This window comes from Aulonocara sp. 'chitande type north' Nkhata Bay, linkage group LG14, assembly GCF_057382095.1.
Source record: "Aulonocara sp. 'chitande type north' Nkhata Bay isolate Kocher_YH1m ecotype deep benthic linkage group LG14, A_spYH_male_GT1.1, whole genome shotgun sequence".
In the NCBI taxonomy this organism is placed as follows: Eukaryota; Metazoa; Chordata; class Actinopteri; order Cichliformes; family Cichlidae; genus Aulonocara; species Aulonocara sp. 'chitande type north' Nkhata Bay.
In genome coordinates this window covers 7,626,439-7,770,617 of record NC_141357.1, presented here as the reverse complement: position 1 = coordinate 7,770,617, position 144,179 = coordinate 7,626,439, and the positions used below count along the sequence as shown (strand labels likewise).

The following is a 144,179-nucleotide window of genomic DNA, read 5'->3' as shown; positions in this document are numbered from 1 at the left end:
GATCAGGTACCCTGCTGGGGTAATAGGCTGGCCAAAGGAGGAGATAGAAGCCACTGACATCAAGACAAGAAAGCTCCTTACCATGCATGGAGGATTTCACCCCAAGTCCAGCACCCTGAGGCTGTACGCTAAGCGGAAGGAAGGGGGCCGGGGACTGGTGAGTGTCAGCACCACAGTCCAGGATGAGACAAGGAACATCCACTAATACATCACGAAGATGTCCCCAACTGACAGCGTGCTCAGTGATTACCTCAGGCAGCAGAAACCCAAGAAAGTGGAGGAAGGCGAGGAACCATCATGGAAGGACAGGCCACTGCACGGTATGTACCACCGGCAGATAGAGAAGGTGGCTGATATCCAGAAATCCTACCAGTGGCTGGACAAAGCTGGACTGAAAGACAGCACAGAGGCACTAATCATGGCAGCACAAGAACAAGCTCTGAGCACAAGATCCATTGAGGCTGGGGTCTATCACACCAGGTAAGACCCCAGGTGCAGGCTGTGTAAAGATGCCCCAGAGACAATCCAGCACATAACAGCAGGGTGCAAGATGCTAGCAGGCAAGGCATACATGGAACGCCATAACCAAGTGGCCGGCATAGTGTACAGGAACATCTGTGCCGAGTATAACCTGGAAGTCCCGGGGTCAAAATGGGAGATGCCCCCAAGGGTGGTGGAGAATGACCGAGCTAAGATCCTGTGGGACTTCCAGATACATACGGACAAAATGGTGGTGGCTAACCAACCGGACATAGTGGTGGTAGACAAACATGAGAAGACGGCTGTAGTGATCGATGTAGCGGTTCCGAATGACAGCAACATCAGGAAGAAGGATGTTAAGAAGCTCGAGAAATACCAAGGGCTCAGAGAAGAGCTCGAGAAGATGTGGATGGTGACGGTGATGGTGGTCCCAGTGGTAATCAGAGCATTAGTGACTCCCAAGCTAGGCGAGTGGCTCCAGCAGATCCTGGGAACAACAGCGGAGATCTCTGTCCAGAAGAGCGCAGGCCCAGGAACAGCTAAGATACTGCGCAGGACCCTCAAGCTCCCAGGCCTCTGGTAGAGGACCCGAGCTTGAAGGATTGACTGCCCACAGGGGCGTGTGGGGAAATTTTTTTATATGTATATGTATATGTATAAAACAACAAATAAATATAGATAGCATAATTTCATAGCTAAGAAAATGAGTGATCTATGTTCATGATAATAAAGACTTGAGAGGTCCAAAATCAAATCATAACCTTACAACTCAAAATACAACAATAAATGTGGTAATGTGAAGGGAATTTTATAAGAACATTAAATGGCCTGTGTTTGTATAGCGCTTTTCTAGTCCCTGAGGACCCAAAGCGCTTTACACAACCTGTCATCCACCCATTCACACACTGGTGATGGCAAGCTACATTGTAGCCACAGCCACCCTGGGGCGCACTGACAGAGGCGAGGCTGCCGGACACTGGCGCTACCGGGCCCTCTGACCACCACCAGTAGGCAACGGGTGAAGTGTCTTGCCCAAGGACACAACGACAGAGACTGTCCAAGCCGGGGCTCGAACCGGCAACCTTCCGATTACAAGGCGAACTACCAACTCTTGAGCCACGATCGCCCCATTAAAGACCTGCTTTTATGGCATAGCCAAGAACACCAATGCATACACTTTGTTTACACTCCAAAAAGGTACGCCAGTGATTTGACATGGTGGAAGACAAAAGCATTTTTGTCTCACTGTCTATGATTGCAATAGGTTATTTATGCCTAATTATATTGTAATAAATGCTCAAACTGAAAACAGAAGTAAGAGAAATTATTACATTAGTGAAGGAAGCATTTAGCTTGACTCTAATCCTGTAGTGCTGCAGTGGACCCCTTAACAAAGCTCACAGTACAATTCAATCCAAGTAGGCAGAGTTACTAAAAGTTCTCTTCTTCTTTAACAAAACAGCTTTATTAAAAAAAAAAAAAAAAAGTAGAAGTGCAGTCTGAATATAAGATAGCAAGAAAGGTTCATGGTTTGAGAGGAAAAGTTAAGTTTAAATTGGCTGGTGGTTTTGAGAGGTAACAGGATGATTTGATGGTTTGTTATTTCTTTATATATATATATATATTCATATTATTTTTTATTCATATTTTTATTCATTCTTTTTTTGTGTAAAATGCTGCGAACTGTATGGATTGTTTGAAGGCGGTTTACTATTTAAAGACCAGAATCCTTCACCTCTTCTCCCTGAAACAAAGACAAATCCTCATTCAGGGGGATGGTGATCTTTCACGTACACCCACGTGTGGCTTAAGGACACCCTGCCACTCAGTCATTAAACACCCCCTACATGCTCTTTTCTCCCCAATAAAATAGGTTCCAGGCAGTTGGGCAGGCAGACCTGCTGAGGTGGGGTGTTCTAGTGGTTGAAGGATGGGGGATGATGATTGAGCATGTGTGTGGGTGTATGTTCACACCTAATTTCCCCCCTGCAGCTAGAGTACATAGTGCATACCCCCACATGCACATGTACAAAAAGTGACACTTGAAAACAGTCGAGAGCCGGTGTCTTACCCCAAAAGTATCCTGCACCCCTTTGACCAGTGGTGCTAAACTGCTCATTGATTTGTTCGTGCTTCTCCTTAAAGGCACACCTTAATTTTCTCTCTGTGAGTGTACACATTCCTCTCACTGAAAGAGATAAGTGTGGCCTCCAGACACTCTTAATGCCCCCATGCCTTGCTCTTCTTTGACTCAAGCTAAAACCCATCCATCCCTTTGTTTCTGCTTCACATTCAGCTTCTTTGTCCTTTCTCTGTAGCAGCCAAAATACAATGTTGACTTCATTGGGATTTTTTTCCACTCTCATTTGTTGTGCCTCTCTTTGTTTCTTCATCAATTTACACTATATTACAGTCGCCTTGATCCTTTGGCCCTGGATAAACACAATTTATCACAGTAGACTGATGTTTGCACCTCTAATTCAAACAGGAAAGTCAGCATCAGACTGAAAAATGGCATTCCTTATGGGAGAGAGGAGTGTGTGTGTGTACGCATGTGTGTGTTGGGAGACGGTTGTGGTGGTTATGTCACGATCCCATCGACCTTCTAGTGTCTCCCAGTTCTGACCTGTGACATAAAAACAATCACAAAGGAAGTCACACTTGGATATACACCCATAATTCTGTAAAACAAATCAAAGTTTTCACTGTGTAATAGAGAAAATGCACAATTTTCCCCTCACTTGTGAACTGATCCATACTCATCACACCTACACACACAAACATGTGAGTCCAGGTGCAGAGTCTCCCACTGATAAAAGCCCAACAGGTCAGAGGGAGTCTATAGACCTGCTGGCTCCTTCTAATGGATGTGCAAGTTAACATGGGAAGTAACATGGCTATACATCTAAACATTTACACTTGTGACCACAGAGGAGAGATCGATTGCTCCTCCTCTGTCTGCACTCTGCGCTTCTTATCACAGAGACTCAATTAGAGGCTGACAAGCTGAATGTGAGATGTGACATCTCATTGGAATGGCATGGAAATGTTTCTCATAGAATAGATGAATGCCATTGCAGTCAATCCATCAAATGATGCCCTCATGGATACAAAACAGGAAACATTATATTAAAATATATTCTGACACCTTTTCATTAGATTGGAATTACAAAAATATGTTCCATGTTTGATCAATTTATTTGGTTTTCATGATCTGTGAAATTAAAATATTATATATAGATTTATAAATTCCAGTCACATTCCAATCACATTTTCATGACCATTAAATCACTATGATTTTTAATTTCCACAATAATTCTTAATGAGCAGGCCAACAGCTAGTCTTCTCCAGCATCATTGCTCTAGTTCAAGACCCAAATCTGCATGAGATTAATGTCTTTTTTTATCCATGTTTAAACTGAAATATCATCATGCAGTGTTATGCCTTTGGACCATTTTTCTAAGAGTAATCGTCATACTACAAGGATTTTATGTATGTGTGTTCCTTATTTAATCCTAGATGAGAAGACTGATCTTGATGAAACTTTGAATACAGAAAGTTAAATATCTCACTCACATATCAAAATATTTTATTCAAATTCCACAATCATATGTGTACTTTTCACAGGTCTGCTGATTATAGAATGGAATAGAACTGGAGATTTTCATCCTGGAGCAGGTGCGAAGGTTGGATCCAGATGCCCCCAACATTGTTAAATGGAACGGCTTTTTCCAAGACGGAGAGCGGGTTTGCTTAAATTTTGGACTCCTTGATCAATGCCCGTGGGACTACATACATGGCCAGAATAACCAGGGTCTCCCCAAAAGAGAATTCAGGCCAATATTACGTAAACTCACAAATGCTCTGTCCCACCTGGGTTCTCTGGGAATAGTGCACGCTGACTCAAACCTGGAAAAATCATGGTTGTGAACCGCTATGAGTGAAAGTTAAACTTATTGACTTTGGCCTCGCATGTCCTGCGTCTGAGGTGAATCCTAATGATTGTGTGGGTACTGCTGGTTGTAATGCACCTGAGGTTGTGCTTGGCCTTCCATATAATGAAGCAATTGATATGTGGTCTCTGGGGCTGGTAGCTGTGGAGCTTGCTACAGGGGTCCCACTTTACCCTGGAAATAGTGATTATGATTTATTGAAATTCATCATGCAAACTCAGGTTCAGCTCCCAGATTCTGTTCTTGACTTTAGTATCTACACTGATGACTATTTCATTAAAGACAGCTACAACCAACAGCGCTGGACATTTAACACCGAAAGACAATTTAAATACGAGACAGAATATCAATCCCCGGAGACTTGATGTATTAAACTCAAGCGTCTTGATGACCTCGAACAGATAATGAAGGTTGGAAGAGGACCTGAAAATGGCCAACATTTATTTGTCACCCTTATTAAACAGATGTTGGCCTTGGATGCAAACCAGCGGATAACACCCTCGGAGCTTCTCCGGCATCCCTTTTTTAACCCTGGCCTCTCTAAGAGGCTCCCGTGTATTGACACTAAAAGAGAACACAGAAGCAATCTCCAGCATTGCTTCTTTGACCCCGGGCAAAAGTGACAAAAACACAAACTGAGGTTGGAAAACGATATTAACAGCAAATTACACTGCAAAAACTAATTAAGCTGCTCCAATAATGATCACTTTGGCTTTTGTTTTTATTTTCACTCCCCCCACCCCAACCAGTCGCGGCAGATGGCTTCCCCTCCTGAGCCTGGTTCTGTTGAAGGTTCTTTCCTTTTAAAAGGGAGTTTTTCCTTCCCACTGTCGCTAAATGCTTGCTTGTCTGATTGATGGGATGGCCAAAACTCTAGCGGAACTAGCAATTCTTGTGAAAAAATTTTTTAAAAAGCCTTAAAAACCACAATAACCAAAACAACAAAAGAATATGATCTTGAACTTTGGCACATTTTGCTTAAAACCTGTGTCAAGTTCTTACCAATATTCAAATCGGAGCAGCGGACACCTTACCATCACATTAGTCCTTCAATCACACCTAAAACACCATGTTAACGTAGATAAATTTGAAATTGGAAACCAATCAATAAATAAATTGAATAATAATTGTTGTTTGTTATTCTTTACAAATACAGTGCTACCCTTCAGCCTCCTAGTAGACATACCTATGTTATAAATGTGGAACTCCTCTGATTTTCAGAAAAGTTGACCTCTGACTTTATAGTCAAGGTCACTGATATTTAAACCTAACAGAGAATTTCAGTAGATGCAACCATGATATTGATTTGAAAATTCTACGCAATCACAAACTGGAAAGATTAAAATGTGTTTTTATAGTTTTTTCATAAAGATTACAACACGCAAATAACAAAAATGGCAACATTGTTATTTTTCACAATGCTATTTTGATGTTATCTAATGTAGGGAAAAAAACAAAATCGAACAAACCCAGAAATTAATAAATAAAAAATAAGGTATATACTACATACTATATAAAAGCTGGTCCACTATGGCGTCAATGAACAGAATGAAGGATGTAAGTCATTTTTATATAACCAGCTACATAGCCATAGTGTGACAACATGCTTTTATGACAGCTGTGAGTCAAATGAATTTTAATAACCAGGAGAGCAGAGGGAATAGGTATGGTAGTAGCAGTGCATGTGTTTGTGTGCACAGAGGGGAAAAAAAGATTCAAACAAATCATTCAAACAAATTGTGGGAAAACAGATTATTTTGTACTGTTCAATAGTTTGGAACATTCCTGCAAAGAAATCTGCTCTACTAAAAAGAAGCTTTTACTGACCATCAGTCATAACATTGGTTCAGGCAGGCTCAGCCACAATCATTGACAGTGAGCTAACCTCATTGCCTGTGCAAGCTGATACTCATCCAAATGGCAACTATTACATTGGGAAAGGCATTAATGCCGGTTTAGTCAGTCCACAGGTGCAGCAACCTGCAAGCCACTTTGTAACCCACCTCCAGGAACTTAAGCATAATTTTCTGGTCATATGTTCTGTGCTGTGGTTTATATGCTGCTCCTGCCACCTTAGTCTCTCCATGCATGCATGACTGGAGAGCTCCCAGAATAGAACCATGTCACTAAAAATATATTTTACTGCACATATATCACAAACTCAGTCCTTCTGCTTTCATTGATAATCAACAGTTCAGTCAACAGTAAAGACTTAATTGAGATTAACTTCTCAAAAGAGCAGATCCTTCAGGCTGCCCCATGCCACTACAGTCCCAAACTTTTAATTTAATGTTGGAAAGGCAAAAAACAAACAAAAAAAACCAACCCAAAAACTGCCAAATGACAAACTCTTTTTTGATGAAGAATGGCTCACAAAATTTAGGTGACTGAGATAATGTTTTCAAAAGACATCATCATCATGAACCATAAACTATGCAGGGATAGAGGGAGTTCTGGAACCGCAGTGCCTCTGAAGTATTTCAAGGGCAGGAATCTAGTAATAGTCTGCAAAAGAGGTAGAAATTACATTATAAATCAACCAGAGGTCATCACATCAAGAACAAACTCCCTAGATGGGGGGTTGCTAAATGCTTGTTCATAGGGAATTGTCTAATTGTGGCCAAAATTCTCGTGGAAGTAGCAATTCTTGTGAACCCCCCCCCCCCCCCCCCCCAAAAAAAAGTAACAACAACAAAAACAACCAATGAATATGGTCTTGAACTTGGGCACAATTTTGCTTAAAATCCATCAAGTAATCTGCGTCAAGTTATTACTATTTTTCAAAATGGAGCCGCGGACACCTTACCATCACATTAGCCCTTCAATCAGACCTAAAACAACATGTTAACACAGATAAATTCGACACAAATTGGAAATAAATTGGATATTAATTAAATAAACCAGCTTTAAGCATCAACTAATTGTTGTTTGTAATTCTTCATAAATACAGTGCTACCCTTCAGCCTCCTAATGTCAAAAAGCATTTGCCCCCTTTTTGATTTCCATTTTTTGTATGTTTGTCACACTTAAATGTTTCAGATCATCAAACAATTATTGTTTTTAATGTTATAAAGAAAAAATGTTTAACTGTCCAGTTTTCTCGATGTTATGATGCTTCTACTGCTGGTTTGTCATTATTAAATCAGACTTTGGTTGTCATGTTTTGCCATCGCAAACTCAAATGCTGGACTTTCACGATGAAAGCAGTGCGTTTATTTACAGAGTAATCCACAACAATAAATCCCCCTGACTCCCGTGCCGTGTCTTCTTCCCAGTGTCCGTGCTCCGTAACTCCACTTCCAAGTGTCCGTGTACCCATGCTCGCTGCCCTCTCGTCTCCACACTCCTGCAGGGAAAACACAGAGGCAGCTGTTAGTACCTCACACTACAAACTCACGCTCACTGACTTCTAGTTGGGAAACTGACTGGAAGTCTCACGCAACGATCCAGCATCGAGGAGAGCTCAGCCACACTGCTAAGTAGCTCCCCCGACGAGGCTGATCAGCTGCAGGTGTGTATCATTGTCCTTGGGTGTGGTCAGCCACCTGGCAGGGTACACTCACCAGGCCTGATGGTGCCTGTAAACCGGCCTACCAGATACACCAGCACACATGCACACACACAAACCTACACACAGTCAAAGGAGCTTGCAAAGAAAAGCGTCTGGACTTCTTTAAGTTACTTGAAGACGTTTCACCTCTCATCCGAGAAGCTTCTTCAGTTCTAAGGTCAAATGGTGGAGAGTCCCAGATATAAACCTAGTGGGAGTGATCCCCCACAGAGGGACAAAGGACCCCCTGATGATCCTCTAATCGCCTGAGCCAAGGTGTGAAACTGGGTGTGGGTCCCAATCAGCAAGAGTTTCGGGTGTGTTCATTGTGAAACCTGGCCCCACCTTATCATGCGAATTCCTGAGATCAGATGGCCCAGGATGTGAGTGGGCGCTAAGGCGTCTGGGAAGGGATCTCAAAACTGGATTATAGATGGCAGAGAGTTGGTGTCGTAAACCACCGCCTCTGTTCAAAGATGGTCGCTCACAGTGGACATAGATGGCTTCTTTCACTCCTCTTTCAAACCATCTGTCCTCTCTGTCCAAAATGTGAACATTCGCATCCTCGAAAGAGTGTCCTTTATCCTTAAGATGCAGATGGACTGCTGAGTCTTGTCCTGTGGAGGTGGCTCTTCTGTGTTGTGCCATGCGCTTGTGAAGTGGCTGTTTGGTCTCTCCAATGTAGAGGTCTGGGCATACCTCGCTGCACTGTACAGCATACACCACATTGTTAAGTCTGTGTTTTGGAGTTTTGTCTTTCGGGTGAACCAGTTTTTGTCTGAGCGTGTTGCTGGGTCTGAAATACACTGGGATGTCGTGCTTGGAGAAAACTCTCCTGAGTTTTTCTGATACACCGGCTACATAGGGGATGACAATGTTGTTGCATCTGTCTTTCTTATCCTCCCTCGCTGGTGTCTGATCTTCTTTTCTGTGCCTCTTTGCTGACTTTAAGAATGCCCATTTAGGATAGCCGCACGTTTTGAGTGCTTCCTTTACATGTGTGTGTTCCTTCTTTTTTCCTTCAGGCTTAGAGGGAACATGTTCTGCCCGGTGGTGTAGGGTCCTAATTACTCCAAGTTTGTGTTCCAGAGGGTGATGGGAGTCGAACAGGAGGTACTGGTCCGTGTGTGTGGGCTTCCGGTAAACTTCGACGTTGAGGTTGCCGTTCTTTTCAATGTGCACAGCGCAGTCCAGGAAAGGCAAACAGTTGTCCTTTGTGTCTTCCCTGGTGAAGTTGATGTTTTTATCCACAGCGTTAATGTGCGCAGTGAAGGATTCCACTTCTTGTGTCTTGATTTTGACCCAGGTGTCATCTACATATCTGTACCAGTGGCTGGGTACTCTTCCTTTGAAAGAGCCAAGAGCCTTCCTTTCCACTTCCTCCATGTAAAGGTCGGCTACAATAGGTGACACAGGGGAGCCCATGGCACAGCCATGTTTTTGCCTGTAAAAGCCTTCGTTGTACTTGAAATATGTAGTGGTGAGGCAGAGGTCTAACAGTGTGCAAATCTGATCGGGTGTGAAGTTGGTCCTGTCCTCCAAGGAGCTGTCTTCTTGTAGTCGTTTTCTGACCGTCTCCACGGCCTCCGTGGTGGGTATGCAAGTGAAGAGAGAGACTACATCAAAGGACACCATGGTTTCATCTGGATCCAGGGTAAGTTTCTGGACCTAGTCGGTGAAGTCGGTGGAGTTCTTGATGTGGTGTGGGGTGTTCCCCACGAGAGGAGCAAGGATGGTAGCAAGGTGTTTAGCAATGTTATAAGTGGCTGAGTTTATGCTACTGACTATGGGTCTGAGTGGGACAGCTTCCTTGTGGATTTTAGGAAGTCCGTAAATGCAGGGTATGGCATCCCCTGGGTAAAGGCGGTGATATGTAAGGCGGTCAATAATTTTGTCCTTTTCAAAGTCTTGAAGGCAAGCTATAACTTTCTTTTTGTAGCTGCTTGTGGGGTCTCGCTTTAAGGCTTCGTAGGTATTGTTGTCACTGAGGAGAGTGGTGATCTTAGGATGGTAATCTGTAGTGTTTAGGACCACGGTGCATCTCCCCTTATCAGCTGGTAAAACAGTGATGTTGTGGTCTTTGCTCAGGGAAGCGACGGCCTTCTTTTCCTGTATTGTGAGGTTGGATGGAGGGACTTTGGCACTGGAGAGCGTGGCTGAGACTTTCATCCTGATTTGCTCTGCTTCTGTCTGTGATAATTTATTAATCCGCATGGCAGATTCTGTGGCTGTGATGAGGTCCACCATGGGCAACTGTTGTGGAGAAATGGCAAAATTGAGGGACCCACACCCAGTTTCACACCTTGGCTCAGGCGATTAGAGGATCATCAGGGGGTCCTTTGTCCCTCTGTGGGGGGATACTCCCACTAGGTTTATATCTGGGACTCTCCACCATTTGACCTTAGAACTGAAGAAGCTTCTCGGATGAGAGGTGAAACGTCTTCAAGTAACTTAAAGAAGTCCAGACGCTTTTCTTTGCAAGCTCCTTTGACTACGATGACCTGGATGACTGAGAACCTTCACAGACATATTGCCGTACATTTTGGGAGGAACACCCTTCAACTGGTGCGGGAGTATGAAAGGGAATCAAGGAAACTAGCGGATTATAGGAATCATCTCCGTTTCAACCTAAGATGTAGACAAAGCACAGTTGTTCCTAAGAGCCTGTGCCTTGGATCCACTGTCAGGGGATACAGAGCAGACTTGATTCTACAGAGAGCACAAAATCACCTTTTAAGTGAAAGGATAAGACAGGTCCATTTCACTATAGATGCCCTCCAGATCAAGATCAGCCAGACCCTGCAGGAACTGGAAACCCTTCTACCCTCTCCAATCTTAGAAGAGGTTTACAAGTTTGTAGACAAGGCTCAGCGGGCCCAACACTCTAAAGGAAAAGAAAGACAACGCAGGAAATTTCACACCTTGCTTTCAAAAACACACACTCCTCATCCCGAACCTACACAACCCAGAGAAGAAAACACACCTGAAGTCAGTCAGGAGAAATGGGTTAAGAACTTTTCAGACAGGATTCTCACTGAACCTGAAAAGAGAGTATTAGCCAAAGGAGGCAAGCAGGAAAACCAGGGACAGCAGCACAATACACACTCATGCCATCACAAATAAACAAGTCCATAGACTGCTTATGAACCCTGGGTCCCTCAGGCCCTAGCTTCAACAGAGTTTGTGTACATTATTATTTTAGTGTGTTAAAGATTTTTGTTGTGTTTCTGGTCACACTTGGCTTCATTATTTGTTTACAGCACAGCTACAGTTCCATATGACTTCAAGTCAAAATGATGTTACGTGTCATGGGCCAGCAGCAGCTTTTATTATGTTTGAATATTGCTGTAATATGTGTGTTACGTCTCACTGTTACGTCCACAACTTTTAGAGCAGAATAACGACAAAAAGAAACAAGGGAGAGTGGATATGTAGTTATAAATCCAAAGTAGCTTCTGTTTTGCCCACACACGTTGATGATGATTTCACATCACTAAGCAGGGTTATCAAATGTGGACAGAATATTAGCAGAATCTTATCATTCTCATAAGATTCTGTTTTTGTGTCATTGAATACATGTTTGTGTGTGACTGTCAGAGCAAAGAAGTAGTGAGGAGGATGTGGAAAGTAAGAGGACAGTAGATTGTAGAAAAGCAGAAAGAACCAGGTGATCGAATGTTGGCAGATAGTTAAGCTCAGTGGAAAAACATGAATTATTTTTCACAAAATAAATAACATACTGATATGAATCGTAGTATTTTATGGGATTCTAAAAATGGCTGCCATGATGGCTGCCACTACACTGATGTGACACACTACAAACTCTTTGAATTAGGGTACACAATGCTCTGTGCTGAGTCCACACAATAAAAGATTGTTTGTCCGAATTCAAAAACTTTAATAACAAAGCTGCTCTTTTAGCAGTTTGCTTCTTGTCCACATGTATAGAGGGGCAGTATGATGGCCCTCCATACACCTGTATGTATGGAGTAATGCTGCTTTAAGTACTAGATGATTTGGTCGACTGCCTCTACTGCATGTGGTTCAGGGACTGAAAAAGTGTCTGATCAGCATAGCTGCATAAATCTAAAGGTTTTGATTTAACTCCCTGTTTTAACTGAAGATGGTTTTCTTTATTGTATTACTGATGATAAAGACACTTTGGTTTGGTTTCAGTCAATGCTAATGCAGAAAAGCATAATTTGCATTTCATACCATATTATGTGATATGAAACAACTAACACTGTTTGAAAGAACCAAGACAGAAGACAGTTTGGCTGCTGAATCCACACTGGAAGCAAGATTACAAGATTATCTGTTCTGCAAGAAATCTTTTAGTGTTTGCTAGGCTGCTGCAAGGGCATTTGAAGTTAAAGGCACTATAACTTGTTTACTCATACAAGAGCTGATTTCTCATTTCTCATTGGAATTAATTCTGAGAAAGGAACAAAGAACACTTCCATAGCAAATCCTCACTTTGCCATTGGTTTTGCCAGTTTTTTATCTTACACTACTTGATAACAGCTCTTTTCTAATAACATTAAAGATGCCCTTTAACTGCTTTTCAGCAGTAGTGCCCTACTAATTTAAGACATGTTACATATAGAGGAACTTTATTAATAATAATTTTAAAAAAGATACATTTAAAAAATACAACTTAATTCTCTTTTAAGACATGAGCAACCTGTCAGTGATGACCATTCATGCATCGCAACAATGATTGCACTGTGATAAGAATAGATGGTTATGGGGTCAACTTAACCGTGTGTCACAAATGAACAACACAGTTGCTCTAATGACAGTAAGCTTTTCCGAAATGCCTGGCAGATCTTTATTGTAAGAAATGGGATACATGAAGGACTGCGTAAAGAAGTAAGCTGTGGCTAAGAGGAGAGGGCAGCTGTCGCTAGCTAAATCCATTTTCCCACAGCTTTATCAGTGTCAGTGTTGTGATGTGGAAGGAGAAATATCAAACCACACTCTCACCGCACCTAATATCCTGAATTACCAGCAAGCATCACCTACCGGCCCAGTTGGTGTGTTTCATGGGAAAAAACAAGATAATGTGTGTTGTTTTGTTTCCAGCCTGTGCTAGAATTGTTTTTCAAGGTTGGGACAGAGAAATATGTGAAATTCTTGCAATGACAGGCCCGTTTTTCATGGGTGGTCTCGTAGGGTGTCTTGCATTGAAATCTGCTGCAATGACCCGGTTACTGCGTTCACCAGATATCAACACAATTTCGATCCGCTCCTCACGTGTTAACCTCTTCAACATGTCAATGGCTGTGGACAAAGAGAAACTTGTAAATAACTCATGAAAGAATAAAGTTACGTTGAAACCAAGCACACCATTGTTTTTCTTGTGACATTACCAATAAGTTTGATGTGTCACATGGCCCTCTTCCTATTGAAAAAAGAAAAGTTGTATCCAAGATGGCCGACTTCTAAATGGCCACCATGGTCACCACCCATCTTGAGGAGTTTGCCCCCTCACATATACTAATGTGCCACAAACAGGACTTTAATATCACCAACCATCCCATTTTATTACGGTGTATCCATATAAATGGCCCACCCTGTAGATTTTGTGTCTTCACCCTGAGTCCATCCTCTGTCAAGCAGCACCTGTGATTCTGCGGCTGCTTGCTGATGAGGTGACAGATAAGTAAATCTTTTCTTGGATCTTATCCCCTTCATCCTTACCCTATCACCTCTGCCTCCCACAGGATGCCAGCCTGCACTGACCAACTGGACAGCCCGGATTTGAGGCCAAAACTGCAATTTAATGGACCCCTGTGTGAATAAAGAGTGAAACAGAAGGAAGCATTGCTTTGGTTGTCAATAACAAAGGAGGCCTCTTTATTATCAGCCATTGATTATATGCGAGCCATCATCTGAGACCTGAGCCAATGCTTGTTCCACTTGCGTTAGCCCATTGCCCTGGATTGAATGATGAATTACAGATCAATACGAGCGGTTTGAAGAATATCCAATCAGAATGGCACAGAATGCAGATCCCCCCCTTAATTATTCTAATGTCATGGTAAGTATGGCTCTTTGCCCCCCTTTCCGTCTTAGCGAAGCCAGGTATGAACCGTTAGAAAGCTAAAAACTGTAAAGCACTGCTGCTGATAAATAAATAATTACCAAAGCCCAGTAAGGCGGAAATGGTTGTAATATTTATGATGCTGGTAAAAACATGTGAAATATCACCATTTCACTATGTGCAGCAGTCAGTTCATTTGGTTAAGTGATCAGTTTGAGATGAAATATCATGGCATGGGCGTGGGAGTCAGAGCTCACCAGGCTTACCTACCGTTGCATTTAAAATGCCCTGTCCTTCTTTATGCTATAAACTCATGAACTAAAGGGCCAATTACAAAGATTAAAAGTCGTAAAAGCACCCGGAACTGTCCTACCTCTCAAGGTTTAAGCAAAATTATGTTGACGGCGGTTGCAAAGGCCCTCATTAAAGCATGATAACATTAAGCTCCTGGATCCTTTCAAAACAGTTCAGGTGGCACTGCTCGTTTCCCTCCGTGCCCTCTCCTCCTCAAGGAGAGCCTCGGCCCCAAGCGTGTAAATGCAATTATCCAAATGACTGAGGTAACCTTTAACTCTTGCATAATCACGTTGTCGGTGTCCCATTTGTACAATTTGTCGCTGTTAATTACATATTTAAATTCTGCGCGCCCTTTGGATGCATGAAGCGACAGATACGGCCCTGATATCCACGTCTTTGTGTTTCGGAAGCAAACAAAAAATGGTTAAAGAGCTTCATCCAAAGCTTCCGTCCCTGCAGGCACGGTTTGAAACTGGTTCTTTCTCCTGCGGGTACACTCCAAAGAGAATAATTTCAATCTTTTATTCATGCTGTTTAATGTAACCCTTTAATCTGGGTGGAAGCCCAGGGGGCCTCTAATCCAGGAGTGCCAGCCTGTGTGAGTGTGTGTGCTGTATACCACTCTGAGTACATGAGCCCCTATTGTGGTGCCAATCAATCACACACTCATTACACCGGCGCTATAAATGCCAAGGCGTGCCAACAGTTATGCCCGAGGCCCCAGACAGCAGCTTTTCTTCTTCATGTTCCTGCCAGGCGTACCAGTGTGTGGGCATGATTGTCACCTTGCCAACTTGGCGATATGCTGTGTCTATATATGTCCTGAATGTGCCAATGCTGCATCATTTTGACGCATGGGTGCTGTCTGATGCTGTCATACAGCAGCGCTTTTAGGCTCTAAAAGCCTGCTGGGAATCCCAGTCGATGTTCCAACCACTTGCAATTATCCTCTCTCATTCTGGTGCCAGTAAATTCCTTGCACGAAAGAAGAAATGCATAATGTCCATAATGTGCATGATTGATGTTTTTATTGACAAAGGTTTGTTTCTGTAATTCAAAGGTAAAGGAAGGCCTCCAACATCAGAGGTGCCAGCACTTTTGTCTTAGCTGCACAGTTTTCACAGCTGGGATTTTCAAAGGGACATTTGCTTCATGGGCAAATTCAAAACCACTAAAACATCCTTTGCTTTTTGCTGTTTCTTCTTTATTGCAGTTGTTTTCAGATCCTCAGCAAAGTGCTAGGCACACATCACTGCAATTAACCTCCTCTGTCCTCGGTAGTACCAAGCTGCAAGCTGACCAGAGGCTGTTAGACAACAGGGTAGTGCAGGGAAGAGAGGAACAAAAGGCCAAATCACAGTAGAATTGTCTCTGTCAATGCAAAACACTCTGTTTAGTGATGATCTTTAACCTCTCCTCCCACTGTAAATCAATCAGTGTACTGTACACAGATGATGTTAAGAAATAAGATGGAGGGCTTTCAGGTAAAAACACATTTTTACTACCTTCCATAGGTAATTTTAAAGGGTCATTCTATGAAGTAATTTGCATTTTAGGGAGAAACAAAGAGGTTTTTTTGTTTTTTCAAAATATTCACTAATAGATAATTGTCCTCCTCACGTGATGGTACATGTGCTTTTATTATCGGCCTGGTTAGCCTTGTATTAATGAGGTTAACCAGACCATGAGTAAAAAAGCAAGATCAGACTGTTTAAAAATTCACTGAAAGCTGGACAAGAAACAGAGATATTTACTTTATTTGAATTTAATTTCACTGTTTAAAGAGGAAAAAAGGTTCAAAAATGAAAAGTGACATGTGATTTGGAGTATTATATTATTGGGTAATGTTAATGGGTCATTTTCTAATACTGATGGGAATTCTGGCTCTTTTTAGAGAACCGGCTCTTTCGGCTCGGCTAACTAAAAAGAGCTGGCTCTTTCGGCTCCCAACCGGCTCTTCAGGTTGTTTTGTTGCTTTAATTAATTTAATATCAACAAACATATAAAATTATGCACAAAAGGAATTACTAATGTAAAAAAAAAAAAAAACCTGTGGTTTTATTTATATATGTTTATACATAAATATATACGGTGGCCATTAGAAACAAAGCACCTACAAACTCCAAAGCACGTACAGAGCTACCTAGATCACTTAAATTACACAATTGAAAGCATATGTGTATTGTTTGTGTATTTATACACAAACACTCAAATATATTCAAATAATAAAAAAAAAAAGTTAATTCACCTGTTACTACCGCACACCAAATCAGGTCGTTGGTACTTCCTGGCTTGTGTAGCCACTAAGTAACAAGAGCTTAACACTAACCCTAGCATCCTGGAGCACTTCTGTTGTGTTTTGGTAGTTTATACGTGCTTTGTCTCTAGGGGCCACCGTAAATATACTTTGATTTTTTAACGCCACATAAAATGTAATAAATTAATTATAAGATACAAAAACCAACTCGCATCGTTCACTTCAAAGAGTCGGCTCTAAGAGCCATTTCGTTCGCAACTGACACATCACTATTTTCTAATAATATATGCAATAAATGTGAAAACATGGCACTTCTAGTAATTTATACAGAGTGTAAACTTAATGGGCAGCTGCTGTCATGCTACTGCAATAGTAAAACTGTGCCTAAAAGATTCATATATGTTAATCAGGGGTCCATCTACAGTTACAATAATCACTACTTACTGAATTCATTACCTTAATTTTTTTCAAGTTTTTGTGTAAAGCAATGTAGCGGTCACGAAGGATAGTAAAAGTTCTTTAATATGTAGGAGTTACATCAGTTTAAGTGAACTGTAAAATGAATTCAGATATTTTAATTTACAGTTTACACACAGACATCCACAGATTTTGACGTCTTTTTTCATTTTTTAATTTATATTTTTACTCTCACATAATTTCCACCATCTTACTCAGTACGTCAACTGGTATCATTAACATGTAGCCTTTCAAAGACAGTATCAGTAGTGTACCTTCAGAAAAGTAGATTAAATTAGTTTAATATAATTTTGCTGCTTGGCTTTGTCATTTTATAATGCTTGACCAAGCTCACTTGAACTGTTCTGTAATAAAGCAACAGCAGAGACGTTTTTCATAAGCTGCTATGCATGTAGGCTATATTGTGGCATGTTTTAAGCTAGGTGAGCTAAAAATTTAAAGCTAACATTGAAGTGGATAAATGCACTAATTAACCCATTTCTTGCTGTTTTTGACCTGTTTTATTAGCAGAGGTGGAAAGTAACAAAGTACAAACATTTCAAGACAAAATAGTGTGAGATAACTTCATTCAGAGATGAAGGGAGGTGTAGGAAGACAGAGAGGACAGGAGAGAAAGAAGAGAGGTTAGATTCAAAGGTAAGGACTGCTCATCAACGCTTGATAAACTGCAAATTTATTTAAAGATTACATTCAATGTCATCATTTTATTCACATATTGCAGTACTGTGGTGAATTTACAGTAAAGCGCTGTGTTGGACTGGTGCACAGTGGTTGTGATGGTCAGTGTAGCAGAGAATTTGATTTTAAGCTGATGATGCTTAGATTCATTCACTGGATGCCAACTTTATACCAAGTTTATACAGCGTAGTATAAAGATAGTACATGCTATATTGTGCCAGTGCAGGCGATGGAAATTAGTCAGGAAAGCTCGAGTAAACTACGTACATATGGTTGAATTCAGTGTGTAAATCGGCAAAGAGCAGGACAGCTGATTACAGTCTGTACTCAAATAAAACTGAAGCTCAGATACTGAATCCCACTGCAACCCTTGACTGTACTCATTTTACTGTTCAGGTGTGAATGTGTGCATGTGTCCTAGATAACAGATTCAAGCTGAGTACATTCATTAGAGCTAAAATATAGATTTGAATCATATTTGCATTCTTATGTACTAATATTGTTGTTATATTAATATAGCTCAAGATTCAGTCGCCTTTGCACAAAAATTCTTGGTAGAATTGTCCCATAAATAGATACAGTTAAGGAAAGATTTGTGTTTTTGTCCCCTAATGTTCATAAAAAATGATCAGTTGTATGGTTTGTGATATATGAAAATGGAATCAGATTGAATTTCCTTTTAAATTTAAGTAAAAACAAAAACAGCAGCAGGTTTAACCATAAAAATTTCACTATATATATTGTTAAACAATTTTATCTGCTGAGGCATGAAATTGTATCACTGAACCACCGATCTTTGTTCAATTTATCTGCCTGAACAATGTATTTCACAAAAGGCTGCCTCAGTTTCTTTGCTGTTAATTGGACTGACAAAGTAGAAAGTGGAAAGTCAGAGAATGTGCAGGTTTGTAATACATAAAGGCTTAATAGCTTTTACCTTGAATGTTCAGCTATGGCAGAGTAAATGGTGTACCTTGATGGCAGCGATTTAAATGAAATAGGAAGGAGTCCAACTGTGCATTTGGGAGATAAGATCAATGCTGGAAAAAGAAAAAGACTGACAAAAACTCCCTTTAAAGCTACAATCAATACATACATTCCCATTAACACAATTTCCCTTTTTCCCCATTACAAGGTTGTGCTTCTTTCCTTTTTAGCCCCCAACCATGGAAAACGAGGTCAAGTCTGACTCATAATCTGCTATTTATTTTTTTATTTTTCTCCAAAGTTTATCCTCTTCCAGCTCTCCAAACCCAGCGGGAGCTGTTCAGTTCTTTTTTTATTTCCTTCCCTCTTCTTGTGACCTGTAGCTTGTCACCCCCTGGAGGCGACTTTGGTCACCTCACGCACTCAGTGGTCAACTGTAAATCCCCCCCTTAGGAGTAGAAACACAGTAAGCTTAAGAGGATTATTCAAACACTTTTGTCTAAAACTGTTAGTCCTTACAGCTGCTAATAGAGGCTTGATTAAAAAGTCATCTTTTTTATGTACTGGTGAGAACAATACTCAGGCCTCAATTTCAGTGCTCTTCTTGAAGACTCAAAATAGAGACTATTTTGATTGAGGAACAGAATAAGACCAAATAATGATTATGCATTTAGCTTATTTATGATGTCTGTGTAGAGTGCTGTCTGAGCATGTCAGTCCAAGGCTCTGGTAACTGGGATCTGGTAACTGTTAAGGACATTTATTGTTTTAATCGTTTCAAAACACATCGTTTTAAAGGGAGCTGTTCTGATTTTAGACATAAAAATGTCTTTAGAGTGGTTGTGAAGTACTAGTCGACTACATATAAGCTTATTTGAGTAAGCTTTGATAGAGAGTGAGTAAGTAAAAAAAAAAAAAAAAAAAAGTTCAAGGCAACATTGGCCTCTTCTAATGTGACTGCACTGTAGTCAAGCGGCAATATATTTTGTAAAGAAAAAAAACTGTTTGTGGAATGAAAGATATTTTTGTAATGAAATATTTATTCAACGTAATCTTTGCAAACATATGTGGTAAAGCGCGATAAAAACAAACTACACAAAAATTTCTGTTATTCAATTCCGGTTTTGAAAAATTGGGATGCAGTGTTAAACACATTTAACTTAAAGCTAAATGATTATTGCAGTATTTGCAATATGCTGCCTTTCAAAATAAGAGTTTGTAAAGAAAATACCTGCTTATTACAGCAAGACTATGTCAAACCACATGCAATCATTCCATAGCACAAACGGAGGCACCGAAGTACTAAGCAGCTTAAATCACATATCAAGCAATGATTTTTTTGAAAAAAATCTTGTCACATTCAGGGGAGGGACTCAAGCGCAGAGCAGAGTTCAATACAAGGAATGACGTTAGTTTACACAATCACCAAGTGCAAATATATACAGTGGGGGAATTGTGGGGTTCCAAGGAAGGGAATCTCATTCACACTCGCTCTCCTCTTCACTCACGTTCACACGGTGGCAGTTCACAAAGCTAGAGATTCACTAATGTGTCTCACACAGTCATCCAGCAATGAGACTGTCTGTGTCCCGGCCTTAAATATCCAACACATAATTGCAGGCTGATGAGGAGCAGGTGTGTGAGCCAAGGGCGGGAGCCTGCAATGAGCTCCGCCCCGGCGGAGAGGTGAGAGGAGAGAGTAAACAGAAACACATGTGGCCTTGTGGAGCCGGACGGGCAGACATGGGAACCATGACAAATCTTTTAAACCAGCAGTTCCCAACTTTTTCCATGGACCGGTTTGATGTCAGACAGTATAAGATGTCGCAAATAAATACAACAAAATAAAATGATACGAGCAAGACAAAAACTGCGGTATTTTGTAAATATTATAATACATGCGAATTCACTGTGTAATTGTGTAACTTTATTTGCAGCGTGCTCCTGAAATGCCCCAACAACATTGAGCATAACATCCTCCTCTCTGCCCCTTAATGCTCTCTGATTGCTATGGTAATGCTTAAATATTTCTTTCAAAATAAGACACACAACTACAACACAGGAAAAGACCCAGGGAAACCAAGTTAACAATAAAACCCCTGAAAACCATAAATTTCACACCCGAGCCTCAAATCTCGCAGCCCAGTACCAAACGACCGGTACCGGCTCCTCAGGCCTGGTGATGAACTAATCATTTGATTCAGGTGTCCTGCAGGTGATATCTAAAACCTGCAGGACACTGGCCCTTGAGGCCTGGAGCTGGACACAACTGGTGTTAGAGTGTTGCAAAACTAGCAAGTGCTGCAACACCTAAACAAGCCCATTCCCAACTATTGCGTTTTAACAGTTCAACGATATAAATAGTCTACATCTTGCAAAATGTTCATACATTTACATGCATGTTTATTTGTAAATTAACCTCTATAGAAACTAAAAGAACAAATGTCTTAGCATGATCAGACTTATGCACATGATCATGCCTAAAACCTTCTGACCCATAAACATTTAAAATTATTAACTGTAGAGGATTTTTCGGCATCTTTTATTGACACCTCTTTTATTATTGTACATGGACAAACCCGGGGAGTATAAAGAAGACCATTTCCCTGCCTAACAATGGCCCACTGACACCAGTGATTAGTGTATTTGTGTTGGTGACCAGCCCAGCACGGGCCTGAATGAACTACGGTGATCAGCAGAGATCAGCCAAAGAGCATGTGACTTAGCTAGCTATTAAAGCGAAGCAGCTGTTGATGAATAAAGTACTAACTAACCACAGCACAGACAGTTTAGCCTCAAAAACTCAAGGACCAGGTGATCTTCCCTGGAGTGCTTGTCATTTTGACCTTCCAACAGTCACAGAGATTGTTAGGATAAGCATGACTGCAGTGCTAAAAGGGATTCTGTAAGGCCATTTTGCTGTTGTGTTCCCCCCAGCACCCTGACACACAGGGACATTGTACAAGAATTCAATGACATGACTCTTTCCCCATTCAAGCCTTTAGGATCCTTCCTGATTGATATTATTGTCTCTAAGAACACCAGCTGTAAGTGTTTTATCATTTCAATTTTAGCGGTTTCACCTCTCGTATTGTGTTTAACTGCAGCTGGGAAAGTGTCTCAGCTTTGCCAATGGAAAATTAGTTGAATTCCAATATTTCTATCATTCAGCACAAGACCGGCAAAACGGCTGATGTATCAAGGGTACAGACAATGTCAGCGAAGTTGTATTGGCGGCATCCCGCACGCTTGCCAAGTCTTAGCCCAGCTTTAATGGCTTTTCGCTCAATAACAATGAAGCGACAGAGAGTACCATAAAGACAGAATCAGACAATCCTTTCTGAATCTTAATAAGGATGGGCGCATTTTAATACAACCACGGGCCTGCTTTCCATGACGAGCTCTCACGCGCTGCCAATCAAACAAGTTGCAAGTCATTTACAGCCTGGAAAGAGTTTGGGGAAAATAGCCCAGAGGAGTTCCAGTTACAGTACGCTTTGCTGAATGAGCGAGGGAGCAGAAAGGCTTTTCTAATTACAGACGCTGAGCAGCAAAATGTAGCCCAAACAAGTCTCTGCTGTAATCAAACCCAGAGCAGCCACGCCCAGCCACACCATGCAAGAACAATCAAAACATTCATGCGATTTTTCATGCTTTAGATGACATATCAGGCCGTGGACAATCACTCACTCACTGTATATCAGTGGAAGCCGGTGTTCACAGAGGGGAGGGTGCGTGTGGCCCTTGTTACTCAAGTTAAACTGTTCATACATTATTAGAGCAGTTGAACATTAGAAACAGCTTGCGTGCAAACTTCAGCCAAAGCGTTTGCACTTTAGCGGACATGTGGCATGCGAGATACATGCGCACGTATATACATACATATATATATATATATAAATAGGATATGAAGAGAGTGCAGATATAGGCAAGCAGGTGCTGTGAGCAGAACAGCAGATGCCGCATTGCATGGCTCAGCCATGGGCCATTGGTATGGTATAAAATGGGTCAGTGGGTTGGAGGTTCACCCTGAAAGGAACCATATACTTTTTACACAGGCTAGCTGTCTGTATATATTTATTTATTATCTTCAGACTCTAGAGGTTGAGTTAGCTTCAACATCTAAGGGGTATTAAACATTCCCATGCAATGATGGGAGGGCATTCAAGTCACAGAGCTTGAATTCAACTCTAGTTTCTGTGCTTTCCTTGGGGTAATATATAATGCTGTGGCAAAGCAACTCTTAAGAGAGGAATCAATTATCAGACACATACTGTATCCTTTTGGGAAAAGACTCATTTGTCTGGGGGTTTGAATCTTCATTGAAGGTTTGCTTTGCCTGACGCATTTGTCATTTCCAAGAGATGAAATCACTCCTGACTCACTCTCAAATGATGCGACACTGTTTGGAAGCATCATTACAAAGAAATTATAAGCTGCAGCTTCCTATGCGTGCTTTTAAGTTGACACAATATAAGCAGTAGGCAAAAGTTTGATTGAAAGTTTTCATGCCTTCCAACATGATCAGGTTTCTGCTAAAAATGGTGCGGTGCATTGTATAGTAAACAGATAGAGTTTACCTCTGAGGATGGCTTTTCAATACGCTCCAACTCCGGCAGTTAAGTTCCTAGTTCTCAGAAGCAGCCACACCTCCCATTCATAGCTCTGCACATCTTTGACTGCCCTGCAATCTCGTCTATAAAGGTTCTGCTGTTGTGTTGATACCGCTTATTCCTTTACAGTGTATGTTGTGTAACAGTTGTCCTTTTTAAGAGGGGGGAAAATGCCCGGGATTTTAAGCATTAGATTTTAATATTTAGCTGTGATTTCTGAACCAGATTAAATGTCTGTTGCCTCCAACAACAGCAGTTTTGTATTTAAATTAATCTCGTCTACATGGACATCTTTGTGTCTTCCTGAACAACCTCTGTAGGATGGATGGTAGTAAATAATCTTAAAAAGACTATTAAATTAGACTAATTGGGGTGAGAATTTGATTTAAAGCACTGCTCCTGTACTCTCTTTGGTTTTAAAGCCAGCCCCCCAGCTTGTCCCTCTCAGCTGAATGCAGAGGGCAACAAATTGCGACCCATTTCCCCAGTGTTTGTGTTTCTGCAGCGAATTGCCTCATCTGTTAAAAATGGGTAGGTGATGCATCAAGAGGGATGAAACATTTATCGGAGGATGATTTTTCATTACGGCAAGGGGAATGCTTCCATCAATATTTCAATGGGCCTGCCCACAAGTGTGTGCAAGTGCTACCATGTGTGTTCCTGCACATTCTGTAGGCACAAACATCTTCACAAAGATAGGCAAAATTCTTATTTTCCTAAGAAAACCACCGCCAATAAACAAAAGCATGTGATTTTCAGAAACACACTGATATTTCCCTTTTATTTCTTCTGGGGTTGCTGATAATAGAGATGTCAGTGTCTCAGAGTACCCTTTGCGGTGACTCAGCCTGTGCCATGCTACTACACACTCACGTGCTCTCTTCTTCCTTATTCCTCCCTCTCTAAGATGTCTTTCAGAGTAGCAGCCCTCCCTTCATTTTGCTTCTAGATGGCTGTTGTAAGCTGTTCTCCTCCGAGCATTTTCCGCTGTCACACTTTTTCAGAGTTCGCGACGCTGGTTTTAGTCCTTTGTATGAAATATTCATAGAGGAAGAGAGGCAGCTTTGCCACGTGCTTTTCTGCCCACCACCCATATGAATTACATCCCTCTCTTCAGATGCACCTTAAATCCTCTTGACTCATTTTTTTCTCTCCCTGTCCTGCTTGCCCTCTCCTGTTGTTGTCCCTGTTGATTTGATCTGTGGGGACTCCTGAAAGCACAGACGTGGAAAAGAACAAAGACAAATTGCTAAATTACCCGTATGTTCTACTGTAAAGTACATAAAGTAATGCAAATACTAACTGTATGATTTTTTTTATCCTTGTTTGCATTGTGCATTTGCTATGTTTTCCTTATAGTAAAGCTTTATTAAATATTTTAAGGCACATGCTGCTTCAGCACAAGCTCGAACCTATGTCATTGCATTATGTTGGTATTGCAAATGTTGCAAACACCCAGCAACTACAACCCCAATTCCTTAAAAGTTGTAAAACTGTTAAATTAAAAAATATATAAATTAAAAAAAAAGATTTACAAATCTCATACAGCCATATATTGTTCATGACAGAACATAGCAAACATATGCAGGGCATCCATATTTACAGCACTTCACTTGTTCCACAGTTTTTATGCATTTTTCCAAAATGAATTAAATTCATTTTTCATCTTAAATTTCGACACACAATACTCCAAAATGACAACGTGAACAAAGTTTGCCTGAAATTCTTGCTAATTTATTGAAAATTGTACAAAAGTGTTCACCACCTTTTGCGACGACACTCACAACTGAGCTCAGCTGCTTCCTCTTTCCACTGATCATCTGTCAGATGTTTCTAAGACCTGATTCAGTTGGACATGATTTGGAAAGGCACATACCTGCCTGTATAAGGTGCCATAGTTTACAGAGTATGTCAGAGCACAGACAAACCCGTAAAGTCCAAGAACTTGTCTGTAGACCTCTGAAACAAGATTTCATTGAGGGACAGAAACATTTCTGCAACATTGACGGTCCCAATGAGCACAGTTGCCTCCATTATTCATATAATAATACAAGTTTGCAACCACCAGTACTCTTCCTAGAGCGGCCCAGCTAATCTGAGCGAGTTTGTCATTATGGGGTGTTGTAGTTTTGAAACAAAAATTAACTTTTAATTTCCATTTTGGAATAAAGCCTGTAAAATCAGTAAAATGTGAGACAAGTGAAGCGCCGCGACTCCTTTCAAGAAGCAATGTACATATCTTACTACTAGGTTATTTAACATATTCTCTGATTGCTTTTTGGTATTTAGATAAACTGAGAAAGTGCATGTTTCGCTACGGGTTAAACTGTATTGTTAAAAGTAAGGAAGGAGAAAAGACATGGAGAAGATGTGTTTTAACTTAGCATGCTTCACTCCTACACTGCTGTTCTCAGATTTCAGCCTCCAGTATGATCCAGCAGTGCTGTTTTGTCCTCGCATGCATATCATGTGGCAGAGTGAGCATTTGTGCTGAACTGCTACTGTACCATAACCTACATCAGTCAAAAAAAATGAAACCAGGAACCACAAATTGCTTCTACCTAATGTGTTAAATACATGCGAAGTTCCACCTATACTCTATACGTCTATCCTAACATACACTATGCCGCTTTCTAGAAGGATATGTAACATTGCTCATATTGTCAGTCTGTTAAAGTGATGGTATTCTGTTGCTCAGAATGTTCACTTTTATGTGAATATTTTTCACGGCTTCATTTGAACGTACCCATGACAGTGACAAGGAGAGCCACACCATATGTGCCATATTTGCCATATGCACAAGATTGGACAGTACATCGTTAAGGTTTGCCAAGTCTCTCAGTCTCATGCTCTCATGCTGCCCAAACAAATCTCATGCCAAATAAGAGGAGGCCTCAAAGGCTCTTTATTAAAGAAAAATGTTTTATACAAGTGCAGACAGACAGAATCAAATCTGAACATTTTTTAGCATTTCACCACATCGGTTCATTAACACTGACGCAGACTATGACTTCAACATTTGACATGGTAGAAGTGTTCCCTCTGACTATGTCAAATACCTACAAAATGAGACACATTTGGTACAGCAGCAGCATAAGCTCATTATAAATCAGGCAGAATGACATTCGCTGTTCACTCCTTTCTTACAAAGTGAGTCTTCTTAATAGAGTGAAGCTAGTGAGTTAGGTCATGCAAGTGACTCAAGCTGAACTGCACTCCATACACCCATAACATGCCCCACACTTCTCACATACCATATGCCATATATCATACACCGAAGTCATTAAAGTTTTTTTGTTTTCATTAAGTTTTGACTGCAGATCAGATTCACTTATGCTTTCCAGACTGAGTTTGTTCTCTTATTACTTTTAGAGTCATGTTTAATTGTTATTATAATGTGGTTGGTACAGTACACAGTACTGATATCTTAGTCACAGCGATGTAGACATCCCTGGTTCAGGAAGCATATGTGCCAAAGCATTCTGATGCTGACTGTGATGACAAATTTGACCAAATCATAAAAAACTATAACTAGGATGACTGATGTATATGTTTAGTCTGTTTCATTATTTTTGTAAGTATCAAATAGTTCATTTTTCTCTAAAGCCTGCTTAATACAAAAAATACACTTAGTTTAGTTTTTATTATAGTTTAAGTATCTCCCAGTCTACTTAATTAACATTGCTGCCAGGTTTCTCAACCCCTCCGCCACCCAACATCCACCTGTAGACTCTTACCATCATAAGTACATACTTATGTGGTGTTAGTCCAGTGTATCATATTTGCAGGGGAGTATCAAATGTCCTTTGAGCCTAGATGCCAAACTTGTAAGTGTATTCTGCTGCTGTGATAAATCAGTCATTTCAAGTGCAAGTTGTCTCGGTGTACTCGGGCCATTTTTGCTGTTTCTGCTGTTCTCAAAAATACTACCCAGGCACATGAGTGACATGCACATTCGTAGCTGAGCATGTCGATCTGATCATGTGACTACGTGCATTTCAGGCTCGTGTCATGCTGAAAGCGATACCTTACGTAGGCTGCGAGTGATGTTGCTCATGAGCGTGTGAGCAGACTGAGGGATGTGAGAGTTCAAGTATGGAGATGGTGGAACATATTTAGGGTGAACGTTGGAAAAAAAATAAGGGTGACGATGAAAAAGCTTGTGGGGGAGTTATGGAGCCCGAAGTGGCACGATGTGGGGGTTAAGCATACTGAGTACCAGAAAGATGAGGAGGGTGCATGAGGGTGCATGAGAGATATGTTTATAGAGAAATATTTTAATTTATGGTGAGAGAGGTTTTGATGGGGATGGTAGGTGAAAGTCAGGGGCGGCTGGGCTGGAAGTTCTTCCTATGAGCATTGCTGCAATAATATTTACCTTAAACAAAGCACAGTGGGACAGCAGTGGCAGTGGGGAGCAGAGGAGAGACGTAAAGTCCTTCCATCTTCCTTCTCCCTTAGCCATTTTTTCCTTATTCGCTGCTTGTCAGATAAAGTGGGTCAGCATTACACATCAGCACAACCCGCTGGAGTGGAGGAAGGGTAGGATTTAAGAGACAGATGGGGGCGATGGGAACGAGGTAAGAGAGAGTGCAGAAAGGAAGACAGAGATGCTGCAAGCAGACAACGTTGACAAAGAGAGTAGCTGTAGGAAAGTGAGAGAGAGCAGGCATGGAGGAGGGGAGGAATGAAGAGATAAGCCAACAATTCATTTATCTTTATGTTTCAGTGGACCACTTGAAGCCCGGGTATGGTAGCTGCCAGCTTTAAGAAGCCCTTCACGATGGTGAAGGGCTTCATCATCGTGTTTAAAGCACTGTTCTCATCCTCCTCCCCTCTTCTCACTCTGGCTCCTGATTTAGATCCTCAGGTTTATGTAGTTTTGTTTTTCAGTGTGGGAAATGATGCTAGAGAAGAGGAAGAGGAGGTGAGCCAGGGGAGGGAGAGAGAGAGGGTGAGAGGGGCAGATGAAGAGACTGAGAGCAGGATTAGCTCAGCCATGTGTCAGCCTGTGCCTGTGAATGTATTTGCCCGTATCCAGTATCTCCAAACACATGTTTACCCACCTCGCAGGCATCCGAAAGCAACGACAGTAGACGTCTCTGCCTGCCTCACAGGCCAGCCTGACATCAGAGCAGGCCCGAATAGCCACTCACTGTTTGTTATTCTGGGCAGAGGAATCGCTGATCCAGATACGGGAGGGTGAAAACCCACCAGGGAATGCTTTGTACTGAAGCTAAATCCATATAACTCATCTTTTTATTAGAGGGGAAGAGAACAGGTACGGAGCTGGTTATATTAGTTTTAAACTGCCGCTTGACTTCAGAAAGAAATAGTTCTTTCGCATAATCCTCACAATTAAAACTGAGCACGTTTCACAGGAACTACTTTCTAGGAAATTGTGGACTTGAAGTATCAAGAGTAACAAGGACAGTGTTTATGAAAGAAGCAATTTACAGTCCTTAATTACAAAAATGTTAGCATATCCGGCACGCCGTGGAGTCGAGTTCTTGTAGGACCCACTATTTCAGATGCTTCAGCCTGCACACATTTGCTGCACATCTGCAAGCCACTTTGCAAATTTACGTCCAATTCACACTGCATCTGACTTAACCAATGCCTCATCTGTTGTCATCCATGCCTTTACTCTGGGTATCCATGTGGAAGAGCAGAGAGTTTGGAGAACACAGTCTTCCCACAAAATATGGTGGATGTGGATGAAAATAAAACGTCTTCTTTATGTTTAGTGGTACTGACTGAAACAAGGTTGCCATTAGCTTAATTTCATTGATCTAAAGGTGTTTCAAGACATTCTGAGCTAGTAAATCTTGAAGAAATTACAGATAGCAAATAGACTATCCAATGTGAGTGCTGAATTTATAGTCATGTCAGGACGGCATGGTGGAATGGGGGTCAGCAGTGTACAAATCTACCATCAGGCTAGAGCCTTTCTGTGTGGAGTTTGTATGTTTTCCCTGTGTCTGTAGGTTCTCTCGAGGTATTTCAGCACCCTAACAAAGCTCAAAGACATCCTGTTAGTTGGGTTAATTCGTTTTTCTAATTGTTAGGTGTGATTGGATGTCTGTCTCTCTGTGTTAGCCCTGTGACAGACTGGCAACCAGTTTGATACGCCTTTGATAAACATGCTTCAAACAAGTTCACCACTATAATAAGAGTTTCAGACAGAGAATGAATTGAGAAGCTGCATAGATTAAAGAGGCATTAATTTAAACTAGTGAAACATGCAAAGTACCCCAAGTATAAAAACATGGAGTTTGAAAAACATTTAATAATTTTTGTGGTGTTGATTTTGTAAAATCCACTGAAACCCACCGAGAGGGACACATTTTGTACATTCTGTCTAGTTTCCCCTCCTCTCTGTTTTACGCCGCCTCACCTCTCCCACCCTCTGTTAAAGCATCTGCCAAGACAAGTGCGTCTCAGGCTGTCCAATCTGTGCAAACCTCAGTGAAGTACCTGTGACTCATGCCATCCAAACCCACCTTGGCCCCCTGTGAGCCTGCCAGATGAAAACATTGAGAATTTTCTCAGGTTTTTCAAAAAATGGGAAAAAAAACAACAACTACAAAGCAAAAAGGTCTTTTTGCTTTGTAGTTTGGCGGCAGTACACCTCGTCAAGATCCTCAATGACATCAAACGCTTGGCAGAGGGTTATCCAACCAGCTGGTGCAGATGGCTAGACTCAAGCGGGACATTCTAATGAGGAGCAGGTAGAGCATTAGTAGTCTGGGCAGAGTGGCAGCGCCCAGGAGACAGCAGAAACACACATATACATGCAGCTCTAACCAGCAATATGCAGAGAGGAGGTGTGGAGGTTTTGCATGCTTTAAGCAGCTAGGAAGGGAAACTGTGGTGGACTCTTGACAACTTACTTCATCCCTCAGACATACTCACATATTTACAGACGTGCACATCCATACATAACTATCTCATAGTCTAGTCTGGCAGCACAGCATGTCAGAGTTGAAACAGCATGAGACAGGCTCATATCTCTGTTACAGTGCTGGGAGCTTGAGGATTCTCTTGCTCTGGGGTGGAAAGTGGGGGTTAATGGGTTCATCAACTGAAGTCAACAGCAGGCTACTACTGCCACCTAGTGGGATTATTGGATGACAATCTACCCTGCTTTGAGATAATGGGGGTATGTAAACAGAGGGGGTGCATTATCTGGTGGATACTGCGAGGTGCAGTAGTGAGAAAAATGGTTTTTTTCTCATTTGGAGAATCAGTTCTGTTCATAACTCTTGCGGTGTTTGTAAGGCTTCATGTTGGATGAGATTCTTAAGGCTGGTATTCTATACAGTCTCACAGGTTAAATTTTCCTTTATAAGATGCAGAGGCATTTTTAATATATACATTTTAAATAATAAAAGGCAAATCAGAAGAAAATGTATTACTATTTAAATGTTAATACTAATGCAAATTCTGTTAAGAGGTCAAAAATAGTATACCCTATTTGGTGTTTTCAAAAAATCTTTTTACTAGGGTTAGGGTTTTTCATTAGGTGGTATTACCTGGCACCAGGTACTGTTTTAGTACCTACACGGCCAGAATGCCAAGCAATCTGAGGCGCTTCTAAAATGAGATGTCAACAGACTGCATGGCACTTATTGGTTAGTCAGTGGCATGTTTTTAAATCTGATATTGGGTCTGTACATGTGACACTATGCTTTTTCATATTGTGAAACCTGCTGCAAAACAAACTGAGGTAGGCTAACTGTTTTTTAAAGGCTGCAAACTCCTCTGCAGGTTAGTGCAGGACAAACAGGTTTTCTGCAGGGGTGGGTTTAAAATAAAGAACATTGTGTGACTGGTGCACAGCGGCTGTGGTTTCATGGTCAGAGGTAGGTTACATCAAGTGTAGCAGAGACTCATACAAATTTTAGCTGATGATGCTTAGATCCATTCATCGAATTCCACCTTCATACCAACTGTATAGGGTACACTATAAAGACAGCATAAACAAGTACTGCCAGTGTTGGATGGAAATCACCCATGACAACCCGTGAAGCATCTGGTCACATCTGGTTGAATTCAGGTGTGTACATCCACAAAGAGCAGCAGGTCAGCTGATCACAGCCTGTACACTAAGAAACATACTGGAGCTCTCAATAGAAATTATTGTGAGTTATGATTCTTTTTCCCCACACTGAGCCATCACAACCAATTTTAGGGTTCCCCCACCTGCTGAATCCACTTTAACCCCTGACTGTTAAACCCCTCTACAGTGTAGGCAACAAAAACAGATATATTTTTTATTTCCCTTCTTTTTTTTTCAGATTCAAGCTGAATATAATTAGAATTTTAAAAAGTTAGACTAAAGCTTGTATTCCCACTCTTCTCTACTGATATTACTTTATCATTATGTTAATATAGCACAAGGCTTAGTTAGCTTTGCACAAAAATAGAAATGTCCTCCAAAGAGCTACTTTTTACTTCCCTACTTTCAGGAGATTTCAGAGTTTGTACTTTTTTTCTTTATCTTGAGTAAAGAAGTTGAATCAGTAATTCAGCTTTATTTTTTAGCAGTAGTATTTGTACTTCTACTTAAGTACAGATTGTCTGTACTTTTGCCAACTCTGGTAGCCAATCCCAGGTCTCCTCGACATCTGTCTGTAATGTCCATTTCGTTCCTTCCGCTTGCTGTGCTGTGTATCTGCCCCCTTGATTGTGACTTCCCTCTTTTATACAGTGACTGAGCACTTGTTGATAATTTCCTTGATTAGGGAAATGTGAGTTTGAAGTGGTAACTTTTCAAAATAAAAGCATGCAACATTATATAAAAACATTCAACTATAAATGCAAACTAATAAAACAAACAGAATAAAACATTAAAACTGCTTCCACAACATGACAAAAAAAAAGAGAAAAACTCCAACAGAGCTGTATTTTAAAGTATCTGTTCCTGTCAGAACCCCTTAGAATATATCTGTGAACGTATCCATCGATCCATGTATTTTCCAAAATGCCCCTAGGGCCTGGAGCCTATCCCAGCTATCCAAGACAGCATGCAATGTATAGATACGTTCACCAGGGTGGATCTACTGTGGTGCCATGTGCCACCCTAAAATAATCTGTTGCCAACCTGAGCACTACCCTAGTTTTGCAGTTTTGTTTATTAAAATAAGCTAGGATTGATGCTTTGAATTTTAAAACTGAATATGTTACATTATCTCACCTGGCTTTGATTTTGTCAGCCCATCTGATTTCCATGCCACCCTAAAAAAAAGAATCTAGATCCATCCCCTGATTGTGTGATGCTGCTGTGAATTCAAGTTGTTTTACATCAAGTGGCCAGCAGAGGTCAGCGTTGAGTAGTAAATGTAGTTTAGGAAGCCGGCAGCAGCAGGCTTTGGATAATGCTGATATCAAGTAAGTTTTAAGGAGGTTACAACTCAGTGGATGTGCTGCACAATCGCGTGTCTTCAGTTGTTTTGATTACAGATGGATTTCGTATTGCTGTCATTATAAGGCTGCCTCCTTACTTTAGACTTGAGTTAAAAGACCGGCCAAAAGAACAATTATGAACAAATGTTAATCTGTTTTCCATTTGCATTTGTAAAATGAAACAGGGTGACTATTCATTCTTAACAACTTATTTATCAAAAACAAAATTTAAACTGCTTTCAATCATAATTTTTCTTTTCACAATTTTAACTGAAATCTAGGACACTGTTTTTGTTTGTTTGTTTTTTAATCAACCTAACTGAATTTTTCTTGTTTGACTTATTATATTTTTATTGCATTTATAGATAAATCACCAAACACTCCAATTCTGTCTGTGTTGTTGCATCTGAAGGTGTTGCATGATTTCAGTTTTAGTCTTTGACACACTTTCTGTAGTTTTCTGTCTTGTAGGCTGAGCATGTGCTCAGCATGGCTCACAGGTTGAGTTTTCTATCTGTTAATAATTACAGCCTTGTGTTCTGCCTTCACCAGGACTGGATTTATTGGCTAGCCAATACCACAAAAACCAAATCCTGCCACAGTAATCTGATCGATGTCGGGGCGGCCATATGTCAAAGCAGCTTATGATTAGCTGTCACTGTATGAAACCGTTGGCACAAGCCTGTGGATTTTTGTGAGGTCAGTGGATAAAATTATGGAAATGTTTATGAACATGATCACAAGTGGCCTCAGATGTTTATGGAGCGATTATTTTTCTTCATGTACAAACAGTGGTCAGTTTGGTTTGTGTGTTTTGTTTTGATATGTTGAATCTGAAGACCTCCCAGGGAAAATATTCTATTCAAGCACTCTCCAAATTAATGCAGTGTATAAAGATTTAAAATATATTCTGTGTACTTTACTGTTGTTTCCTTCTTTTTTATAAAAGAAGATTTCATTAAGATAGACTTAGAAAATAATTTTTTTCTTACTTGTGTTTAAACTATGGAAGGTTTCACTCTTAACCCATTTTTTGGTACAGAATAAAAATCAATGCAAATTATTTAATGAACATTTAAATTGTGGCCTTTTTTTATGTTAAGAAAAAGACTTAAGGGAAATCCATCACATAAAACTGAATAATGATCTTAGTCGCTAAACTGTGGCTTTTTATCCTCGACCCATCTCTTCTGTGGCCCATAAATTGGGTTGAGCTCAGTTACTGTCTGTCTAAGTTAAGTCAGCCAGAGAGAGCTGATGGGCTTTAGGAAACCATTCATTGTAGCAAAAGTACACTTTTCAGGCCTCATTGAAAGAGTGACCTGCTGAAATGATCTGAGGGCAGAGGATCTCTACTTACAGCTCTCTGCTCCCTCACTTGTCTTTGTTATGCTTACCCCACCTTTTAAATTTAATTGAATGTGGATTTTTTTTTTAAAACTCCACTTGAAGTTTGTTTCTTTTAAGTAATTGTGTGTCTGGTTGAGTAAAATCTCTGCTTAAAAAATGAGCACATGTTAGCTATAACTTTATGGCTCTCTGCTAGCAGCGTTTAGCAGGAACAGCATATAGTGCACATAGAAATACATACTTTATCAATTTGATAAGTGAGAATATAGCAACTGTTTCTGGGTCCAAGCCTCCACAGCACTGGATGAGACTCTTACCTACATGGTGTAATGCTTTGTCCCTTGTTTTTTGAATAGCTATCAAAAACTATTCAGTTGCCATTTGAGGACTCTACAGCCTTTATAAGCACTTTAATGTGTAGCAAGCCTTTAAGGTACATTTTTAAAAGGCCATTCTAGACAGTGTTTCTGTTCTGATAGTGTAAAAACCACTGTCCATTAGGATTTCAGTGTGGACTGCAACCATCCATCTATTTTCTTTCAATCAGTTTTTTTTTCACCTTATCCAAATTATACAATAATAACTTCATATTATGGATACGATCAGAACTTTCCGTAACTTTAAAAAAATATCTGTCATTTGTAATTTAACCCTACATCTTCTCTATGCAACTGTTTATAATAGGCTAACCATAGTTTTGTAGCTAGCCACGACACAGCATGTCATTTAATGTTAACTAGCACAGTTTCGCTAACCTTACAAACTTCAGTGTTCATGAAAACACTTCACATACGTTTGCCTTTCTATCAATATCTTCAAATTCAAAGATGGAATGGAAATAACAAAAGAAGTTATCTTTTACTTGAAATTGTGTGTGTGATCTAAATCTTTGTTTCTAATAAAATTACACAAGTTAGTTAACTGATGCTATTTGCATTAGCTGGCTAAAAAAATAAAAGCGCTGTTATCTGAATGCATTTTTATCAGAAAACTAGTATTGATATGTGTAGCTAATGTTTTTATGTATTTTCGGACAAACTGTTTATTTCTGCTTTTTAGCAGTTTTGTGGCAGTTCCATACAATTTAGTAATTACTTGCATATATATGCATATATGGTTATGAATCGATTATATAAAACCCTGTATACGTGGGCACTTTAGCCTGCTTTTCTGCATCAGTATCTGCAGCGAGCACAAGGGGCCGTTTGTTCCTATCCTGCTCGGTGTGTGTGTTTGTGTGTTCCTTCATCCTGTCCAGCGTCGAGCCAAGGGCCCATCTGGCTCCAGTGAGGGCCACTTCTTCACGGTGCCTCAGCCTGATTCATGGGCAATGGACAGCTTCAGCTGCTATCCCACTTCCACCGTTTTGCAAAAAAAAAAAAAAATAGTCTGCATACCTCCCAGTTCCCACTGCTCTCCCACTGACAGACAAACTCTGCAGAGATCCAATATTTCTTTGAGTAAGTAGAATCCTTCAAAAAAAAGTGTTGGCCAACATTTACATCTGCTTCTGTCCATCTGCTTTGCGAAATCCCCGCTTGTTCTTGACCTGGGAGTTCCAACGCACGGCCACCTTTGCCTTTTCCTCTCCTTTGCTTGCCCTCAAGGATTTCCAGTTTTACCTCAGTTGTCATAAAACCATTGTACAATGCCCTTATGGAAGAAAGAGTGTGCAAATTACAGCCAACTTTCCTCTCTGTGTTGTTTTTTCTTTCTCCCTTTCTTAATTTACCCTGCATCTTAATCGCTCGCTCTCTTTCTCTTGTCTTTTCAGCTTTCACACTCGTCACCATGACGTAACCACAAATGCAAGACTGCTAGTTTGTCCTCAGACTGCTGGCCAAACCTCATGGTATGGACTGTGTAGTTCGCGGGCGATTCTGTTGCACAATCCAGAGCCATGAGGCACTCGTAGTCTCAGATATGCACTCATAGGAACTCTCCCTGTCAATCACATCACAAGACCACAGAGTCCATGAAAAGACAAAAGGCAAAGAAATTGCATGAATTATGAATGGATATTGACGGCTGGATTGGATTCATATCCTCTGCTGATGTGGCAGTATGGTAACATATGACCTCTAACATGCTGCACAGGGAGATGCATTACCTCTGCATATAGCTTTACTACATACAGTCTGCTGTTCACCAAACACCCCAGGACAGATTTTTGCATTATTTTGACTGCAGTTTAGCATAATAATTTCCTGGTTACTTGCCTGGTAGCGTTCTTATGAATTTGAGGTTGAGGTATAAAACATATACAGTACTTTATCAGGGTTAATAATTGCTGACATTCTATGAACAAGTCAAGTTACTGATTTACTTTAAAGTGAATTTAATATTAAACTGAAAATAATCAACTCTTTTCAAAAAGCTCTTTTTTAAATTCAACATGTTACAATGTTATATTAAATAAACTGTTCTATTTTCTTACGAGCTCGGTGTAATTAGATCAATTGTCATGTTATTCCAGGTCAACTAATGGCTGAAGTCATGAGTTGAGTATTAAGGTGGGTAAACACCCTACAAATTTTTCTCATGTTCCTAATATTTTCTATTAATACCCATAATGCACTGCATTAGCATTTCAACGTATCCAGAAAACCTGATTTCAGCTTCACATAAGAGCTTTGTTGTATGTCTCAGATGAGTCACATGGACTTGTCTCATAACATTACAATGATGCAAGTGTAGTGGTATCAACTTCAAATGCTCCACATACTCTACGGGTTTGCCAGTGGCTGCAGGCAATCTAGAACTTATTAAGAAGATCAAATGCACATTTTAAGTGCTTAAATGGTGCATATTTACCACCCCACTTCTGAAAAAAGGTAGCATATTGTGTGAAATGTCATTAAAAACAGAATGCGCTTTTTTTAGTTTGCCCACTTGAATGTTTTTAACTATGATAATCTTAGTTGTGATATTTAAAAAGTAAAATAGTTATATTAAGTGAATATTAGAAATCCACAAGCAAACATTTGGTAGAATTAAAAACATACAAGGACATGTTCAGTGGACAACACAGTTCTCTGAGGTGTAATTCATCATAGGTGATGTTATATGTTGGAGAAAGGCTAAAGAGGATTATGATTTCCCACCCTCCCAACTCTGGATTTCTTCCTGTTAAAAGGGATTTTTTTCCTTACCACTCTTGCCAAAGCGCTTGCTCACAGGGTGACATATGATTGTTCGGGTTTTCTCTGATTTCTTTGTAGGGTCTCTGAGGGTTAAATCACAGTAGATATGAATTCTCTCATACAGTACACATTAGCTCTCCTTCACCTGCTTCCACTAGTTTTTCTTCAGCTGACCCTGTATGGATAGCAGATGTTAGGCCTTGTATCTTCTTTATCAGTACATCTGGTTACCCTTTCAGTATTAGTTAACCCTCTGAGGTCTAAGCCATCGTAATTGTTAACTTTACCCTAATCTTATATTTTAGAGAAGGGCAAAATTGAATTTTCTTTGGAGAAAAACATGCCAAAAGTTTTTGATGTGTGTTGGAGTGTTGTTTTTCTTTTTTTTACTGATTCGGGACTTGGAAGAAGAATCAGAATTTAGAGTTGGATAAGGGAAAATAGGCATCCTGTTGCCACGATGCTGGCTCCAGTAATTTGGCAATGGGGGTTTGGTTGCTGTCGCCATATCCGACACTCCACCTGGGCAGGGAGGTTTAGCTGAGGCTCACCCCCTCCTCTACAGAAAGGATGCAAGTTAAAAGGGCAAAAGGTGAATATATAAATACTTAAATAATTGAAATAATAAATAATACATTTAAATATATATATATATATATATATATATATATATATATATATATATATATATATATATATATATATATATATATATGTTAAAAAATCAAAAATAATCAAAAAGACATACATAGAGAGAATATATCAATCAACCTATGAAAAAGAAAAACTGGGGGAAGGGAAGAATTTATTTTTTTTATCATGCATTATAAAATAATTATGCATTATTTTACCCCACAAAGAAAAGAAAATAATCTTTTTAAAACTTTAGAGCTGAATAACTTCCTCTTTCTTGTTTTCACAGGTTTGACTCTGCGGAGATTTCCCTTATATACTCGGGCAAGAGACAAATTCAGCTCATTCTATTAATTTCCTAATTCAAATGCATATCACAAAACTGCTGCTACTATGAAGGATTTTCACCATGGTAAGGATGTTGTGAAAACCTGCTGTTGTGACAGGCCTAATGTCCATCACACATCTTCAAGAGAAAATTGAAACCACCCTTTGCTTGCCTCTGTAACCGGACAGAATTCCCTTGTTGGCTTATGATGTGACTGTTAAAGGTTTATAGTTTGCTCTTCGGATTGAGCGGGTCATGGCTGTTAGTTTTACAAAGGGAAAATGTCCTTAGAAAATGTGTGCAGTAGCCACGGGTTTTTCTCTTGAGAAGCCTGCATACTTAATTTAGTTTTTCTACAGGTATCCTAAGGCAATACTCAGTAGTAAGTAACAAGACAATAGGTGCAGTTTACTGGATTATGGCTGACAGGAAGACTGTTGAATTTTCTGTGTTTCTGTCATCTTTATTGCAGTCGGTGTGGAGAATGTTAGCTGGCAGAGCTCGTTGCTGTGTGCAGATTCTTGCCCTGCATTCGCCAAGCCACTAAATAAGAGTCCCTCTGTGCTTTTAAAATTTTCTACTTTTTCCTCACCTGCTGTGAGCATCGTGTTGTCAGACAGCACTTCAGTCTGGCTTTGTTTGCTATAGCAACCAGATTACTACACGTTTTAGCACAAGCGATGTTTACAAGTGTAGTTGGGATTTTTATGAGCCAGGACATCATTCAGACTCCTTGGCAAGGTGGAGCCCAGCAAGAGAACTACAGCAATGTATGAGGGTGTGGGGAGCAGACAAGTGAACAGAGGAAGCCTCTCCCTCTCAAGGTGGGGCCTCTTGTATGATTTTAATACACCTTTTTCATGCCAGGACACATAACAAGACAAAGGACATCGGCAACTGATGACTACAATTCAATATTGACGCCTTGTTGGGACAATCAGGCTTTAATTTTATAAAACTATATTCTATAAATGTGTAAGTAGTAATATAACATACAAAGTACACTTATTTATATAATTTGGTAATGAAAAATCTTCATTAGCTTATTGCTTAGTCCCAGCTCGATTTAATTATTTGGTTCACAGTAGTTTAGTGCTTCTGCAGCAGTCGTGGTAACTATAATGACTGAGGAAGACACTGAGCAGACGGGGCTGTGCAGGTCACACTTTGGGCAGTACTGCTTGTGTCTCTTTGAAACAAACACATGGTCAAGTTCCCAAAACAAATCCAAAACTGTTGAGAATATAAGTTAACACAACTGAATTAAACAAGATGTGAGCAGATGTTTTGTGAGTTGTCATGGGTGATTTCCTTCTTCTACAGTGGCAGTACCTGTTTATGTCTTTTTTCTAGATAGTATGAAGTTGGTATGAATGTGGAATTCGGTCAGTGGATCTAAGCGTCATCACCAGCTGGCGGCCATGCAGCTGGAGCATGCCTCACTCCTGGTGGGAAGAACTGTAGGACCGATCCGAGCATCAGGTGCAGCTGATCGTGAGTCTGGCAGCTCGGGTCAGTTCCTGGCCTACACTGCCGCCACTCCCACCCGCGACCCTCGACTGCACAGCAACTGCGGTCCATACTGGTCCGGCGCCCATGCCGGCCCCCAGGTTGAGGCCAGCCAGGACGCAGCCTGCCTCCGCAACCATCTCCACTCCTCAGGTGGACTGGCTGGTGCCCAGCAGGGGCCTTCACCCATTCCTGCTCCCCGGAGGAGGGCCGTTGAGCAACTGCCGGGCCCACCACCTGCTCACTCACCTCACCAGCCGTAGGTGGAGGACGAGGCACGCGAGGGACCTCATAAGCCGGAGACAGAGCTCGAGGGGCGCGAGGGTCCTGCCAAGCCTAAGTCGGCATGCTGGCCAGACCAGCCTCACCTCCACTGCCAAGCCACCTGGGAGTCACTGCCACGACTGCTGCACCACCGCCGGTTGACACACGGGTGGCCCCCAGACACACCTCATCACCACCACCGGTGGATCTGCGGGCGGCCCTCTGAACCAACACGCCCCTGCCGCTAGGCCATGGGCTGGGGATGCCAACGGTCGGGGCTGATTCCCTCTCCTGCTCAAGGGATCTGCAATTGTGCCTCGCCGGCTTTAAAATCTGTATTAGGTCCTGAGATTGTGTTGTTGTTGGCGTGTATGTTTGGCTGGTGACTGGAAAGCCTCAGGTGCGTGTGAAGAGCACCCAGTGAATAAAAGCAAGATGCTGAAAAGCATGAATGTGTGGAAGGGTCTGCCGTGTGTTCATTACATTATGTCACACAGTTTTTGCTCTTTCATCTCTTTTTGTGCCACATATCCTGGTTATTAATAATTGAATAGGACTGCCTTCCATGTGCTAATTTTCAGGCTCAAATTGGTTTGATATTTGAAGGTCTGCAGTGATGAAATAATAATTCCATTCAAATCAGCTAAACCAAAATTAACTAGCCTTTTTTGAAAATGTAAGGAGTACAAAGTAGAGATATTAGTTTAAACATGTAGGGAGTAAAAGTAAAAAGTTGTGAGAAAAAAATACTTAATTAAAGTACAGATACATGAAAGTATCAGTATTTGTACTTCAGTACTTCCCACCTCTGGTTCACTGACCTACCTCTGCACCTACAAAAGGTGTCTTGTTTGCTTTGCCTCTGCAATCTAAGACACATATTTTTGCACTTTTACAACTGTGAGTGTTGTGAGTACTATGCATGTATGGTTGTAATTATGTGAGTGAAAACCGACTTGAGCCAAATGCCCCTGTCAAAGTTGGTTCCCCATCCAGTTCGTACGGTCTGCTCCCAACACAGCTTTTAGCTTATAGCAATTACCCAGTAGCCACATTAGCTGTCTGTGAAGTTGTCAGTAGGGCTGTGGCTGGCAGCTATGGATAATATTAAAATAATAATGTTAATGTGCTCGAGCTAGGGAACTTTATGAGTCCTGCCCATCTGTAACGTTAATGGACAGTGTTATTTTGATAGGAGAACACAATTATTTGTCTCTAAAAAGTGTTGCACTTCTCAAGTACCCAAATTAAAAGTGAGAAAAGTGTACCAGCAACAGACAAAAACAGCATCATCCTACCCTACCCCAAAAAAATATGGTGCCAGGTCACCAGAGGCACAGTGCTACTGTCTTTTTTTGGGTTTTCCTTTTGCACTACCTGAGAGAATCTTAAAATATTACTCAGATACGTACCAGTATGTCAGTGCTATTGAGCATCAAGTAATTCCCTGGGTATTGGTGTCATAAGTTTGAAATTCTAGTGTTGTGACAACTCTAGATACATAAAAGAGGAAGAAAATAACCCAAAATAAAATGTATCAATATGTGTGGCAGATGCAAAATAATTTCATCCATTCAGCTAATTTACACAAAATGTTGTAACTAGTTTTTAGAAATATATTTTTGACGACAAACTATTTTTTTTTTCAAAAAATAAAACAAATAAAACCACCAAAGAGTTCTTCTAAAGCTTATTATCAAATTTGTTATAACCACTTTAATTTTTATTTTGAAACCAAAATGAAACAATAGGAATTTCTCATTTAACAGAGTTTATATGCTGTAAAGAATGACTTTAAAAAGTAATGCTTTTTTCAGTTTTTATGTTATGCTAAGCTAGTCTGCTGCTCGGTTTATTATCATTTTTACCATGCTGACCTTAGAGTACCATCTATTGATAGCATAAAACATGTACATAGCTTCCAGGTTGGAAAGATTAAGCCAATGCAGAAGTCCTTTTAATCCTCATTCTACCTAAAGGCTGCCAGACAGTGATAGATGGTTGACCTCTGATAACACTTTCCTGGTGATTTCATGGTCTCAGTCAGTCACCAGTCCATTTGCCAAAATAGTTTTATTCACGGTATCAACTTGTTATTGACAAATTGTAAACTAATGACCAACTGGTTTAACACTCAGGCCACCACCTCCTTGTCATATCACATGTCATATATTTTTGTTTTTTTTAAACTAAGCGGGCAATGGTGAAAAAGTTGATCTCAAGACTCTAGAAAGACGCAAGTTTTTCTTTCTCCAACATAGTTTTTATGCCATTATTTTAATTTTCTTCCATCTGTTTCCTAGATGTTTTCCTTTTCCTCAGGATTGACCTAACAACTGACAAACGGGTAAGGAAACAATATCAGTGAGAAGTGCGTTCGAAAAAAAATGATGAACAGCTTTTAAGATGAGTAAATTAAGAAAGTCCACATGAGGACAGGGTTTGCCAACACAGATGTCTTCCTTGTAGTCCAGATGACTGTCAAGAGAGATTAGACAGAAATAAGTCCTGCCAGAGAGCCCATATTAACTTCGAGTGTTTTTTAGAGCTTGAATGTTTGTGCTAAATAACATTATCTAGCTGCACTAAAATCGTTTGTGGCATGTTATTATATCATGATATTAACGCTCTCTCTGACACAGAATAGATCTTCACGTTACTGCCCAGTTTCCAACAGCTTCTTCATCCAAAACAATACACACACACACACACACAGAAGACGTGACATTTTCTCTGGGCAAAGCAAGGCCCTAAAAGCAGCGCTAGTGCATAGCTAAAGAGTAGAACAGCACCATTATTGATGCAGTCACGTTGATCTTGTTTTGCTAGCCGTCATTTCCTAGAAATTCCTGCCTGACTTCATTCCCCTAGCTCTTCCTCTTTGATTTGTGTCTGCCAGTTGTCTTTTGCTTTTACAGAGAAACACATGTAAGCTACAGCGTACATACTGCACCTAGCTTCCACTGACACACAAGTGGTACTAGACACCCACACACTCTCTCTTTCCCCAACATAATTATGTGATTCTATAAACGGGTCAATACAGTCCCAATTTTTGCTGTTCTCCCTCACTATCAAAACAGTCTCTTGGCTGCTGTGATACTGCACACAAAATGGGTCATTTGGGTGTCCAATATTCACCAGCTGTTGTCTTAAAAAGTAGCTGTTAGAGGTTTATAGTTTCATCCTCTGTATTAAACAGCATTTATTAACCAAATGGGGCACGTGGGCAAAGGGGCGGTCTGACATGTAGTTAATTTTGCTAAATGGTCTACTTTAACCCTAACCAAAGCCATTTTTCTAAACTCCTCCATGTAGCTTTGGTGCCTAAACCCTATGAAACTCGTGATTGCAAGCAAGCCTTTCTGGCGGAAAGCCCTGAAGGCAAACTTTCCCACTACTGCAATGCAGTCATGCCAGCTCATTCAAACAGTGGCAAACTATTGAAACAGTGTATACAGTTTTTACAGACTCTTAAAGTCTTCTCATCTCTATCCTTTAACCTCTTTTATTTGGGTTTTATATGCCCTTTTGGGTTTATTCTCTACCCACTCATTAGCATGGTTTATACCAACAGCAGCTTAAAGCTACAAAAGCTCTTAAAGGCAACTGTACATTATTTTTCTTAAACTTCAAGTAGGATTAGCAATAAGTGGGTTAGCTTATTAGCATTTGGCAGGTGAAAGGCTCCATAATTTTGTTGTACATGTATAATGACAACAAAGGGCTATTCTGTTCTATGCTATTTCCTACGAGTTAGAAGTTAAACAGCAGGCAGCCTGCAAGGTTTCTAAGTTGGTGTAAGAACGCATATATATGAATGAACAGTAGAAGAACACTCGCCCAGCTTGGATGGGCACAGTAAAAATGGTAGTGGTCCAATTTGTCTCACAGAGAAACGTCCTCCTTCTGTTTTCTCTTATCTTGAGGTGATGATGGATCTGTTTGTCACATGCACACTTGTTTGAAAGAAGCTAGACGGGTGACAGGTGTCATCATAATGCGGAAATTCTGCAATAACATCATAACAAGGGAGATGAGACTTAATATGAAGCTAGTATAATTAAAAAAACATTTGAAAGGAAAAAAGCTAAATATCACCTTGACTGTCAAGTTACTGGCTCACTCCGACCTTCCCCCGAGATTACCGTCCATCAGCACAACCCTAATGGCGCTCTTGAACATGTGGTGCATGTAACAGAGGGTGTGTTTAACACAAGCCATGATTGGTTTAACCCTTACCAAGTAAGATCTGTGACTAAAATAACTAGCAATTGTTAAACTAGGGATTCTGACTTTGGACAGTTTCGTTAACAAAGTCAGCCATTAAGAAAATCAATAGTCAACTGTTGAAGATGAAGGAAACAGAGTGGATTGTTTAACAGAGGCTTATACATGTTTACAACACTGGCACTTTGTGTTTTGCTGAAAAATCTAAGAACATTCTGACTTTAAAAAGTAATAATTATAGAAAGTTTGTTAAATCACACAAAATAAGATTGTCACTGTGCAATGATTGGATTTGCAAGTACTCAACAAACCAAACCAACCGATGCACAATTTTAGATGTGTTGGATATTTTACATAGGAAATGAGACAAATCAAGGAGATAAAATTTGTACCATCATGTCAGCTTTTTCAAGCGTAAAAACAGCTGTTTATGGCTTTCTTTTCTTTTCAACTCTTGGGTTTTGAAAAGTGCTCCAAAGTCCTGGAGTCATACAGTGAGCCTAAGATAGCCAGGCAAGATTAAGTAGATACATTCAATAGGAACAAGGATGCTAAAAGGGGGGGGGGGGGGGGGGGGGGGGCGGAGACAACATTCAATAAATAATAATCTGCACACACAGTGATCTTTCATCCTCCTATTCCCGTCATCTCCTCCTCCTTCTCAGATGCCTTCCTTCTCCTGTGTCGATGTGTTTTTCCATCCGGAGGTTCATAGGTTAAGTTGTCCCCAGCATGTGTTAGCACTCAGGTCAGCAACAGTCAAAACCTGTGATGACAGAGTGTGTGAACGCTGGGGAGTGTCAGGGGTTAAGTGTGTGTACAGGTTGCATGGTGAGCTGGGGTATACACCCCAAAATACTTATTTTCACCTGGTGTTCAGACAGGACAGGGTTGATAACAGGTTTTAACGAGTTTACATATGAACAAAATTTGAATCGAAGTTAAGAATGATCTAATTAGAGGATTTAAGATACCTGATTTTTCCTGACTTCTGGAATTTCTAACAATTTACAACCTTTCATGTAGATTTAATGTCAGTTTTTAATTTCTGTTAGTCCACTGCAGCTAACCTAATCTGTGGTGTAATTCATATTTTGGCTAACTGTAGTCTGGATTCTGAGTGCTTCCCTTCAAATACAATATTTATATTGAACAAATGCTACAAACATCTATGGTTTATAGCACAAATAGATTGAAGCCCTTTTAGTGCAAATGCCAAGAATACAGCAACTCTTTACTGATGAAATTTATCATATTGAATTTCCAAAAAAAGGTTGGGACCCGCTGGTGTAGAATGTAATAAAAACAGAAAGCAATGATTTGCAAATCTCCTAAAACATATTTTATTCACAAAACAACATAGAAGAGAAGGGAAAAACAACTGAACACTGAACAGCAGTGACATGTCTTTAAAAAAAAGTTGGGACAGAATCATGTTTACCACTATGTAGCATTTCCTTATATTTTAACAACAGTCCATAAATGTCTGGGAAGTGAGTTGACTGTTGGAAGAGGAATGTTGTTCCACTGTTTTCAGGTATAGCATAGTAGCTGCTCAATATTCCGGGGTCCTCTTTTTAATTCTTAACTGCAAGCAGGCCAATTCAGCAACTACACTATGCTCACACATGCTGTTATAATAGATGCAGCATGCAGTTTACTCCTGTCTTGCTGAAATATGCAAGGCCTACCTTGAAAAAGTCATCCTGGATGGCACATTTCCATGCAATCGGAGATGCAGGCCTTTGAACTGAGTGCAGATAACAAGCCGGATACTCCCTATCCTCTTTAGTCCAGAGGATGTGGTGTCCATGTTGTCCAATAATTTTTCCAATTTGCCTTAGTCCATTTAAATGAGCTCAATGGCTCAATAAAAATTTTAAATAAGCTCAATGACTCATTCAAAATGGCCTCAAAAAATGGTGTTTCTGGATCATGTTGGCTTCATTTTTGCACGATACAGCATTTGTGGATAAAAATAGTAAACTTTGTTCACAGATAGTGATTTATCTAAGTGTTCCTGAGCCCATGCAGTGATTTCCACAACAGAATCATGACTGTATTCAATTACAGGTATCCAGTATTGATTTTCAGTGGCCCGGGTTCGAGTGCGACCCAGCCACATGTTTTCCCCCTCTGTCTCTCACTCCTTTCCTGTCACTATCAAAAAAATGCAAAAATGCCAAATAAATAAATAAATAATTTCTACTTTGAGCAATAAAGTTGCCTTTGCAAGATTAAATGGCCAGAACCTCATAGATGTGAAACAGAAATTCAGAAAGTTCCCCACAAATAATTGCATAGTTACTTTAAAAAAAGCAATACAATCAGATGAGTTGGGTCGCCTTTTGTAAAGGTTGTGCACAGACAAGTTGTGCTTCTCAGTGCAGACTGACTCCGACTGATTGCAACATGTTGCCAATCAGTCTGCACTTATGAATTAGACAACGATTATTTGGAAACAATTGTTTGGAAACCGTTTGGCTCCCACCAGGTGACCTGTGCAATCGCTTAGCATTGGCCATCCTTAGGGTGTTGAGCATGCAACACCCTCAACCTCTGGGAAATCACCAATGACTGAGAATGTGTCACCAAATGCAAAAAAAAAAAAGAAAATTCATTGCATTCACTGAACAATCACAGATTTTACCTGTTAAACGAACAATGTCATCCTGTTTTTACTGTAGTATGACTGATAAATTTCTAAATGGATTTGAACAGACACCTTTACCACATTACCAGAGCCAGTTTAAATAACCTGACGTGCAAACCGGCACACGACCACACGTTTAACTTAAAGGTAATGCACCAGCACAACTATAAATGCTGTCCACTTGCATAGGTTACATCATAGACTTTCACTCTAGAAGTCTAAATCAGCTATAGCTGCATGATCAGCTAGCAATTGACAACGTAATCCATAAAGGAAAATATCAAACAATTCACAAATAAAAGCACCACCAAGAAACTGTTAATCAATGTCAAAATGTGTTTGTTTGCCTTGTCACAATCACTTACAAAGGAAGCTGAAGGTCTAACATTACTGACAGCTGCTCATGTGTTTGCTAAGCAAGAGTTTCAATGATGTTTCAGACAAAATACAAGTGCCAGTGTGATTAGTTCAGTTACCATTTGAAAAAGCAAAAACATTAAATCGTTACAGTAAAAGACTGGCCGAGATTGTTGTAGCTAAAAGAACTCTCAATGTCTAGATATGTGTACAAATGTGTACAAAGTCTACAATGCCTGTTTTTGACAAATATCAGAGGGAGACAGAGAAGGTTACTGTCTGTGGCAGATATCAGGACTTGTTCCCAGCACTAATGAACTGCATTGTTAACTGGTGCTTCCTCTTCCCCACAAATATTACTAGTAATTTCATTTTTTATTATTATTACTAGCAATTCTTAGTATTTTTTCAAGGCCATTGGGTCTCGCACTTTTAATAAAACATATATGTATTGCTCTTGTTGTTTTCAAGCTCAATTGTGTTCTGAACATTTATTTACAGATATGCACAGTGATAAACTGCACTAAAAATGTTATTTACAAACAGCAACATACACATAATACAGGCAATGTCGTACACGTTATATAACATGCCATTCATTCTGAGATCAGATACATATAAAATATACTTGTAAGGATTTGAGTGTTGTAAATATAATTCCCAGAAGTTATATAGATGTTGTATATATGATCCTGGTACCATAGACAGTTTACATAGGAAGTTTCGTTCAGATTGATCAACAGATTAACGTGTCTAAGAGGAGTCAGAGAACAGATAAGCTGCGAGAGTGTTATCATTATACTTGAATTGACAGATTTTTTTCTAGTGGTGCCACTTGTGCCACTGATTAATTTATACATCTATCGAAGGTTTGACTGTTTCTTTTACCTAAGCCATAGTCAAAGTCTTTCTGTGTGAAACTGGCCTCAGTACATCTGGTCTAAACCCACACAGACAGAAGGAGGCCATGCTAACACCAGCCAGCTGGTGATCACATTCAAACCAAAACCCCTCTGTGCTAACCACTGAGCTAGTGTGCCAACAGCTTTCTCTTTGACTATATGATCCTTTAAAAGTTACTCAAGAACCACGAAACACATGGTAGAGACAATCAGAAAGTGTCCACACACCAACACACACACACACACACACACACACGCTTAACATAGTGAGAATGACAGAAGCAGCTGCTGGCATGATCTGGAGGTCATGTTAGATCACAACACTGAGGTAAAAAACAAATTCTTTAACCCGGGGGGGTTGTCTCAGATCTGAGTTACTGGATCACATGGTGATACAACGCTGCAAGTGTTTGCCTCAGTTTGTGGGTCTCTTTGAGAGTAACAACGAAAGAGAGTGTGTGTGATTGGGTTTAGTAAAAAGTTTTATCTGAAGGACGGCACCAGGAAAGATTTTAGCACTATAGATAACTGTGCTGCAACCAAGAGAAAACAATCCAGGCCATGAGTCAGTGAGAACAATAAGATCATCATAAAATGTGTCTGTGGTACGATAAATACACTTGCAGCACTAACCAGTTTCACGCTGTGGAAAAGAAAGGAGCATTAAAAAGAAGACGGAAAAAAATAATAATTTGAGGGGAAAAATCAGGTTATTTCATTTGGATTTCTTTGAATACGGCAGCTTGTGTCGAGCAAAAAAGACCCGTCCAAAAATTTATCATTATCTGGCAGTATGAAATGTCATTAAAATAGTTCCATGTAACTACACTCTGGGGTGTATTAAAGAAATAATAGCCTTTTCAGAGCAGGGGGCAGCAGTTCATTAATAAAAGTAATGTCTTAGTTTAGGAACTGTGCAGGTGTGATTTGTCTTCATCTTTAATGGTACGCACTGATTAAGAAAGCAAACAGTATGTGCGTGTGAGAGAGAGTCCAAATGTGGCTACACGCATGCACGCGCATCTGTGTGTACCCGCAGTAGTGTTGGTGCGCGCCGCAGGTGATTAGACCCTTTTCCAGAATATGTGTGTATGGTTGTGTTTCTGTGTGGGTCTCAGTGTGTTGGCAAACAGAGCTGACAAGACTATGAGTGATCCTTAACGTTGTTATTGACTCAGACTTTATTTATAGAGTGTGTGGTCCTGCTGCATGAGCTGCACACAGCGCCGCCCCTCCGAGGCCCGCGAGCAGACACGATTAATCAGAAGAATGTTATAATTAGGGTTAATACCCTCAGGCTGCATGAAAACACACGCACACACAGAAACAACACTATAAGTGAACATGAACATAATGTATGAATGCATGTGGTCCACAAACACACACATATACACACGCACACATACACAGAGGGGGCCCTGTGTATGTAAGCAGGCCGGATGGGTTGCAGAGGTTTTCGGAGCGGCTGGGCCGGCGTGCTGTTTGTCCAGAAACGCTTTGAGGCTTGTTCTCTTCATCGGAGAGGTTGTTAAACAAAAGTGAGTTTGTTACAGTAGCGGGGGGCCAGCGGGGGGGTATTAATACACACCAATGCAGATGTCTGAGCATTTACAGCCATCCGTGAGAAAGCCTGTTGTGTTCAGTGTCAAATCCAATGTCTGGTGATCCCCATTTGGCCGGGCCTATTTTGGTTGGAGGGTTCACATGAGCCCCCTTGAAAAGTACACATTTGTCTCCGAGTGCGCTAGTATTCTTCCGCCAGTGAATTACAGTCACTCTCTTTTTTTTTTATAGCTGTGGCAAAAAATAAACACAAAGACTCCCATTTAGCAGAACAACAAAAAAGAGACGAAAACAAGCAGCTATTTTTGGAAGTTTTATTTCATTATAAATAGGAGTGATAATGCGCTCGTACACATGACATTATGTCATATCGCTTTGTCAAATAATACAAAAAAAATATATCAAATGAATGAAAGGACTGCTTCATTCTAATATAGACAGAAGGACAAAGCAGGAGTGCTCGTGACGACACTCTGCTATTCACAATTTCACGGATAAAGGATTTTAGTTCTTTTGCTTTTTTTTTAATGACGTTGCTGACACACAGGACGCTCGTGACAATAAATATGTCTGGAATGCATCGGAAAACTAATCAGCATTTCCTGCTTTTGTAAGACGGAAGTTTAAAAAAAAACGTTTCAAACAACACAAAGTAATAAAAAAATACAATTTTGGCTTTGTCATTCCTTCGTTTGCTCTATATACTGGCTTTCCCTTCACTCAGTCCTTTCAAGGCCCTGAAGCCCTAACAAATGTGGTCCCCTCAGAGTGCTCTTTTAGCTATATTAGCAGTGTTTCCTATTTGTTTTGGACCCGAAAGCCTTCAAAGGCACATGTGTTGCTCCTTTGCAGAGTCCCAAACTCGATCCAGAGAATGACTTCAAGAGGCACATTTGATTTTCTTATTGTTTTAATGCTGAGGTTGACTCTAAGTTATGTGATATTGCACTTCTGGTCAGCTGGGAGAGTGGCTGTCTTTAGTCTAAACTCTTTTGCTTTCTTGCTTTCTCAAGTGTCTCCTGGTCGTGACTTGTGACCCGCTGGATTTTTCTTGCCAGGAGAAGATCTTTAGAGGTTTTTTTTTAACACTGTGATCGATCTAGCTTGTCGTCCCCCCTCCCGTTCCGCACGCCTTTTTTTAAAGCCACTTCTCTGCCACCCTCTTCTACTGCGCTCTCATCTGTCACTTTCCTTAAAGTCACCCTTTGACCTCTTTAAAGTTTCTCTTTAAAACGACAAAAGGCCTCACCGTCTGAGACATCAATGAGACAGAAAGGAGGGAGAGAAGGCAGAGGGGGAGGGAGGCGGGAGGAATGTTTGAATTAACTTTCTCTGCCGTACAGCTGTGGTGTACATTAGACTTTCTGACACAATAAAAACCCACGGATTCGTTAGTTCGAGTTTGTTTTCCTTCTCTCTGGAATTTCTTTCCATGCGTGGGATGCTGAGATGTCAAATAAATGCAACAAAATCAACAAAGCCATTTTCTTCCCCCATACAATTTAAGGATTAATTTGGGAATCTTCTAGGCGCTCATGTGGTGCAGATACGTAAACATGGTAGTCTGTGATGATAGGTCGGGGTTCTCTGTCTTTACAGGCAGAGCTGGCCGTACAACTTCATCCTCGTAACACAGCAAATGGTCCGAACTCAGCGAGCACTGGAGGCTCCGCCGTTCATCTAAAATAGCAATGTTTGTGGTTCATAAAGAGTTTTTGCTCCCGTATTCTTTCTTGTGGTCCCTTCTTTTTGTTTTTTTGTCCATTCATCCTCCAAAGAGAATTAAGTAACATCCTGTAGTAGACAGTAAATGGTAAAACAAATTTGGTCCAGATATTCAAATATTTCTGTCACTACGTACACTCTCTCTCTCTCCCTCACACACACACACACACGCACACACACACACACACACACACACACACACACACACACACACACACACACACACACACGCACACTCTTGTGGGGCCTTCAGTGAATCTTGAAGCTGCTCATCAGGTGATTTCAGGCCTCAGATAAGGAAGGGTACCTGTAAAAGAAAAGAAAAGAAACAAAGGATGAAACAGTTGTTGAATTATTACCTGGAAAAAGTGAATTTAAAAAAACAAATGAAGTGGAAATACAATAAAAGAGATATATGGCTGCAATAAATTTTGGGCATGTGTTTTTACGTCCAGTTCTGCCAACATATGGCTGTTGTTAGCATCGCATGTGACAACAGTGGTTTGTGGTGTTGGGTCAGCGCAGAGAGATGTGAGAAGTGTAGGTATGTGCAGAGGGAAACTAAACTATAAACTAATTATTAAAGTGAAATTTAATGGAAGAATTTACATGTAGATCATGTATTTAAGCACCAATATTATTATTATTATTATTATTATTATTATTATTATTATTAATAATAATAATAATAATAATAATAATAATAATAAATGGCCTGTATTTGTATAGCGCTTTTCTAATCCCTAAGGACCCCAAAGCACTTTACACATTCAGTCATCCACCCATTCACGCACCCATTCACACACTGTTGATGGCAAGCTACATTGTAGCCACAGCCGCCCTGGGGCGCACTGACAGAGGCGAATAATAATATAATTATTATAATAATAATAATAATAATAATAATAATAATAATAATAATAATAATAGCATGCTGGTTTAAATTCTTCTTCCGACTCCCAGAAACGACATTTTGTAATTAGCAGAATTTTTTTTTATTTGTGTTGCACTTATTTATTGAGTGTGATGTACAAACAGGGCAGAGAATCCCAGAGCACCTCGCAATAATGTTACAATATGTGGTTATCAATGTGACACAGAGACGTTGTAATACTCAATACACTACAAGACTTATTAAATATATATCCCAATATCTTAGAAACTATAAAAAAGGCCTTAGAATTGTCACTTTAATGTCTTTAATTTTGTATACATACATAAACCAAATGGTCCATTTATTAGCTCTCAGATTATTTTTCCAGTGTTCTGATCTTTTTAGTAGTTTTTTCTTTTCTTCTGTAAGCCTGTCAACTGTCCTTGCCATTCACTCACACTCACTCATCGGACGAGCGTGCCCACAGAGAATTATAAAGTAGTGATTCTGATAAGTCGAATTGTTTGGAGAGGCTATTTAGAGCCGCTGCAAGTTTCATTGAAAACACTGATATGTGCCGCCAGCGGAATCAGGTAGCTATGTTGCAATACCAGTATTTCAGCATTATATGTATCTATATGAAAATCAAAAATGTCTAATTGGCCGCAGCTTTTTGTTATAATAGAATTTTATCATTAATTTTTGTCATTGATTAGCACCTGTGTGTATAGGCTCCTCTATAACCGAGTATGTATGTTAAAAACCAAACGCTAAGGAACAAACTGGCTTTGTTTTTGAGGGCCGATTACATATGAAAGATATAATGGAAGTAAGACTTAATGAACAGAGCACAGAAAACAGTAGCTCTGAAGATTTTTGAGAAATGTCATCGGTTCAACAAACAAAGACGTTTTTATGGGTCGATGAGCGCCCTGGGTCTCCGTGACTTGTTTGTTATGGAACAGTTTTCAGACTAATTCTGATTGGAGGCCTTTCCTAATACACAGGAAGAGATGTTTTATGTGAGATGTGTCCATTTTTTCCCAAAGTGAGCTGTAACTGGCACCACAGCCTAACAGGTAAAGAAAATGACAGGTGACCTTTGCAAAAAGCACCACAGAAATGTCTGCTTAGCAACAGAGACATTACATAAATAAAACCAAACAAGTGCTTCATGGATTACCGCTGTAATTTCCGTGAGGCGGTCCAGTGAGAGCTAACGTGTTGTCAAAATGTGCAACAGTGTGTGGACCAGTTTTTTCATACTGCTCTGGAACCTGGAGCAGCACTGTTCAACACTGCTTCCCCAGCTGACCTCAGTCCTAGCACCTGTTTCTAATCGCCGCCCTGCCAGAGGCTATTAGGATCCGTCCACCCCCAGAAAGGACCTTTCCTCTGCAGATCCAAACCCAACCACACACCGGCTATCCAGTCACACTGATTAATCACATCAAGATGGACTGCTCAGCCTTGTATCGCTGCCGAGGTGCGTGTGTGTGTGTGTGGGGGGGGGGGTTGCATTTGGAGGTCTGTGTGTATGTAAGCGCACAGAGCTACATGTTAGCGGTTCATCATGTGTGTCGCACTAATTCTTTATTCTGTCCGCTTTAAGATATCAGACCGAGATATTTCATTAGACATTTGCTGCTATCGGATATTAAGTTAGATATTCATTTGATACCCGCCGCCCCACAGAGCTACACAGAGTCAGACTTGTTGGACCGTTGCCATGCTCTTTGAAGGACCCAGTTGTATTGAGGTTGCCACAAGGTCAATGGATGAATCTGATTGGTCAACCCCCTGTGGAGCAAAATTGGAAACGGCGGCCGCTGTAATCACGCTGTGACGGAAAACGATGTTGCCTTCCAAAGTTAGAGGGAGATGTGTTTGAAGTTGATTTTAACCCTTCAGGTAACAGTAATGCGAAGTGAAAAGACCCTCACTCCAGGTATTCTCTGAGGACTAACAGTCTGAGGAGGGCTCCGCTGCTGCTGTCCTTTACCCTGATGCAAGCTGACTCTGCAGTGTACTTCACCGCAGAGTTCAGTCTCAGCACCGGCCCAATCTCCTCTTAGATGGAATCAGATCTGCACAATTAACCCCAACACTTGAAACTGCATAACTGGACCCGCAAAATGTTAACAAGCAGTGCTACAGCTACCTGCGTCCTGTATGTACAAGAGCGTTTTTTTTCCATTTGTGGAAGGAAAGGAACCAATCTGTGGTTACAGGGTAGACCTGAGACCACTGAACTACCAGCGTGCTCCATAATCATACACTGTAACACCTGATTTGGCTCAAATGTTTTCATATGTAAGTAAAAGGCCACAATAAAACCAGTCAGCAGTTTGGACAAGAAAACTGGAGAGTTACTGAAAGCCATACGCTAGATTCAAAATAAACACAACTCTGTGGTTTTTGTTGTTCTTTAGTTACATGATCTCAAAGTCCTAAGAAAAGCATAGACATGAAAATACACCATATTTTACTGCAGGATACTGTATTTTTCATTCCTCTGTATTTATTTATTCATACTTTTCTGATGCTAATGCTGTACACACGAAACACAAAATCACTTTATAAAATACAACTAATTTCTAAGATTTTACAAAGTATTTAAAGTCTGATCTGTCAATGTATGCATCTATAATCTTAAAATACTGCTTACTTTTACGCCTTTATTAGACAATTAAGCAGGGAAGAAAAGACTGCTGCACCGGTGCTCACAATCAGGGTTTTGGAAATACAGGCTTTTTACTTGTAATAGAGTCAAGACTGAATACTTTTTCCATAACACATAAGTGTGTCTGTCTTTGTGTTATTGTTATCTTTTTTTTTTACGCAATTGCATTAAAAAAAACTGCAAAAACAGGAACCATGTCTAAATAATGGCATTTTAATGCATTATTAACTAAAAGGTAGGAATAAAAAAGGTGAAGTTTATTGACCTTACTTTGTCCGTACTGGCTGTACTGGTAGGATGCCACATGGTCGACGGTGTAGCCCGGTGAGCTGTAGGATGGGGGGCAGTAGGACTGGGAGCTTGGCAGTGAGGGCAGAGCTGACATGGAGGGAACGCTGGTGAGACCCTCCAAGCCCTTGATGTGATCCATCCGCTGGCTGCAGCTGGCAGCCATGCCGGCCGGCGGCTCGAGGCCGCCTGTCAGTGGAGAGATGGCGTAGTCACTTTGGGGCTGATGCGGCACACCGCCTGGGTTCAGAAGACCCATCACCTGATTAGAAAAATGCAAAGAAGAGGAGAGGAATGAAAATCAGATTAGTTATGTGTTCATTTTTAAATACGAGTACTGAGACCGCCTCTAACGTTGGTAGGATCTGAATTCAATTCAATTCAATTTTATTTATATAGCGCCAAATCACAACAACAGTCATCTCAAGGCACTTTATATTGGAAGGTAGACCCCACAATAATACATACAGAGAAAAACCCAACAATCATATCACCCCCTACGAGGAAGCACTTAGGCGACAGTGGGGGAAAAATACTCCCTTTTAACAGGAAGAAACCGCCAGCAGAACCAGGCTCAGGGAGGGGCGGCCATAATGAAATGTTAGTGTGGCAGATTATTCATCTTGGTAATAAGCGGAAGACCATATATGTGTCACCTCCCAGTGGTTTGCTCAGATAGGTGTAATCATTGGAACATAATGTGTTATCAGCATGGCAAACTTTAAAATGTCAAAGTGATTTTCAAACTTTCAGTGATTAGCACCTTAACCCCTATTTTCTATTACCAAAGGGGTGGAAGACATGTTTTCTTTTTCTTTTATTGTTTCTGATAAACCACTATAACAGCTTAAATATCTGTAGTTTCTCGAGTACAAAACACCACAGACACTAAGACCAACACCAACCCAAAGTAAGGAAATCCCCCTGTCGCATACATCAAAAGGCTGCCAGCGAGCCTGTCTCATACTGAGATAGCACCAGAAAGGAAGAATTAAGCAATTTGTTTCTGATCTTTGGCTCTACTTATTCTAAAATTCCTTTTTGACACTGCTCCAAAACCCATGGCATAAGATAACAACTTATCTCCAAGAGAGATATGCTGACAAAGACAACACAAAAGAAAGGTCTGTGTGAGCTCAGCTCCGTTCAAACCCTCCGAATAGATTTCCAGGTTCAGATCTCCGTTAGCTCTTGACCTGGTCTTTATTAGCGACCAGATAATCAAATTTGGGGGGAATAGTCCTTGGCCAGCAAAGAATGGAAAAGAGCTGCGGGGCGAAGTGTTTCAACTGGCTTCAAAACAGACCTGATATCACGACTCTCTTCGCTCACTCTTTGAATTTACCTGTTTGTTAACAAAATCCATGGTAAACCATAAATAAGGAATAGACTGACCTTATCACTTATGAAATTAACTCTAACTGAACCTGCTACCTCTAAATGTATCATATCCCACCTCCTTCTCAACCACGCAAAGGCCTCAAGGCTCTTCCAGTTGTCCTAATCAGAAGCAGGTACACCACTCTGCGTCCTCCTGGTCCTCTAAGTGACATATTATTCTACATTCACATACACACATGGTCCTGCTTAAATCATTTCCCAAGTAGGGGAGGTGAGTGGAGGAGTCCAAGTTGATTTTGAGAGGGGAGTTGTGTTTCCTCCTGTGCCTGGTAACATTTTCCTAAAGAATTAACCTGCATTTGAAAAGTTCGATTTAAGCACACAGAGATCGGGGAGACAACACGGCCAAATCAAACCACAACGAGCAGGAATACCTGCCCGGTGAGTGAATGAATTCTACTCTGATGACTTTCATGCTTTTGCTGTTTTAACCAAACTTCTAGCTACCATCCTTCCCCTTTCTCCCTACCTCACTAGGGGGCTGCCCCATCCAGGGTGTTTTATTTTGGAGCGCTGCCGTTGCCAGCGGCCTAAATCAGGGTTTAGTAGGGAAGAATGTCAGGATGGGGGAAATGTCTAAGATGGGGCATTCCTTCCCGTCCGTACGAAATATATACAAATAAAATTAGAACCTTTGCTTTCGCGCGGAAGAATGTTGAAGCAAACATTTTAAGAATGCAATCATGAGAAGGCTTCCTTGCAGCTGTAGTTTAAGGTTCGGTGCGTGCACATGCACACATGACCACGCTGTCTACGTGTGCACAGTATTTTATTTTGTGCACGTCTTATCTACGCAGGAGAACGGCTAAACATCTAAAAGTATGTGTGATGTATGCAAAACTAAAAGCTCTTCCACATGCTCCCTCAGTTTACCTGCGTATATTCAGATCATTTTACTATCAATGCTGAGATCAGCCAAATATTAGCACTGATCTATTTACTGATGTCAGTGGCTGATATTTCTTTGCTGTATCGCATCCTTCTTGTTCTGGCTAAATGTTAAAATATATTAGAATCAAGAGCTAAAAAGTTTTAAAAAGTTCAGTATTCTTTAACGGTTGACGTGTCTTTGTTTCCTTGGCACGGAGCTGGAAATTATAATAATAATAAATATAATCTAAACTAAAAGATAAAATAACGGCCAAATGATTATTTTGAACATTGGTGTCCGTGTCAGCCCAGAATTACATAATTTGTGCATTCCTAACAAAATTACTGTGAGTCATTTGCGAATAAATTGGCTTTAGTTCCTTGCATGATGTATTTGAAAATCCTAAAAAATGCAGTAATAAATCCTCCAATCTAAACACAAGATTGAAGAGTTAACTTAGACATGCCACTTGACCATGACATGTAATATTTGTGTAAAAGATGTTGCAAAATCCTTAAGTGATCCTCTGAATGTTATGGAGTTGATCAATTATCTACACCGTGTGTGTGTGTGTGTGTGTGTGTGTGTGTGTGTGTGTGTAATTATGTGAATCTGCGTGTATATCTTTGCGAGTGTCTCCATCTTCACACTGCTGTGGCCTGTTCTCTGAGCCTCCACCAGGCTAAAATCTCATTTTATGCCTGTTAGGCTCTCTGACTCCTCTGTCTCCTCTGCTGCGCCCTCTGTCTAGATGCAGAGACCTTGGGACTTCATGCCCGATAATTGACTGTAATTGTCTTTTCACTTCTCATTTGTCACACGTTCACTTGTCCTCTGTGCTTCTTGAGTCTTCGCACTTATCTCCCTCAGCAGCAAGTGACCCATCAGCCACTGAGCGGAGAGCCTTGAAGCTATGGTGCAAACTGGAATCAGAAAGAAGTAACGCTGCTTTTTTATGTTTTTGCGACTTGGTTGAGACTTTTAAAGCTCACGTCACATGCTTCTCAACTTGAGTTCAACTCTTTGAAGTCATGTTCAGATTTAATTCTCCCCAGATACAGTATGTAACACGATCTCCATCTCCCAACCTAAAAACATCAAGTCAGAAGAAGCACCTTCTTAATTATGCTGTTTCCCTTGAACTAACCCATGACAGCGCAGACCCATTTTTACTGTCAGGAAAACTATGGAGGGTCAAAGTTCAAACTTTAACAGGAACTTTTTTCAATGTGTAAAGGGGCGGTGACACCGTGGGTTCTTATGGGTTAATTTAATCCCAAACTAAATGTCACTATGTGTAATTTAATATAAGAGTCAAGGTTTTTATTTTCCCTAAATATGATAAAGTATAATGAGCACGAGTGAAGCAGTCTTACCTCACTGATTAGTTTGTTCCTTATTCTCTAAAAACAAAATCAGGAATCCAAGAACGTCGGTGCTTTTTACACTGCTTGATATAAGTTCTTGTTTAATGTCAGTAATTAATCACCACACATACCTCCAAATATTTCTACCTTGTGTCTCACCTGTGGAGAGAGCCCATTCCCTATGGAAGCATTCATGGGATTGGTTGGTGCTCCAGGGCTCACAAAGCTGTCTGAGTAGCCTGAGAAGGAGTGGCGTCCGGAGGCGAGGCAGTAAGCAGAGCCTCCTTCTCCTTGTCCGCCGCCACCGGAGGCCTGGTGGCCCGAGGAGGGAGGCAGAGGCTGGGGGCGGTGCACCGTGCTGGGTGGCTCTGACACTACTGGAAGCAGGAAAGATGGAGTTAGAGTAAACATTGTTTGGGAGAAGTGATTTGGATGCCTGAAAGTGAAATGAAAACTATAACATATCCTCCAGGCAGACTTCAGAGATCTATACTGAATTTTCACTTAAGTAAAAGCAAAACTGATGCTGTCAATATAACCTTCCACGTGAAAAATGCCAGAATAAAAGATATGTAAAGTATGTTTTTAATACCAACATAATATATAGGAATTTTGGAAAACAACATTTTTTATATATTAATTTGAAAAAGAACAACCCAACACCAAGAGCACTGCATTCAAAATTTAACAATACCTTGGGCTATGGATGAGGGGGGGTAGCTGCTGTCAGAGAGCTGGTAGGGCTGGATGCTGGACATGGCTGATGGTGGGAAACCCCCTGGAATGAGGTGATTAAATGCCATCAGTTGATTGGCTCCAGCTTGCTTCCTCCATCTTGCTCGCCTGTTGCTGAACCACACCTAGAAGACATCACAATGATGATGTTCAGTCAGTGTGTGTGTGTGTGTGTGTGTGTGTGTGTGTGCTTCCCTAATGATTGCAGTTTGGTATTTAGCCCTGCAATCTTACACAACCCATCTACTACAGTAGAATCTACCTTATAAAGGTAATAATGTAACACCTTTACAAGCTGTTGTGATGATTACAAATATTTTGAATGGTACAAACACAAACATAATCACAAATACACGGAGAAACATTTTCAGGGTGTGAAGTTGAAAACGAAGGTGGGAAGCAATGTGAGAGAAAAAGTCTGTGTGTGCGTGTATAACACGGCTGGTTGAGCTGACATACTGTGCCCATATGGACGGAGCTCATGCTGGGAGTGTTTACACTTCACATATGGAGCCCATGGAGGAGAATTTACTGGACTTCACATTAGAAATAGGAAAGTACAGATTGGGCCCCTGGGAGCAAAGGGTAAGTTTGTGCTATTGTATGGAGCAAAGAGAGATCAGCAGGTTGCCTTTAAATGGTTAGAGTGTGTATAAAGCCACAAAGTTTACGTCTGTTTCAGAGGGATGTTTAATGTATGGCAATGTTAGGTCGTGGCTTTCATGGTTCTGTAGGGTTGAAAAGCTGAAAAAGAGAGAGAATTTTTTTTTTGTAGATCCTGACCGTGCACGCATGTGCCTGCTCATACCTGCACCCTGGCCTCCGTGAGCTTGGCCCTCTGAGCGAGCTCCTCTCTGGTGTAGATGTCAGGGTAGTGTGTTCTTTCAAAGGCCCGCTCCAGTTCTTCCAGTTGCTCTGCAGTGAAGGTGGTCCGACTGCGCCGCTGCTTCCTTTTCAGCGGCAGATCAGGCTCTGACTCTACATCTGAACCCTCATCTGAGTGACTGGCTGCTCAGACATAGGAGAAAATAAAAGAAGACAGCCTTAAGAACAGGTCCATTAGTCTTACCTTATGACACATTGAAAGCCGAATTATGGTCTCTCTAGAAAACATAAAGTGAACACCTGAATTCCTGTTGCTGCACAAACCAACTGAGATTAAAGTCTAAAAACCTTTATTTATGATAAGGAAGAGATATCACCTTCAGCAGGATTGGGAAATGCTCACTTATTTGCCATCTGTTGTCCTTTGTTTATGTTGCTTATAGAAAATGTGTGTGTGTGTGTGTTGGGGGGGTTCAACTTCTTTACACACCCACACAATCACACACACAAACAGCCAAACAGACCTCCATTCAGAAGGAATATTCCAAGCCTAAGGAATAATCCCATCGGACATGATTCCCAGAGCACCACAGGGGGACCGGTGTACTAAAAGCCACACAAAAGGCTAATTTGGATCCAGGGGCCATTCTTCGAGTGTGTGAGGGTGTGAGTGTATGGACAGTAGCCTGAATGGCCAGAAGCAAGCTGACTCGATGAAAGGCAAACTGTCTTTTCAGTCAGGTGATTGCCGCTTTATGATCCAAAGGGACGCTATGCAGCAACTGCTGTTAACAATGTCTCCTTTTTCCTGTCAGTCGACATGCACAAAACTACAATTCCACAAGTCCCTCAGATACAAGTCAGTGAAGTGCCTGCTGTAAACTAGGCTGTGTGATTTTATAATGGTGACAAAACATTGGATGACATGTGTTGATTTGATTAAAACTAACCCATAAAAAGACTTATAATTAGAACAGGGCTGGATATAGCACTTATAACACTGATATTGGGAGGAAAATGTGAATGTGTATCATGCCTGGTTGTGTGACGTAATTCACTGAACAACAGATAGATTACTCACTGACTCATTCAATGAATAATCTGCCTGTTTGAAATGTATTATTGCAAAAGCATCCCCAGATTTTTTTCAGTAAAAGCTTCATGACTACAAAGTCAAAATGGATGAGAAACATTTAGAGAATCCAGTTTTCATCGGTCAAAAGTAACAATTTTATGAATGAAAAGAGAAGAGTGAGCATATATAACAATGACCGTGTGAGTCACAATCTATCGAAGTTAATGCAGTTGGAAATGAAGCACGATAAATCTAATATCAGTTTTACTCACTGTAGTAGCAGGTGTCTTATTAAGTCAACATGCCAACCTGTGAAAAATGGGACCAGATAATTCTTTTATAAATAAAGTTACTCCTTGACTAAACATGTTGGAGAACTTTTTCAAAATTAATCATTTACTTTAAATATACTATCACGTTTCCTTGTTATTTTTGTTGTGGCAAAAAGACTATAGACTGTGTGGAAGTATTTCTGTCTTCATCTGACTGCTTGGTCCGCAGCTGGAAACTAGTTAAATGTATCCAATCATACAGTTGTGTCAGTCAGGTCAGCCAGTAAGAGAGCAGAGAAGATGGGCGTCACACTGTCAAAGTATTCAGATTACTTTGTGATAATAATATTGTTAGTTGCTAATTAGCTCTACTTCATATTCTTTAGCAGAGAAGCAGAGTCCTGGAAATACAACAGGTAGCTTTTAGCTAAAGCTCTCATTCTGGGATCGAGGAGACGCTACCAAAATTAACTCACTATGGAATTAGATCAAATCAATAAACTCAGAGGTAAATCGACTACAGGGTACACGTTCTTTGGACAAAACTGAATGCAAAGGGTTACTTTCCTCAATACTTTTTAACAAAATCATTGAATTCAACAGTTGTTTTTAGTTTTTTGGTTTTTTTTAAGTAATCCTGCCCAGCACTGTTGATCGAAAACAAACATTAAACCTTATGAACTGCAAATCCTCCCATTAGAGAAGCTCTGATCACTGAACTGTTTGCCATTCCTGCTTAATATGTTACACAATTTTATTTCTAAAAATGTACGCAAATTTTTGCTTTTTCACCCACTGTGATCTTCAGGCTGACTGAGCCTGGTGATATCATGTGTCTTGACAGCTTTTGTGTGTTTTTACTTTTCCTCACTGTCTCAGATTAGTATTAATTCCATTGTGAGCTGCGCTCTATAAGCCAGCAGTTTGGGTTTTTTTTAACACACTTACTTCAAACACTTCATTGGCTCCCTTCTAAGTTCACCAAGGCCAAAGCGCCCACTTTTTGTGTTACACTTAATTAATTCCCCCTCAGCACAGGGGAAGTTTTGTGTGCAACACTGTATTAGTTCCCCCCTCAGAAGCAACAATAAAATACAAGAGAATCCAAATAGCTCAGGGCCCCTCATGTGAAACTGATCCTCTCTGCCCCCCTTTGGCGATTTTCTCTTCACAACACCAATAGCAGTGGGAGTCAACTTAACATGCATTAGGAGCAAATTGGTAAAGAAACATTCAAGCATGAGGGAGGCAATAAGTAAAATATTTTCAAAGAGGCAGCAAGAGAAATGGAGACATTGCCTTAAGCTGCTGCTGAATATTTCTGCAATTTTGTTCTCTATGATTTCCAGCTCTTCTTCAGTCTGCCTGTGAGTTTAGAAATTCGCCATCGTAAAAAGACTGCAGCACTTCTCAAAGACACGATCGTTCGAAACTGCGGCAACTGTGGTTTCAGATAACAGCCGTTTTTGGAACTTCTTACATTTGCTCGTCACAGTTTTGGAGGCGAAACCTCTCTGGATTTGAGGGCCAACTTTTTTATATGACTAGAGGACTTTGTGCTTCAGATGGCGAGGAAGGAATTCGGGGTGTGGGGTATGTGGCACTTTGGAGTTTTTTTGGACAGGACGGCTGAAAAACAAGAGACGAGGCCTTCTTTTAGCCTCCCCCCTCCAGTTCTTGCGTGGAGGAGGGCCACAAGGAATGCCCCCAACACCACCACCTCCCCCACTCCACCCCAGCATGCACGTTCCTCGGCATTTCACAGGGATTTGGGTTTTGGGAAAGCTGAGGCAGCCCGGGAAAATCCTTAATCACTTTGGAATTACCTATCGGTTATGAGCGCTACCGGGGTTTCAAGAACTTTTCAAAAGAAGCGACAGTGTGGCACCTCTTAAGTCTCGGGAATCTAGTCGAGATACAATCCTGCAGAGAGGACCAAAGCTGGCTCGTTTCATTTCGATTCGTTGGATTGTAGTATCAGTTGATCTTAAGATCCAACGAGATAACTGTGTTGGTCAGTGCAACAAAACAATAGCAGCACCATGTAGTGACAGGTGAAAAAAAGTGCTGAGAAAACATCAGACTTGAGCATTTTTCACAGCAGCGTAACACACACTTTTTCGGACCTCCTTAAACAAGCACCACCTTCTCCTCCCTCTTCTCTCTCAGTCGCTCTCCCTCCTTCTCACCCTCTCTCGCACCCTCTCTTTGTCTCCCATCTCTCTCTCTCTCTCTGTCTTTTCCACCCATATTTCTCCCTCTGACTCTCGGGCTCTTTGTTGCTCCACAGAGTTGAGGTCTTTGCCGGCAATTTCCACGCTCCATCTGTGGAATCCGTCATGGCTCCCTCAGCCCTTCACAGTGGAGGGCTGTCACCTGCCCCACGGGGGAGCTTGGAAAGGGCTGGGGAGGGGCATGAAAAGGCTTCTCAGAGGGCTGGAGGGGTTGGGGTGGGATAGATGGGGGTATAGCCGGGGGCATTCTAACCCCCCCACCCCCCAAAGAACACCCCTTCTTCCAGAGGGAACTGTAAGAGCACCTGAGGGGGTGAGAAGGGAAGTGGAGGCAACAGGGGCTGTTGCTGTGCTTGTAAATGTACCCATGGGGATAGTCTGTCTGGGCATCTGTGTTTGCTTGGTTGTTGTTGGTAGACGCAAAGTACATCCACAGTTTTGTCTTTTACAGTTTTTCTCAAATGCTAAAACACATTTCACAAACGTTACCACCAGGTCCCCCAATGTCCAAACACAACACCCTTCTCTAAAGCTACATAAACACAACCACACCTTCCCACTGCAAAACTCAAACTCCCACACCAAGAGAGCAGCTCGAAGCTGTCAAAACTATAAACACTATACACAGCATTACACACTACAGCAAAACAATTGAAAACACAATGCTCAATTTGTGAGAAGGTTCTTTGTTTCATAACTGCCAATGCATATTTTAGAAACTATACAGTAACGGATCGTCGTAGATCTCTGCAGAGGATTAGGCATTTAGATTTGTGAGTTTCATATGAGTAGTATAAATCTATAGAAAATCCTGCATGTACGTACACTACTGTAACACAACTCAATGCAAAAACAGAATCTATTGCACACAACAGTAATCTTGAAAACATGAACAGGGTGTGAAGTTTTTTTATTTACGTTATTCACACCACACACACACCACAATCACTGTGCGGCATCATGTCGCTGAGCTGTTGCTCGCATCTCGTCCGTAATGATGGTGCGAGGTTGTCTTGCTCTCCCTCCTGGACCTTCTCCTCTCCCATGTTGGCCTTCTCCTCTTCCTCGTTGGTTGCTCCTCTTCCTCCTCTCATTTGAACTCCTCTTCCTCATTGGCCTGCTCCTCTTCTTCCAGGGCCAGCTCTTCTCCCTCCTCTGCATCAAATTCCTCTTCCCCTGACTCTGCCTTCATCCATTGTGTTTGTTTGGAACCTTCAGCATACTGTGCACTCTGAACTTGCTTTTACATGTGGGTACAGCATTAGCAACAAGTGTCTTCAATTTTGAGTCATTGTGTGTAGTGAATGACGCCAGGTGTGTTCCCTGTGTTCAAAGATTGGTGACTGTGGCAAGCATTTTGCATCACATGGGCTTTCATTTGAGGATATGAGCAGAGTTGTTTTGCAACATGTGTTTTAGCAAGGAAAAATGTGTTTAGATTTATGAGTACAGAGGGTTGTGTTTTGTGAATTGTGTCTTCATGTGACATGTGTTTATGGTACTGGAATATGGTGGCTACATTTAGTAAATGTGTTTAGACTACTGGTCATTTGGGTTACAGGATTGGCTTTTGTGTTTTAACATTTGAGAAAAACTGTAATACGGTGTGCCCTTTCGAACAATTTCCCCAGATTTTATTTTTATGTGTTCTAAAAGATCCAAACCTCTTCTGTCTCTTCCCACAGGTCTCCTTTGTTTTAAGCAACAGTGCAGCTGGTTGTCAGATGTCATTTGAAATCAAAATGGAGCCTCTCTCTTAAGATGGAAATCAACTGTGTGAGGTTTGTTTATGACATGTCTTTGGAAAAGACTTTAAACTGAGTTTACTGTGAATGTTAGTGGTGAAAAACAACAATGTGAACACATTTGGGAGAAGACACTCGTGGCATATTGTCATTGTGAACTTAAACTTTAGTTGATTGCTGTTTCTTTCACAATAACATTATATGTATAAATGTTTTCTGACTGGTAAATAAATGGTTTGCATTGTCTGGATGGTTATTGTCAAGTTAAAACAGATTTTTTTTGTAAACAAACATTAAACATTAGATACCTATTTACAGTAAAATGTCAGTTATGGCCGCTCTGCTGTCATTGTAACTGTTATTTATTTATGTATTTAATCATTTCGGTCAGGTTGGGGTGTTAAAAAGCCCATTCCAAACATTAACTCTGCAGGCTAAAAAATTACCAGGACACTCATCATATTAAAATATGACACCAAGGTTTCCTGCTGCACTTACATATGAGGATTTAAGCCTAAGACTGGTCCCATTAAAACACCATCAGGTAGTATTAGATGCACAGGGAAAGAGGACGGGCTCACTGACCAGTAATAAATCCTTTATAACAAAACTACAACATTTGGTTATAGGCATAGTGTATCTAAAATGTTATGTTTGCCGATGTCATCAGAATGTAATTGTTCTTGATGCGTATCATCTGTGATAAAATTCATAAAGCAAATTTTTTTCACACACTAATGACATCTGACAATGACATAATTACTACAGTTTGTAAACTTTGCTACGTTTTGTTAGCAATAAAATTTGCATTAACGTTATAAATTTAATGAACGACAGTCAGTGCCTTTTATACTGTTATTTGGGATGGTTAGTGCAAATCGACTTTTGTGTCTAGAAATAAAGTCTTTGTGGCAATCAATTATTACAAATGTTTTGCATGTAAATATATATTTACAACAATAATTTAAAGAATCAGAAGTCAGTATTACATTATCTTTTAGTTTGCCTTTCAAATAATTAAAACGGTTTCCAAAAGCAGATTTGAATTCCTGCATTTTTTGTTTTTTACTTAAGGTATACTTCATGTTAAATATACCAATTCTATAATTGGCATAAAACCCACAACACCTAGGTGATAAAGGCTGACTGTGAGAGACGTGTTCGTCATAAAAGAAAGAAAAAATCTCAAATTTAAAATGTATTTCTTGGCACTTTTTACGATCTGAAATCAAACACATCCCTTAAATGCTAAAAATGTAATGTCATGCAAATTAAAGTGGCAGGTGATGGCAGTTCATGTGTTGTTGTAGGCAGAGCTGTGCCAAGAACGATGCCAGTCACCCAACCACCACTAAAGCTCTCTACACCCTGCAGCTCGGTTAAAGAGCTCTTAAACACACACATACACACACACACACACATGTACGCTCCTCATTCTAAGCTTTTAAAGCTACGTTAATCAAGCTTGTCAGCCCTGAGGCGTCCCTAATTCAGTGTCCAGTATTACTCGCCCTTCTCACATGGCTTAAAAGAGCCGATCAAGTCCACCATGATCTTTGTAATTACAAAATAAAATACCAGAGCAACATCAGTACATAGTGTACCCTACCTTTCCTATTCACGGAGGAAGCAAGGAAAGGTTAGATGGTGAGAAACCTTTCCCCTGCTTCCCGGATCTTTTCCAACCTTGTAAACCTGTGGTTTTGGAGTGCCCCATTTGCCGTCATCGCCTCGCTATCCCTAAGATCTGATCATATCGCTTTGGCACCGTCAAATAGCCTTAGCCAATCAAATTATCCACTCTAACTCTCATATCACTCCCTGTACATATGCATATGCTATATCTTGAAATGCAGTATTTATAGCCCCTGTAAACACTTGACTTCTCTCTGTATACTTTTGCTCCACCTCGGCTTAAAGGCTACAGGCATGCGGTCCCAGCTCTTGTCAGTTCATCAAAATCTGAGAAAATACGAGCCTTAAAAGGGTAAAATTATCTGAGCAGTAGAAGGCCTGGAAAAGTAGCCTCTGCGAGCTTGTCTGGGAGCTGGGGAGCATTAAGCCGCAAAATAAGAGAGGAGCAGTTGGAGTGGGAGGGAGTGTGGGTGGGAAGGGGTTAGAGGAGAAAAGAAAACTGTTTAATTTAACCAAACTGAAGCCCTGAGAGGCACACAGGGCACAGCACTCCGGGCCAAAACAACTTTTTCAGAGCCAAAAAAAGAAGGAAAAAACCCCCCAAAATGGCTCCCATCGTGCAACGCCATCCCAGAGAAGAGGAGAAAAAGGAGGAGAAGAGAGGGATTTAGCTGAAACACACTACTGGAAAGACTTCAGCATTGCTGGATTTCTAGGAGGGAGGGGGGATAGTCAGATGGGGACACAAAGGCTTAAATATGTCCACAGAGACATCACACAGTACACACTGAGCATACACGCCTGTGTGCGTGAGAGACGGAGAGAGAAGGAGCTGATGGGGATGTGTCCAATGTGGATTTTGGGACTTGGGGGAATTGACTGACCATATGTGGGCTATTTACACCCCTCTTTGGACATCCCAATAGCTCTTCTGGGGCTTTGGTTAACAGTGAGGGTAAATTGAGCTTCTGACACATTGCACCCCCCACCCATCACCCTCACCAAAAAAAAAAAAAACCCACAAAACAAAAGGCAGAGGAGACAAACGCAGCATTTATTTGGGCGGGCCGACCATGCTGCTCCTATTCAGCGGCAGGGGGACTAAGTGACTGGCCGACTGCATTAAACAGTATATAGAAGTCAAGGCAGGCAGATGCTGGGATGGATAATGGCTTTACTGACAGCTTATGGACCCATCTGCGACTCTTTCTGATGGGTTGAGAAAAACTGTGCATGTGTGCATGTGTGTATTTTTTGTATGCGGGTAGTCAAGAGGGAGGGGTGGCAGGAGAATGATCTCACTTGACTTGCTAAGAGGAGGTTTCAACCTTCACAGATGCCCTGTAAATGAGCCAGAGCTGTGTGTGTGTGTGTGTGTGTGTGTGTGTGTGTGTGTGTGTGTGTGTGTGTGTGTGTGTGTGTGTGTGTGTGTGTGTGTTGGCTAAAATGTGAATATACAGATAAATGGCACACGAGGACAAACAGTCATCAATCACTGCCTTGTTATGTGCAGAAAAATGGAATAAAGGGAGATGCTGTCAGTCAACACTTACGGGAGCTGTTGTGGATGTCAAGGGGGGGATCAGGAAGTGGCTACCTGTCATTTATGGCTAAATGTGTTTCTAACCCCGTTTCCTGTGTAACGTTAGGGGGGAGCGACCCTCCACAGCCCGCTGACCCTGCAGTTCCTTCTCTGTCTTTTAACTTTTGAAAATGTCTCTCAGCTCCAGTCAATGGGGACGTAAGCTGGCCTCACAGCCATATGCAATTTTTTTTTATTAATTTTGTTTTGCTGACAAGGAAGTATCTTCATCGCTGCACAAGCAGACCACAAGAACTATTTTTCTTCTACAGAAATTAGGCAAAGAAACAATCCATGGACATGTGTTACTGTTGTTTTTGTATTTTAATTCAAGTATAAAAAACATGAATAATAAAATCTAGTGAGATTATGGATTAGAAGCAACAGGCTGCATAATTGTGCACTGATTCATTTTTTATGGGAGAACGTGGACATGAGTTTCCAACTTTTTACCTCAGATAGTAAATATTACAGAGGAACTCTGGGTTTGGCAGTGAATCCCTGTATGAACAAGGACATACCTGTAATCAGGTTCTACACAGTGGTACATTCACTCAGACAGCTTATATATGGTTAATTTCTTTTCATCATAAATGTTGCTCAAATGCAACTTGTGCTGGAAATCAACACGTTCTACAACGGTCTGTAGAAATGCACTGATATTTGCATATTTAAAACCAGTACTGGCCAGTATCGGCCTTGTTAGATGATGTCTTACCGTCTGGTCTATCGGTAGATTCGATAGTGCCGAATTTGTGCTCAAAGAGTGTCTGCCAGTGTTTTACAATTTTATAATTAAGAAAAAGTTACAGCCGTTCAGTTAGCTAGTGTACCTTATTAAACTATTGTCTCTCACATAAACAACAACAGGAATAAAGACCCAGGTAAATGTTATGACTTCTGTTTGACCTGTTTAGCTGACATCACTGTCCACTAATTAAGGTAGGCTAATTCATTCACGGCTGTACGTGAACAAGGGTTAAGTAAATGTATTTACACATCTTCTCTTCGTGCTGGAAAGGACAAATAAAACCTCTTTTATCTCTCTGTCTCCCTCTAAGCCTGACACAGCCCCGCTGCCCTATCTGAGCCACCACACAGTTAGCAATGTGTGTGATAGAGGGTAAATAAGATGAATAAGATAGAGTGTTAAATAAATTATGTCTCTCATGCTGGTTACCACTGCCGAGTCTAACAACTTTGCTTCCAGAAACCCTGAATAGTGTCATGAAGAGCTAAACAAAAAGAAAAAAGAGTTTAAAAGTTTTTTCTCAATTAAGTTGATTTTCTGAAATAATATTGGCATTTGATGCAGAGCAAAAATGTGTTTTTTCTTTGGCTATATCCCAAGAATTTAGAAGTTATCATAAACACAGAATTCTATAGTCAAAATAGCTTTTTAGGAAAATACTGATTATGAAATTCTACACTGATATTAATGTTTAAAATGAAAACGCAGTTAATTTTTAACCCATTTGAATCAGGAAAATAACAAAATCTTGATTCTACATAAATAACTGAAGTTTTTAAAGCCTTCCTCATACTCTTTGAACAGGCAAAGATTCAAAGATACAAAGTGATGAAACTAAATCCCTGACAGGCCCGAAGCAGGCCACAGGGCGTATACGGGACAATACTGATAAATCTGTTCAACGATTCTGTGTCGAGTTGTTCAAGTTTAAGAGTTTTCCTAAAACATATTCCCACAGGGCACGACTGCAGCCTTAACACAATTTTAAAGCCTCTTTTCCAACACAAACACAAAAGCTCATGGGCTAATTAGTTAACAAAGCTGTGAAGAAGAAGTCAAGCTTCATCAGTCAGGTGATTGACAGCTGCCTGTCCCTCCATCAGCAGCATATACTGGCCTCTGCCATCTTTGACACTCAACCCTTAACCCCATAACGCGCACATGCACAGACTCACACACATTAAAAAACATCCAATCTCCCAAACAGACAGATGTCTGAGAGGGACAGACATGCACTCACATTCCTCCTTATTTTCTCAGAGATGCACACTAACACACTCATGCACATTAAAAAACAACCTCTCTACCCCTTTCACCCCCCCAGCTGTTGTGCCTATAGTGCATACTTGCAGCAGATAAAGAGGGGCCTTATTCTAAGGCGAGCCATTCTACTTGACCTTCGCTGGGCCTTTTCACTCTTTCACTCCCTTCAAATCGTCTTTGGGGCTTGCTCACTCTCAGCTCAATGTGGCTAGTCCATCACGGGTGAAGGCTGGGGCGCTACCGCGGGTCTTGAAGGGGGAATACCCCAAATAAACCCCATCACACACCACTGCCCCTTCCCCCTTATACACATACATGCGCACACACTCAAAAGCCCCGCCCTTTTAAGAAATCACCCTGACTTCAAAGTTGGTGTGCATTCATTAATTGCCCTTTGAATTGATATCAGAGTGTCACAATAAGAGTGTGAAAGGAAAAAGAGGCTTTAATGAAGCATAGAGCGGCCATTCATTTGCAGATAACTATGTTTTCATGCTTGGATAGTCATCATGCATGGGCTTATTAGAAAAAACTCACGAGAGAGGGAGGAGTACGGGGCAAGGAGAAGAGAGGAGAAGAGAGACAGAGAGAGCCCCGGGGCAGAAGAGAGTGATTTGGTGCTCGACCACTTGGCCCTCGTGCCCCCCTTTGCCCTCGTGCCCAGGGACTCACTGAGTGACACATTCATTCTTTCAGTGGACAGACAGAGCCCTCTTCACCAGACACTTGGCTCAGGCCACTAACAGCTAATAGCTACAGGATCTATCGAGATCTTATTGGTTCTGTGTTTGTCAGATCTGATGACAAAACAGCAACTGGTAAGTTATTAGGGCAGTTACTTTAATTACAATTTCATTTACTTTTTTTTATAATTGAAGTCTTTATTTGTTTTTAACATTTCACAACTACAATTTCATTTACTGATTATTTCGCAGTTATGATTAATGACTTTGGTCTGTGAAATAGCAGAACATGTGCGTTACAAATTTTAGAAAAATCCAAGGTCACATCTGTCTTATTTGTATCTATACCCAGACACACAAATATGTTTAATATACAGTTAAACAAAATAGAGGAAAGCATCAGACGCTCACATCGGTGAAGCTAAAAAGAGAGAATCTGAGGTATGTTTACAGACTGACTGGCTTGTTGTTTGACCCTTTTTGTAACAGCCAGAAATAAGAAAGAAATTAGTCTATTACGTAAGGTAGCACACACCCACTGCCTTAAGTGTTCTGACGTGCATAGGCATGAACTGAAATAGATAGTTTAAATAATCTTTAGATAATAACTATAGTTTATATACAAAAGTTCAAGTTAAAAGTCTGCCTGAGCTAAAGCCTTAGGCTTATGTCCTCTCGACCCATCCTCTGCCTCCCCTTCAGCTCCTTCACTTTTTTCCTTCACTCCTTCCCCCTCGATCTGTTGTTTTCTCCAGTCATGGCATTGGTCCAGGGTCTGCCCATGTATCACATTTGCAGCACGCCATCTTCACCCCAAGTGGCAGAGAAACCCTGAGTCCCTCCTTCACCCGCATTATTTACACAAACAAAGTCCTGCTCCGTTTCTGTGACAAAGCCAGCTAAATCTTTATGGCTCTTTCATGTATTGTCTGCTCACGGTTCTCTTTTGTCCCTCGGCCATTGGCCCAGGCCACGGATACAATGAGGCCGGCAGAATGGAGGCAGATTGAAGGAATGCGCCTCAATAAACCTAATTATGACATGATGACTGCGCTCACCATGGTAGGGGTTTTTCAAAGATCCCGGGCTTATTCAATTAGCCCTTTCCAGGATCCCCTTTCACCAAATAAAGTTATCCCTTTGACTGTTTGCATTGCAGAGTGGAATGTGTGTGTGTATGCATGCATGTTGTGTATGCGCACACACGGCCAGCCTAAATGGAAATGTATTGGCCCTCAACAAGGCTCCACTGTATTATCTGGCTAATTTCACCTAACTAAGTATGGACTCCAAAAGATATACTGTGAAAATGTGCAGCAGGGGAGGGAGGAGGTGGGGGCACTGTGACTGTTTTAATCATTAACTTTGTCTCCAGGGTTAATTACTATGAGGCTGAGAGGTTGGTGCAGCCCAGTGACAGGTCTGCATGGCCAACTTTACTATCAAGGATGTATTTATTCTGAAAGAGAAGAGGCATTATGATTTCGGGGAACCTTTGTTTTAGTTTCAATTTCCTTGTTGCATGGGAATTTGGAAGAAAATGTTTACCTTAGTGTTTAAGCCCTTATATAATTAGTTTAGAACCAGGCTGCTTATATATTTCACCTTTTAAAATTAGGTCTAAATCCTTCATTGTGACTATGACTACCAATAGGGGATTAACGCAATAAAGCTACCTTTTTCAACAAATGTGACTTTTTGTTGAAACATGGGTTTTTTTTTAAAGGACAAAACGCGGTTGGCAGTGATGGTGTTATTGCCACCGCTTTATGTCAGTTCACTGAGATCGAAGACACTATGTGCTGCTCCAGTTTAAACAGCTGGGCAGCCGCGACATTTACAAATGGGAACTTTTAAAATCAGGCTTGAAATTGCAATAAATCCATACACAATCACCCCACAAACGGTTAATACAGAGCTTGATTAGAAAACTTTAGAGAGTGGACTGACTTTCCTTTGTGCGCTCCGGAGGATGCGGCTCAGATATGAAACGAGCTCAGCGCCGCGGGCTGAGGGACAGAGACAGAGAGGAGTAGGAAACAGAGGGAGAGGGGCGGTGTTGCTCTCCAGATGAAAGTGAGATGAAATAAAAGGGTCGATTTAATCTGCTTGAAGAGATTTGGGGAGCAAGTGGGGGTAGAAGAGGAGGTGGGGGCGGTGGGGAGTGGGGTGCGGAGGGTTTTCGGAGCTGTGCGCAGCGCAGGACGGGTGGCCGGGGGGTGCACCATTGTGAAGCTGCGCTCCGGGCCAGATCGGGGTTCTCCGGGGAGAACATTGGTCCCCATTCACCGCAAACACTCTTTAATACACTCCCTCCATCATTAAATGTGACATAGCACAATATCGACATCATTTAGAAGACATTATTGATGTTCGAGGGGGCAAGGCCGGCACTCCTCAAAGAATCGATAATGGATGGCGTATTACAGGCTGGACACGGAATTCATGCGTCGAGGAGGAGAAGGCCACTTTGTACTGTTGACCAATTACATTCTGAACATTATGACAAACGCGGTGATTACGCTTCATCAAATACTGCTTAATGGGACAATGTTGCTTTAAGCGCGTGGGGTTGCACACAGCAAGAAACTTCTTCAAAGTTTACTGTAGTCAGACCAAAAGAAACAAAAGTTTAAAGAAATAATTTAAACACAAAAATTGTAACTAAGCATCTTTACGTCTTCATTTTTAATGCGCTTTTATTTTGGTTTACGGGTTTACTAGCTCCATCTTGCTGCGTGCCACTTGTTAGCTTACTTTCAAAGTGGCTAACCGACTGTAAATGTTTAATGTACACTTTCAGCGCACACGCGAGCGGCAGCGTGCGCGCGCGGGTTCTGGGAGCGAGCGCGCAACTTCGGGCGATACGTGAGCGGATTTCAGAGGCCTTAATTGTCATTCTGAATGGCAGCCGGCTCCTTTTAGCCGACCCCAAAAGGAAACATTTTGTAGGTGAAAACGGCCATTTTCTCTCGGTGAACGGGCCCTCTAAACCGCGCCGGAGCGCTCCCTGAATAATTCATCCTTCATTGCGGCCTCATAATGTGCGTCGTTGGGCTTTTCTGTGCAGAAGCTCTCCTCTCTCCCCCCACATTTTTTTTCTTTCTCGGGCTGAATTATAAGCAGGTTGCCTTCTACTTCTTTTGCGCCGGCCAAAGCTGTTTCCAAGCTGGCCTTTTGTCCTCGTGCAGCCCAAGCGTGAGCCCCAAATAGACTCTCACGCCTTTGTCTCCCAAGTTCATCCCTGAGCGTCCCGTTGTGCGCGCGAGGCGTGCCTTTGTGAGGAGATGGAAACCGTTGAACAAATGTTTGATCAACTCATCTGGGGGACATTTTGTCTCCTCAAACCAGAGACCTTTATCTGTCCTCCCCCGACGCAGACAGCGAGCGAGTGCTTAGAGGGAAACAGTGGGTTAAATGTTGACATTTGGCGGCTTAAACTGATTTAATAAGTGGTAGGAAAGGCAATGGAAACTGTCGTACTTTTGTAATAAGCAACGCATTCTAGCATTTGGTGCCAAACGGCTGATAGATAGTAATAGCTTGATTATGAAAGCAGCCGGTAAATAAAGGTTTCGTTATAATGCCGCCAGTTCCATAGAAAGATGGGGATAAATGGAGCGGACATCCATCATTCGTAGTGTTTCTCTCCTGAATTATATGCCTCGTTTCAATTTAACCGACCCTCTGAGCGATAGTTAAAATTATAATGAATTTTTCCAGGAAGAAAATGTTTAAAGTGATTTCACCGAGTAAAGGCTGACACGCACATTACCACATTACAGGCCTTTTTAGGAGTGAAGCTGCATATGCGCAGTAATAGTTGGGAAGGTACCAAATAAAACGAATTTCCACTCTAATGACGCAGCTTAAAGGTAAAGTGATGACATTGCAAATGAGGTAGTTAACTGGACCTTATGCAGCTATGAAGTAATGATACCCCAAACTTCAAACGTCACTAATCTCCAATTAGGCTTCTGTCTGAGTGCGACTGCAGGCAGGGGAATATGTCATGTTTCATTCACTTAACAACTACTTAAAAAAAGTAATAAAAGTAATTAACTTCCAATTTAAAAAAAAAATTCAAAAAGAAAAAAAACTATCTATTTATTAATTATTTTCATAACACTCGAATTTCTCCGCAGATTGTGAGACTTTTCCAACAGGTGCTTACTTTTCTTCTTTATTTATTTAATGTTTATAGTCGACAGCATTTTGCAGCACCAATAAAGATCGATTGGTTACATTATTAAAAAAAAGATCAAATTACTGCATAACTCCAATTATGTTTCTATATTGCATGAAGACACTGCTCTTACAAGTGCTGCGTGGATTTATGACGCTCCATAAGTACACAGGAGTTTTTGAAATATGTGCATAATAATATGCAGTTACTGTAACGCGGCTATTGAGCCCCACATTGCTTTTAAACCACACACACACACACACACACACACACACACACACACACACACACACACACACACACACACATTCTTACTTTTTTCCCGCACAGAGCCATCACCTGCTGTTTGATTTACGGTACGGCCTCATAGGAAAAGCATTAGCGAAGAGATATGGTCGATAAAGAATTCCTAACAAAGCTCCACGCACACACTTTCTCCACCCACACACAGCAACTTTACAGCAAGCAGCAGCTTCACAGACAAGGCCAGTTCACCACCAAATGAAGCAATGTTATTTTACACACAGCTCAACAGGTTGGAGGTGTGGAGGCTGTTGTGGAGATCATGATAGCGTATGCCCCCTTTAATTACAACAACACAGAATATAGGTGGGTGTTTCCACTTTCACTACACTGATAGGCAACTTCCCATCTTGAAATGACTGCAGCAAACTGAGACCGTATGTGATCAAACGGGATTCTGCTGAGCTCTAATGTTTCTAATCGAGCTCACTGATATGAAAAAAGATAAGTCGTTTCACTTATTTTCTTTCGCAAGAACAAAAACAATAACAGCTGGGAGAGTTCACTCACATCTGTCTCCTAAGATGCCTTCAATGCTGTGTTTGGCCCTCCGCTCGTTGTCCTCCAACTCTTTCTTCTCAATTTCATCTTCATCCTCTTCTTCGTCGCCTTTTCCCCCAAACTTACTCCGCATTATGCGACTGATGGCGCTCACTGTGAAAGTACGTTAAGATAAAGGAAAGCAGTTAGTAAAAATAATTAAATAATTACAGTAAATATTTTTAAGTCTGGAAGTAAAATTAATGTATGATATGAATTGTTTTAAGAAGTGGAATAAATGAATAACTAATAGTTAAAGTATCAAAAACAACAATCTGGAATAAATTGGTTTGTCAGAAATCTTAAAAAGTTGAAAAGTTGCCGTTTATTTATTGTTTTATTTTCCAAATTCAAAATATTTTTATCAGGATGTAGATTTAGTAATTAAATGTTGGGGGAAAATACAAATAAAAACAACTGATAATAATAAAGTAAAATTTTTGAAAAAGTGTAGCTAGTAGGCACACTCTGTTCTTTTCTGACTTTTTATTTTTATTTTTTACCTGACGGAACGTTGTTGCGGTCACAAATCCCATCCTTCAGTAATTTATCCCGAATCTCCCAGCTAAACATACCCGGGTTTTCCCGCTTGTATTCTTCTATTCTCCTCTCTACGTCCGGCGATGTCCCCTGCTTCAAAGGTCAGAAAAGTCGCTGTGTTTATTCACTTGTTGTGGCCCTTGGGGCACAAGGCACATGACTCTATTATCACTAAAAATCAACAGGTTACTAAAATGAATCTACGTCAAACACCCTTACACGAATTTGGATCAAAGAGACTCCGGTCCCTACCTTGGGTTTGCTGCCTCCGATGGCCCCGGGTCTGATGGAGCCGGTCTCCTGGTACCGGCAGAGGATTTTGGACACGCAGCCGTGGGAGACACGGAGCTGTCGGGAGATGACACACGGCCTGATTCCATGGTGGGCCATCTCTACGATCTTATGGCGGATGTGGTTGGGCAAAGGTCTGCCATTTATGAAAACTCCTCCGAGCTGGTTGACTCGGCCTTGACCCAGCGGTGTAGACACTGGATTGAATCAAAATATTACGAGAACTGGTCACCACAGAGAGGGCAAGTTTAGCAAAGACGCAAAAATAATATATAAATAATATATAATATAGCATTAATTATATAGGCTATAAACAGCAAAAAAAAAGGGAGGCGACAAATGCTCCACTTGACAAAGAATAGAGCTGATTATGTTATCGGAGTGGGGCAAATATTTATGAAAATTAAAATGGCCTAAAGTTTTTTAAAGGATAAATTTGAACAAAAAAGTACAAAAATGTGAAAACATTGTTAAAATAATTAATAAAACCTAATACAAATGTTAAATATCTGTCAATTGAGATGTGGGGCTATTTTATAGGTATATAACCTCTAATTCCTGTCTTGGAGCTGAGCTTTGGGACATGACTGTATAAAAACAATAGTGCCTTTTTGCTAACTAGCTCTCAAACGCAGAAAATCTTCAGCCACTAATGCGTCCTTTTACCTTCCAGGGGGAAGCCGCTGCGGGGATAGTTCTGGGTCAGCGAGGGTCGCATCATCCTGGGTATTGACCCCGCCAACGCAGTCATACCACCGACACCCCAACGACTGCAGGAACCTCCTCCTCCAGCTGCTCTAGCACCGACCGAGCGGCAGGTGGACGTTGTTACAAAGGTTTCCCCGTCGACTGTGAGAATTTTCCCCGAAATTTATCCTGTGTAGCTTCGGAGAAAAGTTAGCCGTGCTCGTGCTAAAGCCAAGCACCGTCCCGGGACAACCACGAGCCTCTGATGAGGCAAATTTGACGAGGAAAAAAGACAGAGCGTGATTTGGGGGTCGTTAAAAGAGTATGTTTCTCATTCTGTTGGTTTTAATCGCCGGTATTGAGGTTTTCTGAGAAACGCGGGTGCTAAGGCGGTGTAGCCCGGGAGAAATATGTTGTTGTTGTTTGTTGACACCGGTTCAAAGTGAGAGCAGCCCGTCAAAAGTAGCGGAGCTCTTCTGTCTCCCCTGGTCAGCGCTCCCGGCTTTGATTGGTAGAGCGTCTGCACTCAGTAGGCAGCGAGGCGCGCGGATTGGCTGAGACTGAAAACTTTCGTCCTATCACAGACTGTCACAATTCCACTCGGACTGGACAGGACAGGGCTTCAATTCACCAAATCCAAAGCTACGACAGAAACATCTCCAGATTCACTCTTGTGTTGAGTGAACTGCTGAGTGAAAAGTGAGGCAACAAAAGATGATTGACGAGGAATAATTATTTTTGTTAAAATTAGCAGGTCACAGAACTATTTTTCACAGAACTACACACTCGGTCCTGAAAAAAGTGCGTCTATTAATTTTTTTTGCCTTGTCAAGTAAAAAATATCCAAACATTATTTTAATGCCAAAAATTAATAATAAAGACTTGATGTGCTACAAACTTTAATATTTAGGACTGCACTAAAATCATAAGGCCCCCCACTGCAGCTTAGCCCGCTGAATCTCAGATATGTGTAAGCTTTTCTTGTGAAACATTTGCGTCCTAACGATTACTCCACAAATTCCTGACAGCCTGATGTGTTGCATTGTAGAAAGATTCTTCTGATTTAACTGGTTTGGCACCAAAAACATAATAATTTTTTTCTCGACCCAGTTTTAATGATAAATAACAGGGTCTGTATACTGGGTCTGTCCAGACATACATTTTTCTGTCATCTCTGTTTTCGACTACATTTTATGGTGAATTTTGCTTCAGAAAAAGCTTCAGTCTGACGCAAAACATATGAGTTCAGCGTTTTCAGAACTTTGAGTACCAGTTATTAAAGCAAAGCTACAAGACAACTGTGCGTAATATCGTCTCCAGTGTGTTTTACGCACGTCATGGCTCATGACCTCCAATTTGTTCCCACCCCATGCCCTCACATATGACTCAAATGGTGCTAAAAAAGTGTGCACCTCTAGGAATTTACTGTGGTTTTCAGACTGCAGCACCGACCAGCAGAGAACAGTCTGAAAGGGGACGTGCGCCACAGCAGGATACGACGCCAGGGCGGCCGTAAAGCTAGTCTAGCTCTGAGGCACTTTAGAGCTGTATACCCCCCCCCACACACACACACACACACACACACACACACACACACACACACCACCACCACCACCACCACCACAGAGGTTATTGTCCAATATTGTCCACCACTCAGTAAAGACGATGGGGGGAGACGAGTTGACTCTGTAAATATTCAGCATCCATTCTCCTTTTTCAGGGTGTCGTGGGCCATAGCATCCTTTAGCCTGTGATCAGTCACTGAAGGCAGAGACTCAATTGTGAGCGAAGGTTCGCTTTCCTTCACTGTCTAGATGAAGAAAGGCGACGCCATCATCACCTAAGTGACAATCGAAGTGGATATTCGGACTGGTGCATCAGATGAACTTATCAATATTTGACTTTGGAAAATATCATAAATTGCGGTTACAATTCACTGACTTTTTAGTGGCACTGATGCATTTCTCATTAATATTATTACATCCTTGAGTTTGGACCAAATCAAAGCGACAAATATGAGTGGTGGGCCTACATGGATGAATACGCCAGCTGGAGATGTACACTGTCTAAAGCCTGGACCGAAAGTCCTGAAATCTTCGTGTGACTCGCGCAAAACTAAAACTGAAAAGCCCTGCAGCACCTGATCATCCCTTTAACGTCTCAGTCCACTCACCTATGGGCTTTCCACTGAGCAATAGGGACTTCGACAGAGTCCCTATTGCTCAGTGGAGGGGACATTCACCTTCATGTACGCAGGGAAGAGATACCCCACAGGCTTAGTAGGTTTCAATTAGCACTCGTCTTTAAAAAAAAAAAAAAAAAAAAGGGGGGGGGGGGTCGCTTCAAATGTTGTCCTTACTGTCAAAAACGCGCCAAGACAAAAGATAGAAGCTGGCTTTAAAATAAGCAGGACTAACGGGGGTCTTTCACCTGCTAATGAGGGTGTCATTATCTGCGGGCTGAAGCTTATTATCATCAGCCAATGAATCCTGCGGGTTTTCATAAGGCGGCTTCAAAGAGAGGAGAAAACTGTTTATTTTCCACCGAAAACGCGTAAAGAGTGATTTCATTTCTATGCTGTGGCAGAGCGTTATTTCAGCCATTAAAGCCAAATTAATCATGAGTAGTAAGGTCAGGGATTTTTCAGGTTGTAGGGAACAGTGTTACTATGCAAATGAATGTTTTACCCCATCTGAGTAGTACAATAAAGTGTAGAAGAAGCTGGGAGTTAAACTGCGTTGTGTTTTCGTTTCTTCTAAAGTTTGAACCATCACTCTTTTCGATGACGGATGTGACGATTTGGGATAGATCCCGTTGAAATTGGATATTATCGAATTTTTTAAAAAGCCACAGAGGGGCAAATGGAAAACAGAAAGTGAGGCATGATGCATACCTCGACCCTTTTCTTTTAAAGCGACATCGAATCTCCGTGTCCAATCCATTACCGGGGGATGAGATTCAAAGTCAGAAATCTTTCCCGATGAGAAATAAATTAGTTGCATCATGCGTGGACGGCATTCACAAACACGTATATTTGTCACATCAATCAGGACACTTTTCCATCAGTGTATTAGAGGAGCGGGCTAATTATTTGATTTGAGATAGGATTGAGTTTTTCAGGTGAAAGAAAGTTCAACTTCACAAAGCTCGGTGCTTTACACAAACCACACACAACTGTATGAAAGTTGTTCAAAATAAATTAAAACATGACAATACATTAACACACACCATAAATAGTAATAATTTATATTTGGCCTTGTTACATGTTGACTGTAGGGTCCTTTTATTTCTTCAAGTTTATTAGGCCGGCTATTTTTAGTAGGCTAAAGTTGTGGACCACTTTTTAAGTTAAACTGTGTAATTGTTTCTTTTGCGGATATATTTTTACCACTATAGCCTGTATATTTTAATGGCATATAAAGCAACATTTTCTCCGTTGTTGAGATATTGCCTAATAACTTTATAGACCACTCTTTTACTTCTTACACTAACATTTCTTACTTATGTTTCACTAAAGTTGCCTACCGTCTTTGATTCAGCTGACGTTTTGTTTTAGTTTTTCTGTTTACTGTAGTTTTATTTTTAAATTTTTTCGTCCATCTCTGTATCCATCACTTTTAAGAGCAACACACACACACACAAGGAAGTGTATGATTATACAATAAGGCTTTATACAATAAAGCCTTATTGTATAATTTGCTGCTTTTTTGTTATTTAAAAGTTGTTGCTTCAGTGCTTTATGGAACAATACCATTTACGATGTAGCTATGGTTTAATTGTTTAATTGTGTATCTGTATTTATCTTTACTTCTACTCGACTGCATGGGTTTTATATATATATAAGACCCATATATATATATATATATATATATATATATATATATATATGCATTTACCTTGCTGTTGCCAGACACTTTCATTTTCGATGAGTGTTTGAAAGCATCCTATTCTATATTGTATTGTTCAATGAGAACTAAATGAAGAAACATAGGATGTCACTGTGCTCTGCCAAAATGATGTTTAGTCTACAATGACTAATGGAAACAAAGAACATGTAAGCTGGTCTGTATTTTAAGCTAATAAAACTAGTAAGCTGGGCATGCGCTGCATTATATATGTATAGGCAATGGGTGGAAACTAAAGATAAATAAAAAGAAACTATGTAAAGCGACATACATGCAAGCATTAAATTTCGTAAGGTTAGCATTGCTAAAAGAACATGTCGTTTGTAAATGTTTGTAAATGTGCCTCAAACTATTTACCAGAAATCTTTGTAACTGCACTTAGGGGGCCGGTGCACACTCAAACCTGTGAACCCCCGCTCGTTTGCATGCTGCTCTAATGATAGCAAAAGAGGTGCGTATTCCTCGAAGAAATCCGCTGTGTAAGAACATCAATTTATGGGGTGTGGAACTTCTGGTCAACACGTGATCGGAAGAATGCACGAGCTGAATCTAACCAGCAATTAGACGGTGAACAGTCAACACTGTTGTTTTTATTTTTAATCTGTTCTGCTGGGTTTATGTTATAAGGGAAAAATCTTGATGCTCAATGGCTTAATTTATGTGAACTAAAAGGAAGCCTTGTATGAGTAGGTAAACACGCATGACAAATCTCAGGCTGTGATATTAACGCGCACATCAGCATCCAACTCATACTTCAAAAATGTATTTACTTTTAATCAGCGTTTAGCCGCTGAACGTTTGCATAACTAGACCTACATGAGAAGTGCAACCATGTTGACACTAAGGGATGAAATTTGTACTCTTTTTTTTCTTTATTGCGTGTAGCATCCTTTGTCCAGCAGGGGGCATGTTTGACGCACAGCAGGGAGCTAAATGTGTCAAGTTGGATCATACAGCATTCAGTGTATGACCACTCATTATGTAAGCGAGAAGAAGAGACCATTGTCTTCAGCCTAGTGAGGAAAATGAAAAATGGAGCAGATGCTCATGTTTCCTTTATTACTGAAATGTGTTTATGTATGTAAAACAGCACATAAAGAACATTTCTCTGTGCAAATACATTTGGTACTTCAACAACAACCACAGAATCTCAGAAAAAAAAAAGAAAAACGTTTTTCTAGGTCCTCTGAAGTAAATACAATATGCGTACATCTGTCAAAGGTAAACCCCTTTACTTGTGTCAAATAAGAGGGTGAAAGTGCATCAAATACAAGTTGGGAAAAGGTCAAGCAGGATGATTGAAAGCGACATCAGATTTAGAAGGGGAGGGGGGGGGTGTTTAATAATCAGGTTAAATTGCTTTGCTCTTTCCCCCTGCAGTGAGGTAGGGATACTAGTGCTTATAAAAATTTTAAAAAGAAAGAAAAAACACTTTGGTGTCCAGATTGAATTCAAATTCTATATTAAATGCTGTCACGGAGTTAGAAGATATCACAGTATTCAAATTCACATTTGTCATGGAGCACATTTGGCAGTGTAAAGGTCTCACACTGCACCCCTAATAAATAACCGTATAGGTTATAGCAACAGCAACATTCACAGACTTTACCACTGACTCATGATAAAGCCTGTGAGCTTCAGCCTCTTTCATCCTAGTGCATTACATGCAGACCCGCAATGCCTTTCAGAGCTATAAATTACATCATCTAAATTATATTATGCTTTAGTTTACTCCAGGCACCGGAATAGCACAAACCCTCTCAGACCATATTGTACTGTTTTTCTCTCTTGAATGCCTCTTCCTAATCCCAGCCACACACAGCTCACGGGGCTCTTTATGTATCCAGAGGTAATTATGACTCACAGGATGTCTCAGGAGCCAGAATGACACCAAATGTATCCTTTTAGGAGTTTTCCTTCATAGCTTTAAAGATGTATCACTGGCTTTTCACACATGGCTTTAAAGGAAGAAAACGGGCGGGTTTGGAAGCAGCTGGGAGTGGAGCCTGGATCATTTAGCAAACAAGGGCAGGTTGCTTCCTTCTTCAAAACCACACATTTTTCATGAGCAAGTGTGCTAAACATTGGAAACCCTGTTTCTCATTGATGTGATGGGAGAGGGAAATCCCTTCCAGCACCCACAGCTGGGTGCTGTCTGCAGCAGGAGGCCCGTGCAAGATTTCCATTATTATAACAGTGACATTTTGCTTCATTCAGCAACAAGGTGAGGCACACGAGTCAGGAGACGCACCGTCTCTTCCAATTAAAAAGAAAAAAAATAAAATAAACCTATTAAAAAAGCCTTGACCTTTCAGTAGCCAAACATGCACAAATGAGGCAAAACACAGGTTCAAAATCACAAGCTTTGCAGTTTTCCTGCAGTGGTACCCTGCAGGGCGAGGTTAAAGCACAAGGTTCATGAAGAGTCCTTAAGAAAGGCTGATCACTCCCACACCTCTGCACCTGTCAACTATTTACAAGGTTAGATTGTGGATGCATCTTCTACTGTACCTGCATCTGCATCTTAGAGGCTCTCCATGCAAACATATACAAGCAACCCTTCATAAGAACCCTGGAAACTCAGTTAATCTCATAACTGAGATGAGATATCAGCAAATATCAGTACATTACAATAGTGCTTTGTTGAGATATGAGTGAACGATCGTGGACAGTTATCATACAGTGATTGGCATAGTGGGATATGCATATTATTCAGCAGGGTAAGGTGGTGAGGGTGTCAAACCTTGGAAATAAGCACTTCAACATTCAGCCATATACAAACCAAATACAGACTTAGGCCCAGGCAGAGGGTCTAAGACTTGGAGTTCACTCATGGAGATGCCCAGACTGCAAATTCAAGTGCATAACTTAAGGGAAGAAAAAACAACATATCAAGGATCATGTCGGCCTATTGCTCCAACAACATGAAGGCCTTCGGGTGTTTGCTATACTCATAAAAGGCCATTTTGGGCAAGATTTATTCCTAGAAAAGTAAAGGGAGCAGGAGTTGCCAGTACTATGTACATCACCACCCACACACCCACAGCAGCCTGCAACATCTCCATCGAAAGTCAGAGGCGGCAGCCTATCAGGCGTTTCTCCGGGAGTTACTGGTGGCGGATGAGCGGCCTGTCTCATGGTCCGGTCTGTATTTGAGCCAGCAGATGAGCCATGTGACGACGACCGAGAACATGGCCAAGATGCTGGCTACCGACAGGCAAATGGGTCCCGCCGGCGAGGGAGGAATGCTGTGGCTGTGCACAAAGATCAGGCCCATGAACAGCAGCACCAGCATGGAGAGGAAGGAGAAGATCACGCACACGCAGCCGGTGGTCAGCGCCACCCTCTTGCAGCTCTGACAGCTGTCGTAGCGCACCGAGTCCTGGGAGAGGGTTGTGGCCGCGGACACGGTGGTGGACGGGGTCGCCTGACTGGCGCTGGACGCCCCCGACGCCTCCTCCCGGCGGAGGGCGACGAGAGCCGGGTGCAGCGGGGGAGGGTACGGCGGCAAAGCGTCCTGAGGCAGGGGGTCCGAGTCGATGTAGAGCGGGAAATCCTCCGTCACCTTCGTGTTGTTGGGGAGGTTCTGTATCCGATAATCCGGAACCGGGGTCCGGTGGCGACAGACGGGGCAGCTGATGCGCCATGGCCGCTCCTCCCGAAGGTGAAGCGTGTTCAGGCACTCCTCGCAAAACGTGTGCAGGCACTCTAGGATCTTGGGAGCCCGGCGGTCAAGGTCGAAATAATTGTAGCAGATTTTGCACTCGTACTCCTCGTAGGGAAACGCCGAGGAGGCCTCGCCGGGGGGTTCCGCTCCACTCGATGCCAGATCTACCTCTGCCATGTCATCTTTCGCCATTCACATTCTCCGGTGAACACAAAGGGAGCTGGCGGACAGATGCTGATGACGGTGCACGTCTCTCCTTCTCTGCCCCCTCCTCTCCTCTCCCCTTTCATTGAAACGCCATCATCCGTGTGCAGACATCACCGCTCATGTGTTTTCTTTTTTTTATTGTTGTTTTTGGTTCTTTAAAAAAAAAAAATAATAATAATCCTCCCTCTGCGTCCTTTTCATGTGGAGCCGCACGGACGCAGTTCGGGATCCAGGTAAAATATTTCAAAAGAAGCCTTCGTTTCCTGTTCGCCTGTGTGGGAATAGATGATGTAATGGTGGTGACTCCGGTGGGAAGGTGGGGGGGGCTCATCCATCCAGAGAGTCCGAGAATCCCACAAAACAGAGAGAGAGAGAGCGAGAGAGAGAGAGAGAGAGGGGACTCTGCGTCTTAGAGTCCTGTTAGAGAGCTGCTGTTGCTGTTCCCGCTGTGGTAGTGCAGCAGGCTGCCTATGATGACAGCCATGCTGGCTGGGAATTACGTAGACCCTGGCTCACAATAGGATGCGCTTATTTGGTCAACTGGGGGCGTCAATTCTCTGTTTCCTGTAACACGAAACATCAAAACTCACACGGTGTTCTGGCAGACAGAACGCGGTGTGTGACAGTGCAGAGCGACAGTGAGCATCAACAAGTTTCACGTGAACCAAGGAGGCTCTTCAGAATCATTTACACCTGTAGTCTGAAAAATACATAGCTGGTGTAGGCTGTAGATGGAGGACAGACAACAATCATGGTCATAGTCGTTTCGAACTTCATACCTGCCCCAGAGGAAGTGAGGGACTAAAGCTGAAGCATAACATCTGAACATTTAGGGCAAATCCAATTAGCCGTTGGGTTATCAAATTAAACTCTAAAGTATGAACATGAGCTCTCAAATGAGAACCCTTTGGAGAGGTATTTTAAAGAATGAGCAGAATTGGAATCATCTGAGACACACATTTGGTTTGACCTAAGGCCAGGGTTCTCAACATGCAGCTCGCAGGCCAGTGACGCCTCCTCTCTAGAATCTTATGCAGTCCCTCAAACGTGAAAGGAAAGAACGCATTAATTCATACAGAGTTTTAGTTGCTGTAGGGCAGGCAAATACTAATGCAATCAAATGCATCCTACACCCCTTTTCACCTGATGTCGGAACCTTCCATTCCATCAAGTCGCTGCGGGCTGTGTCAGCCTGACATTTCTAGGGAGCTGCACTTCAGGTTAAGTAGAAAGTCACTTTGTAGAGTTAGAGTTTCCAGTTATGTCGTTACAGTGCAGATTTCCCACAAAAGTCTAAATCAGGCATAAAAGGTGAAAACTCAGAGATTTTTTATGACCTACCCTGATACATATATATTTCTAGTAGTTCCTCTCTCACACCGCAAAATACAGGAAGGCCAAACTGACTCATTAACATTTTGCAGCACGCAATTTACTGCTAATTGGCCTAAGTGTGTCTTATTTTTGCATTTAATATTGAAATGAACTGACTGCACCTGTGTTTAGAAAACTGTGGAACTTTTGTAAACTAACCACACTTATAAGCACTCACACACTATTTCACCCTGTTTAGTAAACCTGGTCCACAGTGGCCCAAACTCTGGTTTATTTGTGCAAGGGACCAACTGCCCAGAAGCATCCATGGTGCATTTGCAGAATGTGTGAGGGCACCATGAATGCTGAATGTCATACACAGGTTTTGCCACGCAGAGTCGTCTTTTTCAAAGAAGGTGTTGCGTATTTCAGAAAGCCGGTACCTTCCATTATAGCAGGATGGTTCCATAGACGAATAGTGTGGATTAACTGCTGCCCAGATCAACTGAAAAGAGTCAGAACAATAAGCAGTGAAAAACACAGCAAAGAACACCCTCGGACTGTTAAGAAGCCAACCTCCTATTATATGATTGAGCAAGATGGAAAAAGTTTTATTCCAAAACTACAGCAACTGACCTCCTGAGTTCCCAAAAACCTGCAATATTAGTGATGTCAGCATAAGCACAAAGAAGAGGTGATGCAACACAGTAATAAGCACTGTGTTATCATATTTAAAATGGGCAAATATTTGAACATGTCAGTTTTCATTGTACCCTTTCCATCTGAAGAGGTTAAATTATGTCTGAATCACTGCATTCTGTTTGTAATCACAATTTACTTTGCACTCTAACAGGATGATATAACCGATTTTTGTATTAGGTCCCAAGTAACCACGGGTAAGTTAGTTTACTGTTTGGTTATTCAATGATATGAGAAAATGAGCACCAACAATGAGTTTAGGTTTTGCACATATAAAAGTGAACATGATAATGTCTACAGAATGGTCACAACTGACCTGTATCCACATCAGAGCTGTTCCCAATCAAAGCTCACTGCTGTACTGTACAGTTAAGTCTCTGCTGTGGTGAAAAATCACAGGCAGATTAATTTTGTGGATAACCACCTCATGACCATAAAATGTTGATTTACGTAATAAACATTTTTTGAGGGTGAATTGAACATGTGCACTTGGGCTTCGTGGAATAATGTTTATTATTATTTTAAATCAATGATCAATTAATTATTGATAGAAAAACAAATAGTTATTATTAAGAAAATACCTATAGCCTGCAGAATATGATGTAGAAATGTGACCCTGGCAAAGGTTTCCACTTAGGGACCTGACACATGACACAAATAAACAAAGCATTGAAATCATAAAATAAATCTTAAGCTTAAAAAACCAGAAAAATTAGAAATAAATTGAATACTATAGACTGAAGTCTGATGGGGTAAATCCTGCCTGTATTTTAAGCTCGGGAGAAAAGACAAGTCATTACAAGAAAACATAAAGTTTCAGAAAAGCCTGTTAAACCTCTTAGAGCAGGCGTGTGGTCTGAGCCTGTGGGAGAAGCACATCACTGAATCTGATAAACCAATTAGTGGAAAAGGGAAACTTGTGTTTTGAGACAAATGCTCACAGTTATGGCAGTTTACTGCAAAAAGCCACACAGTTTGACTCTTCAGACACTCCTTAGTAATAGCTCAGTAAGAATCCCCGTGACATGCTGATTTAACTTAAAACCTTCTATGAGCGCAGCCTTCGACCACTGAACTTCTGTTGTGCGGTTGTCAGCAACATGAAGATACAGCCCCATCAAAAGCCCTGCTATCATGGACATGCCATAAATCTTCCTCGTGCTTGCTATAAATACTTGATGATAACACCTGAACCAGCCCGGTATAAAGGTCGCACTAACTTTTAGCTACTGGTGAGCAACTAAAGACTACCGGGTCAGCCCCCTTTTGTAGTTAGCCCCGCCTCGCTTCGCACACCTGTGACGCACGGCGAGCCGCACCTGTCCGCCCTTCTACAACCTGCCCCCTGGGATGCGCCCCTGCTTGGGCTCATATCACTTTCCACTACTCCTCTTGTCCGGAACATCCTCATCATCTACTTCCTTTCCGTAGTTTGTGTGTGTGTGTGTGTCTGTGTGTGTGTGCGTCTTTGTGTGAGTGTGTATGTCGGTTCACCTGTCGCGCTGCATGGAGCTCCTGACTTACCTCCACGATTCAGAGCTCGTGGCCCGGTTCCAGCGGCGATGCGGACTCTTCCTCGTCGAAAGTGCGCATCTCAAGCCCGAGAGACCACGTGGGCAGCTGGTGAGGGACAGATTGGACCACCAGGACCGCAATTCCAACTATAAATACAAGGAGAATGGATACGCTTCACGTGTAAGGTTTCTCCTTTAGTTCAATCAAAGCAAAGTGTTCATTTTTATTTATTTATTTATTTCAGTCCTGCTGTGTGGCATTAAATTCTGTAGGATAAAGCACAGTTGGTGTCGAATCTCTGAGAATTCACTTTCGGGTTCATTAGATTTATTTGAGATTATGCAAAACAAGCTGTCTGGCTTTTCCCGTTTGACTGGCTGCTTCTGGCAGCCAGCAGATAGCCATGCGCACTATAACAAGTTGGGTCACACACTCACATGTAACAGTGGCCTTGTTGTTTTTCTAAGTAACGTCACTGAGTGAAGATGTAGTCAGGTTACATTCTGACTTAAGAATGAAAGATTTCTTGATAAACGGATCAGCACAAAGCGATATGGATGTTTTTAAAGGCTAAACCTCAGTAACTGCAGTATATCTCCTTCTATGAGACTTATATACCGACAGAAAAGGCTGTGATGTCCTCTGTGACTCTAGAGGACCTTTGCCAGGTTAATTTCCCCCCATTATGCCACAGTGATGTTGTAAGTGTGTCTTGGAAATGTTTATAACATAAAGTGGAAGTGCCGGGTTTGAAAGCAGTGGGGATTTACTAGGCAATGTGAGGTTTAATAGGAGAGTCTAAGCAGTTGCATTATGGGAGATGTTGGACCCATGAGATTAAAACTGCAATTTAGGTGTCTCTGTGAATCCACTGGTTTCATGATAGTCATGCTTGATTAAAGGAATCCTATAGGCTTCAAACTGCCTGCTTTTTAAATGAGGAAGCTTTAAAAGAAAAGTGATATGCCGCAAACAAAAGGTGTGTCTGGTCTGATCTGATCTGACAGACAGCCAGGCATTATCTGTAGGCAGCTTGTTCCATGATGTTTGCATTTCATGTGCAGGACTGTGGTAGGCCTCGTTACGAGGTGAGGAACTGGCCGTTGCACTTCCTCTTCTTGCTGTCGGCCAGCCTCGGGCATGAAATCTTCTACATCACCTGTCTGCCCAACATACATTGGAGCGTGGACCCTTTCCTGTGCCGCCGCCTTCTCAACATGTGGGCCGTAAGTCGCAGCTGGAGAGAGTGTGTCTTTGTGTGTGAGTGTGTGTGTATATGTCAGTCAGACTGCATTAGCGTGCACAAGCCTCCAGTCTGATGTCTTTTTCCTTCACAATGCCACATCTCTTCTCTCTGCTTCTCTGCCTTCTTCTCTCTTCACCTTTCAACCTCCTTTCATCCTTGCCCCCCCCCTCTCCAGTGACCTGTCTCTGACACCATCATGTGCATATATCCCCAGGCTTTGGGGTGGGGGGCACAGGGGCCAGCCTGACCAGGACCCCTGACATGGTGAAAGGCCACACATGAGGACACATCAGTGGGAAAGTACTGTTAGGAGCTCCCCTTCAGATGTGTATTCTGGCAGAATCGAGCGCATGATGACCCTGAAAACATGTCAAACCCCAGAAGGAGTCTAGATGTAGACACACACAGACGGCCTCACTCTTTGCAGTGTGTGTGATGGGCAGTGTGTTTTCATGCCCTTTGTGTCCCTGCCCCGAATGCTGGGTGGATGCCCTGTATCTGAACTCCGTGTTTTTTGGGGGCGGGGTGGAATAGATATCATTCTTCTGGAATCCTGGCTGCACCATGCCCCTGTGTGAACTTTCAAACACACGCATAAACAGCTACACACACACTCGCAGTCCCCATCTCACTTGCTAAACACACTCATTGCCCTCCCTCTAGTTAGACATTACCAGCGTTGCTGTGTGCTCTCCTCCCCCTGCTCTACCAGCAGAGTGTTTTATTGGCCTCGTCGGTGCATTTGAGTGTTCTCTCTCTCTGGACCTACCATTTGGTCTGTCAGCCCTCGGGGCGTGTCAACCCGCACCTCTAACTTCTCAAAGCGCCCCGCCATTGTGTTGGTGGAGTTATCTGAGGTTAATCCAGGGCTTTGCACCCCCCGTCCTCTCTTCTGTCGCGCACATAAACAGCAAATCTTCGCGCTGGCAGCACGGATGCCACATGCACCCTTGTGTCCTTCACTGCTCGCTCTTGGCTTTACTTAAACAATGACTTTGGTTGACTTAGAAAACAGTTACTGTGCCTCACCATATGGTCATGAATTACACAGGTGTCATTGTAACATAGCGTTATGCAAATCACATGTGCTGTTTAGAATATCAAAAATTTCAGGTTTACATCCGCACAATTGCATGGTTTTTGTTTTTTTAACCACATGAGGTGTTCTAATATGATGTTCCTACATAGTGATAAAAAGTAATTTTATTCCCAGAAAAAGCCACTTCTAACGAAATGTTAGAACAAACCATTTGATACAAATAAGATTATTCTCAAATGGAAAAGTAAAGGCCCGCTCAGCAAAGACAATTCTATAGAAACTTACAAAGGAGCGCCAGAGGATCGTACTCTAAATCATAAAAGTTAAAAGAACTGCTTAAAACTGTGCCCAGAAGAATAACAGTTTCCACTTCCTTATTAAAGCTATTGCAGTAAATTGCAGAAACCATGCTGTGGGGACCTGGCATATTGGCTCCACAGCCATATTATGGAGGAACGTGACTCCCAGAATGCCCATTGTACAAACCCAGCCCCTATTATTTGTAGTTAAGGAGTCATGAAGTCGGGAAAAAAAAAACGTTTCAAGGCTTTATTGTAAAAGGAATCATGTGATGTTCAGTCTGAACACAAAGGTTTTTTTTATCCTGGACTCTACTAGAGGAGCAAAGTGATCTAAGTAATAGGTGGGTGGGGACTTTGTTTGTGATGACCATTTTATATGACATCATGTAGAGCCAACACTATATAAAAACTGTCAGACTCCGAGCAGTCAGAGCTGGATCAGAGAGATTATTTGTACATACACTGACCTTTGAAACTTTGGTCATGTTTAATAGTGGCAGCCACTATGAGAGAAAATAAAATAAAGAATGATAGGTACACTTTAAAAAGACAAAATAATAACGTAAATTCAAACATAAAATTATCCAAAAAGTTATTATTATAGGAAAAAGGCACCGCACAGTGTTTTAATGATTCTGCATGTTATCTGAACATTATGTTGGTGTATAAGCTCAGTTTTAAGGAAATCCATGATAGAACCTCTTGAAGCTGTGATATCGGTGGTTATATTCACTGATACTTCACTTTGTTGTGTGTATTCATTAACAGGGTTAGGGTCCTACCATGATTTATCACAATAATTCTGATGACACATGTATTTTACAGCACCTTGGAGGTCATATATTAGAAAAATATATGAGCTAGCCACCCAGTTTTGAGCTAAGCTAAGCTAAGCCCGCTTAGCATGTCACCATGAACTAACATTCTTGTGTTTTTGACTTATAAACAGTAGCCTGTGGGACCTCCTCCACACACACACACACACACTCATTTTCATATCTTAGTGAGGACATCTAATTGACATAATGCTTCTCCTAGCCGCTTACACTAACCCTAACAATCAAAAAATGAATGCCTAACCCAAACCCTTAGGCTAAATCTAACCATAGCCTAATTGTAACAATAACACTAAACCACATTTTGAGCCTCAAAAATACCTTTAAACTTGTGGGGATGGGCATTTTGTCCCCATAAGTGACTGTTGGTCCCCACAAGTCTAGTGACATGTCAATTTTCTGTCCTCACAAAGATGTCTAAACAAGTACTCACACCGACACATACATATGCACGCACGCTTGCACAGAGTCTCATCTACATGTTGACAGATCAAAGTCCAAAGCTGCTCTGGCCTCGATCAATATACTTATTCACAGGATCACTCAGAGCATGTGTGAGCTATCTTTAACTCTTCCCCTAATGTGGCCAGACTGTCCCTGGGTCAACCCGTTTGATGTGACCGTTACGATGAGACACTGGGGTGACAGCTTCACTGGAGGCAGCTGAATGTGATGTTTGTGTGGATGGTGAGTTCAGAGCGTGGTGGAGGGGTATCATATCATGCAAGCACTTGAACTGGTATGCAGATCCATTGTGTGAAGGCAGACGGTGGGGGTGCACACTAGTATGGATTATTGCTTGAATACACAGTTGTGACGTACGAAAGGGGTCGGGTTTGCCATTGTCTGACCTCAGTTTATTGTTCACCTCCTGGAGCCAATTATTCTGTCTGTCTCAGTTTGTGTGGGTACAGTCAGTGTAGACGCAAATATTGCAATAACACACTTCATATTCAGTCATGACCAGAGGGTAGGGATAGGGAGAGAAGGGACAGTGTAGTTTTGGATGAGGAAAACAAAGAGGTTTGGGAGCTCTGGTTTACCACCAGAGCTCACAGTGAGAGATACTGTCCATATCCAATGCAATTCTCCATTGCAGAAGTGCCTTAAATCTTTCTTCTGGCCTTTAAGGGGTTTATATAAAAGTCTAGGAAAAAAGGTCTCTATTAATCACTTGATTTGTGATGTCAGTACACACTTACCTAATTCCCCAGTGCCAATTTCTAGGAACTGGTTGGTTTGGCAGTTAAGTACAATGTGTACCTTAAAGGCGGAATTTCTTCGTTTCTGGTTTCCATTTGCCTTTCCCAAGTTTCACTGCCACTCAAAATTAGTTAGTGAGTGTTTGCAGACACATTGACTATGGGTGACTGCTAGAATGTTTTAGTGACCAGCACTATCTTTGCAACCAATTTTACCTAGCAACAGCCCCCAGCAACCACTGCGCAACTGGTTGCAGAATAAGACTGGATGTTCCCAGAGGGGTCCCAAACTGGCCTCTAGGCCTAATAGGTTTGTTCTTTATTCACTACTTTTCGCTAAGTCAAACTTAACACTATGTTATATATATATATATATATATATATATATATATATATATATATATACGGCCGTAGTGATCGATGTAGCGGTTCCGAATGACAGCAATATCAGGAAGAAGGAACACGAGAAGCTGGAGAAATACCAAGGGCTCAGAGAAGAGCTCGAGAGGATGTGGAGGGTGAAGGTAACGGTGGTCCCCGTGGTAATCGGAGCACTAGGTGCGGTGACTCCCAAGATAGGCGAGTGGCTCCAGCAGATCCCGGGAACAACATCGGAGATCTCTGTCCAGAAGAGCGCAGTCCTGGGAACAGCTAAGATACTGCGCAGGACCCTCAAGCTCCCAGGCCTCTGGTAGAGGACCCGAGCTTGAAGGATAAACCGCCCGCAGGGGCGTGCTGGGTGTTATATATATATATATATATATATATATATATATATATATATATATATATATATATATATATATATATACACAGTCTAGGAATGGCACAAAGGGTCACAACAGCGGGCAGCTCACATATTTGATTTTATTGGATTTGGGCACCAAATGTCCTCCATGATTCAACCCAGAGGGATTTGTGTCTCCTCCAAAGATCAACCTGGGGATCTTTTACTTAGCTGAACATGTTACTCAAACCACACTAGCTTTACATGTATAGTTATCCTCACACAAATTAGCAATGTTTGTTTCATAACATTGCATTAAATGAATTGGCGATTTTTAAACATATTCACAAGCTCATTTGTGCTTTTAGGTATTTTTTTAAAGTCTGAGTAATTATTTCTTCCAGTCTTAAACCTCAATTAAATCTACTGGTTCAGATTTGTGCCTAAAAGACAGAAATGACAGTATCAATCGTCTCATCTAACTCTCGGTTAAAGTGTGCATGTGTTAATTCTAGTCTGTGTAGCAATGATGAACCAGACAATGATGGGCTATCTCTGTAGGAAAGACTCTTTCTATCCCACCTATGAACACAGCAACCCTCAAGAAGAGGTTTTATCAGTCCGAGCTCTGACTTCAGCCTCATCCAGCATATTAATTTATATTGTTTGAGACGGATGTTCAGTGTCCTCACACAATTGGTCCTATCATTTTTCTCAATGTCTATCTGCATCCGTTTCTCTAAATAGTTGCTGCACTAACAGCGGGTCAGAAGATGTCCTCTTATATCATTTGCCATGGTAACAAGCGTTTCCTGATTACAGTGTCAGTGGAGACGGTAATAACAACCTCTCTATTCTCTCCCTTAAACACACACATTAGTATCCTATCTCTCTCTCCATGAACTAGCCTCCCTGCTTCTTGCCAAGACAGCCATTCATTAAATATACAAGGCAGAGCTTTAAATAAACCCGGAGCTGGAGCAGGCTGCCCCATCGAGGGCCACTGGGGATCTCATGAAAAAGAATAGGCAGCACATTTGGCAGGATACACACATCGGTACAGCTAGCGTGCACACCTTGCGCCGACTGTGTCATTGTGTCAGAACCCCTCTGTCTCACTATACCAGCTGGAGACGCTGCATCAGCAAACTCCACTTTCTTCAGTCGTCTGTTCCTTGTAGTAGATTTTGTTACCATACTACTGCAGCATCTGCACTTTATACAAGTGTGAGTCTCTGCTCTTGGGCAGTTTTTCTTTTTTGAGTGGGGACGATGATTACTTATTTATGAGATTGTGTGATTAGCTTTAAAGTGGGATCCTTGCTTCCTCTTTGCATTATTTTATCATCTAATTTTTGCTTTTGTGGCCAGCATACTTTACTACACTCCTGCAGCATTTCTTATTGCTTTATTGTAATAATACGCCATAGTGGAAGGGATGGCAGATATATACCATTTGAAGCTAACAACACGGTACCATAATGCACTACTAAAGCTGTGCTTTTCTATCGTTTGCAGTTAGTGATGTACGTCGGCCAGGTGATGAAGGACGTCCTGAAGCTGCCTCGCCCTTTCTCTCCCCCTGTTGTCAAGCTGGAGACACGTGTAGACGCAGAATACGGACTGCCATCCACCCACGCTATGGCAGCAACTGCCATCTCCTTCACACTTTTACTAAGCGCCACCTCCAGAATACAGGTGAGCATTTAGGAGAAACATGAAACACAGCAAGCAAGCTTAATGATATCTGTTCCAAACTGGCTCAGATTCACTTTCCGGAGTTTTCAACATCATCCCAGAATTTCCACCAGTAAATGAAGCTGGCTTACATCCAAAATGAGTCACAGCAACAGTAAGGAAAAAGCTATCAACCAGAAAATTTCACCCTCGTTATCACACTATGAGCACTATGGGGACCATAATTACAAAATAATATCATGTTCTGTTCAATAAGTGTTCAAACCTGCAATTACGCCGTGTTTTTACATAGACTTGTATACAACAGGTCTTCATTTTGCAACCACACCAGTTGTACCCTCCTTGCACATTACACTTCAGCCATGTCCATCTGGAACTTCATTACAGTGTCTGTCTGTATAAAACTGAAGTACGTCACATACAATTTGTTGGGTTTTCATGACACTGCAGCTTTAAGGGGAATATATCAAAATCTGCTGGATGGATTGCCATAAAATTTGCTACCTAAAATTACACTATTTAGACAAAAGGATTGAACTACTACACATTACACCTACAGGAGCTGCTCGGTCATAGATATCCATGCCATGAAGCTCCCAGCACACAGTTTTTGTGCTGGTATTAACAGTAGAGGAGGTTTGGAGCTCTGAAGTTGCAGTTATCCTGCTAGCAGTTGATTGAGGAATATCTAGGAGAGCAGAAATTTCACAAACTGACTTGTTTTAATGCTGGTATCCTATTACAGTTCATGCTTGAATTGAATTCATGCGTGAATTTTTTTCACAAATGTGTCAGTGAGACTAAACACCTGAATTCAGAGATAAGACTTTAGCCACTACAGTGTATGTCTGTGATAAACTGTAACTTAAACTTCGATATTTCCATCACTGGTTTTATTTAACCACTTGCCTGTTTTTATAATTTGGCTTCAGTGAGAGCTGTAGATAGGTCACTTAGGATCAGTAAAAATTGACATTAAATTGCCATTTTTAAAAAAAGAAATTCCACTGTAAGAATGTCAGGTGACTAGTGGACATATTTATAAACTCCGAATATTCAAACTGTTAGCATAATAATGTCAGCATTAAGTTCAGTGTGGCTTAACATTAGGAATATAAACAAATCATAATCAGCTTCATGGCTGACATGATGTGGACTTTTTCTAAATATTTCTTCTAGTTCAGTTCAATTCAATTTTATTTATATACCAAACAAATTATAACAACAGTTGCCTCAGGTGCTTTATATTATAAGATACAGATAAGACCCAAACAATCAGAGGATTAAGCAAGCATTTGGCGACAGTGGAAAGAAAAAAAACCTCTCTTTTAATGGGAAGAAACTTCCAGCCGAACGATGGGAGAGGCGGCCATCTGTGACAGGTGGGATTGAGGGGAGGGAGGCAGGATAAAACATGTGATGTGGTAGAGAGCCAGAGATTAATAATAACTAAAGATTAAGAATGATGTGGCAATTGATACCGAGTGATGTGTAAACACATAGAAAGGGAAAAAGGTGAGTGAAGAAGAAACACTCAGTGGATCGTGGTAAGCCCCCAGCAACCTAGGCGTATTGCAGTATAATTAAGGGAGGATTCAGGGTCACCTGATCCAGCTCTAAATATATGCTTTATTAAAAAGGACATCTTTAAGCTGAATCTTAAAAGTAAAGAGCTTGTCTGTCTCTAGAATGCAAACTGGGAGCTGGTTCCACAGAAGTGGAGCCGAAAAGCTGAAGGCTTTGCCTCCCGTTCTACTTTTAAATATCCTGGGCACCACAAATAAACCTGCAGTCTAAGCGCGAAGTGTTCTAATGGAGTGATACAGGACTATGAGGTCTGTGTGGCCTGATTATTCAAGGCCTTGTACATGTGGACTTATGAGAAAGAGGAAAATGAAACAGCATTTTACTATGATATTCTACACTTACTCTGCAATGCTGAAAAGCCTGACAAATATCAACTTAAATAACTTCAGGCTCTAACATTTATCTCTTTTCTTAAATGTTTATCAAGCTTGGGGTCACAGGCTACGCCCCTGACAGGGCATCCCAGGGCTAACACAATAAGATGATCAGGATATAACATCAATCAGACATTTTCCATGTGGTTCTACAAACTGTTTCTTGATTTGCTACTGAAATAATATTACTGAAACTGAATAGCCATGGTTCATTACCATTGCCTACCAGAGATGATGTAATTCAGCTGCTATCAGAGCTGGGAAGTGTTGGCTAAGTGGATGTTGAACTGTAATTCAGACACTAGGTTTCTAATTAGATGTGCTATTAAACTGCCATTGGATTTTATGGACCGCAGTAAGATTGGGTGTTGAGTTATCCCAGCTAAATGATCATTTTCTCTCAGATCCAAGTGTCGTCACTGGGATCCTGAGGATGGCGGTTTGGGATGAAGGGAGTGGCCCAGCTGTCCATCACAGAGTCGTGCCTGAGCTGTTGGACAATGGGTGGGGAAGGGCGGGGCCAGCAGTCACCATCAGTCACCATCAGCCACACCCGTCGAGCTGCTGTTTGGTCTTCTGATGGACTCCGCTGAGTCAATGACTGTCAGTCCACGTCTCCACCTCCCTCCTCCTCCTGACTCTTCCTCTCTTTATCTTTCCCACTCCTCTGTCGAGTCAATAAAGCAATCAGGGGCTCAATCATAGACTATCTTAGTCAAGCAGTGTGTTTGACTGAGGAGCTGAATGAATGCTAAACCCTTCAGTTTAGTAGTTTACAGTCTCCGGAGCTGTCAGACTGATTTGTGGTTGGATCGTTTAGGCTAGCTCTGTGTCACACTTTGTTGCAGTGGCTGTTCTCAGGGTCAGAGAAATCAGATCAGCACCCCAGGGACGTGCATGTACAGTAGAGCCCTTAAACGTGTCCCGAAATTCCTCAAGGAATCCCCTGAAAGAAAAGAGCATGTATCACTATAGATGAGTAGCAGGCTGTTGCAGAGGCCACTGAATAGCCACAAGGCCTTGGGGCAACTTCTCCCCAAGCAGGTCAGAGGTCACGACAGTCAATCACAGAGTGACTCTTTCCCCCCTCCTTTCTCTGACATCCTTTGTGGCCATTCATAAAAAAAACTCTCTTCATGAACTAGCAGTGAATAGGCTTCCAGCTGCAGAAGACAGGAACAGACACAGGAAAAAAGGCAGAGGGCAGGATAAGAGGGGGCTCGGGAGTGGAGGGAGGCCTCTCTTCTCACTGTTATTGAAATGGACGAAGGAAACAAAACCTGCCACTATAGGTAAAAGATGGAGAGACAGTAGAGCAGGGTTGTCAAACATAAGGCCTGGGGGTCAGAATCGGCCTGGCAAAGACTCCAATTCGGCCCACTGGATGGCTTTGAAGAAGGATGGAGATTTTGGACTTTAAACTGTACTCTCATAAGTGCCACAGCTTTTTCTACTGATAAAGACCTCCTCTATGCCCATTTACACTACACCAAAGTAATTTTAAGCTCAAACAGTCGTTCTGAGAGGCCTTCATTTTCTACACCAGGATTTCGTTATCGTGTGTAAAAAGTGAGAAGTGCTGTTGGAATTGCACTTCTTTTTCTTGTATTAAAATATCTCAAGAATTAATTGTGCAGTAAAAACTTCTTTTCATTGACAGACAGGGAAGCTTTGCCCATCCAGCCCACTGAAGATTAAAGTGAGCTGTATGTGGCCCAGAATGTAAAATGAGTTTGACATCCCTGCTGTAGAGGAATAAAGGAGCAGCGACAGGCAGTACATCAACTAGGCAGGCTATATAACTGGCAGAGACGAGCTAAACGCCCAAATGAGGAGCATTGATGAATGGATGATTTGAAGGCAAAGTGGAAAGAGAAAAAAAAGCACCAAATAAAAACAATTCTTGGGTTTTTATCTTGAAAGATGACTGCACAAGGAAGAATTGCAGACATGCCTGAGCCTGCTGATGGATTTAATCTTTTATCATGTAATCATGTGCGTGTGCTTTTTGCTCCACGGTCGCCGTGATGTCTGCTGATAACGTGGGTATTTTTGTGCCTCAGTTCCAGTTCGGGGTGGGCCTGACCATCGCAGTGACACTGGCGACCTTGGTGTCTCTGAGCCGCCTCTACACTGGCATGCACTCGGTTTTGGTGAGCTATTCTCTCAACTTGCACACACACACATGCACACATAGTACAGTATAAAACATTAAAGCTCAACATGGGATTCATTATTCATTGTGTCTGGTTAAGTTGTCTAGCTGAGGCTTTGATCCAAGACTCAAAATTCAGCAGGCACTTCATGCTGCCTTCGTTTAAATGGGAAGCATCAGCACTTATGACTCATGCAGTTATTTTTTTATCACGTTTATTAAGACCATAGCCATTTAAAATGTGGGATTACGGGAAATATGCTCATCTGCTTTCTTGCTTGCGAGAAAATTCCCAAAACATCTGACCCTAATATCCAGTCACGCTGAGACTGAATGGTAGTTGACGTCTTTTATGGTTTCGAGTGGCGTATGTCACGCTGGTCAGCCACACAGAGGCCACACTATTCAGATTTGTGCGCAGCACCATAGTAAAATTTGATCTTTATTTACAGTGGAGTACAAGAAGGTTAAACTACCCATTGTCCACTGTTACAACACCATACCTCCTCATAAATGCACCTTGTAAATCATAAATAATATATACGCCTGGTCAGTTTTTATATGATCTAACTTATGCCTGCAATCCATAAATCTTTAATAATTCCTTTGCAACTCTTTGCAGGGTATAGCACACACTTTCTGCCCAAACACATCTCATTCCAGACATTCCTGAATGAAAAAGCATCGGTGTGCACACAGTCAGATTTACTCTGAATCAGACCTGTCTCCACAATTCTGTCCTCTGAAACATCACAGAGGACACAAACAGAGGTTTACTTGCTTAGGTTGTAAGAAGTGTACATAAAGTCTTGAATGAGAGGTTATGAATGAGACTCATAGCCCATAGCAGAACAAATCACAGGATTCAACAAATATTAACACACACAAGAGGACAAAAGGTGCCTTCATTTGATATTAAAGTCTATTATTAATTACCAGGTCAGATCAGCAGGAACTGGTGTATTACAGTGTGTATTTTTCTCCACCTCAGACAGACGAGTTGTTATACAGGAGCTTTCCTCAGACTGAGACCTGGACTCCTTTAAAGCTGTCAGACATGTTGATTTTAGTGTTGGTAAAAGTCTGTGTTCACTAAAGTTTGGATTTTCCTGTCATTTTTCTGCATAAATTCAAAGTAAATATTGTTATATTGTATCCCTGTAGTGCACGTGAATGGCTACAGTAAATCAACATAAACAGATTTTTATCCAAAATGACCAAAACCGGCCTGTAGTGGTACATTGTTAAGTCCTGTTGTGTTCCTGTTTGAAACACATCAGGAGAGCTAACTGAGCGCTAACAATGGGTCAAATTTTCAGAGTAGACACAAAGGTGATAAGTCTTCTTATCTGAGTTTTGTCAAGATAAAAAATACCTGTACCTTTCTGTTTTATTCCTGATGCATTCGTTGTACAACGCCAAAACTTTAAAAAAAAATTGGTGGAACACTGTGTAAAATGTAAATACAAACATGCAATGATTTACAGACCTCATGAACTCATATTTCCTTCACAAGAGAACGCAAAAAGCATTTCAAATGTTTAAACTGAGGAAAATGTGAAAAATAGTGGTTCACTTTGAATTTAATGGCACCAAGACATCTCAAGTTAGGGCAGGGACTGTGTTCGCATAGTGCAACAGTCCTGGGTTGCATTTCTCATTTCATATGGATTGATGCCAAATGTTACAGGCAAGTCAATTATGCACACACACTCTAAAACAAAGCCATGCTGTTATAATAGATGCAGCATATGATTTATCATTGTCTTGCTGAAATATGCAAGACCCTTTCTGAAAAAAACATTGTCTGGATGGGAGGATGCGCTGCTCTAAAACCTACATTTACCTTTGAAGACTGATGGTGCCTTTCCAGACGTGCAAGCTGCCACTTCTATAGGCAGTAATGCACATCCATCCGATCAGAGCTTTTTAACTGAGTGCTGATAACGAGCCAGATGATCCTGTGTTTTCCAAAAAAGAATATCACATTTCAATTTCTCTGACCACAGAGCAGTTTTCCTCTTTGCCTCAATCTATTTTAAATAATGTTTTCATCCAGAGAAGACTTGTTGTATTCCAGAGCGCATGCATTGATTTCTATGACAGAATCTTGACTGTTTTTAGTGCAGTGCTGTGTGAGGATGATGCATGCCTGATGAAAACAGGCAGCCAATATTGATTTTCCACCTTGTCCCTTGCACAGAGATTTCTCCAGAATTTTTTGATGATTTTATGACTGTAAATGATGAGATATTTAAAGTCTGATGAACAGTATTCTGAAATTTGTAGTTTTCTGTAGATTGGTGAAACTCTGTCTCTCTAAGCCGCTCTTCTTATAACCAATCACGTTACTGAGCAGTTTCCAAGTAACCTAATTAGTTGCAAGCTGTTTCATTTTATCCCCAATTCAACATGAGCTAGTATTTTCTTGAAATAGTGAAATGTCACAGTTCAAACATTTGATATGTTTCCTATGGTCTTTTGTGAATAAAATGCGGGTAGATGAGATATGCAGATGCATTGCAGCATCCCTTTTTTTTTTTTTAGGAATTTGGTTTATAAGTGATTCTTCTTTTTCTGCCTCCAGGATGTTATCTGTGGGATCTTGATCTCTGCCGTGCTGTTAGGGGGCACCTATCCCTACTGGGAAACAATGGACCACTTCCAGCTCAACAACCCCATCTCCCCCATTGTAGTGCTGGTACTGTTCTACTTCCTCTGCTACATATACCCAGAGCTGGACCATTACAGCACCACACGGGGGGATACGACCACCATTCTGGGAACGTGTGCCGGGGCCTCAGCGGGGTACTGGGTGAATCAGCAGCTGGGGCAGACGTTTGAGCCTGAGGGCATGTTGCCTGTACCTTTGCCCACACTGACAGCGAGCGCACTAGCGTTAGGCACTGGCCGCTTCTTGGTGGGGGCTGTAATACTGCTGGCAACTCGGCAGATAGTGAAAACGGTGAGCCTGCACATGTTGTATTCATGGTACAAAGTACCGAAAAGTGACAACAATGCCAGGAGGAGGAAAGAGATTGAAGTGCCTTCTAAGTTTGCCACATATACATCTGTTGGGCTGGTTAATTCTATACTGGCCAACAGAATTTTCCTTTTTTTGGGACTGTTATGACCTGACTGATCAATATGATCTGAACAAAACCGAACCTCATATTTATCTCAGTGTTCTTAAAATGATCATTTTTTTGTAATACGTTGCAAGATTTTCAGAAAAAGTTCTCAGAGGGAATGATTCACAACTGTGTACTTGTGACTGACCTGTAACTGAGTTGAAAGAAAATAAAACATTTTGCTTAAATAAAATTTCGTGTTTAAAAGCTTTGTTTCACATGCTGAACACGTCGTTTCCATTTCAGAGCACACAGGTCCAAGTTTCTTGTTACTTTTGCAATTGGGAGAACCACACCTTAAACCGGATTTGCTCATACCAAATCCAGTATAACTGAATCCTGACAAGTTAATTTCAGCCGAACCCACCTTTGTCCTCTCAGCAGGTTAGAGCATGCAATCTGTTACACCATGCTGGCCTGGTTACTTTGTCTAGTGCAGGAATGAAGCAGTTAAGCTCCCTTTGCTACAGTAGAGTTTAAAAGAATGTGAGAGCACCTGTCAGACTTCATGTACAGTGCAGATTGATGTCTGCATGACTTGTTTTCTTACAGGAGTCCACTGGCTTCACAAATTTCTTTTATTTGTTAGTAATGTATAAACAGGTGCAGATGACATGTGGAAAAAACAAAGATTCAGAGCACTCAAGTCACAAGTTTGAATGGCTTTAATTGTGTCTGAAGGCAAAACCCTTTTGGACTTGTATCAAAGGATAAAGAAATGAAGCACCTGAGCATTAGCCTCTTTAATACAGTGATGCTGGAATATTAACTGAACATTGCATTTATCGCCCAGCTTACACCAAGTCCACAAAATCTCAGATGGCACTGTTCTGTCTCAGTGATTCAGATCTTATTGAAAGCAGCCACATCCACAGACTGAACATATTCCTCGAAGGCGGTGATGGCTTCCTCCAACATATCAGTGCCCACTTTATCGTCCTCCACCACACATCCTATCTGGAGCTTCTTGATGCCGTAACCCACTGGCACCAGTTTGGACTGCCCCCACAGCAGCCCGTCCATACTGACGCTGCGGACGCACTCCTCCAGCTTGGACATGTCCGTCTCGTCGTCCCAGGGCTTGACGTCAAGCAGGATGGAGGACTTGGCAATGAGAGCTGGCTTCTTGGATTTCTTGGCGGCGTACTCGGCAAGACGCTGCTCCTTGATTCTGGCCACTTCTGCGCTCTCTGCCTCATCGTCCGACCCAAAAAGGTCGATGTCTTCCTCGTCGCTGGCATCATTTGGCGTGGCCAGGGGAGTAGCTGGGAGGACATACCGACTCTTGGCTGATGGAAGACGAGCTCTGTCTGTCTGGAAAGAGTTTATGTGGTTGTACCAGCGCCAGAGGTGGCAGAGCGTCGGTGAGGGAGGAGAGGGGATGGCGTCAAACACGATCATGTCAGCTTGGGATGCCACAAAGCCCTCGATGTAGCTTTTGTCAGCCAGAAAATCACTGAGAGCTTCGAGGCCCACTTGTGTGCTCACGTCACCAAACACAGTTTTTGTGGAAGTCAGGCGGGAGTGGGCGCTCTGCTGTGATTCATCTCGTGTGGGGAACCTGTGCTTGATGACTTCTTTCATGGGAACGTCGCGTGTGAGGGGAGTTTCAGCGGTGTGGCCACTGGAAGAACCAAGGCAACAGAGCAACAGGTAATGAGTCACTCAGTTTAATTACCATGCACTAACCCCAAGGCACAAATAGGCTAAATTAAGATCAGGCATGCATGCGCAAGCCCACACACAGACGCACAAACACATGCTACAAACACAGTGGAGTGTTGTTAATTTTTAATTATTCTGACTTCAGTAAAAACAGCCCTGTTACTCTTATATAAAACAATGTTTCCACACAGTTCCGCACAGTATTGTCTCCTGATTAACCAACTAAAACAATCATCGGCAGCACACCCCCGTAACATACACCAAACAAACAGCTATATATGGTTTTAGGTTTAGGAAGGTAAAATCACAGGAAGGGTTCGATGTCCATCTCCAGGGCGGAGCAGGGCATTGTCAGCTCGAAGCGATTGATGACATCTGGATGAAGCACTCCGAGACGCCCGACGTTCTTTCCACGGACAAAGATATCAGCACAGCGACCGGGGAAAAAGGTGGAATCTGAAAGGGGGAAAAAATAAATAAGGTTAACAGTTTGGCCCCACTTCCTTCTTGTTAAAGCTATTTTAGAAGAAAACATTGCAACAGTTATCTTTTTCTTTTAGAAAAAGGCAGCTTAGCTTTCTCCTAATAAAAACCAACGGACTGATTCTAACAGTCAGACCACGTGTTCAATACAGACAATGGCCCTCTTTGCCATCATGAATATACACGTGTTCTTTAGTAATGGCCAATTTTGTTCATAATACAGTGTGAATGTTCATGACATTCATGACACAGTAATTCTGAATTATAGCTGCCAAAGTAAAAAGCAGGAGAATTTCCACATAAGGAAGCTTTAAGAATAATGGTCAGAGTTTAGGCCAGAATGGCTACCTCGTCTCTTAAGATGTGACAATGGTTAAAAATGTGAGGCCGGGGGCAGCAATGAAGCAGGATTGTGTCCAATGACAAAAAAAAAAAAAAAACTTGGAAAAATGAAGCATATGGAGCATCTGATCTTTTAGCCCAAGACAACGAACCAGCTACAATTACTGAAACATCCTAAAGGGCAGGGGTGGCCAACTAATCTACCCAAGGGGCCACAACTGGGACTGTTGTGAAGGGCGGTACCAAGCAGCTTCTAAAGAAAGCTCATCAGTGTGGCCCTCCACCTAGTCCCAGTCTCTCACTGGTTTTACCCTTGGGTAAATTTTTTAAAGATGGTCAAACTTTTTCCTTTCTTCTGTCTCGTCTTTGTATTTTTGAAACATTTGTTACATTACAATATATAAAATGATTGAAGTGGGGTTAGATAAATAAAACTGATTTGAAGGTCCACTGCCCTGATTGGATTCTGCTCACAAATAAAACAGCTTAAATTAGACTCCCAGGTCTTGGCTACTAACACCTACACCTGGCACCAACTTATACTCTTGCCACAGTCCAGACTCTTGAGCTCCCGCGAGAGCAACTTCTTTTGTTGGACAATTATCACCTCCACAAGCTTTTCGTACCTTACTGTGAAGCAGTTGTTTTTTTGTTTGCCCCCCCCCCCCACCTGTATTACTATCTAAACACCCAACTGTGATGATTTAGGTGTTTCTTGGATCCTGTTTGTGCCATAGTTGCAACATCTCCAAATGAGGCATTTTGCCAGCTCCTTGGACATGCTTTGTGTCTCTCCTGCTTTACATTACAATGATCATGAGTCAAGTGCAGCATGTGGGCAACACTGTGCAGCTTTTCTTGTTCCTTGATCATAATTTGTTCACCCACGTTCATTATCACTGGTTAGCTGATAAGAATAAAGCCAAAACCTCGAAAGGCTTTACTTCCTGTGCATCTTTTTTTTCCCTTGAGAAGAAGAAGAAAAAAAAAAAAACACTTCAAAAACTGAAAACAGCCCTCTGGACTGAGTATGAGCTTGACTCTTACCGTTTATTACTGATCAATGATAAAGCACAGAAAGGAACACCATTTATGTGAAAATGTCATGGGTCATTACTCTGAAACAACCACCACTGGAGGCCATTTGACCATAATTGGCTTAGTCTCCCTCAGACATGATGCGGAAAGTGTGTCAGCATCTGGACTCACCAAAAAAAAAAAAAAAAAAAAAAAAAAAAAAAAGGTCACTTTGCTCCAGATGGGAAGAAAAATTCGCCATCGACACAAATATGAAAACACTTTTGTTTGTGTGAGAGGCGTTTGCTCACTTTGTTAAAAAAAAAAAAAAAAAAACACTGACTGAAAGACGGACTTGTCAGGGGATAACAAGATACAGGGGTTGCTATGACTACAGCCCCACACACTCTCACACAGACACGGCATTCTCCCATCGTGCACCGCTTCTTCCCACGCTGCCTTGCTAATGGGTTCCAGAGCCCACCGCTTAGATCTTCCATCACTGCTGTGGACGAAGGCTTACGACAGAAATGCATGAGCTTTCAAACACGTGTTGGGCTGCTAGAGCAGAAAACGTCGAGCAGTTATTTCAGTGCCTGTTAAATTAGTGGAATGTGCTTGCGTCAGTTCACACGTCATCTTCTTGCACCGTGAACAGGATGCCATGGCAACTACATAAATAGCTCGGGTACATCTTAAATAACCAATCAGTCAATGAAAACCCCACACTTGAGCCCCGCCACTTTCCGCCCCCTCTCCTCCAACTTGCAGTGGAGCTTTCAGCGGAAGCTGCGGTTAGATCGGCGCATCATCAACAAGTCCAACTGGACAATTTATCACCATTATTTTATTTAGAGAGAAGTTCTTAATCAATTTAATGAGCAGCAAACTGCAATGAATGCCTCACTGTGTGAGCAGGTGCACATCTGAAATTAGTACCAATATAACTTTCATCAAATGAATTTCAGTAATCACTTTTATGTTCTTTGAGGCTTTTCCCTGCTTTTAATTCCACATTTTAGGAGAACTTGTGAATGAGTTAAAAATCCACCGAATCTTATTCCAGGTCTTGCTTTTATAGCTTCAGCCGTCATTTCTGCTAATTATGATAAACAGTGTGTATTCCTGAGATATGATATAGTTCTACCCTTAAAATGAATTCAATCTAGGTAAGAGATTGCTTAGTTACAGCTGGGGATGGTCTACAGTTTTGTTATCACCATTAAAACTAATGTCAATAGCAGATGCATAATGTGTTTTGCTCATGCCAATGACAAATCTCTACAGCACAGAGGGAAAAATATTAGGCTGTGTATGTATAGACAGAAGAGCCTGGTTTGTAAAATGTTGCACATTTACAACAGCTTACTTGGTTATTTTTAGTACTGCTCACCGTTTTCGCCCAAGTAATTTTGTATAATGTATTGCTTCATATAAAGCAGACCTGATCACTTGTTTCTGTGTTGGAACACCGAGTTACGTCACCTAAATCTCAGGACCTTTGTAAGAGGTGTCATTACCACATATAAACAGGAACAATAACCAAAGGACAGATTGAAAATAAGTCCTTTAGTGTCATTAAACTGAGCCTTCATCCTGTGAAGCACACACACACAGACTGATCGCTCTAGGTGAAAAAGCAAACAAACATAGAAGACATGATACTAACAAATGGGCCGAGACCTCGCATTGGACACAGTTGTTAAGTGAAACGTGGGCATCTGTCATTTAAGTGTTTTCTGCTCTGCCTCTGTTCCCCTGACTCGTCATTTCATCGCCTTTCTGCACTGAGTGGTGGAAACACGACTGACATGTATTCCTGGGGAGCGATGCTGAGGGAGCAGCAGAGCTGCTGATGGACACATCCTGAGGACATGTGTCTGCATCAGGTGGGCTATGAGACTGGGTCACGACCTTGTAATGGGTTTAAGGACATGCTGACATGTGTGGGGCTAATGGTGCATAGAGACTAGAGGAAAAAACAAATGGAGAAGGTAGAGTGAGTGGGAGTGTGTGTTCCAGTATGTTGTGCATGAGAGCAAACTGTGAGGATGTCAATTTCAGCTCCTGTTTGAAGTATGTGTGTTACTTTATGCCTGTCAGATGGCCAGTCTAAGCACCCGTGGGTGGGTGCTGTATGTGCCAGTCTGTCTCGTTGCTCGGCACTGCAGTGGGTGACATGACTCCTGTGCTCCTCTCCACACTGCAGCCTATGCACGCTCTCATACCTAGCTTCTTTCGTCTGCCCCCCACCCCCAAGTTTTTATCTGTACCCTGTAGTTTCCCCCCCATTGTTCCTCTCCCATGTCTGCCTTCAACCCTCCCCACTCCTCTCTCTGCACTCATCTCTCATCCACCGATACTTGAGCCCATTGATTTGCAGTCTGAATGGGCCAGTACAGGCAGATATCCTACAGCGTGACCTTGCAAAGCCCAAAGGAGAGGTGGGGCGGAAGTGGTGGGTGGAGAGGTAAATAGGTAGGAAAATATGGGTCTGGGGGTGGGGGAAATGGAAAGAGGCGAGGAATCTAAAACTGAAATGAATGGATGAGAATCCCTCTGGGAAACTTGGGGCAGCTCAGATGCATACAGATTGGCCTGCAGTCGAACATTTCTGATTAACAATCTCATAGGAACAGAGCAACTGCATCAGAAACTGAGTCACACCTGCCATTCAAACTTAGCTTTACAGTAAATTTGACAAAGCTGGTCACGTGTCACCACATGTTAATATCAGCGGACTGTGAAGAAGAAAATGCATTCACACTGTACAGTTTACTGCTTTCAAGCTCTCTGTGATTAAAAGAACCTTTCAGAATAAAAGGTCAGCAGAATTCTCAACAGGCTTCAAGTGCTGATGCAATATGACTAATTTCATTCACAGTGACTTAAGAAAGAATCCCTATGAAAATGTGCTCAGATGCATTTCATCATTAGAGTGAAGTGAAGTGGTGTTCTGGGTCCATGACCCCGAAAAACCAACGCTGATGTGACACCTTTTATTTTTATTGAGCAAAGAGATGACAGGAACAGTTCAATGCCATATGTATATGAATGTAAGAGAAAGAGGGTTAGACTGATTTATTAGGGTGATGGGATGTGATTGCTGGACTTGCAGGTAGACCAAGGAATGTAATATAACACGTGTTAAAAATAAGGGTGTCACAAAAACTGTCATTTAAGTGATGACACGTTATGAGTTCCCACTAAAATGGTATCTGGTATTTTCCAGGTGTTAGAGACACTGGATGACACCAACATGTCAAATGTTGGCATCAAGTGTAGATGCATTGGCAGCACTGCAGCTTAAACATCCTGGTGGATTTGAGCCAGGTCTGGATGGTGTGCATTAGAATGATTTACATGCAGTCAACTTCAAAAGTGATATCCTTAACAAAGAATCGTTGTTGTTTTAATGTTTTAGTCACTATACCATTAATTATGAGGCACAGATTAAAAAGTGAAGCTGTGGTGTGTTAGATCCATCTCTGCACACACAAGGAGAGAGATACTGAATCCTTGCCTGATGATTTCATTAGATTTTTTCACATTTGATGCAACACACCTCCACCTCTGGGTGACTGCACAGGAGGCCAGGTGGAAGGCCACCTGTCTGCAAACAATTGCAAACAGTTACTCTCAGACAGTTTGGCAAAGGTTTACAGAGGAGCACCACCCATCTGCAGTGTTTCTATAATACAGACAATAGGGGACTCGACTCAACTGGTTCCACTCCTGTATAAAAGCAAGGCTGTCGATCATGATGTCATTTTGCCGTTACATTGTTGTCCTGTAACAACTAGAGATGGACCGATCCGATATTACGTATCGGTATCGGTCCGATACTGACCTAAATTACTGGATCGGATATCGGAGAAAAATAAAAAATGTAATCCGATCCATTAAATATCACGAAAGCACCTCACAAAACTTGCAACACGCCGTAACTCACCTCAGAACGTTAGCACGTCGGAGCAGTATGCATCACGTGATAGAGCAGCTGTGGCATGCGGGACCTGTCGGTGGTCTGGATAGCATGTGGAGCTTCGCTAGCAACCCGGCATTTCATCTCCGACAAAGTTATCCCCGAGAGAAGTAAAGCAAGTGTGTAAGTCCATCTCTGAATGTTTGTAAAGCATTCCTGCGTTAAGCTTAACAAGCGACTGCCTCTCGCTCTCCGGCTGCTACTTCAATCATGAAACTGCTTAATGATCAGCTGATCGGCTTTTCTGTCGCGAGTCTGTGTCTCTGGTTTGTTTTTGGCCCACTTTGCACCAGAAAGAGGAAACCAGCGGCTGAACAACAGCAGCACGTTTAAGCTCGATCAGCTGTTGTTAGAATTTATTTATTATTACTTTCTACTCGAGGATTTTTTTCTACGTAGCTGACGGCTGGTAACTGTGCAGGGGCGGATCTAGCAAAGTTTAGCCAGGGGGGCCGATAGGGCATTAACAGGGAAAAGGGGGCACAAAGACATACTTTTCTTTCTTATTCTCATTTAAAATGTCGAGCTTTTAATAAATAATTATCCGAATCTTACACCCAAAGTTTTAATTTGATGTAAAATGAATAGAAGTCCATTACTGTATATAGTGACTATTAAGTCTAATATATATACCCTAGTAAGCTATAGTACTTTTTCCTTTGAGAAGGTACCATCTGTGCAGTCTGCAATTTTGTTGAAGAAAGATGTTGAATCTATTTAATATTTCTTGAAAAATAATTGATTTCTGTGCATTTTTTTTTCACACTGCATCAAATTAAGGTTGATTACGTTGATTAAGCATCATGAGGTGGAGTGTGAGGGGTGGTTCCCTATTTTTTATTTATTTTTGTTGTTGCTGGGAGTTGGAACCCTATTAGTTAGGTTGCTTAATATTTACGCTAAGTACTCTTTAAAATACCAGAATAGGGAGGATGGTGTAGGTTTAAGTTTATTAGATTGATCAGTATTGCTGAACTATGAAATTTTTTTTTTTTGCATACAGGTATAACAGAATAGCTTTAGTGTAGTTGTTGTTTTAAACTTGAGTATGAACTTATACAAAATGCAGCAAGATATTTAAAAAAAAAAACAGTTTTGTTGATTAAAAAACACTATATCGGATTCATATCGGTATCGGCAGATATCCAAATTTATGATATCGGTATCGGTATCGGACATAAAAAAGTGGTATCGTGCCATCTCTAGTAACAACTACCTCATCATTGTGGATGGTTACGTTTACATATCTTAAACACATATTACACATGTAGAGTTAAACACACAAGGTAAAAGTAGGCTAATGAGATGCATTAGCCAACTTAACAGTTGTAGTTTCGCACAAAAACAGCAGGCCACTGGGCTTGTAAGACTTTGGATCTGGAGAAAACTAATTGTGAGGGTGACTTAATTCAGCAATTGACCCTTAATATTACCACATTGTTAAAATTTTACTGTTATCATTGGCTAAATGTGCTGTAGTGCTGCTCTTCACAATGTTAGCCAAGTCCTTCTCACTAAATAGTCTACTATCAATAACAGAGCTGAAATAACATAGGATTTCTAAACATAAAAATATCTGATGATTATCGGCCACTGTTCATATTTTCAGCTGTAGCAGAATGTTTAAGTGAGGAAGCTCTAAAATCCTTCCCACACATCTTTCAGATTTTTGGATGCAACTCACTCTGCAGCTTTCTAAAACAAACAATAAAACATAAGTCATAACCTCTTCTTACAGGAATTGGTGAGCAATCTGGAGGTGAGGAAGGAAGCGGGGGTTGACCTTCACTCCAGTTCTTTATGTCCCAAAATAAATACATTTTAAAAAAAGAAAAAGAAAATAGAAGCCGGTCAGTCTATTCCAGAAGAGACTGAAAATATAAGCTACTGTAGCAACTGTCCACGTTCAGTCCTACCCAGACCAGAGGGGAAACCCGGTCATGCTCTCCATTAACTTTTTATTGAGCGAAGGTGGCTACTTGACAATTCTGTGTGCTAGCAAAAGAGAAAAAAAAAGTGTGTGGTCAGTTTTACACACACAAAGACCTGTTCTTCCTGCTCAGGCACTACAGCATGAAGAATGGGGAAAATAAAGGATCCTAACCCTGTCTGACGACATGTGTGGCAACCATGTTGTCAATGATAACTCAAAGATCTAAATGTTAGTTTTGGGCCACGACTTCCAAGTAATCAGATGGTGTGCTCAAAAATGCAACATCATACAACATAAGATAAAAACAGAGAGACCCTACAATGTGCTGAAGTTACAGCATAACTTCTGATTTATTACTCCGTGGTTATCCGTCTATGATTGCAACTCCTGACGTGTTTTTTGATTTAAACAGCCCAAGCAACTACCGATTATTCACAATCCATAACTCTAACTTCAAAAAAAAAAAGCCATCAATCCATTTTCATATCCATGCCAATCACTACATCACCCCTATACCTTGTGTATACATACACAAGCTCCTGTATATCCTTCCTGTGGAGTTACCCTCACCACTGATGATGCAAGCCAGTGTGGAGTTGAACCAGAACTGTGTAGCTCACTGCGATGATAAATGTTCCCTCACAATAAAGCATGTACATGCTGCTCTCATAGCAAACACAACAATGCAGTTGCTGCTAGTCAAAGACTGGATTTACATAATGTCAACAAAACCTGCCTTTTATCATCACGAGGTGGATTAATTCATTCAACAGCTTGTACAGAAACAAAAGATCACGTGGTTTGAAATCTGTGGCTGGGATTTCTCTGCCTTCTACAAATCCAGTCTTTAGTTATTTACCAACAAAGCTAGGCAGTACATACGTTCCTATAGGCCCACACCCCCCTTCATCTCCACGCTTCTTACCATCTGCAGTCTGGATGTGGTAGCCTTCTCCTCGGGCTGGCTTCACCTCCAACAGCTGCATGGTTCGGTCCAGTAGGCCGTGGATGACCTCAAAACCCGGACTCCTGTTGTAGTAAACAGCACAGAAACGTCGGCTGTTTCTCGCCCCAACATCTGGGTGGAAGGATGAGAGACATAAGTAACAGTTTCTACAATAAAGCTAATACACACAATTCAGTATGCCACATTTTAGTTTTTTTTTAATCCTGTATATTTATTAAAACATTCATTGACCCTTCTTTAATTAAATCTATCAACTTCAACTACGATTCGACTTGATCTAATTTGTAATGTTTAAGAAAGTTTTCATCTTTCCAAAACTGTACAACTCTACATGTAATAAATTTGTCTCCATCACTTCAGATTTGTTGACGCCTACCTTTGGTCTCATCCTTTAGCACCACGTCTGATATCTCAAACAGTTTAAGGGGAAGTGGCATCTTCCTGTTGGCTGCTATGGTTTTCAACAGACCTGGCAGCAAGGTGGTGCGCGCCACCTGGTGGGGAAAAAAAAAAAAACAGGTCAAGCTGGAAACAGGCCTGCAGTTCCTTATGGAGGAAGAGGGCGCCCTCTTATGGAACAATCACAGTACAACATTGTGCTTCTGATTAGTTCTCAACTTCTCAAAATCATCCCAGCATTAAAAGTCTTTACCTTCTTCATTTTAAACTTAAGGAGATACATTTTAAAATGCACCTATAAACATTATTTGGAGTTGAAACATTTTTACAGATCATTACACAGACAGTGAAATGAACACCTGCAGATGACATGCTGAACATTTACGAATTTCACTGCAGCCTGTTGTTTGCCGTTTACTGTACAGTGTAAATATCCAATCACATAATAATCTAAAAAGACCAATTAATGCTCAAAAAAAAATAAAAATAAAAAATCTACTCTTTAAGTTACTTTGAGGATAAAAATGTGACTCTCTCTTGTCTTTTTTAAAGGCCCAAAACACTTCATTTCATTTCTGTCTCTTTGTTTGACTGTATATTACCTGGAACTCAGCAGTCTTGGGGTTGGAGATATGAACTGCCCTCATCTCCGAGATCTTCTTCCCAAGCTTTTCTGCAATATCTTCTTGAGAACACTAAAGAAAGAGAAGATGAAAAAATTTGAGGATTTTTTTTTAAAGAGAGACAAAAAAAACAAAAAAACAAAAACAAAAAAAAAAAAAAAACACCCTGAACAAACAAAAAAAACCCCAAACCAAGACAAAAGTTATATGATTTTTTTTTTTTACCAGGGCAAAGTTGAGGGCCTCTGTAAATCCAGCGGCTGCCAGGTCTTGCCTCAGCAGCTCTGTCAGTTTATTAAGTGGGAACTGTGAACAAATACATAAGAATGCACATGCTTGATTAGACACACTTGATTGTTTAATTAACTCAGCATTTGCTTACAGTAATGCACCATGTATAGAAAACAAGCAAAGGCAGCTACCTGGTTGGCTACAGTGTAGGTGCGTGGGGTGGTGCGGGTAATGTTGTTGAAACCGTAGGCAATGGCGGCGTCCTCCATGATATCGCAGGCGTGGATGATGTCCGAGCGAGTGGGTGGGATCTCGACCTCAATCTCATCACTGGCGCCGGTAGCCTGGGAGAGCAGGCACATCCTGGTCAGCAGGTGAGCAATTTTCTCTGTCGATTCACTGTCAGGAGAGGGGGGAAAAAAAAAAGTGAGCCTTTTCATGTTACTGAACGTCCGCTGACACAAAGCATGAAATGCTTTAGTACCAAGACTCAAATGCAGAGTGTGAGTATCATTTTAAGAACATATACTAATAAACTGATCTGAAACTTTTCAATGGAAAGTAAAAACATGGCTACAGACAGTTCCCACTGGTCCCAACATGGATTTATAGTCTGACAGAGTGGAACAAATCTGTTCATCAATAGTTAAACATATGTTTGAAATTTGGTACGATGTGATAAATCACTGATAAGATCTTTGAACTCAGCCCCACAAGGGTTAACCAACTTATCATACCAGGAAAGGGAGATGCTACATTTGAGCTTCGGTCATGAAAATTTTCCAAATCGGTCTCCTTCAAACACTGATCTTAGCATCTTCTGAGGCATTAAACTACTTTAAAATTCAAATCAAACTTATCCTGAGTAAAAAAAAAAACAAAACACACTGAACATACAGCTCAGACTAACACACTGTACTTGGTTAATGTGAACATATGTAAATCTGCCAAGTTAAACCATTGTAATAAATGTACACCAGACATATTTACTAAATGGACAGGGGCTACAGGAACACCGCCTCACTGTATTAAACATTTTAGCGATCAGAGTGACATGTCTGACAATTTTTAATTTTTATTAAATCTATTAAACCTAAAAATTACAGTATTTAAACTTGGGAAAGTTGCTCAAAGATGAGTTACCTAAAACTGACCAATCAGCAGCTATTGTTCAGTTTTAGGTAACTGCTCTCCATATATCAGTTAAAAATATACAGTGCTGTGAAAAAGTGTTTGCATCAACACATCTGGCAGTAATCAGGCCTCGGTGTGACTACTGAAATTGAACTAAACTTTTGTGATTCAACAAGGTAGGTTTGGGAAGCTTTTTTCTCTTACTTAAGGAAATCATCACTTTAAAAACTGTTTCACATTTTCTCAGATTATCGTTGTTTAATATCAAGATTTATCTGACAATATGAAACATGCAAGTGTGAAAAGAAATCAGAAAGAATTTTAAAGAGGGGTTTCTTTCTGTTTATCTGTACCGGCCTATATTGGCCGTAAAGGTCGAGAACTGAATGTAAATTCAGATTATCATTGTTTTACGTAAATTTTTGTTAATCTGAAACATGTAAACGTGATATTTATTTTGAAGCTTTATTATTAGTTTTAAAAAAGGCTTTTTTCCCCTTTTTTTAAAAAGCATTTTATCCATGCGTTTCATATGCATCTCAAACTCTGATAATTACACTTATACATAAATGACTTACTTGATGCCAACTTTCTGGTTAATGAATTTACCAGACAGCTTCTCCTTCCTGTAAGCCAGCTCCTAAAGTGTAAACCAAAAATCAAGAGACAAGAATTAAGAGCCATTCCAAGAAATTAGTGTCACATGTGTCACATTTCGGATAACTGTGGGTGATACAGTACTGGGTATATGCAGGTCTTGCCATCTGGGTACACCACTTCAGCCTCCTCTACCCTGAGGGAGAAAGAAGAAAACATCACACTAATTGTAATATTCAATGAAGTCAAAGCCGGGCTGAATTTAACAACACAGACAGACAAGAAGTCGGTGAAATAAAGTACAGCTTGTAGACGGGCTTTTAAAATGATATCCAGTAAACTGTGACAGCTGTTGGCAAACAGCTGCTGTCACATCACACAGCAGAGCATGGTAAAAAGTGAAAATATGACTCACTGCTAATGTAAACCTCTACAACACTATACTACACAGTCAACAACATGTCCACTTCCATCCTGAACCAGCATAAGTGACCTGACATCCCATTTACTGTCTGCCTGCAAACAGCAAAGCCAGCATTTCAGGAAGACGTGACATACGTGAAAGGCTGAGCACAATACTCGCTGAACATGGTCACCATCATGTCCAACACAGTCTTCGCCTGTAGGAAACGTGATCAAGTTAAAGTCAGTTTCTCATGACAGTGGTGATAAGTGACAGATTTATTGTTTTCTTCTCTCAACTGTACCTTGGTCTGGTCTGTCGCTGTGCACTCAATGAAGACATTTTTAGTCTTCAGGGAGATTTTTGAATGGTCCCCTGAAACAAACGGCACTTCATTTTACTGGAAACATTTTAAGAAGCGTTACTACTTTCCGATTTTAATCTTCTCTAACTATAGACCCTGAGCATTTCTGAACTAAATATATTAATTGTATACTGTGTAATCTAATCTAACACAAATTTTCCAATAAAAAAAAAGAAAATGAAAGCAGAGCGAGGTCACAGCGCTCACCGTTGATAATAGGAGGCATAGACAGAACAACGCCGTTGCTGTCGTAGATGACGGGGTACAAAGGTTTGTCTTCAATAATGTGAAGATAATGCCTCAAGTGGCTATCGGTCTGTAGGAATCAGCAGAACATCAGTGAGTTAGCCAAAACTACAAACTGCCTGTGTGACCCACAATGAGTCATTCACCTGCTCACCTTATAGAGGCTCATGAGCTGGGTGGCCGTGTACTCTTTGGTCTGATTGAGGGGCTTGAAGGAGATGTCTCCTGGACGTTTGGCTGTGTACGTGAAAGGACCAGAGATGGTGTCCAGGTCATGGGTCCCAATCGCCACCAGGCTCCTCTTTCTGCACAAACATACCAATCCGATATTACGTATCGGTCCGATACAAACCTAAATTACTGGATCGGATATTGGAGAGAAATTAAAAATGTAATCCATTAATCTATTAAATATCATAAAAGCATCTCACAAAACTTGCGACATGGTGTAACCCAGCTCATGACCTTAGCATGTCGGAGAAGTATGCGTCATATGATCGAGTGGCTGTGTTGTGCGAGAGCCGTCGGCTGTCTGGTGGAGCATTTGGAGCCTCGCTATGTGCTTCCAAACCGGCATTTCATCTCTGAGAAAGCTATCCCAGAGAAGTAAAGCAAGTGTATAAGTTCATCTCTGAATGTTTGTAAAGCATTCTCACGTTAAGCTTAACAACCGATATATAGAGCGACTGCCTCTTCTTCCCTCTCCTGTTGCTACTTGAAATCACGAAACTGATCAATGATCGGCTGACTGGCCCTTCTGTCTCTCTTGTTGGTTTATCGCCCACTTTGGGCCAGAAAGTGGAAACGAGTGGATAAACAACAGCAGCACATTTAAGCTTGATAAGCTGTTGTTAGAATTTATTTAATATTACTTTCTGCATCAGGATCCTTTTTTACATAGCTGAGTGCAGGTAACTGTGCAGGGGCGGGTCTAGCAAAAAATTTGTTAGGGGGGCCAGGTAAGGCATTAACAGAGACAGGGGGGCACAAAGAAATACTTTTCTTTCTTATTCTCATTTAAAATGTCTAGTTTTTAATAAATCATTATCTGAATCTTACAACCAAAGTTTTCATCTGATGTAAACTGCAAGTCCATTATTGTATATAGTAACTATTAAGTCTAATAGTTAGTAGGTTATAGTACTTTTCCTTTAGGAAGGTACCATCTATGCAGTCTGCAATTCTGTTGAAGAAAGATGTTGAATCTATTTAATTATTGTAGAAAAAGAATTGATTTCTGTGCATTTTTTATTTTATTTTTTTACATGTGCATTAAATTAAAGTCGATTACGTCGATTAAGCATCATGAGTCAGAGGGTGGGCGGTGGTTCCCTATGTTTTTTTGCTGGGAGTTGGCAACCCTATTAGTTAGGGGAAATATTAAACAACCTAAGTACTCTCTAAAATAGGGAGGAATAGTGAGGATGGAGTAGGTTTAAGTTTATTAGATTGATCAGTGTTGCTGAACTATGAAATATTTTGTGTGCAGTGTATTTTTTGCATACAGGTATAACAGAATAGCTTTAATGTTTTGCTTTTAATACTTGAGTATGAACTTCTACAAAATGCAGCAAAATATTTTTAAAAAAAACAGTTTTATTGATGATAAAATACACAATCGGATTCATATCGGTATCGGCAGATATCCAAATTTATGATATTGGTATCAGATATAAAAAAGTGATATTGTGCCATCTCTAGTATTAAACAACAACAAATGGCCCCGAGACAACAATTTCCTTTGTTTCAATAACTACTAGACAGTAGAGTTCCACAGCCCAGGACAAGATAGGATATTAAAAAACTAGTATTAAATTGATACCTGAGCTGAATTGGTATTTATGTAACATTTATTAATACTACCAATGTTTTCAAATGTTCTGATTGTGAAAGGACTTTGCTCTCATTTGCAATCAAAAGCTGATGTGATGTGAAGTGTAACACATGGTTAGGAATAAATGTTAAAAAGAAAAAAAAAAGAAAAAAAAACCCTAGGCATCAAAGGAGCCTCTATTTTCATCTCCAACAAAAAGGCTGAAAATCAGTTGGGTGGATGCCCATGTGGCGTGTTCGAGACAACCAGGCCTGGATGAGTTAGATCAGTGTTTCCCTACCACTGTGCCACTGTGATAATCTTCCACGGCACATAGGTGTGCCATGAGAAATGATCAGGTGTGCCGTGGAAGATTATCTGGTTCAACCTGATTAGTATTCCAAGCGATCAGTGAGTAACAGGCAGAACAATTACATTCTCTTCCACTAGAGGGCAGTATAACTACTCTGCTCTAATTAAATGGGTTGAAGAAAGTACATAATAGTCATGCTGTGAGTGAGACAACGCAGCACGTAATAGCAATAGATAAATATTTGAAAAGAAAAAGTAGTCAATCTAACCTGGGTCCTGGAGAAAATCCCGACCCAGATGAAGGCCCTAGCATGAAGTAGTGGTTAGAAGGGGTCAAGTGTTTCCTGGACTTCAGGAAGACCAGGAAACACTTGACCCCTGTTTCAATCCAGGGGGTCAGTGTTGACATTGTGGAGGACTATAAATACCTTGGAGTTCACATTGACAATAAACTGGACTGGGCTACAAACACCACAGCACTTTACAGAAAGGGCCAGAGTCGTCTCTATTTTTTGAGGACACCGAGGTCCTTCAACATCTGCCAGAAAATGCTCAGGATTTTCTATGAGTCTGTTGTGGCCAGTGCGATCCTCTGTGCTGTTGCATGCTGGGGGAGCAGGCTGAGGGTCGTAGATGCCAACAGACTCGATAAACTGATTCGTAAGGCCAGTAATGTTGTGAGGATGGATCTGGACTCCCTCAAGGTGGTGTCGGAGAGGCGGATGTTGTCCAAGATAAAGACAATGTTCGAGAACACCTCCCACCCACTCCATGACATGCTGGTCAGTCACAGGAGCACGTTCAGTGAAAGACTGAGATTACCGAGAAGCACCACTGAACAACACAGGAAATCATTCCTGCCTGTGGCCATCTCCCTGTAAAACTCACCCACTTAACACACAGTTTACTGCAACAGCTACACCCTTCTTGCACATGTTCTTCCTTTTTCAGCTATTTATTAATAAGTGACTTTTATGTGTGTGTATATATATATATATATATATATTGTGCTATTCTTAGTTAGTGTATTGTCTGTCCTTGTTAATGTTTGTTTATAATAAAGCACTGTAATGAAAAATAATTTCCCCTAGGCATCAATAAAGTATTCTGATTCAGAAGAAAGCAAAAATGATATATTGGGGACAAACTGAGCCAATTCCAGTATACCTGGTGCGCGGAGAAAAGTTATCAATATGCTTTTTGTGACATTTCTGTTTCGTTGTGTGCCGTGTGATTTTTCTAATGTGATATATGTGCCGTGACTCGGTAAACACTCAGTTAGATTCTGTTTGTGTGTGTGTCTGCGTATTTAAGCATGCTTGCAAATAACTGTGTGTGTCTCTAAGCCTTCATAGGAGCATGTGGTGGCTGCAATGAAGAAAACAGAGCATATCAGTATTCTACGAAATGTTTTCTGTTATGATGGTATAGATGTTAATAATGTGAATAATTAACTCAGCCACAGGTCAGTGGCTCAGTTTTACTGTTTTTCCTGAAATGCAAAAAAACCCAAACCCTAGTTTATTTTTAAAGGTTAATACAATTTTATTATTACAATATGGTATTCATATTTTAGATTAATCTACATCTGCAAAATAAAATGTCACAAAAGCCTTTAAATAAATGTAGTCTTGTACCCTGTAGGCTCACTCCTGCTTGCTGCAGGTGTCACTGTGACAGCCCTCAGTGAGCTGCTTGATTAAAACATGGTATCAGACAAGGTTAACAGCTCTGCATATTTTATTTGAACTTCTGTAGCTTTCTGCCAAAACAAATTGCAACGAAATGGGAGCAGCTACAAAATTAGCTTTACTTCATGTTGGAGATTGGTAATCAGGTGGTTTGATGAATGATTCCTGCCAACTTTTTCACAGTAAAGGGGTTTAATAGTGGTTACTGTAATAAATCTATTTGAGCTCACCATCTCATTAACAGCACCGCCTTTTCGCTCTTTCCTGTATGTGTACAGAAAAGCTCCACGTTAAATTATGACAGCAAATTTGTCACTGTTGTTGTTGTGTTATCGGTCTTTTTCTTGAAAAGTGGGGGCTCCCTGGGCTTAATGTTGTCACACTTTTTATTGACAAGCTTGCTCCTAGATGTTTTTGCTCAAGGTGCCGTTTCACTGGCAAATGTATGTGGACCACTTGCCATGAAGGCTACAGAACGCCACAGCACTGTTTTGTAAATAAAGCATCAAAGTAAAAAAAAAATAGCATCCAGCATCTAGTATCAATAAAAAGTAAACAATTAAGTTCTTACGAAATTCATCCTTAGGCATGTGCAAAATCAATCTTAGGCAACATAGGCCCTGATGATTTTTGGCTCTGCAGTGAGTTTCATGAGAGTAAAACTATCATCACAAAACATAAGTGTTGTTCTGCAAGATTTATTACTGGGTCTAATCAAAAACATTCTTAGTACTTTTAAATAAGTATATTATGTCTTTAGTTACCTAACTAGGTGACTTAGGACAGTAACAAGTGTCAGAGGTAATGGCAGCATCGTGTTGGTCTTTTCATTGTAAGTAGCTGCAGCTAGCCATTTAGACTCAAATTTTTAAAGGAAACACATTCATGTTATATATAGTAGGTGGTTGGTGTGCTCTCACCTGCAAATGTTCTGATGTAGTTTCTCCTGCAGCTCAATGAAACTGTCATAGCGCTCCTGTGTGAAAGTGATGTTCCTCAAGACTGCTGCCACAGCGTGGGGTCGCACTGCTTCCGTCTGAGGGGAGTGAAGCGCCGCAAACATAGGGTCAACAGGCAAATCGCACTGATACCTGTTCTAGGTTACAAACTATTTTTTTTCTTGTTAAACATTTTATAATTGTGAACATCTCCACACACCTCCTTAGTGATGATCAGCTTCTGAGGCTCCCCACTGAGTGGGCTAACACGTTTGTATCGGGGCACCTCCAACCTAAAACAAAAACACAATCTCTGCGGTTAGAGGGAAGAACAGTTTTAACTCTCAGTGATGCCGCAGTGTTCGTTTGACTTTGGGACCTGAAGCGGACAGAGTTTTGGACCTAGATTACTCTGCGAGGCTCCTGACTACGGTAGCTGTAATGCTCCAACAATCCATCTGACAATCCATCAAGCACTTCGTAGCTTACACAAGTCGTACTAAAACATTTTTTTACAGATTTATGAGCGCCATGTACCACATAAAATTGGTTCAAGGTTAGAAAGCACAACCAGAATTCATACATAAGGCGCACTGGATTATAAGGCGCACTGTTGATTTTTGAGAAAATTAAAGGATTATAAGTGCGCCTTTTGGTGCAGAAAATACGGTACACAAAACAAAAAAACAAAGTGCTGGTCAATCACGGCAACAAAACTTGATATATAAATAAATCTCTTGTCATTTATTTCAGGTTAAGCCTGTTAAAAATTGCAGAAACGCACTTATTCTTGAAGACCTGCAGTCCACGAACCAGTCCTTCCAGACATAGCAGATCATAGCGGTTAGCTGGTACATCGATCTTATACAGGATCACATCAGATGCTCCTGAGGCCTTAGTGTCACCCTGCTCTCTGCTGATTATCTCTTTCTCAGAGGTCTGTAAAGCAGATGGGGAAGAGGAACTTCAGCATGCCAGAATTCAGACACAAATGTAGACAAATCAAAGAACTGTACTTACATCTCTGCAATAACAGAGCATTACTGCATTACTTTATTAACCACAAATAGCGAGCTGTTCGTATTTGATGTCATGTACTTACAATTTCATCCAGCTCCAGCCCAAACTCAAAGCAAAGCTCGTCAAACTCCTCATCAGCTAAAACAAAAGGCAGACAGACATTAGAAGATATTTACTGGCACATGTCACAGCAGCCTGCTCACATTTAACCCTCTGGGCTCTATGCTGGCCATTTGTGTACACTTCAATTTCTTCAATTTTTCACTATTTTTTTAATTTTCCAACTTCAGCTCCTTAATTATATCAATAATATACACTACACATGCCGTTATTCCTGTTGGCTCTATGGTGGCCACTTTTGGCCAACTGAAACCCATTTTTTAATTCCTTGTTACTGACTAAATCAAGTAATTTAGGTAAAATTCCAATAACGTAGATAATGTTAAAACTTAATCATCCTCTCAGCCTCCTCTGATGACCTGTTTGCTGCTGCCTGCCGCTGAAAGGCAGCGGGGAGAGGGGATACTTGAGCAGTGCATTTATCGCGGCATATAATGTTTTTTCGGGATACACTGTGCTTTTTCAGCATTTCAATTTGAAATGTATTAGCACCAGTCACAAATGCAGTATTGCCGGCCATGGTCTTTCCACACTCACGACAGTAAATGCAGTGCATCATGTTGTCAGCTTTACAGTATCTTAGCCACGGAAACTGGTCAAGCCACTCTCTTTGAAATACTTTGTATACACTTTCCCCCTTTTACTTTCAGTGGGCTCTGGCTCGGAGTCGATCGTATGAGGCTCATTATCTGATTCTGTCTCCGGACCAATGTTAGACATAACCTGAGAGGTTGATGGCTCCGTGTCAGAGCACTAGCTATGAATTTCAGATGGCTCAGGCCTTAACGAAAAAGTAATCAAACGTTCTTTATATCTTTTCTCATTATCCACAGCTACGTCCACTTCTGTCAGGCCTAGGCTACTCACTAGAGGTGGGTATTGTCACTGATTAAACACAGCGAAGATTTTCCTGGCCTGGCTTTTTATAGCAGATAACTGCCTTAAAAATATTCTGCAGTAGATCAAAAACTGAAGAAAACCATGAATCAACATATGAACATTACCCGATGCTGCTGAAGTGAAGCACAGCAAAGTTAGAGGTTTTATTTGAGACACAGCCAAGCATTTTTCAATTTGGCATAATTTTAAAAAGTTTTAATTTCTTCGGTATTAAACAGCAGAAATTATGCTTTCTTGTCGGAGGTCATTTTTGGAAACAAAAAACAGCGGCCGACAGCACTGTACATGACTTGTGCGTAATAAGCGAATAATAAACAAATAAAGCGAATAATGCAGAAAACAGATTTGAGATACTGGTCATGAAGTACACTGAGGGTAGAGCACCGCGGTAAAGTGAGCCGTCATTTGTGAGCCGCGGTCAAGCCAGCCGCCTCCTATCCGCCGCATAAATTTCCTTGCGCTTTTACACCAGTCTTTACGGTAGCGCCTTTTCGCTTTATGTGCCGATTGAAAGCCTATACCCGCGCACACGAGCACAAATTACAATGAAACAGCCCGATACAGTCAATACAATTATGGAAATGTCAGAAATTCATTAAAAATCATCATGAGTAGTTGAGGTCCAACTTTCAACACATCCCCCCTCTGGGACACCTACTGTACCTGTGTGCCAGGTTTCAGCCAGATTTACTGTAGAATTCCTCAGAAATTAAAGTGTACTTGTATTCAATGCAATACAGCCAATACACTACAATTATGTCAATTTTCAAAAATTCATTAAAAATCATCCTGAGTAGTTGATGTCCAACTTTCAACACATCCCCCCTCTGGGACACCTACTGTACCTGTGTGCCAAGTTTCAGCCAGATTTACTGTAATATTCTTCAGAAATTGCAGGGAACTTATGTTCAGTGCAAGAAAGGCTGAAAGACGACCACCACTGAACAAGACACACAAGCTGAAACGTCAAGACTGGGCCAAGAAATATCTCAAGACTGTTTTTTCTAAGGTTTTATGGACTGATGAAATGAGAGTGAGTCTTGATGGGCCAGATGGATGGGCCCGTGGCTGGATTGGTAAAGGGCAGAGAGCTCCAGTCTGACTCAGATGCCAGCAAGGTGGAGGTGGAGTACTGGTTTGGGCTGGTATCATCAAAGATGAGCTTGTGGGGCCTTTTTGGGTTGAGGATGGAGTCAAGCTCAACTCCCAGTCCTACTGCCAGTTTCTGGAAGACACCTTCTTCAAGCAGTGGTACAGGAAGAGGTCTGCATCCTTCAAGAAAAACATGATTTTCATGCAGGACAATGCTCCATCACACGCGTCCAAGTACTCCACAGCGTGGCTGGCAAGAAAGGGTATAAAAGAAGAAAAACTAATGACATGGCCTCCTTGTTCACCTGATCTGAACCCCATTGAGAACCTGTGGTCCATCATCCAATGTGAGATTTACAAGGAGGGAAAACAGTACACCTCTCTGAACAGTGTCTGGGAGGCTGTGGTTGCTGCTGCACACAATGTTGATGGTGAACAGATCAAAACACCGACAGAATCCATGGATGGCAGGCTTTTGAGTGTCCTTGCAAAGAAAGGTGGCTATATTGGTCGCTGATTTGTTTTTGTTTTTGAATGTCAGAAATGTATATTTGTGAATGTGGAGATGTTATATTGGTTTCACTGGTAAAAATAAATAATTGAAATGGGTATATATTTGTTTTTTGTTAAGTTGCCTAATAATTATGCACAGTAATAGTCACCTGCACACACAGATATCCCCCTAAAATAGCTAAAACTAAAAACAAACTAAAAACTACTTCCAAAAACATTCAGCTTTGATATTAATGAGTTTTTTGGGTTCATTGAGAACATGGTTGTTGTTCAATAATAAAATTATTCCTCAAAAATACAACTTGCCTAATAATTCTGCACTCCCTGTAGGTCTGTTGACAGAGCTCTGTACAGGTCTGCTCGAGCTGACCTGAAAAGGGGTCCCACCTGTCCAGCAACAACACATGGCATGGAATAATAGACATCATAAACCACAGAGGCAGAACTGTGAAAACAGAAAACCTGAGTGTGCAGCTAGCAGAGGAAATAAACAGCTTCTTCGCCCGCTTTGAAACACCACAACAGCAGCATTCATCTGCCTCAGCCCTGCTCCCATCCTCATCCTCACCTGGTTCCTGCACCGCTCCATTCACTGTAACGGAGCACGATGTCAGATGTGTGTTCCTAGCAGTGAACCCCAGGAAGGCGGCCGGTCCAGATGGAATACGTGGTAAAGTGCTAAGACCATGTGCCCACCAGCTCACCCTCATCTCCACCAGAATCTTCAACCTCTCACTGGATGAAGCAGCCATCCCATCCTGTCTAAAATCAGCCACAATCATCCCAGTACCAAAGAAGTCTCCCATCACCAGCCTGAACTATTATTGCCCTGTGGCCCTCACACCGGTAATCATGAAATGCTTTGAGAGACTAGTCCTTCAGCACACCAAGGATTACCTCCCCCCAGAATTCGACCCCCACCAGTTTGCATACCGTGCAAACAGATTCACAGAAGATGCCATCACCCTCCACTCGGTGCTGAGTCACCTAGAACAGCGGCAGAGCTACGCCAGAATGCTCTTTGTGTACTACAGCTCACCCTTCCACCACTCGCCCATTGAGAGCCTACTAACTTACTGCATCACAGTATGGTACAGCAGCTGCACTAAGGCGGATAGAGCCACCCTCCCAGCATGTTTGCAATGAGTAGGAGATGCTCTGTATCTCACTGTACAACTGTATAGTGACAAAGGTATTGGGTTCTTTTCTAAAAATTGCTATAAACAGAGGAACCCAAACTGATGAAAAGTGGCGAATATTTTTTTTCAAATGACTATTTTTAGTGGATTTTTGATATAGAAGCAGAATGACAGAATGTTAAAAGAAGTTACTTTTAGTCATTCTAAGCTGGGCATTGCATTCTCTGGCTGTTCAAAGCCATGGAACTTTAGACTTTCCAAGCAAATAATGATGGCCATATGTTCTTTTCAGTACATTTTACTTTATGTTAATTTTCTCTGCTGAAGGTATTGTTCAGGCCTGTCAAGATGGCGCCAGTGTGTGTGGCTCGCCGTCTGGCTCTTCCTCTGTTGTGTTTGCTTATGTTGTTTTTTATTGCTAGAGTCAACTCTCTTTTAATGTACAATCGCCAAAAACTGTTGGACCTCCGAGTTGCCAGTGATCTTACCAATGCAACTTATAATGGACATAAGGCGTTACCTCCATTCCTGTCTGGGATACCAGCTAACCTTTGTCGGACCCTGGCCCCAGCCTCACGGCGAAAGCGTTTCAGACGCCGGGGCAAACGTAGCGGTCTACTCGTGAAACTTAAGGCGTACTTGGCGCGCTCTTCCCCGGCTCCGTGGAACGAACGTGGATCTGTATCTTGTCATGCCTTTTCTCCGTGCTCTCTGGAGCCCATCGATGCCTGGCTGGTGCCCGTTGTTGGCTCGGATCAGATGTCCCAGCCACGAAAGATTTCCCCTCATCTTCGTCGGCGCGGTGCGAACCTACAGAACCTACGGCCGCTGCGTCGGGTCTCGCTGTCAGCCACGAACACGCTGACCTCCACCAGGTTTGGATTGGTGAACACTAGATCGCTGAGTAATAAAACTTTTATTTTAAGGGATTTATTTATGACCCAAGGACTGGATTTCCTCTGTATAACTGAGACATGGTTGAGGGCCGGTGAGTCCAGCGCTTTCACAGATCTCTTACCTGATGGCTGCTGCTTTTTAAACTCTCCTCGAATATCAGGCAGAGGAGGAGGACTAGCGGTTGTTTTTAAGAAGCAGTATAAATGTAAACCACTGCCATTATCAACCTCACCTAGTAGCTTTGAACTGAGCATGTTTGAGCTAGGTCGCTCTCACACAGTGCTCTGTGCTGTGGTTTACAGACCCCCAAAATACAATAAGAACTTCTTAAATGACTTTTCTGATCTGTTGGCTGAAATTATGCCAAAATATGATCATGTCCTTATTATTGGGGACTTCAATATTCATGTGTGCTGCCCTGACAAGCCAATGGCAAAGGACTTTTTAAATCTTATTGACTCTTTTGATCTTGTGCAACCTGTGTTTGTGCCTACACAAAAATATGGGCACAGGTTGGATCTTGTTTTAACTCACAATTTACCTGTCTCTAACTTAGAGGTTTGTGATGTTGTATGGTCAGACCATAGGTCTGTCTTGTTTGAGGTTTTCCTTCCTTGTACCAAAGTTAATCTTCCTCCTGTTGCTGCTAGGAGCTGTCGTATTTTTAACCCTTCCTCTGCTGGACAGTTCTCTATTGCTTTTAATCAGAACGGCGGCCTTCCTGATTTCATATGCAATGATACAGAAGAGCTGAGTACGTGGTTTTACTCTGTCTGCCAAACTGCTTTAGATTCAGTGGCCCCCTTTAAGCTTTGGCAAGTAAAAGCCAAATCTGAACCCTGGCTGAATGAAGACACCCGGGCTGCCAGAAGAAAGTGTAGGAGAGCTGAACGTAAATGGAAGAAGGATCAACTTCAGGTGTCATATCAAATGTTACAAGACTACTGGAATTCTTACCAGAAAACTGTAAAAGATGCTAAGAGGAAACATTTTGCTGCTATTATTCAGGCAAATTGTCGTAAGCCTCATGTCTTATTCAAGACTATTGACATGGTCCTTCACGCTCCACAGACTGCTGGTGTCGAGTCTTCTCAGGAAATTTGTGAAAACTTCCTACACTTTTTTATTGATAAAGTGCTATCTGTCAAAGCGCAGACTTCCCAGTCCGTTCTCGACCCTTCTACCCCTGTCCCTAGTTCTGCTGTCTTTGACAGGTTCGAGCCAGTTTCCTTGCTCTGCCTGCAGGAGTTCATTGCTCACATGAAGCCCTCAGGCTCCCCTTATGATGCTCTCCCTCCTCAATTTTTCAAAGAGGTTTTTCTCACTATAGCATCAGCTGTACAATCCATTGTAAATAGTAGTTTGTCCTCTGGTGTTGTACCTGTCAATCTCAAACATGCGGTGATTCAGCCTCTACTCAAGAAACCTGCTCTTGATCCTGATATTATTGCGAATTACAGACCTATTTCCAAACTGCCTTTTATCTCAAAGATTCTTGAAAAGGTAGTTTACAAGCAATTAATGTCCTTCCTAGAAGAACACGGTATTTGAGAAGTTTTCCAATCTGGTTTTAAAGCTTTACATAGTACCGAATCTGCCCTTTTAAGAGTTTTTAATGATGTGTTTTTGGCAAATGACTCAGGTGACTGTGTTATTATTGTGATGTTAGATTTAACTGCTGCTTTTGATACAGTGGATCATAATATTTTAATTTCCCGTTTAGAGCAGTTGGTGGGTATGCGGAGTACCGCACTGCAGTGGCTCAGATCCTATTTGGCAGAGCGAACTTTCTCTGTGAAACTCGGGGAGTTTGTATCCTCTGTTGCTTCTCTTCAATGTGGGGTCCCACAGGGTTCAGTTTTAGGCCCGCTTCTTTTCTCTCTATATCTCCTACCCCTTGGGTCTATTTTCAGGAAACATGGGATTTCTTTCCACTGCTACGCTGATGACTCCCAGATTTATTTCCCACTTAAAAAGATAAATGGCTTCTCAGTAGACCCGCTGCTCAGATGCCTTGATGATATAAGGGCCTGGATGGCTTTGAACTTTTTACATTTTAATGAACAGAAAACAGAAGTGATGGTTTTTGGTGGCGCTTCTGAGGCCACTATTATAGATCTTGGTTCACTGGCACAGTATGTTAAACCAGTCATCACTAATCTGGGAGTTAAAATAGAGGCAAATCTTAAACTTGAAAGCCAGGTCAGAGCTGTTGTAAGATCTAGCTTTTTTCATTTGAGGGAATTAGCCAAAATAAAGCCTATCTTATCGAAACAGCATTTTGAGACAGTAATCCATGCCTTTGTTACTTCTAGGCTGGATTATTGTAACGCACTTTATTTTGGGGTTAGTGATGCGTCCATTAGGCGCCTGCAGGTTGTGCAAAATGCTGCAGCACGTCTCTTAACTGGAACAAAAAAGTTTGAGCACATTACCCCAATTTTAATTTCACTCCACTGGCTACCTGTATATTTTAGGATTGTTTTTAAAATTCTCTTATTTGCTTTTAAATCTCTTAATGGCCTGCCCCCCCCCCCACCTCTCGGAGCTACTACAACCATATACACCTCCCCGTTCCCTTAGGTCCGCCAATCAGCAGCTCCTTAAGGTACCAAAAACTAAGTATAAATCTAAAGGTGATCGTGCTTTTGCTGTAGTTGCTCCAAAGTTGTGGAATGATCTACCCTTGAATGTTAGGCAGGCCTCTTCTCTCTCTGAATTTAAAAGTCTTCTTAAAACATATTTATTCGCTGAAGCCTTTGGCATTGATTAGAGGGGTTGACTCAATTTGTTTTGACATGTTTCAATTTATTTTACTTTTTAGTTATTTATTTTATCTTATCTCATTTTAATTTTCTTTACTTATGCTTTTAGCATGTACAGCACTTTGTGAACTCTGGTTTTATGTTAAAGTGCTTTATAAATAAAGGTGGTATGGTATGGTATTTTCATTTTTATGATGTTTCTATTTTTACACAATTCCTCCCACATAGCAAAATTGGTATGGCCTGGATCTGTCCCACACAATGTGCTTACACATGGCCTGCGTACCGCAAAGAATGACGGCCCCATGGTGGCCCAGATCTGGTTTACCAGAGGTGGCCCACACATGAGCCAGCACAAGGCCAGTTGCAGACACACTGCTGGCCCTGTGCTGGCCCAGAACAGTTTCAGCTCTGGCCCCAGATGTCAGCCTAATGTGTACCTTAGCCATGTAAGCCATGTAATAACAACATGTGCTGGAACATAATAGTGCAAAAGTAACATGACGAAACTCTGTTCAGACAGTGAATGGACTGATTCTTATACAGCACTTTTTTACTCACCCATATTACTCAAAGTGCTCTATACAACATGTCACATTCACCCAATCAGGCCAAATGTGGCATGCCATCACATAAACAGTGCCATCTTACCATGCCAGAAGTCAGCCAGCAGTGCCGGCTTGACACCAGACCCAGGCAAGACCCGTCTGCTATGTGGGATGACTTGTTCTTTGGGCATTTTAGTTGTGGATTATGTTTGGGCTGTGTCTCTTGCCCTTTCAGTATTGTATTCTTGTGCTTCTAAGTGTCCCTTTGTTTCTTTTTAGGTTATGTAGTATGGGTTAGAGATATTTTGTATGTTGTTTTTGTTTAATAAATCCGCCTTTTGGATTATTCCCTGATGTGCCTGAGTTCTGTTATTTAGTGTCACTTTGAAAGGACACACATCCAGCATTGACATATAATTGTTCTTTCAATTTTTGATAAAGATTACAGTGAATTGAGATGTAACTTGGCCCAGAGGTACGGTAGGACGCCCAGAGTAAGAAAGTGTTGAAAGTTGGACCTCAACTATTATGGATGATTTTTAATGAATTTTTGAAAATTGACATAATTCTATTGTATTGACTGTATTGCATTGAATACAAGTACCCTTTAATTACTGAGGAATTCTACAGTAAATCTGGCTGAAACCTGGCACACAGGTACAGTAGGTGTCCCAGAGGGGGGATGTGTTGAAAGTTGGACATCAACTACTCAGGATGATTTTTAATGAATTTTTGAAAATTGACATAATTGTAGTGTATTGACTGTATTGAATTGATTATAAGTTTCCTTTAATTTCTGAGGAATTCTACAGTAAATCTGGATGAAACTTGGCACACAGGTACAGTAGGTGTCCCAGAGGAGGGATGTGTTGAAAGTTGGACATCAACTACTCAGGATGATTTTTAATGAATTTTTGAAAATTGACATAATTATATTGTATTGACTGTATTGAATTGAATATAAGTTTCCTTTAATTTCTGAGGAATTCTACAGTAAATCTGGCTGAAACTTGGCACACAGGTACAGTAGGTGTCCCAGAGGAGGGATGTGTTGAAAGTTGGACATCAACTACTCAGGATGATTTTTAATGAATTTTTGAAAATTGACATAATTGTAGTGTATTGGCTGTATTGCATTGAATACAAGTACCCTTTAATTACTGAGGAATTCTACAGTAAATCTGGCTGAAACCTGGCACACAGGTACAGTAGGTGTCCCAGAGGGGGGATGTGTTGAAAGTTGGACATCAACTACTCAGGATGATTTTTAATGAATTTTTGAAAATTGACATAATTATATTGTATTGACTGTATTGAATTGAATATAAGTTTCCTTTAATTTCTGAGGAATTCTACAGTAAATCTGGCTGAAACTTGGCACACAGGTACAGTAGGTGTCCCAGAGGAGGGATGTGTTGAAAGTTGGACATCAACTACTCAGGATGATTTTTAATGAATTTTTGAAAATTGACATAATTGTAGTGTATTGGCTGTATTGCATTGAATACAAGTACCCTTTAATTACTGAGGAATTCTACAGTAAATCTGGCTGAAACCTGGCACACAGGTACAGTAGGTGTCCCAGAGGGGGGATGTGTTGAAAGTTGGACATCAACTACTCAGGATGATTTTTAATGAATTTTTGAAAATTGACATAATTATATTGTATTGACTGTATTGAATTGAATATAAGTTTCCTTTAATTTCTGAGGAATTCTACAGTAAATCTGGCTGAAACTTGGCACACAGGTACAGTAGGTGTCCCAGAGGAGGGATGTGTTGAAAGTTGGACATCAACTACTCAGGATGATTTTTAATGAATTTTTGAAAATTGACATAATTGTAGTGTATTGGCTGTATTGCATTGAATACAAGTACCCTTTAATTACTGAGGAATTCTACAGTAAATCTGGCTGAAACCTGGCACACAGGTACAGTAGGTGTCCCAGAGGGGGGATGTGTTGAAAGTTGGACATCAACTACTCAGGATGATTTTTAATGAATTTTTGAAAATTGACATAATTATATTGTATTGACTGTATTGAATTGAATATAAGTTTCCTTTAATTTCTGAGGAATTCTACAGTAAATCTGGCTGAAACTTGGCACACAGGTACAGTAGGTGTCCCAGAGGAGGGATGTGTTGAAAGTTGGACATCAACTACTCAGGATGATTTTTAATGAATTTTTGAAAATTGACATAATTGTAGTGTATTGGCTGTATTGCATTGAATACAAGTACCCTTTAATTACTGAGGAATTCTACAGTAAATCTGGCTGAAACCTGGCACACAGGTACAGTAGGTGTCCCAGAGGGGGGATGTGTTGAAAGTTGGACATCAACTACTCAGGATGATTTTTAATGAATTTTTGAAAATTGACATAATTGTAGTGTATTGACTGTATTGAATTGATTATAAGTTTCCTTTAATTTCTGAGGAATTCTACAGTAAATCTGGATGAAACTTGGCACACAGGTACAGTAGGTGTCCCAGAGGAGGGATGTGTTGAAAGTTGGACATCAACTACTCAGGATGATTTTTAATGAATTTTTGAAAATTGACATAATTATATTGTATTGACTGTATTGAATTGAATATAAGTTTCCTTTAATTTCTGAGGAATTCTACAGTAAATCTGGCTGAAACTTGGCACACAGGTACAGTAGGTGTCCCAGAGGAGGGATGTGTTGAAAGTTGGACATCAACTACTCAGGATGATTTTTAATGAATTTTTGAAAATTGACATAATTGTAGTGTATTGGCTGTATTGCATTGAATACAAGTACCCTTTAATTACTGAGGAATTCTACAGTAAATCTGGCTGAAACCTGGCACACAGGTACAGTAGGTGTCCCAGAGGGGGGATGTGTTGAAAGTTGGACATCAACTACTCAGGATGATTTTTAATGAATTTTTGAAAATTGACATAATTATATTGTATTGACTGTATTGAATTGAATATAAGTTTCCTTTAATTTCTGAGGAATTCTACAGTAAATCTGGCTGAAACTTGGCACACAGGTACAGTAGGTGTCCCAGAGGAGGGATGTGTTGAAAGTTGGACATCAACTACTCAGGATGATTTTTAATGAATTTTTGAAAATTGACATAATTGTAGTGTATTGGCTGTATTGCATTGAATACAAGTACCCTTTAATTACTGAGGAATTCTACAGTAAATCTGGCTGAAACCTGGCACACAGGTACAGTAGGTGTCCCAGAGGAGGGATGTGTTGAAAGTTGGACATCAACTACTCAGGATGATTTTTAATGAATTTTTGAAAATTGACATAATTATATTGTATTGACTGTATTGAATTGATTATAAGTTTCCTCTAATTACTGAGGAATTCTACAGTAAATCTGGATGAAACTTGGCACACAGGTACAGTAGGTGTCCCAGAGGAGGGATGTGTTGAAAGTTGGACATCAACTACTCAGGATGATTTTTAATGAATTTTTGAAAATTGACATAATTCTATTGTATTGACTGTATTGAATTGATTATAAGTTTCCTCTAATTACTGAGGAATTCTACAGTAAATCTGGATGAAACTTGGCACACAGGTACAGTAGGTGTCCCAGAGGAGGGATGTGTTGAAAGTTGGACATCAACTACTCAGGATGATTTTTAATGAATTTTTGAAAATTGACATAATTATATTGTATTGACTGTATTGAATTGAATATAAGTTTCCTTTAATTTCTGAGGAATTCTACAGTAAATCTGGATGAAACTTGGCACACAGGTACAGTAGGTGTCCCAGAGGAGGGATGTGTTGAAAGTTGGACATCAACTACTCAGGATGATTTTTAATGAATTTTTGAAAATTGACATAATTGTATTGTATTGACTGTATTGAATTGATTATAAGTTTCCTCTAATTACTGAGGAATTCTACAGTAAATCTGGATGAAACTTGGCACACAGGTACAGTAGGTGTCCCAGAGGAGGGATGTGTTGAAAGTTGGACATCAACTACTCAGGATGATTTTTAATGAATTTTTGAAAATTGACATAATTATATTGTATTGACTGTATTGAATTGAATATAAGTTTCCTTTAATTTCTGAGGAATTCTACAGTAAATCTGGATGAAACTTGGCACACAGGTACAGTAGGTGCCCCAGAGGAGGAATCTGTTGAAAGTTGGACATCAACTACTCAGGATGATTTTTAATGAATTTTTGAAAATTGACATAATTATATTGTATTGGCTGACTGCATTAGATACAAGTACACTTTAATTTCTGAGAAATTCTACAGTAAATCTGGCTGAAACTTGGCACACGGGTACAGTAGGTGTCCCAGAGGAGCGATGTGTTGAAAGTTGGACATCAACTACTCAGGAGGACTTTTAATGGATTTTTGAAATAAACATAATTGTAGTGTATTGACTGTATTGCACTGAATATGAGTTTACTGTGATTTCTGAGTAATATTACAGTAAATCTGGGTAAAACCTGGCCCAGAGGTAAAGTAGGTGTCCGAGAAGAGGATTGTGTTGAAAGCTTGGCATCAACTTTTAAGAATGATTTTTAATGAATTTTGAATATGCAACCAGACTGTCACGATGGCTGTATTGGGCTGTTACATTGTAATTTGTGTGTGCGAGTCTAGGCTTTCAATCAGGATATAAAGCGAAAAGGCGCTACCGTAAAGACTGGTGTAAAAGCGCAAGGAAATTTATGCGGCGGATAGTAGGCGGCTGGCTTGACCGCGGCTCACAAATGACGGCTCACTTTACCGCGGTGAGAGAGCTGTGCAGGAAGTGTGATTTTATCGTGGTGGAAGCAAAACAGCGAAAGTAAGAGGGAATTCATGACAATGTTTATCTAATCGATTACATGTCCCAGACTCCATTAACAATACAAGAAAATCAAGCAGCACTGCAAATATATGAAATGGTCATTTTTGATGTTGTCCTCCAACAAGTGCATTGTACAAACGAACGTGATGACCATTTTATATTTATAAAAAAAAGATGATAAAAACTGATGTTAAAGACTTTATGCAGTAAAAATAGCAACAAAACATAAAAATAATAAAAACTGCAGACTTAATCTGTTGGTGGACACTTTTGGCAACGAACAAGCTGACAGGATAGTGATTCTGAACAAACCCAGAGGCTTAAATGACAGGAGGAAGCGGAGGAAATGATGCAATCACGCTGTCAGTCAACAGGCAGATAGAAATGAACTAGTACTATTTCCTTATCGCAAAAAATACATAAGTTAACAAATAAACCAAAATAAACTCGCCATCAAATAAGTGGTACTTTCTTTAATAATTAGAAATGAAGGCAGTTAAAATTAGCTCTACAGTTCATGAGCAGCTGCTACATTGCTAACAATCAGACAGCGAGTTCACAACGTACTGACCTAACTCTGTCGTTTAGGAGCAAAAATTAAAAAAAAAGAGAAAACAGACGAGCAGATTAAAGGTTACCGGAAAATACAGTAAATATGACTTACTGTAACTTCTACCCAAAGCTTTGAATAGAAGATCCCGTTTAACTCCGACAGTCGGCATGTTCGCTGCTAATCGTCACCAGCTATGTGGAGGAAAAGGACCCTCACTAGCCGGTTGTAGTTGTCTGCAGAGGTGCCTGAGTGATTATTCTTTTTTTTTTTACTCTCACAAAACTTTATTTAGAACTTAACATAAGCCGTTATGTTCATTCTTAATATAAGGAAAACGTTTAGATATATATTTGTTCAATTTTTGCAATGCAGCATGTGAGCTCCGGGACACAGACCTACAAAAAGGTTAAGCTATTTATTTACAGCTTTTTAGCTATTTAATTTTACTTCAAACAATCGGTAACACATTGTTGCGTGCTGGAGAAATCATCATCATCATCATCATAACTAGAGAATGCGTTCCCTGAAGAAAATGCAGTGCGAAAGCTGATACGCGAATATTTTTTAGCTGAAATACTGTAATTGCTAAAATATTTGGGAAACTTGTTAAATTTAACTGAAATACACCGAATCATTCACCTGAAAGCTGAAGTTCACACCGAAAAGAAGGTTCAAGGTTGGAAAGTAGCTGAACATCTTCAAAATACATATTAGTAAGTTAAATTTATTTGCCAAAGACACTGAGGAAATTGAATTTACGCCTGACCCCTGACCCCATGGGCCCCGACATAAACCTTGGAACGCGTACTTTTATACTTCAGTTCTGTCCAAAAAGGTTTTGAAGCTTTAGAGTAGCTTTTCAGAAAATAAAAGTACAGTAATTACACTGTACAGTGTACTACAGTGTGCAAGATATTAAAACAAACAAACAAACAAACAAAACCCGAAGCTCCTTTAAGCTGAAGGTCAAAACCTTTATTTAAATATTACACAGACTGCGTGTGCTGACCGAACAGGCTTGGGCTGAAGCAATGCAGCACCGCCCCCTGGCACCGCTCTGGTGGAGCGGACACCGCCGTTGCAGTCGACTAACCCGTTTCCCTCCATTCTGCCTCCCCAGGACTTGGAAGTGACCGGTACTGTACCCGAGAAACTGGGGCAGGAGTACCGCTAGAAGTGTGGGCTGCTGGTACACCTGATGCGGGAGTGCCCGCTGATGGAGGTGCGACAGGTGTTCTGTGGCGCCAGTGTTCTGGATTATCTGGCGTTGTGAATTAACTGGGGACGGTCAAACAGATGTGTGGGCCGATGGTGATTTTCCGTTGGCAGATGGGCAGATGTTTGCTTTGTTGTGGTTGTTGTTGTTGTTTTGTTTGTTTGTTTTTTGTAGCGGTATAAACAATGAAAGGTAGTGGATTGGCCAATTGGTCATGGTCGACTCTGGCCTGGACCAATTAAAGCCGAGGAGGTTGGCTGCACCCTCCCCCTTCCTTGTGCTACGGGGTCCGTTCTTCGTACCTCGCTTACTACATCCAAGATCAAATGACACATCCAAGATCAAATCATCGCGCTAACTTTGAGCTCGCTATTCCGGTTCTCCGAACACACCTGTTGTTGACGATTAGTATAGCTGGATGAAGTAATGTGAGATCACTGGGTGGCTTAACAGGGGCTACGCATCGATAGTAGAAACATTGATCGGCAACCCTTTGATTGGTCGGCGAAAATGTCGAAGGAGCGCGCTCGGTATTCTTCGGCAGCAGAGCAAGAACTCTTGATTGAGGGATTTCAGGAGTTTCAGAGTTTAATTAAAACGCAAGGGAACACTGCAAAGGCTGCAAAAGCAAGGCGAGAGGGCTGGCAGAAAGTTGCTGACAAATTAAACTCGTAAGTAATTTAATAATAATAATAATAATAATAATTATTATTATTATTATTATTATTATTATTATTATTATTATTATTATATAATAATAATAATAATAATAATAATAATAATAATAATAATAATAATAATGGATTGGATTTATATAGCGCTTTTCAAGGCACCCAAAGCGCTTTACAATACCACTATTCATTCACTCTCACATTCACACACTGGTGGAGGCAGCTACGGTTGTAGCCACAGCTGCCCTGCGGCAGACTGACAGAAGCCAGGCTGCCATATCGCGCCATCGGCCCCTCTGGCCAACACCAGTAGGCAGTAGGGTAGATTTATTATATTATATTACATTATATCCTCTTTCACATTAGAGCCACGACAGGGCCCACTAGAACATGGGAACAAGTAAAAGTGAAATATAAGAATATTCTACAGAATGGTAAGATTTATCACTTATATTGCTTTTAGTCTCTTGCAAAGAGACCCTGAAATAATCTGTTTGTTTGTTTATAACAGCAACCAAGAAAAGGGCAGAGCAAAAAAAGACAGGTGGTGGTCCTGCACCCCCTCGTCAACAAGTTGGTTAAGTAAATAATACCCTCACGGGAATATCGATATCTCTCTATGAGCACACTGTCGCGCTGAGCTAAAGGATCCTGTCTATCCCGCAATATACGCTGAATTCTGAGAACTCTCCTTATCAATCTTGCACCTTCCGCAATGGGTGGCTCGCTTATACGGACAGGACATGGCTGCGACAGGCTTCCCAAATCCACCTTCGCTTTTATAGCCGTGGTCTCTCATCAAGATTACACGAAGTAATTTACAATTACTACTCTAAAATATGAATTACATCTGAAATAATCAAATACATGAAATAGAATGATTAATAGTACATTTCCATTTTTTTAGGAAATGACCTGTATGTATCTGTATGAAATCAATAAAAGGATCAAGTACTGCATTAACTTTAGTTACATTGATAATATTTATTTATGGTAAAACAGTGGTGGAATATCGCTGTTGCTTTCGTATAAATGAAGCGGACATACCTGAGTGGCCGCGATCTAATCCTGTTTACATGAAGTAAACCTGCTCCCGAGCAGGTTTACGCTTACGGATCTGTTGCTATGGCAGCAAGTCCCGGATGAGCTTCGGAGAACCGAACGATCCAAGATCATGCGAAATCGTCAACAATCAAATCCAGCTAACTTACTTAGCGGGGTACGAAGAACGGACCCCGGCTCTGAAAGCAATCTTATCACAGATAAACAGAAGAAAATGGTATTGAGGTATCCATATTGAGGTTAAAAGGAACGCGATTAGTCCTGTACTTCAGCTAGAATGAAAATAAAAAACGCAAAGCTGGAGTTATTCTGTGTCTGCGCAGCTGCCTCTTCTTCTTCTTCCCCTATTCTCTCCCCCAATTGCTACTTCAATCATGAAACTGATCAGTGTTCAGCTGATCGGCTTTTCTGTCGCAAGTCTCTCTTGTATGTTTATCGCCCACTTTACAATAAACAGTTTAGAATTATTATATTTCTGACTTTCTCAGGAAAAATTTCGGGACCTTGTGAATCGGAATCAAATCAATTATTGAAATCAGAGACGATACCCAGCCCTACCGTCAACAAACCAGCAAATAAACACTAAATTTAATGAGGACAAAATGAAGCTCTCTGAAGCATTTTGAGGCTTGTGTTAAAAAACGGTTCATTACCGCAAGATAAGATTCATGGTCTGCTCTTAAATGAACTCTCCCTGTTGTGTAAATCTCTGAAGATAATAAATAAGCCCCAGGCAATTAAATTGCACAATTTTTTTTAGAAGAGCTTGATCTGTCTTAGCCCCTTGAGTTAGATGTCTTGTTAATAAAACCTCACTTTTAATGATTTTCATGATCCCCCTTATCTCCTTTATTTTTGTTCCTTGCATACACCCACACACACACACAGAGAAATATATGTGTGTGTGTGTGTGTGTGTGTGTGTGTGTGTGTGTGTGTGTGTGTATTTTTCATCTATTGTGGCCCAATTTCAGACAAATTTGTGAACCCCACTGTAGAGTGGGCAGTCGTAATGAAGAGGTTCATTTTATTTTGTAGATTTAAGCTGCTCTTCATATTTTTGGCCACCAGATGTCACCAGATTGCACTGTGTTGAAAAGCTTCCAGTAACTCATTTACAAGACAGCTTTGAAGATCTGCTGGCATCTTCCGAGCTACAGGGCTTATGTGAGACCCACACCCATCTAAACCAAAACTGACATGAGTGACTGATATGAGATCATTTCTGAGGACCTGAGAGTGGTGGTGGTTTAAATGTCTCCTTTTATTTTTAGATTGCAATGATGATGGAGTTCCTTAGACTTTAAAAGGAAAACAAAATCCTATCACACATCACTGCTGAAGATCTGGGGGATTTTTTGGTGGAGAAGAGCAAACAGACACTCAAAGAGCAGTAAGTTACTGTGACACCTACAGATCATCCACCTCACACCTGAAACTCTGTTTGTGATGAAGTGTAAATGCCAAGAGAAAACCTCTATTTTTTCTTTTGAAGGCTTTGGGACTTGGAGGATTTTGAGGAAAAAGAAGCCAAACCACTTCTGAAAATGGTAAGACTAGAAAAAAAAAAAAAAAAAAAAAACATGTTCTGGGTTTTCGTCCAAAGTTGACTGGTATTTGGAACTGTTCATTATTCATTTCACCTTGACTAAAGACCTAGTTCCATGATATTGCCTCCACCATACTTCACCAAGGGTATGGTGCTCTTCTGGTGATGTAAAGTGATTATGCAACTTATATGAACTTATATGAACGTTTATGAACTTAACTGCATAAGTTCATAAACTTATGCAGTTTATGCAGGTTTATTCTACAATGGCAGATGGCTGCATCTCCCTGAGCCTGGTTCTCCTGGAGGTTTTATCCTGCACTTAAACTTTTGATATATAGCACCCTCAGGTGGCTGCTGTTGTGATTCGGTTCCACATGAATAGAATTGAATTGAAAAATCCAATTCAATTGGTCACATTAAAGATGGGAAAACTTTTAAAAGTAAAATCACAAATATCTGGCATTTTAACAGAGATCAATTTCATTCATTTTTAGCCTGAATTATAAATATAACTTACTTGCGCTATATTAATTTGATGTCTGTTGTTCATATTTTCTTTCACATTTGTCATAAATATTATGAGTTGTCTTAAGGAGGGAAAGTAATATTATACTTTAAAGAAGATAATGTAGTTAAAAATGAATGCTATTTTCATAGTAAATAGTATTTTTCTTCATTTTCTGTCTTAACATATATGAAACATTTAAAAAAGCACCACTGACAGGACAGATAGCAAATAAGAGTCAAGTTCTCTCATAGAAAACAAAATGCACTACTATTTGTAATACTGAGGAGAAAACTGTTTGTTGGAGCCCAAGGCGAAAGTCAGATTAAATAATTTCAGGGAAGAAAAATGTATTGAAAAAGAGTAGCAGTATGTGAACTAGCTCAAAATAATGAATTGAAATGTCAAAAAGGACAGAGAACCCTTTTAGGGCTGACTGAAAACACCACCGTAAAGGGATGAGTGTGAAGAAACATTTGACTAGTAGTGATGCACTCCCATCACACAGGGTGGGGTGGGGGTGGGATTCTGGAGTCTATCCCAGCTACCACAGGGAGCAGGCAGGGTATACCCTGGACAGGTCCAGGACCAATGAACCTAACCTCAATAATTGCATGTCTTTGGACCTGGGAGGAAGCTGTGGAGTACCCGGAGAGAACTGAAGCAAACACATGATCATATATTTGCTGCTTGCAAACATATTCAGTCTGTTTCTAATCAAATCAACAGAGTACACATTCCAATGATACTTTCAAAAGCAATCTAAGTTGGATGACCTATTTTCAAGTCTAAGAATGATTCAGAATGAAAGATTACAGTTCTCCATATAGAAATGTCCACTCTAAAGCGTTTAAGCGTCGACTCTTTAGTCATCAAACCTGATTCGATTTTGGGACGAACATTGTTCAAAGTAAGTAAAGAATAACTTGTTGCAAAGTAGATATGATGAGAAACATGTACAATGTTGTTTCAGTCTCTTTTTTCAGTGTCCTAATCACATAAAGTCAGTCAATTTTACTTTATGTGATTAAAATCGCATTATTCAGTACAGACATAACAATCGCACTGCCATACACCTGGACAAAAAGCAAATAGGTAATAGAGTTGATTTTCAGTTTTCGGATTCATACCTGAAGTTAAAGTATTTATTGTTTTATCTGTTCCCTGTTATCTTGCTATGCTTCAACCACAGCAGCAGAAAGAGACAGGTTTTTGTCTGATCGTAGAGAATGATCGTTGCTCTCTTAGTGGAATTGTTGCACGGAGGATGTAACATCTATGCAAAGCACTGAGATCTGTCGCTTGGTCAGGATTAAGCCCTCTCTTAGCTTCCAGGTTAGCAAAAGTGTCACTGGAGATATTCAAATACATCCCTCCACAGATGTTGATGAATTCTACAAAAATAAAAAACAGGTTGTTAAAAACACTTGAACTTCACAACTCATTATATGAAATATCGTAGTATACAGTACAATGAAATGTCAGATTAGCATTGTGTGTCATATCACAGGCAAGTTTAGACCCTTTAATAATAGTAAAAGCTTTAAAAAATATATTATTTTCTGGAATAGTCTATCTTTTTCTAACTTATCTATTGACGACAGTACAGGATAGAATGAAAACAGGTTTTAAGTCCAGTGTTGTTGTTGATGCCATGATGTTACAGTGCGCTCACACAGAGGGAGGTTTGTCATTAATAGGCTCAATAAGACTTTCATTGTTGTGATAAAAAAGAAGATGCAGAGATTTAAAGCACACTTTAACTGAAACATTAAAAAACTTCAAATTGTTCTGATGATGCCAGGTTAAAACCTTACTGTTTAACAGTGTGTACTGTTAAACAGTAAGGTTACAGTAAAGGGATGAGTGTGAAGAAACAGTAAGGTCTGAAG

At 41.0% G+C, this 144,179-nt stretch overlaps 4 protein-coding genes and 1 pseudogene across 9 annotated transcripts; 2 read left to right on the top strand and 3 right to left on the bottom strand.

Moving 5' to 3' along the window:
• Positions 1 to 82: 82 nt before the first annotated feature.
• Positions 83 to 4,411, top strand: LOC147314012 (uncharacterized; annotated as a pseudogene).
• Positions 4,412 to 49,919: 45,508 nt separating this feature from the next.
• pax3b (paired box 3b) lies at positions 49,920 to 78,628 on the bottom strand. 6 transcript variants are annotated; one of them, XM_086260790.1, is made up of 9 exons: positions 78,155 to 78,628; positions 77,450 to 77,685; positions 77,161 to 77,290; positions 76,628 to 76,771; positions 60,372 to 60,571; positions 59,523 to 59,688; positions 58,988 to 59,205; positions 55,167 to 55,451; positions 49,920 to 51,651 (listed from the first exon to the last, which is right to left on the bottom strand). In XM_086260790.1, exons 1-9 carry the CDS (start codon positions 78,237 to 78,239, stop codon positions 51,634 to 51,636), a joined length of 1,482 nt encoding a protein of 493 aa, XP_086116916.1. In that variant the 5' UTR covers positions 78,240 to 78,628; the 3' UTR covers positions 49,920 to 51,633. The 6 variants fall into 6 exon arrangements, with proteins under 6 accessions (XP_086116916.1, XP_086116914.1, XP_086116917.1 ...); XM_086260788.1 differs by having other exon boundaries at positions 55,172 to 55,451; XM_086260791.1 differs by having other exon boundaries at positions 58,988 to 59,202.
• Positions 78,629 to 83,117: 4,489 nt separating this feature from the next.
• On the bottom strand, positions 83,118 to 86,434 carry rnf228 (ring finger protein 228). Its single transcript, XM_086260787.1, has one exon. It carries the CDS (start codon positions 85,937 to 85,939, stop codon positions 85,169 to 85,171), a length of 771 nt encoding a protein of 256 aa, XP_086116913.1. The 5' UTR covers positions 85,940 to 86,434; the 3' UTR covers positions 83,118 to 85,168.
• sgpp2 (sphingosine-1-phosphate phosphatase 2) lies at positions 86,296 to 103,956 on the top strand. The gene is made up of 5 exons (XM_086260785.1): positions 86,296 to 89,662; positions 90,547 to 90,708; positions 96,353 to 96,532; positions 100,557 to 100,646; positions 103,236 to 103,956. Exons 1-5 carry the CDS (start codon positions 89,450 to 89,452, stop codon positions 103,779 to 103,781), a joined length of 1,191 nt encoding a protein of 396 aa, XP_086116911.1. The 5' UTR covers positions 86,296 to 89,449; the 3' UTR covers positions 103,782 to 103,956.
• A 473-nt stretch (positions 103,957 to 104,429) lies between these two features.
• farsb (phenylalanyl-tRNA synthetase subunit beta) lies at positions 104,430 to 137,514 on the bottom strand. Its single transcript, XM_086260784.1, has 18 exons — positions 137,394 to 137,514; positions 124,025 to 124,080; positions 123,707 to 123,861; positions 123,143 to 123,215; positions 122,905 to 123,020; positions 118,323 to 118,473; positions 118,130 to 118,238; positions 117,863 to 117,933; positions 117,714 to 117,775; positions 117,300 to 117,351; positions 117,137 to 117,198; positions 115,616 to 115,823; positions 115,419 to 115,499; positions 115,173 to 115,265; positions 114,548 to 114,665; positions 114,130 to 114,282; positions 105,753 to 105,900; positions 104,430 to 105,403 (listed from the first exon to the last, which is right to left on the bottom strand). Exons 1-18 carry the CDS (start codon positions 137,449 to 137,451, stop codon positions 104,623 to 104,625), a joined length of 2,547 nt encoding a protein of 848 aa, XP_086116910.1. The 5' UTR covers positions 137,452 to 137,514; the 3' UTR covers positions 104,430 to 104,622.
• Positions 137,515 to 144,179: the final 6,665 nt, after the last annotated feature.

Coding starts and splice junctions, on each gene's coding strand:
- pax3b (XM_086260788.1), bottom strand. CDS start 78,239: ATGACTGCGTTGGCGGGGTCAATACCCAGGATGATGCGACCCTCGCTG. Junction 59,689..60,371: donor TCACGGAGGCCAGGGTGCAG/GTATGAGCAGGC, acceptor GATGTCTTCTAG/GTGTGGTTCAGCAACAGGCG. Junction 59,206..59,522: donor CCCCTCATCCATAGCCCAAG/GTATTGTTAAAT, acceptor TCCTGCTTCCAG/TAGTGTCAGAGCCACCCAGC.
- rnf228 (XM_086260787.1), bottom strand. CDS start 85,939: ATGGCGAAAGATGACATGGCAGAGGTAGATCTGGCATCGAGTGGAGCG.
- sgpp2 (XM_086260785.1), top strand. CDS start 89,450: ATGTCGGTTCACCTGTCGCGCTGCATGGAGCTCCTGACTTACCTCCAC. Junction 89,663..90,546: donor AGAATGGATACGCTTCACGT/GTAAGGTTTCTC, acceptor TTTCATGTGCAG/GACTGTGGTAGGCCTCGTTA. Junction 100,647..103,235: donor CTGGCATGCACTCGGTTTTG/GTGAGCTATTCT, acceptor TTCTGCCTCCAG/GATGTTATCTGTGGGATCTT.
- farsb (XM_086260784.1), bottom strand. CDS start 137,451: ATGCCGACTGTCGGAGTTAAACGGGATCTTCTATTCAAAGCTTTGGGT. Junction 124,081..137,393: donor AGCTTTGGGTAGAAGTTACA/GTAAGTCATATT, acceptor CTTTTGTTTTAG/CTGATGAGGAGTTTGACGAG. Junction 117,199..117,299: donor GCAAGACCTGCATATACCCA/GTACTGTATCAC, acceptor TTTACACTTTAG/GAGCTGGCTTACAGGAAGGA.